This window comes from Brienomyrus brachyistius, chromosome 8, assembly GCF_023856365.1.
Source record: "Brienomyrus brachyistius isolate T26 chromosome 8, BBRACH_0.4, whole genome shotgun sequence".
Classification (NCBI taxonomy): domain Eukaryota; kingdom Metazoa; phylum Chordata; class Actinopteri; order Osteoglossiformes; family Mormyridae; genus Brienomyrus; species Brienomyrus brachyistius.
In genome coordinates, this window is record NC_064540.1 from 1,492,901 (window position 1) to 1,630,379 (window position 137,479).

A 137,479-nucleotide genomic window follows, 5' to 3' on the forward strand; every position below is an offset into this window, starting at 1 on the left:
TCCTTTTTTTTTTTTTTAAATGTAATTTATTTTTTTTTTCGTAAAATGTAATTGGTCTTATTGGTTGATCTCCAGCACTGTTCTGTCTTTCATTGTGCATGTTGGGTTTGTGTGGGTGGTGGGTGACACCGTGCTGTGTGACCGCATACAGGACCACGGAGTGCTGCGCTTATATTTGCAGAGACCGATGAGCATATATGCAAGGTTCTGGAGGCCAAAACATAACCCTGAGGGCTGTAGGTGCTCGCAGTAATGTCCAGTTAGGGTCATCTTCATCTGCATCGCATCTGACCAGGGGTCAGAGGACTGTCTGCACCGGTCGGCTCTGTAAATCACCGCCCGGCTATTTCTGATTCAATTAATTTGTTACCACAAGTTTGTCAAGATGTGTGCCTTTTTAAGGATTCGGTGGCTGAGATTTTTGTAAAGCATATTTTTAGTGCAATTGCTCTGGATTCTGTTGCCTTTTTCCACTTGAAAACCCCATCGATATATACAATACCAAAAAAAAAAAAAACAAAAAAAAAAAGAGAGAGAAATCACTATACATATTCACTATAGAACGACGTCAACTTTTAAGTATAAGCATTTAGACAGACGAATGAACAGACACGGGGCAGCAAATGAAGCCGTGTGGACGGAACGTGAGGGACAGAACCAAGTTTCTGACGGTGAGAAGGAAAAGGTTAACCTTTGCTGCAAGCGAAAGAATAGATGTTACTCGCGTTTGTTTGCCGCTGCTGCTTTGACGACGCTTTTGTAATTCTCGTTGAGACCCTCCCCCCCCCCCCCCCCGCCGTGCCCCAGCCCTATCCTTGCTGATGTAGCTCTTGTAGGTAGGTTTCTGGCTGAAAACACACATTTCCAAAGAAGGAATGACCCTTAAAACCCCTCCCTTTTTTAAGGGTCAGTATGACTTGAATATCGTTTTCTTTTCCATTGGTTCGACTGTTCCAGCTTCCCTCACCCTGCCTGCTTGCCCTTTAAATCAGGAACGCCTGCCTCTTTTATAGTCAATAAATCACTCGTGGCAAAGAACATGACAATTACCTATAAGCATATTTATAAAACAGTTCGTAAACTGTACAGAAACACAGTCCTGGTGCTTTATTTTGTTATGATGCTTTGTGTATTGACAGAGGTCATGTAATACTGTCCATATTAAACCAGTTATTCAATAGCATGTCCATACCGTAATGTATTGCAGTAAATATATAGATGCCTACTATTGTCAACAATATTTGCTCACGTGTAAGAATTTTTATTTTAATTTATATTGGATCCTAAAAGTGTTACTGGGTTTGTATCTCTATTTGATAAGAGCAGGACACTGTCTATTTACAGATGCTGTAAATCTGATACATTTCAATTAGCTTACATTTAAACAAATAAAATATTTTATAAAAAGTTCACTCGTTTGTTCGCTGGCTTTTTCTGGAAACAAATGCTATGCAGTGTATTTTGAAGTTTTGGTACGGCTCACTCTTAGCATACTAGCGTTATTGGAATACTTTCACATATTTCCTAGAACGACTGAAATTTGCGTGTGATCCTGATGGCTAATGATGATTTTGATTTTTATTCCGAAATGTAATTTTTTAAATCTTTAATTTCCTCTCTGGGTTAAATAATGAATTAGATAAAATCTTTACTTATCTACATAGTCGGTTAATTTCCCCACAAAACAGAGAAGATAAATGTTTCAAAATGTTACCGCTGGTGAGACAATAATTTGCATTGAACTATAATATGCATAACTGTGTGGGGCAGCCAATCAGAGCCAAGCATCTGCTTTCCGTCTTTGCTCATTCCTGCAGAAATATTTAATTAATGCCTTTAGCATGCACTGTTATATTTAGCCACTAGGTGGAACTCTACTAAAACACTACTTGGCACTTCCAGCACTTCCAAATCCAGAGCCCCCTGCATAGTTTACTTTTCTCTATATTTTTCCAAACTAGTTTTTTTGTGAAACAAAATGACTGCTGCCTGAGACTAACATGGGTTTCTCCCATGGGTTTCACGTCTGTCAGCTGTAGGATCTGAACTTTTTAATGTCCTGCACCAATCTGGTGCAAGTCACACAACAACAGCAGTAGCTGAGTAGCAGGTTGTATAGGAAACGTCTCAAAAATGCCAAGACTTGGATAAGAAACCGACAAGCAGCAGATCAATCCTTCATACACGCCCAACATGAGGCTTTAACCGTAATACTTTCTGAAAAATATAAATAGCCAAAGTCTGGGAGTGATGTAGCAGTAATAATATTAGTGCTCTGATAATCATGATTACACATTTGCATAGTTAGCAGATTAATACCATTGTATTGTCCTCGGAGGTCAGTCATGATCTCCCAGAGCAGTTCCAGCCCTTACAGGCCTATGGAGATGTACGATTTATTATCGGCTTGCTAGCTCAAGGGAAGCGTGTATTTACAGGAAAGCTCACCTCTGCTGAGCATTAGTTAGCCAATAGCCTGGTACTTAAACACCTAGATTGGTACTGAAGTCCAGGGAGGATGTTTGGGGAGAGAGTAATTAACCTGCACCAAATCGACATTAACCAGCAATTAAGCTGCACCAAATCGGCATTAACTAGCATGGAAATCATGCTGTTTTTTTTCCCATCAGTAGGGCAGAACCTAGTGAAATGACTCCACAAAATTACTGTGGACCTCTGGCATTTATGAGTTTGTTATATGCTGTTATTATGCTATCAATAATATAACCTGCCTTCTGAAGCTGCTTGCTTCCACAAGAGGTGTAGCCACTGTCCCTGACAGATGGAGACCAACAGAAACTCTAACATCAAATGCAAAAACACAAGCATCAGGCATCATGACATGATCTCCTGCAATGTGTGAAACCCCCTCTGCTATTTGTACTATCTATCTGAGCAGCAGACACTTCGACAGCCCAAAGATTACAATTCAATCATTTTGTCCATTTGCTGACCCTGCTTTTAACCCTGTAAGAAGATAGAAGATGGATGGATGGATACTGACATTAAATGGTTACTATGTAAACAATTGAAGTTAAGTACAATGCTTTAGGACAGTGGTGGCCAATCTTATCTGCAAAGGGCAGGTGTGTGTGCAGATTTTCGCTGCAACTCCCTAATTGGACTACTAATTAGAGGACTGATTGACTGACAAGTCCTCACACCTGGGTTTGACCAGCTGACCTAAAGGTTATCACAAAAACCTGCACACACACCGGCCCTTTGTGGATAAGATTGGCAACCCCTGCTTTAGGATGTGGGAAGCATTTAGCAACAAGCATTTTGTACCGTAAAGGTACTCTACAGTGAATGTACAATATGTTTTATTTGCTTTTATTCCTGATTTATTATTTTGACTAACGATAATGTGGCTAGAATTTATTGGGGGAAAGTAATACTTTACTAATTCTAATGTAGAGAAACATTGCCAAAGTTAATGGCAAAGTACATCCAAAAACTGCAAACGCTGTTCTGTAATGTGCTTTTCCTTGTTGATTGTTTTTGGAGCTGAGATGTTTTTCTATATTACTTATTTCTGCACTGTGCTCCCTTCATCGCAGGGATGAATTCAAGCTTTGGTAGAAACATCACATAAACATTTAATTATTACCTAGTGGCCACGGGTAATAGAAGTGTGCAGCTGTGTTTATAGATTTACAATGCTTACAAATTTATAGATCTCTCACTAATGCTGCGGGTAGAACAAGCAAGTCATCGAGTCAATAAGCACCATAACAACATCTCCGTAACCTTATTCTCTCCATTCCAGTTCAATCCCGAATGATGGAAGGACAATTCACAGTGTGACTTATACAAAGGGGTCTCTATTAAAAACTGAATACAAATCACAGAAGAAATATAAGGACCACAAGGGGTCAAAACAAATGAGTGTAAAGTATAAGGAGTAAATGGGGGTTAAACCTAACAGGGACATGACAAAGGACAGGCGTGGGTCGTTGCTAGTTACGTGCAAACACTAGAGCAGGGGTCACCAACCTTTTTGAAACTGAGAGGTACTTCACGGGTACTGAGCCATACGAAAAAAAAAAAAAACTATCACAGTACTTCGATAGCCACTTTATTAGGTACACTTTTATATTGCTAGGTATGGCCCTCTTTAGCCATCAGAATCACTTCAGAGACGCCTTTCTGCACGCCACTTTTGGGCTGATCTGTTTTTTTTCAGGTTTGTGTCTTTTCTGTTAGCTTTAACGAGTCTGGCGATTTTCTTATAAACACCTTATTTATTTTTTCATTTCCCACAGGACATCCTCTGACTTGATGTTTTTCGCTTATTGCACCATTCCCTGTAAATTCTACACCAGGGGTACACAGGCTTAATTTTATCCAAGAGCAAAAATCCAGCATTCACACAAAGCCAAGGTCAACTACTGTACTTCTGATTTCACTGATTGCGGGGTGGGGTGATTGGGGGGGGGGAGGGGGTAGGGAGGGGGGTGTTCCTTCAGTAGATTTTGACAATTGGTGGATTGGCATCCCAGTAAATATCACTGAGCACGGTCCTGATTACACCCCAGCTAACAGGGAACGTTCCCAGAACTTTAAACAATGAAATGAGAAGGTCTTCTCAAAACTGCCAGTTAGCGGTCTTACTGTAACATCAATGGAACATTATTTCCAAATTTAATAAAGGTTGTGTCAATGGCCAGACAATAACATCATTACTTGCACATCTTTTTAACGTAAGTAATCTTGAAAAATGTTGTTTTATTTTATGAAAGTGCTGTATGGTCATACAGTAAACACACCCTCCAGCCTTTACCGCCGGACCTTAGCGACATTCGAGCTGCAGTGCTTCCTGCTAGCCTCCAATGCCCCTCATTACCTACCTTAGCCGCTAATCGTGAGGGCTGCCAACTTACCGTTCACCCGGCTTTCTCTTCCTTTGGGATCGCTTGCAGGGCGCAGCCTTGTGGTGAGAAGGAGGAGCAGGAAAACCGCGATTCTGCTGTACCTAAACTTTCCCTTTCGCTACTTTGGCCTCGAATTGGCCTCTTCAGTCATCGGCGAGCAGGCTGCAGACATGAACAGTACCCTGAGTAGAGGATGCAATGCTTGAGAGAATTTTTTTCCTGGGGTTTTTCTTTTAAATTACATTATAAAAAATGATTACCCTGACCTGTAAAGCGACTTCCTGACTCCTTCTGCAAGAGCCCACAGCATTGATGCATATCTTTGAATTTTTTGCAGTGTTGGCTATTCATGTAGCCAGTCTCGAGGTTTATGTTCCCATTCTATGAGAAGTGCACACAATGGCATCATGTCAAGTTCACCGATGTGCTCTTAGTCCTCTACGGGGGTTTCGTCACTGCATGCGAGGGTAAGACCGGTCTGAGGCTGCCTCAGCTGGCTTAGGCAGATTCCCAGCTCAGCATGGGTCATTGTTAAAGGGGAGTCTGTCCCTGTGGCGATATAGTTATTTCTATCAGTGTCCTGTTTTATACAAAACTGAGAGACACCGATTGACCTGACTGCATTTCATGCTCTTAACTCCAGAGGTATGAGGCCACAACAATCCACGGTGAACCAGCCGGCTGCCCATGCCTGGAAGATAACAATGTATGTATTTCTTACCTACATTGTGAGTGGATTTGGTAATCACATACTGTAAAATGATAACCGTCATTTGTCATCAGCATATGGAATATTCTAGAGCTCATTGCACTGAAGTACCCTGATAAAAGGTAATGCACAATGGCGTTAGATTGGGGTCACTGACCATATGGATCTGGTCCTGCTTATCCGGCATGTGCTCATTTTTAATGCGTCACTTCTCTGCCATTGACTAACTGCCCCTAGTCTGTTGCTCTCTGAACAAATATTCTTTGGTACTGTGCCCACTATTACATTATCTCACTGGGTACTTGGGAGAGAAAAACCGTTGTGATTCACCTCCTGCAGTCCCAGGAACCTGGCAGTATGTCAGCAGATCGTTGGTCGTTGACCTTGTGGCTTTACCACAGCTTCAGTCTTCTGCGGAATGGTCCTTTGTACCCCTCAGATGTTACCATGCTCTGCTGTTTGGAGGGTCGTCCCTCTGCCCCTGATTCTGCGGCTCATTTCATCCCGGTTGAACTCTGTGTCCATCTTAATGCAGACAAATGACTTTATGGCTGTTTCTTGAAGAAGTGAGGGTCTGACCTCAGTTGTAGGCCTTCGGTCTTAATACCAGTAACTGAAAACATAAATAAATGAATATAAGTCAATTTAATTAAAGACAGAGAAAAAACACTGTACGATATGTTGTTAAACACTGCAGTATATGAGATGTTTCCAGTCGCGATCGCTATAGAGACTGTAAGCATGGCTACTGCCATCGCCCAACATCGGTAGAGAATAACTTTCCACTGCCACGCCCCCTGCTGGTGAACTACGATGGGAACGATGTGCATTGGTCTTGTTTCCATTTGAATGGGTTGAATAAATTTGCTGTGTATTCAATCTTCATTTACTTAGATTTGTAGAAGATCACTATATTAACTGTTGATTTTCCTGGGATGGGTGGGCATTTTCCTGGTGCTTGGGCTGGCAAAAAACCGATCGTGAGAGTTCCTGATAAACCAGGGCTGATTTTTAATCCCACTAACTTTATCTCTGGGCATACTGGACAGGACCAACGTGTGCTTCAATTTTTGGACCTTACCTACTAATCTGTGATTACTTACTGGTGAAGCCAAGTTCAAATTCAAATTGTCTACACGGTTTTACTTAGTACAATGTGCCGTGAAGTGCTTGCTCCCCTGACTCCAAGACTGTAATTTAGCAAGAAAGAAAAAAATATTAAAAAGTTAAAAGAGGATGTTAGAAAGAAAACTATGAAAGTGCATATTTCTACATAAAATGGGCCAGCAAGGCTGCCCCAGTGATCACACCTTCTAGCAGGCTGGAGTGTAGCTGTAGTATTGTGTATTCTGCTGAGTAACACAAACCAGCTTGGCTGCGAAAAAAGAACTAAGTCAAAGTTCATTTGCAATATGGTTTCAAGTGGAAGTTCCTTCCTTTTACATAACAGATAAGCTTTGAACTAAACATTTCATGAGAGACTAACGCTACACTTAATCAACCACCTCCTCTCATGTCACGAGCCTGATCCTTAGTACATCAGTACCTTTATCTAATACTTTTTCTAGTATTTAATTTAAATAGTATTTTGTACCTTTAAGAAACAATTCTAGGTTGGTACATTTATTTGCGTTCATTATACGCAGCAGTGAAATACACATACTGTAGTACAGGGTATCATACACTAATGCTGAAATATTTTAACCTATTGCACTCCACCGATATCCATCCGGTTTGACAATGATCGGGTTCCAATCAGGAAGGCTTTCGGTGTAGAGAAACTGTTTTCCTGTGGCCTCTATCAAGATCTCCATGTTAAACACATTTGGGGATTTTAGGTTTTGTTTATTTGAATTACAGTAACTTTCTGCTGCCACACCACCTGCTAGTGACCTGGGATAAAATGTTGATACTTTTAGTCATACTTGCAGTTGAGTAAGTATAATAAATGCTTTATATTAAATTGACATTTATTTTAATGTAACAGTGACAAGATAGTGAGCCATTTGGAATGGCCTGTTATTTTGCATTAATTGGTCATAATACGTGATCTGATCTTCACTCTGATCTTCAAGATACAATAATGAACAAATACAAGCTGTTTAACTAATAATACACAAACTGTTTTGTTCTTGTATACAATGAATACATCATTCAAACACTGTACGTTGGAAAAAGTAAGTGAACAACTTGATTTAATAACTGCCGGCAATATCCTCGAACACGTGCTTCGAGTAACCGTGGATCAGACCTGCACAACTTTCAGGAGGAATTTTGGACCATTTGTCCTTACAGAGCTGCTTCAGGTCAGTTATGTTCTTAGGATGTCTGGTGTCTCTACTTCTACGTTTAGGGTCATTGTCCTGCTGCATCACCCAGCTTCTACTGAGCTCCAGCTGGCCGGTGGATACCCTAATATCTTGTAAGATACCTTAATAATCTTGGAAATTAATTTTCCCCTTGAGGACAGCCAGTTGTCCAAGCCCTGAGGCTCAAAGCAGTCTACTTCACCGTTGGGATGATGTTCTTACGTTGGGTGGCGGTGGTCATTTCACACCATATATAGTGCTGCATGGTCTCCTCAAACCATTCAAACTTAGTTTCATCAGTCACCGAAACGCTTTCCCAGTAGTATTCTGCAGTGTCAACGCGTTTTTTGGCCATGTGATGTTTTGGTGTCTGGAGGAACAGCTTCCACTGTGGTGAGTTACCATGGATATCATGCCTATTCAGTGTTTTCTGTATGGTGATTAATGAGCTGGGATATTACCAAGTTCCAATGATTCCTTCAAGCCTTTAGTTGGCACTCGAAGGTTTTATCTCACTGAGCATTCGGCATTATGCCTTTGGAGTTGTCTTGGCCAAGAAGAGTAGCCACAGTTTTTCACTGCTTCCATTTATGGACAAGTAGCTTATCTGTGGAATGATAAACGTCTCAATTCTTTGAGCTGACTTTGTAGCCCCTCCCAGTTTTTTGAAAAATCAACAATTCCTGATTATAGGTATTCTGAGATCTCTTTTTTTTTTTTTAAGAAGCACCAGCAGATGTTTCTTGTGAAAAGCCAACTCAAGATGTGTGAGTGTGTTTCACAAGTAAATGTAGCTACATTCCACACCTTTAATCCTGTTTCATGAACTGTACTCTATACAATAATGTGTGTATCATCAGTTAAAGCAGCTTGTGTTTCTTCATTGTTGCAACTTAGATGAAGATCAGATCATATATTATAACCAATTAATGCAGAAAACCAGGTAATTTCAAAGGACTCACATACATTGTCTTTCCACTGTAGAACTAAACTGAACATACTGTGCCGGCACATGTATGCATATGCAGCTAGCAAATGTATGGGATTGAACCCCCCCCACCACCACCACATCTGGCAAAATCCTACTATTTGTAGGATTGTCGTACACCCCATGAAATTTATTTCTGGCTATGGGCCTCACATTCAATGACAAAACAAGATCAAAAAGAAAATTATCAAGATGGTTCAAAATAATATTTATTAATGTCTCTTTTTGCTTCTTAGATTGGGAGCAAATTGAAATCCAAAACACGCAATAATACAATAATGGTATACAAAAATAAATTAAAGCTTTAAAACATCACGAACAACAATGAAAAGTCAGTTTATAATGACCAGTGACAGGTGTGCAACGAGCGCGGAGCATCCCAGGCTGAGTATGCTAACGCTCTTCAGCATTCGACATTGTTAAATATACGGAACCGCAAAGCAGAAATAAGTTATGTTGTTTAGTGCACCGTCTCTTCTCAGGGTTTCCTCCTGTTCGCTTTTAAATAGACAGTTAAGCAATTAATCAGCTGAGATAGTTGCCACCCATATCCTCAAGGTATTTCATCCAATTTTTCAACTCTTTTCTACTAACTTCTTAATTCTTTCAAGTTACAGAGTGGGAATTAATATACGAATAGAAATACAGTAATTATTTCTTTTTGATCATCGCCGTGGTGATGATCGGTGCCTATCACAGCTGCTGCACTCGCTGTTCCAGTAACTCCAACTGCCTTTCCATCTCATAAGGCAGGTCATTGTTAACCTGCGTCTGGAAGTACAACCGGATGTCCCCCACCTCCTGTTCCCAGAATTCCTTGGGCAGTTCGAAGAGCTCGTCCAGGTTCACTTCTTGGTCAAGCCCCTTCAGGTTGATGGCTCCTTTGGTAGGTAGGTAGCCCACAGCGGAGGGAACCACGCCGACCTCCCCGTCCAGCCTCTGGAACATCCACTGCAGGACTCGGATGTTTTCCCCATAGCCCGGCCACAGGAACCTCCCTGACTGGCTCTTACGGAACCAGTTGACATGAAAGATCTTGGGCAGCTTTGCCCGTGGCCTGTTTTCCATGCTTAACCAGTGGGAGAGGTACCGGCCAAAGTTATAGCCGAAAAATGGCCTCATTGCAAAGGGGTCGTGCATGATTGCCTTGCCTAAGGGAACAAAGCGAGAAAAAAGGTATTAGCTACCACTGAAACATATACATTATATACCTTATTACATATTTGCAACAGCATCATATCCAGAGTATAGCCCAGCCTTGTGACCAGTAGTGCCTGGTATAGGCTGCAGGCCATGGTGACTTTGACTAAGATAAACGGTTAGAAGATGTTTGTAGTACATCTTTGCCTGTAGCATAGGCTTTTGGTTTGCTTTATACCATGTTTTAGGCATTTGCATGATAACATATTTGAATATTCTCTCAATGTAAGGAGTCCCATCACTAGTAATTGCGTCTGTTATATCTGTTCATGTTGTCTGCATTCAGTTACCAGTCGTATTCAGAAATCCAAACGCATGTGACTCACCTTTATGTTCTGCTGCAGCTGTTGCTTCTGACCGCATGGCAGCACCGACAAACACACCATGCTGCCAGCTGAATGCTTCGTACACCAGTGGCACACCTGGCCGGGAAAAACCAGTCGGTCAACAAACAAATGGAAACCCGCACAAGCTTCTACCTTTGGAGATGCTGCTGTTTTTTGTACCTTGCGGTCTGCGTCCCCCAAAGACGATGCCCTCGATGGGGACACCCTCTTGGGACTCCCATTGGGGGTCAATGATGGGACACTGACTGGCTGGAGTGCAGAAGCGGGAATTGGGATGTGCGCAGGGCTCGCCTAGGGGAGAGAAATGTGGAATGGAAGTAGATTATCATTCGATACCTAATAACTGGAGGGCTTTGCAGCTCAGTTACTGGAAAGCAGAACGGTCATGTACCATCATCAAGAGTCCAGGGTTTATTCTTCCAGGAGGTCAAGGTGACCGCCTCAGGAGGTTTGGGGTCCATGCCCTCCCAGTACACACCACCATCGCTGGTCTCACCTACATTGGTGAAGATAGTGTTCTTGCAAATGGTGGTCATGGCGTTGGGGTTTGTCTTTGTCGAAGTCCCCGGAGCCACCCCAAAGAAGCCATTCTCAGGGTTTATGGCTCTCAGATTACCTGTAGAAAGAGACAGAAAGGTTGGCAAACAGGGATCCTGGACTGATACTGCCGTCCCTAGCAGGTGATGAGAGAAGCATTTGTTTGGACGTATCTCAAGAGGGCTACCAATGGTGACCTCACCTTCCTCATCAAATTTCATCCAAGCAATGTCGTCCCCAACACACTCCACCTTCCAGCCAGGTAGAGAAGGACGCAACATGGCCAGGTTTGTCTTTCCACAGGCACTGGGGAAAGCAGCAGCAATGTATTTCTTCCTGCCCTCGGGGTTAGTGATGCCCAAGATCTGAATGGAGAAACAGAGGAATACGCAAAAAATTATCAAGTCATGGCGACCCTTTGACAAAGATCTGCAGCATGTTATAGCGTCATGGGTTCCTATAACTATCCCAGCCTTTAATAAACGCTAGAGGCTCACTCACCAGCATGTGCTCAGCCAGCCAGCCCTCCTCCTTTGCAATTCGGGAGGCGATCCGCAGTGCAAAGCACTTCTTCCCCAGGAGAGAATTTCCACCGTAGCCGCTACCAAAGGACACAATCTGCCTCTGGTCTGGGATATGGGCCACAAGGGTGAGCTCGGGGTTACAGGGCCAGTTGTTAACCAATGGCTCTGCGGAAGGAGAAACCCTTTCATTCAATCAGAATATCGCCAATAAATATCTTGCTTTTCCTCATGTTCGCTTGACGATGCACATGCAGATTAGTCTAGTTTGAAACGTAGCATGAGTAATGAATAATAAATGAACAGGTTTTGTGATCAGGGTTAAATCTTGGACACTCAATAGTGCTCTGCAGTTCCCTCACGGAGCAGATCCCACATCTGAGCAGAGCCTTTCCCGTCTCATGTTTGTTTGACGGCATACCTTTGAGTGGCAGGGGACAGCCAACAGAGTGGAGACAGCGCACAAAGTCTCCATCTCCCAGGGCCTCCAGGACGGCCTTGCCCATGCGGGTCATCACACGCATGCTGACTACCACGTAAGGAGAGTCGGTCAACTCCACACCAATCTTGGATAATGGAGAGCCCACAGGACCCATGCTGTAGGGAATTACATACATGGTCCGTCCTATGAAATTGGATAAAGAAAAAGTATGTGTATTGGTGTCTGGCGTTGACGACATCACTGGCCATTTGAAGAGCCGTGCTTGTATCCGCAATAGTGCTCAGTCCAGTGTTATTCCAACACACATAACTCTACATGAGCTGATTTCATTAGCATCCAGCTCATTTCGTCGTCATTATGGCCACTTAGTGAGAATTGCCCACTTCGAGTCGAAATGCACCTTTCATGCAGCCAGGAAAGCGGAGGTTCATGGCCTTGTCAAACTCTCCCTGGGACATCCAGCGTCCCAGCTGGCTGCTGACACCACCACGTGGAGAAGGCACCGTGTCCCTCTGCTCTTGTGTCACTATCACTGTCTTGCTCTCGACTCGAGCGACGTCACGTGGATCTGTGCGTGCCAGCCAGCTGTGAAAACACGATGGGTCAGTGTATCAAATCACCATTGATATGACTTGATCCAGGTCTGTATCACATCTGCTACATCCAGCTAGCCTTGCACACTGTTATATTAATGACGAGCACCCCCCACTCCCCCATCAGTTAAAAAGTACTGTATACCAGTTCTCATATTTCGGCAGTTTCTTGATCATCTTCTGCTCCTCCAGCTCCGCTAGCAGGCACCGGTTCTCCTCCTCTGAGCCGTCACAGATGTGCACGGCACTGGGCTGGCACAGGGTGGCGCTGCTCTCAATAAACTCCCGTAGTGCTGGGCTTAAGGACGCCAAGTCCCCCTGCAACACGAGGCGGCCCGCCTGGTTCCGGGACTGGATTTGGGGCGGCATCGTCCTGTTGGGTTCTGTGCTTTGTTGCTTAAGGTGGAATTGCTGTGACGAGCCTCACGGGGTCCTGCTGGATAAAGAAACTGCATTCGCTCACATCATTTTCATAGCGCACCTTAAACCTAATAAAGGTGCATATATTAAAGGCACATGTACTGTAAGTACAAGGATTGATGGGTGTACCATTATATGACGAAGCTCTTTTGAATAACACTAAAAATATACTAATAAAAACATATGGTTCTATTTGTACGTATGCCATTCCAAACATAGGCATTGGTATGTCCAAAGCAACTGCAAGACCATAATCAAGGAAATCTATACAGTGCATTTTTATTTCAAAAAGAGCATTTAATGCAAGAATGGCTCGAAGTATGATTAACATATTATTCGCAGAACTTCATATGGAAATCGGAGATTGATGAAAACAAGCCACTGACAATTTATAAAGAAACCAGATTGAAATGTTACCTTGTTCTCTGCGGATCTTTGTCAGATCAGACTAGTTCATTAGTGATGATGGTCAGCTTCCTTTTCTTGCATCCTGTGCAGCCAAGTATCCTTTTTATAGTTTTGAAAAGCTGGCGGGGGGGTCGGGGGGGGGGGGGAGGGATTCGTATGTGTATGAAGGTACTACAAGCCAGTACACCTCAGGAACTGGAAAACACTTACTCATTGACGAGTGAATCATTAAGCTGTGGAATATACGTAATGGGTCAGTTAATTATTTAGCCATCTGTCTGGTTCTTTTCACAAAAGAAAATAATTGACAGAACATCAAGAGGCTGAAGTGCAGGAAGTGCGGAGAAACTTCAGTCCAGCCTCATGCATGACGCAAAGCCTCTGCTCGGTGTGTCAACGGGCGACGTCCCGAAATCCCCGTGCCAACAGCTATTGGCTGAGGTACCAGAGGCTTGTCAGATTGGCCCTCACATTGGCTGCCTGTGGTAGCATGAAAAGAGGTCTTCTGCTTACTGATCCAATCAATAAAGACATTTACATCAGAATATCATTATCAGGATTTCATTCGCTAAGGTTATAGCGTTCATCGGAGCACTGAGGATTAATACAGTGTTGATCTGAGATTACTCCATCCACTAACGTAAGACCAGAGGTCTAAAAATAAACAAGCTTAATGGATGAGTTATAAACCACAAGACCCCATGAAAAGTATGCTGCTAAAACTATTACAAACAAGTTTTCAAAACACGAAAATGAACAACTGATAACACATGGCTGATATGAACGACGACATACTGACTGGACAGCCTCAGATGGGAACACGCTGTTCTAAGGCGTGCGAGTAACATGTATGTATCACGATAACCCCAGATTCCCTGGTGCGATGGCTCCTGCGGCGTCTTTACGTGTCTAACTGTGCAGAATACAAAACTGTTTCACAAAATTAAACAGAATCCAGAAGGTAGACGCTTCATAATTGAATGATCTGAACACCTACGAAATTAGGGGCAGTTTGTAGCTCAGCAGGCTAAGTCTCTAAGCCTGTGATCAGAAGATCACCAGCCTGGCTTTGGCAGAGTAGTTACACGTCGATGGGCACTTGAGCAAGGGGCTTAACCCCCAGCTCTGGGGTCACTGCATGCTGATCCTGCACAGTGTATTACTAATATCACTAACAAATCATCACTTATTTCTTAAGTCGACTCAAAACACTAAAAATAAATACTTGAACTATTCAAGTGAAATATTAAATAGTAAAAAAAAAAGCCACAAACATTATGACACGATATAATTGATGTACATTCTGGTCTTATGGTTTTACATTTTCAGTGGCATTAAATAATAATTGCATGAGCATTAGCTCATAAATATTATGAGCTAATGCTCATGCAATATATATTTAATATATATATGGGGGCGGCATGGTGGTGCAGTGGTTAGCACTGTTGCCTCACACCTCTGGGTCACAGGTTCGAGTCTCCGCCTGGGTCACATGTGTGTGGAGTTTGCATGTTCTCCCCATGTTGTCGTGGGGTTTCCTCTGGGTACTCCGGTTTCCCCCCACAGTCCAAAAACATGCTGAGGCTAATTGGAGTTACTAAATTGCCTGTAGGTGTGCATGTGTGTGTGAATGGTGTGTGAGTGTGCCCTGTGATGGGCTGGCCCCCCATCCTGGATTGTTTCCTGCCTCATGCCCATTGCTTCCAGGATAGGCTTTGGACCCCCCATGACCCAGTAGGATAAGCAGATTGGAAAATGGATGGATGGAGATATATATATATATATATATATATATATATATATATATATATATATGTGTGTGTGTGTGTGTGTGTGTGTATCGCTGTGTTCAGTAAATGGCCAGATGACAGAATTGTTTTTTGGGCCCACTGACCAGACTGATAGCAGAACAATAGCAGTAATAGCAGAACAATGTTCTGTTTTCTGGACACTGGTTCTGTGGAAGTTTGAGACAGTCCAGTTATGCCCTAACAGCAGGATATGCAACAAAGATAAGCCTGCTTACTGTAAATGGGGTACCTTTGACATGTGGCACATTTTCATCATGTACAGTACTTTCTTCTTTATTACGAGCAGACCGACGCATAAACACAACTACAACATCCGTAAGTAATACCTCGCTTCAGTGAGTCCACGTGTGTGTTTACTATTTTTCTTGCAGTGCTGCAAAGACAGAACATCACTGGCGCAGCTTGTGACCCTGACCTGGATCAGAGGTTGGAAGACGGACACCTGGATGGACCATTGGTGCAGATGTATTTGCACTGAAGTGAGGGAGACATCTTTAAAAATTAACTGCATGTTGTCATGAACCTCCTCAGTTTATCTCAGAACTTCACCGATTCAACTGCCAAGGGATGTTTTTCAGGTTTACGTCTAGCTGACAGGAACATCGGGGTATTTATGCTACTCAGCTGTAAGAAGCTGTAAGGATACGTAGATAGCACGCCACGAGCAAACAAGTCCATGGACCACTGGGGCAAAGTGTAACTGACAATAGGGACCACAGTGGACCAGATTTCTAATTTCTCAAATGCTGTGAGAACAGGAGAGTGTGGCCGTTAGCAGTAAATTTTGAATGGTAGCCACAGAGGAAATGGTTTTGTGAAAAAAAACATAGCTCCATTAAATATAACATACATTTACATATACACCGATCTGCCATAACTGTGAAACTACTGACAGGTGAAGTGCATAACATTCCATCCATCCATCCATCCATTTTCCAAACCGCTTTATCCTACTGGGTCGCGGGGGGTCCGGAGCCTATCCCGGAGGCAATGGGCACGAGGCAGGGAACAACCCAGGATGGGGGGCCAGCCCATCGCAGGTGCATAACATTGATTGTCGTATTACAAAGGCAACTGTATTACAGCCGTGGGAGAAATTGAGACCACAATTTTTTGTTTCATTCATTTATCCATTTATGAGTGTGCATCTGTAAATTATACACATACACACACACATACATACATACATACATACATACATACATACATGTATATATATATATATACTGCAGGCTGGTTCTTGCCTGTTTCTCATTAATGAAGGGTTTCTCCCTTGCTTCTAGGAGTCTGATATGATCACAGCTTTGTGCATATGGAGCAGCGCAGCCACAGATCAGTCAGAGTGGCCATGCTGACCCCTGTGCATGTGCATTGTTCACCTATAGATGAGATGGCACCAAGATTCACTACAGGAAGAAGGCAAGGCACTGTGATGCTCTGGGCAAAGTCACACTGGATGTGGATGTTGCCTTAACACGTACCACCTACCTGAACACTGCTGAAGACCAAGTACACCTCTTCATGGTAAACGGTATTCTCTGATGGCAGCGGTCTCGTTAGCAGGATAATGCACCCTGCCGCACTGCAAAAAGTGTTCAGCAATGGTTTGCAGGAACATGAAAAAGAGTTCAGGGTGTTGACTTGGCCTCCACATTCCTCAGATCTCAATGTGATCAAGCATCGGTGGGATGTGCAGGACAAACAAGACCAATCCATGGAGGCCCCACCTCACAACTTACAGGACTTAAATTATCTGCTGCTGACAATTTGATGCCAGATTCCACAGGACACCTTCAGAGGTCTTGTGGAGTCCAGGCCTCGATGAGTCAGAGCTGTTTTGGCTGCATGAGGGGAACCTACACAATATTAGGCAGCTGGATTTAATGTTACGCCTGATCAGTGCATATTCATGGCTGTGCAGCCATTATGAGGGACAGATGCTCAAAGGCTGCTCAGGCTTTAGTCCTTAAACTGCATTTTAAACTTGGTTTGCAACTGTGAAATGGGTTTTCTTCCCTCCATCTGATTTCTACTTGTCTGCATATTTATCACATGAATGATATCAGATCTTCAACAAAACATTAAATAAAATGCACCCCAGGCAAACAGCATATGTTTATAAAAGAGATGCGCCACCTGAATTTATGCCACTTTATGACAAAATGACTTTAACCAATCGGATCCTGTCAGTACTGATTAAGATCTCACCGTGCCACTGGGGACTTTTTGACCCCGCTCCTGCTTCAGCTCAGTGATATTTGGGCTGAAACCGCAATTTTCCCGTCTTGCCACAACCTCAACATTTAGTTCTGAACTTTCATAAGCCATTAGAAAATGTTCCCCGTCTTCACCGATTCTGTTGACAATCTCCCAGGGTTTTTCAGATGACACTCCGGCTGCATGATCTAAAGGCTCTACTGCAGTGATTCCCAATCCAGGCCTTGGAGACACACAGCCCATCCACGTTTTTGCTCCTTTCCAGCTCCCAGAGTTAAATGGTCATGGACTGTTTGTGGATCTCCGAGGCCCAGCCTGCAAAGGGCTTCATCTATATTCTCTTACAGAATTATCTCACTACTTCAATGAAGGTATGCAGGTCCTGGAATTTATGCTGCGGGATGCAGGATTTGGCTTCTGCCACACAGAATAAGTGCCATGTCAGCTAAACAAAAGTCATTTTTCATCCTCGTAACGGATACTGAAAATAAGAGAGATCATTTCTGAAAAGATGGGACAATCATTCGTGCTCCTTGTGAGAAATGTTTTCCAGCTTGCTGTTTGCCCATGGACGGTGTAAGTTCAAAGTAAGAGAAGTGTGTCCATCTTTAGACATTCAGCACGGTCACTCGCTTAACATTTTTTTACCCTGCACTTTGAGATATTTTGCCAAGACAGCTACTGCTTGGAACATTCACAAATGTCCCATGCATCCTGTTTGAATAATACTGTGAATCTAGTGTTGGCGGCTGGAGTGCCAGAGCATCTACATACTAAAACAAACTACAAAATGGCCCGACAACACTCAGTGTGAAAAAAGTACAAAAATGCAAGAAAATTAACCCGGAAGTAAAGTTTTTCTAATGGTAACCAGTCAGCGACTGGCTGATCCTGCCAGTTTATAATAGTTTTATACTAAGTAATAATATTTTTTTAAACATTGTAACTTAACCAAATGATGCTGTAGTTATTTACAAGCTAATTCTGACACCCATGGTATAATAATAAAGTCATATCACGTATATTATTTGGGTTTGAGTTGAGTTAAAAAAGTAACGCTAGTTAAAGTTGATACTGAACCACTTTAGCCATTTAGAGGCACTGCAGCCACTTCTGTGGAGATTGTGAAAACCAGCTGAACAGAACAGCAGCTCTCGGGATGAGATGAAGAAGTCCGAGCAGATATTGACATGATATACGTCAGATGTAACCAGGCCTTGAACCAGAAGCCAACCGCTAGGAAACCGCTTCCCCAGAGCAACATGTACATCCTACTATTTGCTAAGTGTCGAGAGGAAGCTGTCCAAGTTGACAAAGAGGGTAAAGCAATTATTTATTGAACAGAGATGGACACGTGAAGAATGTGTAACAGGGCGGGAATAGGAGTGTAAGGTTCTGGTGGTGAAGGGACACCAACATTTCAGCAGATCTCCCTATTTATTGCTTAACTGAAGGACTCGTATTGCACTCTGCCATCACTAAATGACACAATCAAATTCATGATGCCTTCCGTATTGCTTCCGGAATCAAACAGAACTCACTGAAGCCATCACTAAGAACCCTGCACACCGTCTCCATTACCACTCCATCCTGGAACACCTTTAGCCCCTGGATCATTCCACTACTGTGTTGCAATTGCGCTATTCAAAGGTTGACGTTGCCACTGTATGCGACTTAATTCCCACTTAAGAGATTATTGTGGTCTATCAATATATCTTACAGAATACATTTCCTAAACAAGATTCTCTTGCTGAGGTAAATACAGGAGTTCGTTTTAGACATTTTGTTTACAAAGGAAACTTACACCAGAACAAGGGTTTGTGGCTCACAGAAGCCAATCCTCTAGTGCCACCTGGTGACAAATAAATACAACACTTTCTTCAAATAAAGGTGCATGTACTTTAATATAAATGTGTTCGTAACATAAATTATTATACATTTATAGTTTATCATATAAACAAACGTCTGTAACTACAATTATAAATATCAGATTCATTTTGCAGAAGACCACATCTTACGCATACAAGCGAACTTACAAACGACTCTGTCCGGTGACGTATGTCCTCCGTCGCAGAGTCCGGCTCGATATCAGAGGCCCGTGTTTTTAGTTCCGGCTGCGAGGCCGCTTGGTTTCCAGAAAAACGGCGTCATGAGCGCCGATAACTGCAGTTCTGACTGTCGGATTCCCCTCAGGAATCTCGTCAACCTCGTCAAGTGCGTCCGAGACCGAGTGAAAGGTACAAGTTGCGCAGAAACATTATTTTGTGCGGCACTGTCGACATGTTATTATTCCCGGAGTCGTTTGGAGGGCCGCTTAAGTTTATACTGTATATCTATGACCGCACCTCAGTCTGATTTAAAAATCGTTTCCTACATTTTTGTGGCGTTGTCATTAAACGAAATTAACAAGGTGATATAATTATTGTTATGTTATGGTTGTTTAGTATTCTGACTGGTTAAATTTGTAAGCGCCACCATCACATGCAGTTCGGTTAGCGTTAGCTTGTTAGCTGCCCCCTCCCCTCGCATCATTGCACCTCACCACATATTACTAGTCAGAGTAATAAGGTTTAAAATTCGTTTGAGCACTTTTTAGTGCATTGCAATAGTGTAGTGGTTACCTCAGGAATGGGAGTGTACGCAGAACTTCACAAATGCACATTTAACAAAAAAAGAGGGAATGTAAAACTACCGAATTTTGCTTATGGATTATACCCATGGAACTGTAACTGACTAAAAGTAGTCACTTGAAATACATGCACATTTTGTAGTTATTGAAGATAAGATGTCTAAGAGGGTGGGATCCCATCTCGTCCCTTACTGATAGGAAAGTATCGCCATCCTGCAGTAAAAATGTGTGACGCGCCCCTTCGTGTAAACACCTCCCTGCCGTCAGTATTTTTTTTTATTTATTACTATTTTTACCCTAATTATGCGTTTCCTCCGTGCCGATATTTAATTAAGCGTTGCGAGAAGGAGGGCAAAGAGGATGACGTTCAGTCAATTCCTTAGAGCTTCCTAAGTATCAGTAGTTGACGTTGAGAGTTTGAGGTTTGAATAGTTCCTTTGCTTTTTTGGCGTCGTACATATTGCACTCTGCATTTATGTACCATGAATGCTATGCATTGAACCACCTAATATAATGAATGACAAATGATACTGGAGATTTATTTTATTGATCCAGTGAATGATTCTCCCCCACAGACGGAGAATCAAATGAATCACATGGGGATTTTAACCTGCCTAATTTCTGGGAAACGCTAGGTTGAGTATTATTAATTTTTATTTCATAATATCAAAGGAACCGTTTCAATTTGTGCTGGACATATTTTTCCACCGTAGTCTAACCTAAAATGTATTTGTCATCTGTGGCAACAGCTATTTTGTCATATGTTTGATTGGATGAACTATGTCTTTGGTCACTTCAGGCAGTTCCATGCACAGTAGGTTTTAAATATTTTTAATACTGATGGTCTTGTGCATGTTTAAGCATGTTTCTGCTCTCAGCAATGACAGCTATAGTTTATCAACACATTTTAAGATGCCAGAGGTCAGTTTGCAAAGTGTGTTTAGATGCACATGCAGAAATATCAAAGAACTTGAAATACAATTGTGGACAGACTTTTTGAACTTTTCTGGGCATTAATGCAGATGGTAATTGATACACCTGACGGTATGGCTTTGGGTGTCCCTTATTAATAAGTGTTGCTTGCCTATAAGGAATGCCATTATGCCCCCCCCCCCCCCATTCTCTTCCCAGCACAAGCTACCAAATCCACTTCACAGGAAGCCACGAAACTTAGCCTCGTATTCTCCAAGCCACCGCTGCCATCAGAGCAGGTGGACTGTCGTTCATTCATGCTTATGGTGTAAAAAGTCTGTTTAAATGGGGGAAAAATACATCATGCCTTGGGGGTGGTGTTGATGGGAACTATGGTGGAGTTAACAGGCCATTTCAATTTTAGGAGAAAGTGGATGTTGGTCAGTTTTGAAATAATTTGCGCGGAAGGAATTTTCTTTTTTTTCTGTCTAAAATAGTTCTAATCTGACATGTAATCAATTTTTCAACATACCTGTCTGATTGTGTAGCAGCTTCATATGGGTGGTGATGATAATCTAGTTCAGCTGATAATGGCGGTGGGGCGTGTGTGAATAAAACGCACATGAATGTAACACCCCGAGTGTGAAGATCACGGCATTCAGCCACATCGGAAGAGGAGCACCGGTGCTTTTAGCTTAAGCCTTTTTGTTTTTTCCAGGATGCAGAGAAGATGGCAGAATCTTTCCAGAAGTGCATTTTGGCCCTGTCTACAGTCTACATGTGGTTTCCTAAAAGCCAAGGTCCGTTTGGGTCTCTCTGGGTGGAGCTTCAAGAAAATACCAAAAGTTGAGCACTTCAAGGTGTTGGTTTTCCATTGGCTTAAAAACTGGTACCGGCACTGAATGACATCACAACGCGAGGCGGGTTATTTTGCACTGAATTAGAAAAATGGCTGCAGTGTGTTATAGGGCTGGATGATGTGCGATATGAACAACAACATCGGCTGTTGTGCACATGCAATTCATACTTCCAGTCAGCTAGATTAAGATCAGGCTTTTTCTTACCTTCAGTTCTGTATAAGGACCTTTATAGCGGATGGAGTTTACATCTCACTAAAACATTTTTATTCTGTCATAGGAAAAAAATGATCATGTTTTACAATTTAAATTATTATTCCTTTTATATATTATCTAATATATATGTTTAAAAATCCATTTAAAGTTTACCTCCGCTGCGTTTGCTTTTGGCATACATCCTCTGAGACAATCGTAATCATTTTCATCCTTCCTGTTTAAATCACTCCTATAACTTTATGTTGAACTCCTTGTTATACATATATACTGTAAATACCCCAATATTTATTACCAGAAAATCACATTGCAATACTAGAAATTTTGCCGTACCGTGCTGTCCTAGTATATTATATATAATACTTTATTTCTTGTTATGCTATCCTGAGCTCTGGTTCTGCCGACCAGATCACAGTTAAATTTTCACTGACGTTTCTTGGTTCATAAGGTCGACGTTTCTTGGTCCATAAGATCGATGACATAGTGAGGTTTCTTCTCTGCAGGCATGACGCTGCGCAGACTAATCCGAGATGCCACAGTGGAGGTTCTGGAGGGGGTGCTCCAGCTGATAGACGTCATCCTCAGCACACCCCCACAGAGGTAACGGTGCTCGCATGTAAGCTGCCATTGAGTTGGTCTGTCCTGTATGTGTCTCAGGTCACCTGTGCCGTGCTTCTTCCTGCAGCCTATCGCAAGAGCAGCTCACCTCCACAGGCAATGTGTGGGCATCATGCGACCAGTTTGCTAACCTTCCTAAAGGTGAGTGCATTTCAACACTTTTCCATGTGGGTTTTTCAGCGTTTATTTGTGATCAATGACATTTACTGAATTGCAGAAAGCCCGGGAGGTAGGTAGACAAAACTGCCATTAGAGGGCAGTGTTTTGATGCTGTCAGAATATAATGTATTATAATGTAATGCAAGTACATGATGATAAAGATGCAACCATTGTAAGTTTGGCTCGTATAAATGTATATTATAAAATATTTACTTGTGTAAATGTACAGTTGGAGGAATCTGAAATGTCACATGACTGTGTTGCATGTCTCTCCCTGCAGATAACCGGGCCGCGGTGCTCAGCTTGCTGACCTCTCATATTGCTGTGGTGAAGGACGCCATAGAGGAAATGGAACAGGTCCATCGATTTCCTCCTTTTTTCGTGACAAATTTGAATGTCTATAGGCTTTATTTTGAGAGGTGTTAGTGTGGGTTCCCTCTTTGGGTGATGGAAGCATGACCTACAAAGCAAAGCATCATTCTTAGTAGCTTAATTCAGTGATTGGTACTTTTTTGTTAACTTAAGGCTATCTGAAGGTTAATTATACATAAATATGTTTGCTGATTTAGCTGCTAAGGCCTTGTCCTGCTTGCTTGGATTAAATGACACATCGGGGAGTGTTGGAATAGTCCATTCCCAGCGTTAGCTGGACAGAAAGGAAGCTCACCATCTCCGCACATCTAGTCGTTTTCTGTAATTGCAGCAGTTGCTGGCCTTCACTTTTAAGATCACGTAATACTGACTGGCTTTCTTGGGCATATTTACCAGGCACAGACAGAGGCCCTAGACCCCTTTAGTGACGTCTTGGATGATGAGGATCTTGACTCCCGGGGAAACAGAGACACGTATTGGTCAGAATCGGACCGGGAGCTCATGGCTCCGTGTCAGGGCCTGATGAAGGCATCCGCGGCGTGCCTGCGGAAGTTGACTGCCGCCGTGAAATCTAATGGCAACGCGAGCAGTTCAGAGAGCATCGCACAGCTGGATGACCTTGCTGACATCACCAAAGACATAAGCCCAAGGTCAGGCCGATTGGTAGTCCTGTCCCTATGTTTGCGAAATGGCTATGGGGACCCCTAGTGGTAGCTATTTAGTGCAGTATTAAATATATATGGCCTTCCCCAGAAAAATCTGTTTGAAGATGCATAGATAAATATACCAGGCTTAAATATGCAAAAATATATTTCTCTATCACCTTAACCATTGGCCACTCCATTTAAAAAAGGCACTATGCAGGTTTAATTAACTTAGATTAACTGTCATTGTCCTTTAATCACCAGCGATGTGTGCGTGCTGTTGTTGCACAATCCAGGTGTGGCCCTGATGAGCTGTGTGAATGAGCACAGTAATGTAACGTCACGCATGTTGCCCAATAAACCCTGCTGTTATGCCTATTCTCCGTAACACTTCTGTATTTCCATACGGACACCTGATTACACACCTGCAATTTGAAGGTGTGGCATATTTTGCATAGATGCAGTTGGATGACTCGCATCATTACAGTCTAATGATTTCATAGGAAAAATGGGGAAATGTTGAACGGAAATCTAGTATAGGTGCAATGTAGCCACCAAAGCGACATACAGATTAATTAGTTTTACTAGTAGATGTGTAGAACATCGTGTGGACATGATGGTTTGTTATTCAGTGCCGGGCCCAGAACAAAATCACTGAAGGTACATCTGAAATTTATGAGGGGGCAAAATCACCACAATCATGCCGCAGTCGCGTTCTGATTGGCTTCCACACTTGTAAACCCAAGCCTGTTATCATTTATATATATATACACACCTCATTTAATATTATAATGGTGCTCAAAAGCTGTTCAGTATTTTTAGAAGTGAGAGACACCACTGTCAAAACACAAATGTTCCATTTGATACATTTAGTAAATGACATTTTAATTCTGTTTCCTTGTTAGTGTTGATGATCTTGCCCTCAGTCTTTACCCACCAATGGACTACTGTGGAGTACAGCAAAATGTAAGTCTGGAAAGAAATGTGTTCAAAAGTAGAAACTTTCCTTTCATCCGGTGTCTTTAGTAATCTTCAGATGTATGTCAGGCTCCCATAGCTGCCTCGAAAGCAGGGTTTGCGCCTGTGATTGGCTAGTGCCACGGAGTATGTGGGCCTCTTGTTTGTCTGTTATACATGTGCTGCGCTGTGCGGGTAACCAGCACAGATAGGTACAGCAGACAGTCTGTCAGCGTTGGCAACCGGGCAGGAAGCCGGTCTGTGCCAGCGAGCCAAAATCAAGGCGTTCTGGCAATCAAAGACCCCCTTTGGGTGCGATGGTGCCACTTATACTGCAAATTTCCCGCCTCTAGTCGCTGACTAATACTGTCTCGCATATTGTTTCCACCCCTTTGGAAATGGTTCCATTTATTATTTCACTTTAGTCGAATTAGTTGAATTTTCGCGGTCTGGTTTGGGAAAGAAAATGTCAGTATTTATAAAGTAACTGATTCAGGTACTAAGGATTTGTGTAAAGTTTGTTTTTCTTTGAAGGAATAACGGCAGCAATAATAAATGTTTCCAGGCATGCAAGGTGGCCGGCGTATTGAGGAAGGTGCTGGAGATCGCGAGGTGGGTGTTGTCACGGCGCCCCTGCACCTCATCTCGCATGCAAGCCGCCATTCGGGCTGCAGTGTGACGCCGACACCCAGCCCGCTGCTCGGGAGAGTGACGCCGCTGTGCTTCTGTTTTCTCATCCTTCACTCCTGAAACGCACCTTTCCCCCCCCCCCCTTTGCCCCGTCCCCGTTTCTCAGAGCAAGTCATGTCTGCCTGGAGGCCGACCAGAGCTGGGTGGAGTTTTTGGGTGGAGCAGTCGACCACAACCTGCAGAAAGTCAGCGCTTTGGCGCAGGGCTGTGGCTGACACGGGCCCGTGACGCTCGATTTTCGCGAATTGTGTGATGTAATCCTGAATGCTTCTCCTCTTTTGAACTGTGCCTGCATGTGGGATGACTGACAGCTTTGGCGAATACAGTATGATGAGTCTGACCAGAAATAAGTCTGCCTTTTCATTTTGTAGTACCAGTGTACACAAAAAGCAGCCCATCTTTTGTCATTGCACAAAACGTCTTGTATTTAATCTTTTTGTAAACCAAAAACACATCTGTGAATTTGAATAAACAATGACCCAGTCCTGTTAATCGGTGGCGTTTTGTAGGATTTATTTTTCTTTGTAGAGGAAGAGTACATTTCTCTCTGATATGCGCATCACAGGTTGGTAGGCAACCTGCTTTGTAGAATCCAACCAGTTCTTCACGTTTGAGTCCGTTGAGAGCTAAACCCAAGGTGCTGTGTAGGCAGGTTTCACGTCGACAGCAATGCTTGTGTTGATGTCCGTGAACAAGTCGCAGTTGAAGTTGGCCTGCAGCTGCCTGGCACCGGCTCTGTACGGCACGAAGGGCACCAGCACTCGAATCTGAGTATTGGGTTTGATGGAAGACAGGCTAGGGAAAGAACACATCCATCAAAACTGGACCAGGACATTAATACAGTAATATGTGACACTGTGCCAAGGTCTTAGGCAATCAAAGAATATGTGTCAATGATCTTCATGTTGGTGTAAAGCTGATGTCTGTCAAAGTGAGTTAACTATTTTAAAACCCCTCTTAACCATCTGAATATTTGCAGCAAATTTCCAACACGCCCATGTATTTTTGACACGACTTCTAGGGCACCATTTTTTATTAATCAATACCTAATTAAATTGAGAAATTTAACTCGTTAGATTTGTTGATTGGTGATGAAATTTAACGAGTACAGGGATTGGCTGTGGTGGCTCATAGAAGAGGCTTTGGAAACAAAGCAGTGGTATTATAACCATCTAACAAGATATCAGTAATTTATTAGAGAACACGAGAAATTGTTAGTTTTCATTGTGTTGCCGTTAACTTGCATATGTTCTAATGTAAAAATAAACCCTAATGTCTTAGCAGCAGACACAAAGCAACAAACAAGCGTGCAGAGTGTGAAGCAGAATCCGTTAACGGCAAGGAGCAGTTTGTCAGGATATACAAACGCTCACTAAAACCTCTTTACCCAGGATTTTCGTAATCAGCTAAGGAGTTTCAGAAACATTGTAGGTGATTAATTCTATGACTATATCTATTATTTTACTTGGCCACAAGCTTGCTTCTGTCATACTCCGCAGGTAGCATATCATACGCCCCCTCTGCCCTGCCTCTGCGATGATGATTATTACGGCAAAGTAAGATATGAATTTTTGTTTTATGCACTTGGAAGATGAGTCTCACTAACTTGGTCTCCTGGACGTCTGCCAGTAACCCAGAGCCGCTGACGGTGACCTTACAGCCTGTGAGTATCATGGAGACGGGGTTCTCAAAATCCACCTCTGCGGTCATTTTGGAGCCCTGGAGAGCCGTCCCCGTTGTCTGGAGGAAGAAAAGCCAAATTGCTTTAAAGTTTCACCTGCCGCTGTTTGCTTGTGTGTCTCAATAACAGCTAGAAGTGCAGTTGAAGTCACACTTGTTGAATCAAAACCGCTGCTATTTGTTAAGATTTGTCTCAAGAAGTAGGGAACTATCCCATAGTTATTATGACTACCTTTACAATCTTTTAAAGACCTTTTTTTGTCATTATGAATGTTTACAATATATTTTTATAGTTTCCCTCCCATTTTTGCTTCTTTTTATCAAGAAACATATGACAACATAATTTTAGAAGACCTAGTGCAAACATACTTCCTAAGCTAAATCTTGTCAAGTTCTGAAACTGGCCTGTGTTTCCAAGACGTCGTACGAGAGAAGACCACACTCACGGTTATGGTGAGTTTGGGGTTTTCTGGCACAATGACTTTCTCTGAGTGGTAGCTGACCCCAGCGTTATCCAGTTCTGTGACGATAGCGCTCACTCTGATAGCGTTCCTCCCCAGTAGAGTAGCATAGACTGAGTAGGCGATCTGAATGGGGATGCTCATCTCTGTGGACACAAAACGGGACACTGGTTTGGTTTTTAGGCATTAGTATTGGCCTTAACTGAGTTCTTAAATCCTGACATAATTTATTCAGGGTTAAACAAGGTTCTTCCCTTTACACAAGGCTTGTGTTGTTTTTACAGAAGAAGCCAAATCCTGTACCTTTGCTGGAAAGCAGCAATGTCTCTGACTCTTTGGTCCAGATAATTGCCCCAGGCACACCATTGTAGCGCATGACCTGAGCAAGCAGGTGGATCCGGAGCTTCTTGGATGCCTGGTTGCTGTTGTTCAGAACCAGACTAAGGTTGATGTCCTTGCCATTGATCGGCTTGCTGACCTCTACTATCTTCAGCTGTAGGCCACGAGATCCAGGAGGTGAATTTGGGGTGTTACTCAAAGGCTTGGTCCCTCTCTTCACAGCTTCTTCGTACACCTGCCTCTCCTTCTCTGTACCTGCACATAACATACGAATGACATGCTTTGATGATCAGTATCAAACCAGACCTACATTCACATAAAAGTGCTTTGAGATTGTAGGCATTGATTGAGGTGAAACCTTTCAGTATCTCAACAGTCAGACCTACCCTCTGGGTATTTGTAGCTCGCTGTGATGTCTGATCTCTTGTTCATCCCGACCATTTTAGTGCTTATGTTCTGTCCCACTTCACATGTGTCTGAATTAAGCATTATTTTAGAGCCATTGGATAAAATCTTCCAGGTGACAATATCAGCGTTGACCTCAGCGAAGACAAAAGGAACGTCGTATTTGACATCTACATGACCTTCCAGCACAGCTTTGACTGGGGCTGGTCCACAGCAGTACAGTTCTACAAAGAAGGGAAAGCCAACTTTCAGAGGTTCTCGTGGAGAAGCCGGGGTTCCAGTCAGATTGCTTTTTGCTCCAGTTTCTGTAATGGCTCAAAGCCACATTCACCTTGTGTCCTCTAATCCTTTACCTGATTTCCACTTTGCTCTAAAATTATATGTTGGTTTTTGGGCATCTAGTGAGTAAGTGTTTCTTAGCCCTACGTTAAAGAATACATGCCAATCGCTACAAAGTTGAAGAGACAACTGAATCTTTAATCTTGGCTGCAATGTTTTGTTAGCTATTATTAGGCTTTTAGACATATACTGAACAAAAATATAAACGCAACACTTTTGTTTTTGCTCCCATTTTTCATGAGATGGACTTAAAGACCTACAATTCATTCTAGATACACAATATTACCATTTCTCTCAAACATTTCTCACAAATCAGTCTAAATGTGTGATAGTGAGCACTTCTGCTTTGCTGAGATAATCCATCCCACCTCACAGGTGTGCCACATCAAGATGCTGATCTGACATCATGGGTAGTGCACAGGTGTACCTTATACTGCCCACAATAAAAGGCCACCCTGGAATGTGCAGTTTTGTCTCACAGCAAAATGCCACAGATGCCACAAGCATTGAGGGAGCGTGCAATTGGCATGCTGACAGCAGGAATGTCAACCAGATCTGTTGCTCGTGCATTGAATGTTCATTTCTCAACCATAAGCCGTCTCCAAAGGCGTTTCAGAGAATATGGCAGTACATCCAACCGGCCTCACAACCGCAGACCACGTGTAACCACACCAGCCCAGGACCTCCACATCCAGCAGGTTCACCTCTAAGATCGTCTGAGACCAGCCACTCAGACAGATAATGCACGGCCCCATGTTGCAAGGATCTGTACACAGTTCTTGGAAGCTGAAAATGTCCCAGTTCTTGCATGGCCAGCATACTCACCGGACATGTCACCCGTTGAGCATGTTTGGGATGTGCTTGACCGGCGTATACGACAGCGTGTACCAGTTCCCACTAATATCCAACAACTTCGCACAGCCATTGAAGAGGAGTGGACCAACATTCCACAGGCCACAATTGACAATCTGATAAACTCTATGCGAAGAAGATGTGTTGCATTGCATGAGGCAAATGGTGGTCACACCAGATACTGACCGGTTCTGAGTCCCCAGACCCCCAATAAAGCAAAAAACTGCACATTCCAGGGTGGCCTTTTATTGTGGGCAGTATAAGGTACACCTGTGCACTACCCATGATGTCAGATCAGCATCTTGATGTGGCACACCTGTGAGGTGGGATGGATTATCTCAGCAAAGCAGAAGTGCTCACTATCACACATTTAGACTGATTTGTGAGAAATGTTTGAGAGAAATGGTAATATTGTGTATCTGGAATGAATTGTAGATCTTTAAGTCCATCTCATAAAAAATGGGAGCAAAAACAAAAGTGTTGCGTTTATATTTTTGTTCAGTGTAGATGTGAAATGGAATGTGGACTTCACCATCGCTTGTTTCTTGAGGTGTGGGGTCCACCACCTGCCAGCCATCATAGAAATCTCCAGAAAGGTCGGGGCGCCTCATCCAGGCCTCCACCCACACATGGAAGTTCCTACATCAGTACAGAGTTAGGAGAGGCTCAGACCTTTTGGTATTTTATGCATTGGCAGGATGTGAGTTTTGCCATGGGACAGCTACCATATACTGTCTTTTTCTTTGTTAGGAATGTGTCCACTCTATGCGCGGTATTGGTCAACGACAAGATTACCGTCCGTGTCGTGTGCTGACTGGAAATTGGTGACCACTCGAGTAGGGATTCCCACGCACCTCAGAACTGCATTTGGAATTTATAAATTAGCTATAAAACAGCTGAATTGAAATATATACAGATATGTACAGTTCCCCCTGTTATTAATGCAGATTATATACTTCCTCCATAAAAGAGACGGTTGCCACCTTCTCAACATACCTGTGCATAGGACTGCTGCAAACACCCAGCACTGACCGTACTTCACAGAATTGTATTTCCTGGCCCACTTCCTTAGGATTTCCACACTGTTGTTCCAGGATGTTGGTGGTGTACCGTCTGAGAAGTCATCACGCCATTTGCCCAATAAAACCCCTCCGTCATCTTGGGCATTAATCTGAAAGGGGTGCAAAAGCAATCTATTGCTATAATATTATTTTTATAGCTTTATACAGCAGTGTGATTTGCCATGAATTTGCCCTAACAGTGTAGCAAGCAAGCTATTTTTTTATTAAAACAAAATTACTTTTGTAGTGAATGTTTTTTAACAAACTGTACAAATGTCTCAGTAAATATTATAATTTACTGACGTCGACACATATGTGGGCTGCAGGTACATTTACACCGCGAGCGGAGACCTCGTCAAAGTGATCGGATTTCATTCATTATTATGCGTTGTGTAATTTGGGCAGTGGAAGCGTCAAAATGAAGTTGAAGCCTGGTCAACTTTATGGTAATGAGCTTTGAGGCGTTTCGGCAGCAGCAAATCAGAGTGTAGAGAGCATTCTACAGAACATGAGCATGTAAATTTTTGTTCCGACCACACCGTTATCAAGCACAGTGGAGGGGAAGCTGTATGGTACACCAGCGGGGTGTAAAGTATAACACAGAATACGTCTCCATACAGCATTTTTTTACACTCTAGATGTCACGATCGGCAGAAGCGAGAGCGGCGATCGTGCGGGAAAGCAGGCAAGCAGGAAGCAGGAAGGCAGAATATGGGTCAAAACTGGAGTTTAATTAAGAAGCCGGGGACCGGGAAACAGCTCACGCTTACAAACATCAATGACAGACAAGGAAAACTGGGGAGACCAGGACTTAAATACACAAGACTGATTGAAAGCAAACTGACACAGCTGGGTACGATCCAGGAAACACACGTGGGTAAGCAGGGGGCGTGGCACACAGGAGGAGCGGACGAGCCGGGCATGACACTAGACATGGTACAAATATATGAAACGGCATTGGGGTCAAAACACTCTGAACCAATACGTCAAATTTTCACATCTTAAGGTGTTAAAAATGAACATCTTAACACGTTCACATTTGACGTCTTAAGACGTCTTAATTTGAGTACTACCACTTCACCAGTTTCAGAGGGGAATCCGCATATACCATAATTACAAGAAAGGAAACAGTTCCCTGCCCACATGAAAAACAGTGGGAACTGCCTATAGTGATGACAGATACATAAAGCGCTCATACAGATATAAAAGTCTGGGACAGAAACATTCCTGTACAAATACTGTTTAAATAATTTGCTTATAGTTATCAAGTAGTTCAAGTAGTGCCAAGAAAGAGCCACTGAGATGCAGCAGCGAAACTACAATAAGCTGTATTTTATGTACAGTATAGTCCTGCATTATAGAGTATTTGAATTATCCATCCATCCATCCATTTTCCAAACCGCTTATCCTACTGGGTCGCGGGGGCTCCGGAGCCTTATTTGAATTATACACAGTTCGATAATTAAATTTGTACAGTACTGTAATTTGAGAAGCATTTGAAACAGCTGTATTGTATTTCGAAAGAGTTAACACGCTAATTTTTCTGGAATGTAATTGGGGTCAAAACCCTCTGAATCAACAGGTTAAATTTGTATGTCTTTAGGTGTCTAAAATGAATGTCTTAACACGTTCATTTTCAGTGTCTTAAGACGTTTGGACTATTAAAGCTTCCATACTGTACTATTGGTTGGTGTTACATACCCATAAGACGTCTACCCAGAAGCCAGCAGAGTGAGGATGCAGGCAACCACCAAATGGGAGGCAACACCTATAGTTTAGTTAATTTAATAGGTTAACTTGGGTATTAGTAGCTGAAATCTCCCCTTCTGTTCTGCCTGAGAGTGTACTTTATATACAAGAAAGTGTTGCATGATTGATACCTCATATCACTCACCTACACACTTACCAATAACCACGTTACTTCTCTGAGTTGTGATAGCGGCATTTGATTTAGTTTATACTACATTGTTCATTTCCATTTATATTGGCATGTACATTTAATCCATGTGTTGCATTTAACCAGATATACATTGTCTTTGATAATTTTGTGCTCCATTGGTGATGTGTAGTTGCTAATGGAGTACATAATAGTGTAAGAGATTATTGAGTTGTGTTATGGAACATACTGCATTCTGTGTATTATGTGCAAATATCATAATATTCTTGATGTTGATATTACTGCCTAATTTAAGTTTGTATCTGTTTTAGAACCACACTCACAGATATATTCCAGCATATGTACACAGGTTCCTAGGTTCCTGTTATCTCGCCACAAGTAAATAACCGAAGACGTACAGCAGTGTCTGACGCTTCTCATCAACACCACCATGTCTTTGCAGTCCTGACTGACTGGCCACAGTGTTTCTACCTCATCTGAACCAGGTTCAGTTTCGTTTACGTTCTCCTGCAGTTCAGTGGTTTCACAGCCACTCCATCTTCTTTTTATTGAAGGCTTAACATTGAATGTGTTCAATGTTATTGAAATCCTACCTCACTGTGCTGCAAAATGCATGAATAACAGAAGCCGAAACTGACCATTGCACAGAGCACTCTGCTGACGTAGATGGGGCTGCATCGAGCAGAGACGTCCTTCCCCTCATTTCTCAAGCACTTGAGGTTCCTGTCCATGAGTTTCAGGCAAATGTCCACAATGTCCTGTTCAAACTGCAGAGCAAATAGTACATTTTGGTTAGATCTTTGAGGTCCAACAGACTAATGAGTGCAAACAGCCGACTACACATATTTCCTGTGGAGGGAATGAGGCTTTTTGAACCTCTGGCTGCATTGGATTCTCATGCGCTTTCAGTCACTGACAGACCCACCCCACTTCTCACTGACTGGTTCCTATTGGCTTAAAACGGTCAATGATTGACAGGAGACAGAAGCCCCTCCCAGCATGAGCTCCACAGCTTAATTTTCCCCATTGCAAAGTATGTAAGTTTGACTGCATTCTCTTTGTACCTGTCCAAAGGTCCATGTCTTGGGTAAGATGTAATCGCTAGATCCCGTGTACAGCAGTCCGTGTTCATTCATCACATATTCCTGTCTGTCGCTCTCCTGGGGCATGTATACTGAATCATCTACCAGAGATGAACAGAAGAGCCACCAATGGTACCATTATTCTTCAGGATATCTGCATACCCTCGACATTCGCTGTGCTAAATGGCAGGTAAGTTTAACTTGATACTCCTAAATTGAGTGTTAAATAGTCCATGTGTCACTCCCCCCTCCTGCACCCTTACCCACACTGGGACTCACCTGAACACCAAGGATTAAACAGGAGGATAAACTTGTTATCACAAGTGAAGGAAGAGGCCGTCTTTATTCTCAGAGAATACTGCCCGATACAGGCTTCGGCTGGGCTGCTGACAGACAGCGTCACAGAGGAGACAGTCTTCTCCTGGATGCTGGCATTCCACAAATTATTCGCCAGCCCTGCTGGAGAGATCCTGAACACTGCCTTGGTCCTCAAAGCCTCAGACGCCTGAAGACCTGATTGATGGCACAGAAAGATGATTACTTTTACCAGGTCGTTATCCCCGGACTTCTCTCGGGTGTTTTCAATTCATGCACCATACACAAATGCACGGAGATTAATTGAGATGTTTTGAGGATATGAATCAGTGGCATCTCCGCCACAGTTGGTTACCTAACGCTGTGTCGTGTAAGACAAATGATGCATGTTCCCATAGCATGCGCACTAATGCTTGTGTCATAGGCTATAAATTCTAGCTCTTGCAGCATGCATGTCAGTAGTTTATACTAAGAGGCATTGCAGTAATGATCAAGCACCTTAGCCTCAGCCCAGTATTCAGGTACAGCCGAGTGTAACATCCAGGACTGCAGGTCTGACTGGGGAATGGAGACGCTGGCTGACTGGCCAACTCTGACCAACCAGTGGTGTTTCTCACACACTTATCCCTCATCCTTATGAAAAGACTAAATTGATTAGTAAATGATGCATGAACTGACTTTTTAATGTTTTTTTAGGTTTTCTGTCGCAGTCATGTTACCTTTCTGGGCTGTTGTAACTGTGTACTACCTTAAACATATTTTTCATAATAATGAAAAGAGGAGAGCAACGCATTATCTGAGGTGAGAACAAATGTAGTTGTTATAGGTCTATAATATGCTACTGTTATCAAAAGTCACTCGCGGGGGGGGGGGGGGGAGACCTTAAATGTGCTGGCAAAAAGTAATTGTCGACAAACCAGGATTAGGGTTACTATCTGTAACGGAATCTTAAACCATACGTATTTTTGAAAATGGTTATAAAATAAGATACACATTTTTTAAAAATCATTTAACAAACTATAAATACTGCGCAGGAACTGCCATAAAATAAAAACATTAGACATTTTCCGTTTCCATTTGTAAATACTATAACACCAGTGCGATTAGCATTTCCTGGCATGCTCGCGGGCCGGCTGTATAGTCACTGTGTATGTCTCGTTAAAAGTAACAGTCTGCGTTTAGTGTAAACACCTGCTGTGGTCCGGAGTATCGTGTGCGCCTTACCTTTGTTGTACAGTATCTGTAACCTAATCTGTGACCTAATATTTACCCGCAACTGTATTTTCAAAATAGCTTAACTGGACGGCAAAACCACAGACCCGGTGTTCTGACGAGTTGAGCTACCTATCGAGATGTACTATCAAGCCTTTTTGCGCATGTGCAGTTCCACCATTTGGGGGTTAGGGTTCAGTGTTAGGGGTCAGGGATAGGGTTAGGGTAAGGATTTTAGCCGTTTTTTGGGGGTTAGGGTTAGTGTAAAGGTTAGGGTTAGGGCTATCGATTTGCACTACGGTAGCCTAACTCAAAAAAGGAGCTCAACTTCACAGAAAACCAGCAGCATGAGCATCCCCACAAGAAACCCATTCGTTCATCTCGCGCTCAGGCTATTGTTCGCAGTGCTCACAATACAGTATACAGCAGCTTAAATGCCTGAGCAGATTAAATAGTGATATAAAGGTTATAACAATAATGAACTAACAAAATTGTGATTAAAAAAGATCCCAAACAATATAATTTAAAGATGATGTAGTTTTGTTACACAGTTTATTATGCATATGATCATTTTTCCATATAAAATAAAGGGCCCACTTACAGCGGTCATTTGGAACCGACGATGACCCGCAGCATGCGATGCTTCCCCATCTAAGTACAGGCTACTCACTGAGACTGTCTAGCGTTATTGTCAGGGGTCCAGGACAGAGACAGGAGACATATTTAATGTTCCATTTTGTTGTAGGTTATTTTAAGGAGTAACCAATATTGCCCAAATCAGCCAAACGTCTCCTTACCAGTTTGTACCGTGAACTCCAGTTTGTGGAGAGCTGACATGTCAGCTGTGTCCATTTGGAGGGTCAGGAGGAAGGGCTTCCCCCTCCTCACTATGAGTCTGTCCACAGAGATCTCATCAGTGCTGTGATGCTTGTTGTTTTCCCTACAGTGGAGCAGAACTAGACAAAAGAGAAAAAAAAAGGCAAGAGTAATCAAAAAATACTAATTTTTACAGTGTAGTGGTGCGTCCTATTTATCCTCTCTGTCATCGATTAAAGAAATCAGCAAAGCTTTGGCTGATAAGTGTTTACAGGAAAACTCTAATTCACCTCAAGTCACACTTGGAGATTGCATATCTTTATTGAGTAGAAAATATACACAGCCAGAAGTGCAGTATATTGATTCATTGATCAACCAAACTTAAATTTCTTATTTCTCATGTGAAATATGTGATTAAAATTAGATTAATTTAGATTAATTAACTACAAAGCTTCAACTTAATTAGATTTTTTTTATTGAGTCCCACCCCATACATATATATATATGCAGTCATACATACACACACAAACATATATATATGGCATTTTTGTTCTTTAGTAATAAGAAAAACTGATTACGTTTTGTCTCCGGTTAACTTACCCAAAGCCATTGCTGCATAAGTTGTTCTGCGTTATTGCAAGTTGTCTTTGCAAGTGACTGGAGATACTCGGTCCTGACACCTGTATAAATACAGTGACACTTCCGGAGTTTTCCTGTTCTGCACCCTAAGCAAGGGGCTTAACTTACTAATATCACATTTATCAGAAACTGGCTTTGTTACTGCATGACTACTTTTACTTTGTGATGATCTGTGTCTGAACGATTAGATAACAAGTAAACACACCTTCTTCTCGGAATTTTTCGATAATGCCGAGAGATAGAAATCTTAGAGTGTTATGCAATTGTCGGTTTAATTCTTTTTCAAATTTTGTTACAAGAACCGAAAAAATTCGAAATGCCATCTTTTAAAAAAATAGGTCCTTTAAGCTTCCATCTGCCCTGGACCAGGTACAGGATGTAAATTCCTCTATGAAAAGTTAAATCTGCGAATCTGTCTGGTCATACAGGGCATAGGGTAGGGATAGAGTAGGGCGACAGCTGCTGAAAGCCGGTACAGAAGTGAGTGGTTTCAATCGCCTTAGGCACCATCAGGAACATACAACTAACAGCTTAGTGGTTCCACAGTCCTCACTGAGACTGTTTACTTGCTTAGTTTTGGTTTTAGCATCTCTATGACATACGACCACCTCTTAAGTGATGCATTAGATTCCCCTTCGTTCATTTTTCAACTTTGTTTTCGAGCACAGGGGTTCAATGAGAATTTATAGCCACCAAAGGACACAAAGGTACAAGTGCCTGTCTTGGTCATCAACAGAATGTCAGAGCATAAGGATACAACAGGTTAGACAGTTCAGTGAGCCCAGTAATTTGTTGCATGATTTCAGTGTTGGGATTAATATCAGCAATACCAACTTTGGTATTGGATCAAATTGGATCGAAAAGAAAATCAGTTCATCGGGTATCGCCCACCCCTACTAGCCAGCCTACAGTCAAAGACAGTGTGAATCCCAGACTGTGCATAAAATGACAAAATGTCTGACGATGTCTTGATAGGTTTCTTCAGTGAAACCTCTGGTTCTTTTAGTTGAATGATGAGGCAGGTTAAGCTTAAGCAGTTTATTAAGACAGAATGAAGTTGTTACGGAAAGATGTTTCACACGGCCGCTTCAGTGTCTGTCTCTGCCCCCCGAGGGAAGCAGACCCCTTATCCATGGTCTTCCTACAGACTCCTGGAGCCTTGGGGAAGTCAGGTGGCCTTGGGGAGAGTAAGTTGTATGAGAGGCAAAGAACATAATGAGCGAGTAGCAAGGAGAGAAAGGAATATAAAAATAAGAAATATGAAAGATATAAATTAATGAACTAAATGAACATAATTAAATAACTACTGTACAAATTAACAAGGGAAATCCCTCAGTCTGTTATGTGTGTAAAGAGAGAGAGAGTGTACATTACTGCCCTTGGGCACTTGTAACAATCCCTGGTAACTCACTTGTGATCACACTTTTTCCTGTGAATATAAATTTTGATATCGCCACGACACTTTCCGCAGGGATTTTGTCATATGCTGTATGGATCATGCTGAAAAATCCAGATTTATGATTGGTGTTCAAGCATTTATTTCTTCCCCTATCGCAGCATAGGCATTCCTCTCCCACCCGGCCAATCATGCAGTGTGACACTGGCTATGGGTGTAATCATGTACTTGCTGGTTGAGATGTTACTAGGATGTAGCTGTGTTACTTTGCTTCATGTGGTAAATCTGGCATGGTAGCTTGGCACCAGTGTTGGGAAAGTTATTCAGAACAGTAATCCATTACAAGGTGGAACTGACTCTGTCACCAGGTTGTGACAGCACTTCCTCGGCATACTCTTTTGGGGGAGTAAGCTGTCCGTGAAGGGCCTGTAGCGGAACCCATGGAGCTGGGGGTTAACCCTCGCGTACCTCAAGTCTTTAGTGACCTGGCATATACCTATTTAAAAATCAAGCCGCAAGCAACTGTAACTGGGCAGATCTTTTATTAAATACCTCATTCCTGAATAGGAAGAACAGTTTCTAAACAAAGTGACGTTTTTACGTCGCCATATGTTGACGATGGTCATACTGTATGATTCAGTGTGGACACTGTTCCCAGATTACGAAACATACTCTATAAATTCTTATCAATAACGTTTAATCGTCTGGATCTCCAAACAAATTACCCATAATCCAAAGGAGTAAATACAGCACAATTTTTAAATGACCATTTGATTCAATGAAGGGGAAAAAAAATCACCAACACCCACTATCACTCATGCGACAGTTATCTAGTTATCTAGTCACTCAGTCAATCAATGAACCAAATCCAAATGATAACAGATTAAAGGAGACACACCCAAACTGGAATACTGCCAGCCTTTGAGATCTACACATCATCAAACAGAACCATTCCAGCAATGTGGAGTTGGATAAGGGCTCTCGAAAAGCAACGCACCATGATACGATGAAAATAACTTCCTGGAGACCTGAGAAAGAACGTTTCTGAAATAGTCAGGAAAGGGGGATAAGGGGTTAATTTATTGACTCGCTCTTCTGTGATTCGTGGAAGGTGGAATAAGCTGCCAAACCACATCTCGTCATCCAATCGCATCTCCACTTCTCCACCTTCAAGAAATACTTCAAGATCCATCTGTTCTATGAAATTTAGTACCGGCCTGATGTTTCTTTACCTTCTTTGAATATTAGGTTGCAATTCTGGGCGTTCGATAATCTCATTAGGCTCTTGCTTTGTTTGGAAGATGCCGTGCAGCTCTCCCTCCTATGCTGCTTGCTCCTGCGCATTCATTGGAAGCTCAGCCTAGCTGCACTTATGCCCAGTTGACTCCTTGAAATGATCTATGTTTGTGCGATCTACTTCTTTTGTGCATTACTTTGATCAAAAGCATCTGCTAGACATGTACATGTTATTGTGTAGCACGGAGCTCCTCGCACAGATGGCTGTGCTGTTGATGCAGCCTGTGCCGCTTGCCATGTTGGGAGACAACTGGGCACAGCTGGGACCTGGGCTCTCGGCCCCTGCTCCGCATCTGAGCCATGTACCGCTGAGCCTGGGGTCCGCAGAGGCACGTCCGCAGGTTCGAGCAGAAGTGCTGGTGGGCAAACAGCTCTGAGGGATCCAGGTGGAACCTGGGTCGCGCCTCCGCCGTCCGCTCCTGCCAGCGGGACAGGGACAGCAGCCGCACACTCGTCTGGTGACCCGCATGCCGGGCGGCATCGATGGGTGCTACGCCACCGAGATCCCGCACATGCACCGGTGCACCAGCGGCCACCAGAATGTCGATGCACTCAGTGCAGCCCTGGTATGCAGCCGCGTGCAAGGCAGTCCGCCCCTGGGGAGTCTGGGATTTCACACACGCACCTGGTAAACAACCATGACAACAAAGGCAATATTAACTCTTGTTACTGTCAGTGATTCTTGGTGCTAATTATTGCTAATAAACACATGTCCACAGCAATATGAATTAAAAAAAAAAAAACGCTTCAGGTAAATATATAGGTCCTAGAGATCGTACACTGCAGATGAAAGCCAATCAGATGATATAAAATTTAGGATACATTCTTAAAAAACATATACTCAGAAAGATAGTTTCCATCTAATGCGATTGTATGAATGAGCCATATATTCCACTCCATGTCTGATTAATATCTTCCAGCCTGGCTCTAGTGGTCTGGTCTCCATTGCTAGGTGAGTTCTCGATCGAGCTGTTGACTGCATTATTAAAATTGCATTAAGAGAAATATCATGGATATTTTATCAAAATAAACCAAATCATTTGTTTTGCTGATGAATGTCTGATAAAGAAGGAACTGTTGCAGATGTTTATCCATATGATGTCCTTCATCATTAATGAACTTCATAAATTCGTACTCATTTACTCATTGCAGAATCTTATGTTCAGTTTTAAAATCTCACAGAGACCTGGTTTCCACAGATTTTACCCATAGCCCAATGACACGTCATAAAGGTATTGATGGTGTCATAAAGGTATGTTGATGACTCTAAATTGTGTAAGTGGGTGCACCCCTGCCCTATTACCTAGGTGTGCTATGCTCTACTAAACCAGTGTTTCCCAACCCAGTCCGTGGGGACCCACTGGGAGTCCACATTTTTGCAAAAATGTGGAATGTCTGGGGGTTCTAGTCCTAGAGGACTGGGTTGAGAAACGCTATACAAAACTACAGCCAGAACAGGACAGGTAGTTATTAAAGATGGAGGATTATTACTTTGACAATTTCAAAGAAGGGGAAAAGGATTTTATACCAATTTCATCTGCTTCCCGGGACATTGCTGTGAATCCCATAATTTATTAAACTGCAAGATGCATCCATGATAATTCATTGAAACCTTGGCTGAGATCACAAGCAGCAAACACAGCAGACAAAAGGGGAAATGCAAATTGCTGTGGACAGTGACCAAAAATAAAGGTGCACACCATTTGCTATGAGGAACTGCACCGCTGCCTTCTTCCCACGATGGGTGCTGACAAAGAGGGCAGGGAAGAGTCTGTGAGAGGGCCAGGGCGATGGCAGGCTGGTGCCAAGCGGCTGAGAAGAACCAGCGGAGTCCGACCTGCCCAGGATGCTCATCAACTGAATGAGAGAATGTAAAGGCGTAGAGACACAGACCAAAGAGATGGACGACCCAGACTGACACCATTACCTAACCGTCTTGTTACGCTGTAGATGCCCAACATCACAAATTTCAACTGTAGCATCACGCAGACTCTGAAACTTTCAATGCTACTTGTGGGAGAAACTATGGTTCATTCCCCCCCCCCCCCCCCCATTATCACGGTTCATGCAGTCAGGAAAGTTCTCTAATGCAAGATGGTTTCAACATATTCATCTCCAGGTTCCATAAGAAATGTACTTCATGGGAATCATGTCATACTGTTACCCTGTAATGGATAAAGAGTACAGAAGGAGTGTGGATGGATGGATGGATGGAAACATTACTCATATACTCTACGGCACGTACTCTAAGGCACATACTCTAAGGCACATACGCTATGGCATGTACTCTAAGGCATACACTCCAAGGCACGTACTCTAAGGCACATACCCTAAGGCACATACGCTATGGCATGTACTCTAAGGCATACACTCCAAGGCACGTACTCTAAGGCACATACTCTAAGGCACATACGCTATGGCATGTACTCTAAGGCATGTACTCTAAGGCACGTACTCTAAGGCACATACTCTAAGGCACATACGCTATGGCATGTACTCTAAGGCATACACTCCAAGGCACGTACTCTAAGGCACATACTCTAAGGCACATACGCTATGGCATGTACTCTAAGGCATGTACTCTAAGGCACGTACTCTTCGGCACATACTCTAAGGCACATACTCTAATAGTGCTTAAATTGTTGTTCATTGTTTGCACTTTTAATTGTACAGTACCTTGCAAATGTCACCAGAAACAGCGGCTCTCACCAGGGCTGGCAAACCATTGTATGGCCAAATCATCATGGTGATGATACTCCTGGCAATGATGCCATTAAAGTTGAACGTAGATTCATCTACCAAATCACCTAAAAAAGAGAAAACAGATGGATGATTAGCAGGGCATGATTAGCATGTACGTCTGTGAACTAATCTGTGAACTAGATTTTTTTATATAAACTCACCATCCCTTTTATTAGGTTCAACTGCTTTTTGAAGCAAATAACTAATCAGCCAATCATGCGTCAGCAGCAAATTGTATGGAATCATGCAGGTACAGGTCAGGAGCTTCAGTTAATGTTCACATCAAACACAAGAGTGGGGTGAATTAATCAAGGTGAATTAAGTGACTTCGACATGGTTGTTAGTGCTAGACGGGCTGGATATGAGTATTTCAGAAAATGGTGATTTACAGGAATTTTCATGCACAACCATCACTAGGGTTTATGGCCAGTGGGCTGAAAAGGAGAAAATATCCAGTGAGTGGCAGTTCTCAGGGGAAACATGCCTTGTTGACAGCAGAGGTCAGAAATGAATGGCCAGACTGGTTCAAGCTGATAGAAAGACAACGTTGACTCACATGACCACTTGTTACAACCAAGGAATGCAGAAGAACATCTCTGAACCTTCAAGGAGATAGGCTACAGCAGCAGAAGACCACACAGAATGCCACTCCGGTCTGCTAAGAATAGGAAACTGATGCTACGGTGGACACGGGTTCAATAAAACTGGACAATGGAAGATTGGAAGAGCATTGCCTGGTCAAATGAGTCTCATCTTCTACTGCGAATTTCAGATGGTAGGGTCCGATTTTGGCATCAGCAACATGAATAATGGAGTGGGGGGGTATTTTTTGGCACAGTTTGAGCCCCTTAGTACCTACTGAGCACACAGCCTACCTGAGTATTATTGCTGACCATGTCCATCCCTTCATGACCACAGTGTACCCAGCTTCTAATGGCTACTTCCAGAAGGATTACACACCATGTTACAAAACTGATATTACCTAAGACTGCTTTCTTGAACATGACAGTGAGTTCACTGTACTCAAATGGCCTCCACAGTCACCAAATCTTGATCCAATACACCACCTGCACCATGCAGTGGAACAAGAGATTCACATAATAAAGATGCGGCCGACCAATCTGCAGCAACTGCGTAATGCTATCGCGTCATCACGGACCAGCGTCTCTGAGGAATCTTTCAAGCACCTTGCTGAATCCATGTCGCGAAGAAATAAGACAGTTCTGATGGCAAAAGGGGGTCCAATCTGGTATTAGTGTCTAATAAAGTGGCCAGTGACTCTATGATTGATAATACAGGCAAATATAGGTTGTTGATTTTATTAATATACTACAATTGTGACTCGTCTCTCAAGTAAACATCTGCAGTATAACAAGTAAGAAGCACAACCAGAAAGTGCGTGCAATCATCATTCTAAAAAAATACCTTCTCCTACCAGGAACAAAGGTGCTTATCACAGTACAAGATTTTAAAAGAACTCGAAATGGCATAGAAAATTGTTTCCACTCAATGTAGCATGGGCCACCAGGTAATCTGAAGATGGGACAGGTGACTGGGTGTAGCTGTATATAAAAAAGGATGGGTCCTTCATGTTCACGATAACCGAAAGAAGTCTGTGATTGGTTGATATTGGCCCAGTCTTGGCATGGGCTTGACCTCATGATTGGACAAGCCAGGATCACTGGCTTTTGGAACTGCAATCTGCGATGTCATTTAAATGAATACAGTAACATCTTATATAACTTATAAAAATATGAAGAAAAAAAAACCACAAATGTAAACTTAATTTGTCCAAAAAAAATTACACATTAAAAACGGAACATCAGTGGAGGAGCCTGGTTAAGGTTAAATTTAGTAAAACTGGTAAAGATCAAGATTTTATCTTGTTTCAAAAAAGTATGTGTAAGTAGTTGTATTTTGTGTTCTGTATATTTGTATAAAATTGTTTGTTAAATCGGTGTTGGGTGAGGTATCCTACATTCTCTTACATTTCTGTGAGGGGGGGGCAGGGCGGGGCAAGTTTCCTCACACGACTCTTAACACCACACGTTACTCTTCACCGCTTCACCACCTGGAGACGCACAGACCGCACACGCGCTCTGCTACTGCGGCGTCATTTCAGCGCGCTGCTCGTTTGTTTGTCCTTGCTTCTGCCCAGACTCATCTTCCATCTGCAGAGGATGACTAATGAATAATATTATGAACCAAAACCCAAATATTAACTGGCCTTATAACAGTGGAATCCACTAATCTGGCACTTCCAAGGAATAATTTTCTTCCAATGTCACTGATGACATCATTCAGGCATATGCAGCATTATACTCGTCATTTATTATACAGCATAAATTACATAAATGAATTACAACATAAATGCAGGACGACAGAAGTTTGACTTGGCTGGGCCACTAAACACGCATGGCTCAGATGCCCGCTTGTATCTTACACTTACTGCAAATATAGTCTCTTGGTGTTATTTTAATACTTTTCTCATGTTTGGTTCCACCAGATTTTTGCATATCTGGTGTTCCAGTACTCAACTGTACAGTTACTGGACACTCATTTGAGCCTAGCAGCAAACACACGCTAGTAACCAAAATTGTGGAAGAATTTCTGGCATTACACTTTAAAAATTACTGCACGAATATTGGCGGAAATGCTTTTAACTGCAATGTGCGATGTCATTTAAATGAATAAAGTAACATCTTATATAACTTATTAAAAGATGGATGAAGAAAAAAAACACAAATTTAAACTTAATTTGTGGAAGAAAAAAAAACAATCATGGAATGTTGCAAATATCATACAACGGAATTAAATAAGTAACTGGAGCAACAGCTCAGTCACCTTGTAATTTACACTGCCACACCCACGCGACAAACACTGCTGTTACCTAGCGATTTGTAATACTAATCCTGACATCCTTGTATTACTAAGCCAGATACCTTGTGGCGTAATGTTACAATTATGCACTGAAAAGACGGTAAGTCATAAAGTGAAAAAGAAGAAACAAATGTCTTAAAGAAAGGAACAGCTGCACGCGGCCCAGCAAATTAATTCTTTAATTCTTTGACTGGCTCATCAATCAGTCATAAAGCCGAGGCGGTAAAGTCGAAACACATCTAAACACTTACACCACTGACCTATAGATGAATTTACCCCACAAAACTCAACCGGATGTTTCTGCGGTATCATTATTTATATATTTACTCTGTAATTTCAAAGCATTTCAGTTCTTATAACTGATCCATTTAGTTGTAATAGTAAAAAAAATACTAGCAATAACCGAAAAAGTGCAGATAACATGTTAGAAGTTTCCTCTTGAGGACCTATAAGGTATAAATAATAAAGTTAAAAAAAATAAAGTTAGACCTATAAATAAAGACCCATAACTAAAGTTTAAAAAAAGTTACAGCTCACAAGAAATCACTCTGGCTCATAACTTTTTTTGTTACCCGTGGTGTGGAAATGACTGTATCTGAAGGGGATTTATTATTATTATTATTATTATTATTATTTTTAATGAAGACAGTTCTGAGCTCGGGAAGGTATACCGATCAGCCATAACATTAAAACCACGGACAGGTAAAATGCTGTGTTGTGGGAAAATCCACCTAAAATAATCTGTGGTTTGTAATCGACCTATATATAACAAGCTTAGCAACCATATTTAATTCTTAATAATTTTATTCAGCTCCGGCCTATTCAAGCATTCAAAGCCATGCCTTTCTTACTTTAGTTGAAATACATTTTTTCCTCACATGCATCGCTGCGCAGAACAGAGGCATATTGATCATTATAAATAAAATGCACGTACACAATATCTCCTGCCTTATATTAGTTTTTTTTATATATGAGGAAAGTTATATTTTATGTTCATAACACACCTTGGTCCAGGTAGCTGAGTCTCTGACAGTCTGAAGGTATCCCGGCTATTAACTCCAGCGCCGTCTTCAGTTCGCAGATCTTCGTACGACCCCGACATTTATGCACTGTGAATAATTCGCCAGTGTCCCGCAAGCTGACCTGAACGCTATACTCTAACTTTTTGCTGGTGCGGTCCGTCACACCCGAAGCTTTTGGTTTTCGCGAAGGTAATTTTCTCATATGGACCCTGAATGACGCATTTGTTTTAGTTAAAACCATTTTCGCTGTTTGCAATGACAACCAAGCCCGTAGCCATGGTGGACCAACGCGGTCACTATGGTGAAGCCATTGATTTTTTTTTATTGCTTAGTAATCCACCGAACAATGTAAGACGAAACAAAGGTTCCCCTACACCATGAATTGCATAAATATCGCACTGATTGAAGACCTAAAAATTCAATATACAGGGCGACCATTATATCATATGACTCCCACGGGGTGGCCGCTAATTGCACAAAGGCTGTGAATATGTTGCTGGATGCATTAACCATAGAAAACGCATTCCTAATGTAAATACCGCAAAAATGGTGATCGATGTCACATTTTTAATTACGAGTAAACGTAACATTTTAAATGAAATCATACAACAACGAGGTGAGGTGCCTACTTCTGAGGGTGCGGTCATGCTGTATTTATAGTAAAGAAAGAAATATATATATATTTGATTGTTTTTATTTTTTCCCCTTGCTCCCGTATTTTGGCCTGCAAAGGCGCCACATGGCCTTCGGCCGGTCGTGGGCTGTCCTCTATGTACTCCTCTATGAAATCCGTACAACCACCTCCGTAAGAGTTTATCGTTTACATGTAGTTCTTTAGCAGAAGCTCAAGGTGGCAGTAACGATATGATTATGGTGCCAGATGCAGAATTCATACCCATAACCTTACGGACACACTCACAGCTGACTATAGCCTCCTGGGCCCTATTTCTCGAAGCCTTCTTCACGCTACGTCGTTGCTAACTTCTACATTTTAACACAGAACTTACGAACTACGTAGCGTTAAGAATGTTTCTAAAAACCAGACCCAGAGCTAGACATCAGCCTACTTGTTTATCCTGTTGAAGCTATCACAGGAAACGCTAGGCTCAAACCAGCATTCCTTTCACAAACTCAGAGAAAATTACTGTGCAAATATGTTACAAAATATACCTACCTTACAGCACTTCAATTGCAGCATACATAGTTTCATATATACCAATAAAATCCCTTTTTTAACCATGATTGGTCACTGGTGCTGGTGAACTGTAGAAAATGACACATATGAAAGGACCTATGCCATGGCTTCACTTCTGAAGTGAATATGTATTACATTGTTACATTGTATAAGTATTGGAATTTTCTAAACCATGCTGTGCACTCAGCCAAAACTGGCATATCTAGTACTCAAATTTCAGTAACACTACACTGAATTTTTCTTTTTAAATCACCTCTTCACATGATTAAGCATATCTGCATTGGCCATTAGCATTTACGTGATTCTTTGGTAGTACTTCTGAACTACAATCGCATACATTCAGTGAACACCATCATTTTCCGTATTCCACACACAGCAAAACATTATTCATTTCCCCATGACTCATTTGGAATAGAAAGCAACCAAAAGGTGACAGAGAAATTTGAAAAGAAAACCATTTAATGGAGAAAAGTGATTTTGAGTCCATTCTACTATTGATCTTGAACCAGCTGCTTTTCAAATAATTAATTTTGTGCATATTGTCTCCACTCTCTACACAATTTGAAAAACTCACTTAAAAAATTAAATTCCAATTTTATAATTCTAAGATACTGTACTAAAATACATAAAAACATCTTTTAAGAGAAAACAATTACAAAGTTTGTAAATGGAAAAGAGGATATAAAATATTTAAACAAGGTACATTGGAAAAAAAAAAACTCATAAAACAATGCATAAAATCGTTCTACAGCAACATTAAACATGACAAGGGGGCACACTGCACTGAGCTTGGTTGGCTCAGCTAGAGACAAACATTTAAACACTTAAGACCATGTTTCTGCCTTGGTCTGCATATACAGTATGTAAGAAAACAAAACACAACATTCATGGGGGGTGAAGACAAATTAGTCTTCAAAACTACACACCCCCGGTCAACGTACTAACTGGCCTGGACCCTCCCCACTACAATGCCTATTTCAAACAGGCAAAACGTCTGACATTTTCAAACAATGTGCGGAAAAAGTTCAACAGAGGTATTGGCAGGATGGGGGAAAACCCAGAGCATTTACATGGACTTCAGATGTACTCAAACAAAATGCAAACAAAACGTGGTTCGGTCGACAGACTGAAAGCCCTGATTCAATAGATATTTCCTATGAATTTAGTCATTACAAGTAATGGTTGCATGTGCCAAAATTTGGATGTGCTTGTTCAAACGAAACACCCAAGGATGGCCCAACACCGCCGACTCAGATTTAATGTTGTGCCCCCCTCATCACATCCCCCTATTTGGGGGTGAGCTGCACTCATGCAGGTAGAGTTATACTGATGAAAGAAAGTCATGGTTTCGCAAATTGTATAACGAAATTAACACACCAGAAGGAAATGAAGAAAAAAAAAAAACATACATAGAAGTCGGGGCCAGAGTTCCCAGTTAACGTCTTAAAAAATGTCACAAATGATTTGCAGTGAGAGAGCCAGCATCCCCTGTGCCAAGCTGCTCTGGTTACCGATTCCCATGAATCCAAGGAGAGACCGTGTGGTAACAACAAACGAAAAGGTCCATATGAGCTCAAGGAAGGGTGGGAAACTGCTAATAATCAGTGCCAGTTAGAAATGTCACCTGGGCCCAGTGCCATTTAATGGTGTGTTACTTTACATCGGTAAAAATCATTCCCCCTGAGTTAATACACATCCGCAAGACATCTTTGTCCATTTTTTTTTTCTTAGAAATACAAGGGTAAAATTATTGAAATAATCTATATAAACAAGAAACAATATACAATAAGCTTTGGAGAACAGACCTGCTGTATTGCACAAGTTTGTGTCCACAGAATCTCAGAGTCTTGGGGGGGTGGAGCTGCTCTTCAGGGGCTGCGGGGGCCCCCTTGTGTTTCTGACAGCTGCATGCAGCACTAGTCTCTCGCAAACTCAGCGGGGGCCCGGAACAGCGATACTCGCCTACATCCCATTTCCTGTACTCGAATAACAAATGTGTGTGTGTCTGTGTGCCCCCGTGCTCTGGTGCTGGTGAACTGGCTGCCGGGGAGAGGTCCGTCTCAGATTAAGGCGGCCGTGTCTGCCAGATTCCTGCTGGGACTCAGGCTGGCGAAGAAGCGCACGTCGCGGTCTTTGTCCGCCTGCAGGGACAGCACCGTCTCCTCCAGCTCATCCGAATGGGCACTGCCAGGCTCTTTGAAGTATGCTGGTCACGGGCATGGGGACGGGCAGCAAGAGAGAGATGTGTTTATATACATGAATATAAGCATATATGCAAAAAAGGCAAGGAAACAGTGCTGGAAAAAACAACTAAAGAAATGCAAATATACGATTCATTAAAAGAAGACTTCTTATCTAGTTACAAGGCCTTGCTGCTATCCATCCATCCACCCTTTTTCCAAACCGCTTATCCTACTGGGTCGCGGGGGGTCCGGAGCCTATCCCGGAAGCAATGGGCACGAGGCAGGGAACAACCCAGGATGGGGGGGCCAGCCCATCGCAGGGCACACTCACACACCATTCACACACACACATGCACTCCTATGGGCAATTTAGCAACTCCAATCTGCCTCAGAATGCTTTTTTGGACTGTGGGGCGAAACTGGAGTAGGCCTTGCTGCTACATATTCATAATTATTCATAATTCAAATATTCATATTTATAATATATTTTAGCGATATAAAAGAAAACGAAATGATAATAGCTTTTCACAGGGAAACCAAGAAAGCACTGCGTTTGAAGTATAAACAAAACAGCCCTATCAGAGATCAAAGAGAGAACTGGGAGGTAAGTGGGCTGACAAATGAGCGTGTGTGTGTCTGAGGTTCACCTTTTTCCAGTATGCTCTGCCGGAGAGCTTTGGCCACCAAGACACGAACATTAGCCACGGGGTCCGATGACAGGCTCAGCAGACTTGGGAGCAGGTGCTGGGCAAACTGATCCATAGGCATGCAGTCCTCCTCCACGATTGCCTATAAGGGAAGGGTGACAAAAGGGAGGATGAGGGGGCATGTCGGTGTGTCATACCTTCAGCTGGCCTGAGTGACAGTTAGCGTAATAAATGAGGATATGGACTTATAACCAGTGGGTTACTAGTTACCAGGAGGGGAGGCTGTAGCTAAACACATCACTGAATAAATGGTTGCTGTCATGTTGATTTTATTAAATCCACTCTTGTCCCCATTATTCACTGTACAATGAGGAGGAAATGGGGCAATTCGGACAGTCTCCTATCCCTCCTTCACCTCACCTGACAGATGAACGCGAAGGCTTGGCGTCCCACCCACTTGGGACAATGACAGAACTTGACGATAAGCTGGTTGATAAAGTTGAGGCCCAGCTCATGGTCTCCACTGGCGTACAACTTCTGCAAGATCTCCACCACCTTCACCAGACATGGAACACACACACACAGCAAACCCTACGCATTACCAATCACACGGCGACATGCCGCAGTGCAACTCCTAAATTAGACTTGGAGTCCTCTGACTCGCATCTTCCGGGTCTGCAAAGATCTCACAGGGTGATTCGCTGCAACAGATGTGTAAAGCGAAAGCGGAAAGCAAAACGCTGCCGTAAAATCATTCTCCACAGGAGGGCTTCGTCTTAGACACACTGCCGCACTACACATGTAAGGAACGGGGCATCAACATAACGAGACCGCATCTCAGGTTTCATTTTATGATAACCAAGGAAATGGGAGGAGTACTGTAATAGCATCGGATAAATATTATGCAATGTAATATATAATTACAATCATAAAAGCAAGGAATGCAACTTTTGGCCATCAGTTTCCTTAGCAGCTACCCAGACGAAGATCGGAGGCGTACCAGTTTGTAGGAGATCCACCTAACCTCGGAGACCTTGTCCGAGCAGAGCGTGAGCGCTATCTGTCGAAGATAGTCGTATACGTCGTAGTGACTGTACAGCTCAATGATGAGGATCAGCTGTCTGTAGAAAGATGGCGAGTCACCCCCTGGCACATGTACACGTGTCCGTGCGTGCAAGTGTGACGACGAGGCCAGAAAATATGATACTGGAGACTCACTCGGCCAGTTCGTATCGGAACCTCCAGTTGCGGCTGTTGTCCGTCACCATGAACTCCTGGAGCTGGTAGAGATACTCTCTGCGCTTGTCTGCGTGAAGCAGCTGAAACGGACAGTACAGACTTAACAATCAGCAACAGGCCTGGGCTACGGAAAGCTGGGAAACAGATACATATACAACACATATGGATTCAAGTCAACTGGGACTTGTTGAGTGGCTGGAGAAGTTCCCCAAGAGAAGTCCAGACTCACGGCGGTGCTCACCTTCAGGAAGTCGTAGAGGTGCTTGAGGACGCCGATGCGCACCTCGTCCAGGTCCTTCAGGAAGCCATTGAAGATGGGCACCAGATCCGCGGCCGTCAGCTGGTCTCCTAAAATGACGGCTAGCTCATGGATAGAGAAGGCCAGTGTTCTGCGCACCTTCCACTGTGAAAGAAATGAGGACGAAGATGAGAAAGGCGACGCAGTCAATTTGCTCTGCAAACTACCTTATTTACTTTGACCAGTGCTTCCAGACTTAAGATTCAGCTTTATTGTCACTGCACAGGACACAAGTACAATGAAAATCAGTTTTGCATCCAAGCAGAAGTGCAAATAGTAGTATAAGGTGCTTATAAGGTAATATGTACAATAGAGGATATAAATAAACGACATAAGGTTATATAAAAACAAAAAAATATACAGACTGGAAGAAAATGGCTGGCAAGACAACATTTACAAATGTGTTGCTAAGGCAATATTTATATGTAGGAACATACAGGGTGATGCCTGGTTTTTTTGCAACATAAAGTATGTGCAGATGATAAAAATACTTCGGCAGTATTTACAGGCAAGGTGCAAAGGGTTAAGGCAAGCAGATGGAATGAAAGAATATTTTATACATTATTTAGTATACAGACAGTTGCAAATGAGTACTATGTGCAAAACAAATCAGATGGAGGCCAGAGTGACACCCCCCCCCCCCCCCAAAAAAAAAAAAAAAAAAGAAAAGAAAACAGACAAAGCGATGGTAAGGCAAACCTCTGGGAAAGGTCTCTCATAAGCAAGGCTGGTTACATGTTCAACCATTTGAGATAAGCTGGTTCACTGGCAGGGGCGGCATGGTGATGCAGTGGTTAGCACTGTTGCCTCACACCTCTGGGTCACAGGTTCGAGTCTCCGCCTGGGTCACATGTGTGTGGAGTTTGCATGTTCTCCCTATGTCGTCGTGGGGTTTCCTCCGGGTACTCCGGTTTCCCCCCCACAGTCCAAAAACATGCTGAGGCTAATTGGACTTGCTAAATTGCCCATAGGAGTTCCCGGACCTCCCACGACCCAGTAGGATAAGCCGTTTGGAAAATGAATGGATGGATGGTTCACTGGCTGTTTATTATGTTTATCTGTGGTGGTGCTGAAAGAGGAGAACGTCACGGGGCCCCACCTGAACATCCGTGGCCAGGGTCTCGTATGTGTCCTTCAGGCAGTGCCAGTTCTGCCGGCCGAGTGTGAGGGCCACACCGGGCAGACTGAAGGCACAGTGCTTGGCGATCTCCGTGTCCACGGTCTGCGCCCGGGTCGGGTCGGTCATCGAGAGGTACTGGTCTAGGAGCTGCTGGGGAATCACGTTCTGGGGGAGAGCAAAGGGGGCAACTTGATGGGAGTTACACTCACATTCCACCCCACAAAGTGCACACTATGCAGCAAGCTTTAACTTCCTAAAATTTTCATTTTAATTTTGATATTTTAACAGAAGTCAAATCCGATTTTATCAGCATGTAAAGTGAGTTCACACCTGACCCAAGCCTGTCATGGACAGGTAACCGTATGACTGAATATACTTCAGTTTAATCAAGTTTGTGCAGACGTTCCAACCAACCTGGACCTTGGATTTCTCCTCGTCACACAGCTTATTTGGGGAGGAGTCCTGTCCTTCCTGTTCAGTTTTAATCAGCTCTGCAGTTTCCTAAGGCACCAGGGATTGAGCACACAGATGAACAGCAGCAGCAGCAATGCACCACAGCGGCCTTATCAAACACGCACTGAAACCCAGCAAGTAGAACACAGGTAGTCAGGATCAGATTTCCTGTTCTACAAATAAAAGATCCTACTTCCTATATGGTACCGCAACACCTCTGAGAGGGCAACCATACAGGAATGTATGGTTTCTTACTTCCCCTAATAATGTCCATGCTATCGAACAGGGGCTGCCCATCTACATATCCTCTCACCTCATTGCCTGCCTCGGGGTCCTTAAGCTGAAAAGACTCTGGAGCAGACTGCGGGGAATCAAGTGGCTTGGTTGGTAACACGGGTTGGTCTTCCTCAGGATCGGGTTGGACAGACAGGGGCACAGAGGGTGGCGGAGTCTGGGGGTCCAGCACTGGGATCTCTCTACTTTCATACAGGACCTCATCCTGATCAGCCTCCTCGCTGTGACTCTCCAGCTGGGCCGCCTTCAGCGCAGCAGACAGCACCTGCACCTGGGCTGGTGAGAGACCAGCAGGGGGCTTCTGTTCACACATCGTTCAGATATCGCATTCGAAGATTTCAATGGGATATGAAACTAAAGGACATTTTACTGTGTAATCTACATGCAGCGAAGAGACAGATCTGAACGGACCAGAAGAAAAAGCACCATACAAACTCGTAGCACAACCTGTAGAGCTACGAACCATGACATCTGAAGGTTCCTGGTTCAAATCCCATGGTTGGTGGAATGATTTCTCCACTGGACCTGTGAGCCAGACCCTTAATGCCGATTTCTCGAGGGGGCCTTTTCTGCTCCAAAACCCTTACCTTGCACATCTGGGTCATCCAAGTGGGGCTGTAAGCAGTCCAGAACTTTCTGGATCTGAGAGCTGGTGGCAGGGCCCTGGGAATCCAGAATGGGGACCTCCCTGGCTGCTACCTCCTCAATCTGAAGGAGTTCCAAGTCCTGGCTGATGTCAGGCAAAGGAGACCTCCAGTAGTGAAAGGAGCTATATGTGTCCTCTATCAGCTGGGGTTCTTTGTCGCCAGCCTGGGTAGTGGTGGGACAGTCCTTCTCCAGAGCCTCCAAAATACTGGTTCCAGTCCCTTTGCAGCCAAGGACAGACTCCTGATCAGTTTTTTTACATAGTTCTAGTGTGCTGGGACACTTTGATCCTGAAGGTGCGTGTAGTGCTGGCTCTATTTGGCATTCACCCAAGTCAAAACCGCTCCCTGTAGAACCACCGCAAGCTGGGCGATCACACCTGCATACATAAATACAGAGTGAGGACCCCTCCATAACCTCTACAGATTGTTTGAAGCACTTCAATGACACGTGATTGACACCCACTACACTCAGAATTCTTTAGTGCTTTTCTGTGCCCAGCCAACTTTAGCACCCAGAGACGAGACCTTGATGGCTTGCAGGGAACGTACCTGTCAGAGGAACATCGGACGGTCTCACGTGGTGTCCCGTCTTCTCTGAAGTGCAGCACGGTGCTGGAGGGGTTGGCGAACGTAGATATGAAGCGGCCGAGAGACTGGAAGGCTGCCTGTCTCACCTGGAGAGGTGATGATATGGTTTGAGTTTCCATCACACGCTGAAAAGCATCGTCACTGGCTTAAAGAAAGGCTTTCCCTGACAGAGTAAGAATGAGAAGACTTCCCGAAGCTGGAAGGTAAAAGCCCATCATTTAAAACAGGGTTATTTTGATGTCCCATGTATTCATGTATTTATCCATCCAGTACTCTTCCAGCAACCTACCCAGTACAGGGTTGAGGGTTATTCTGATGTGATTTTTATGATGCAAAAACATACCAAAATGTCCCAGATTAACATGGCGGCCAAGGGTCTCGCGCATACAGTGTCTTACCCAACGGGACTGGTCACTGATAAGGCTGATGAACAGTGGAGACAGCTTGGTCCGCCGGACCTCGGGGGAGGTGGAGTTGGAGACGATCATGAAGCACTCAGCGCATGCCTTTCGAATCCCCCACAGGCTATCGGAGCACAGATCAAAGAACTTTGGCATCTGCACGAGGATGGGAGAAAGATTTTCCGACATTTTTGATGGAACACACATGGATTTCAAGTTCGAGCATAAGCAGCAAGAAGTCACAGTGGCAGGTCCTCACCAGAACTTTCTCTGTGGCATCCTGGCCCACGATAGAGCAAAACTCCCCAAAATTTGCTGCACACACCTGGTAGGAGAGATGTGGAGTGGAATTTGAGGTAAACAACAACTCGTTTTGGCAGCCAGAACAGTGACAAACGATGTGTATATCTGCAGGAGCTCAGGTTGCCATCAGACTACAGAAAGCGCCGGAACCACACCAATAAAGTTATCGCTTTCTAAAATCTCAGGAACCCTCCTTCCCATTGTTCCGAGCTTTTTCAAACCACTGTACCCCACTTAACAACTATATAACAACTACTACAAAAAAGAGTGCCTAGTTTTCTGATAACTTCATGCACTTCAGAGAAACTCATCCTGTGTCCTTTACTCGTACTTCAGAAGGTACATTCACAGCCTCCCGGGCGACTGCTGCTGCTTTCCAAGCCCCCGGGGTGTCATACCTTGCGCACTTGGAAGAGGCGGACGTCACTGCAGAGCTCACAGAAGCGCAGGAGGAGCAGGTGCTCCACTGTGTCCCTGCTCAACATGGTCACCAGCTTGCACATGATCTGTGGAGTGGAACAAACCACTGTGTGACCACAGGGGGGGTGCGGGCCAGGTAGCAGCCCCCTCTGCTATTCTCAGTAGAGATTTAAGGAAATGCAACAACAAAATATACAAACTTCATTTATAAAACAGGAATGCAAAAAAACAAATTTAATGTAAATGCTGTCAGGCACAACCTTAAACCCACAGACTATACTGTAGGTGGCATGTGGCTCTGAGGGTTAAGACTCTGTTCTCGGGATTGGAAAGTCGCATGTGAAATCCCATGGTTGGGATGATTTCACCATTAGGCTCAAATTGTCCAGGGACACGCTAACTGTGCATGAGCTGTGTGCTGTCTGCCACACTTGTACATCTCTTTATTTAGCTTCTGCTAAATAAATCAATGCTATTCAAACGACCCCCCTCCACACACACACACACACACACACCCCCAGCTCCTGGTTCATATTGCTCTCACCGCCACGGCCTCGATCTTGTAGTCGTCGTCGCTGCTGGGGTCCGTGAGGTCCAGCAGCACTGGGCACACCTTGTTCTCCATGTCAGCCTTGCTGATGAGTCCCTGCTCCAGCAGCACTAGCAGTGCAGCCTGGCTGGTTTTCCGCACCTGTCCGGCAAGGCAGCATTAAGCTTTAATGTGGATGGGGGAGGGAGTGGGCTCTGAACCCAGACTGAATCATTCATTAATGCGGTTTCTCTGTAGAAAGGCAAACAGTTCATTGGGGAGTCTGTGCCCTGGTCTATAGGGTCACTGGTTTAAATCCTGTGGCCAGCAAAATCTTCATATCACCGTGGGTGGAGTGTGTGTGTGTGTGTGTGTGTGTGAGAGTGTCATGGAGAGCAAGAAGGGATATGAAAAACCACAGAGGCCTCCAACGGTCTTATTGCCATCAAATAGCTTTCTGTGCTGCTATGTCGCATCTGCAACATCTGCTCATCCAGCCAGGAATGAAGAAACACTGTGGCCATACAGTCACCCACGATGAACTTACACTGGTCTGGTGCTCCACTACGCTCACCTGGTTGTTGGGGTCTGTCAGGTACCGGACAACGATGGGGACTAGGTACCGAGAGAAGGCTGCCGGGAAGTTGGGCCGATTCTCGTGCAGGAACATGGCGATGTTGGGCACCTGCTCCATCAGCTCTGCCCGCACTGTGGGCTCTGGAAGGTTAACACACGTGGAACAGGATACCATAAGACTAATTAACCATGATATACCACATTAATGCGGTATCAGATGTAATTTGTCGCAGTGTGAGCTTCCACAGTTGATGAGGAAACTACATATGTCGTACATGAAGCCAGATGAAGCTAAAGAATAAAACTCACAAAACGAAAACACAGATATGCAACAGTAATGAGAAGCAGAGCTCTGAGACATAAGTATCAGGGAGCCTGAACCAATGAAAAAGATTAATGGGTTGTCAAATATGTCAACTGTAATGAGAAAAAAACAATTCATTTCTAAGCTCTGCTTCTGTACAATGATCTGTAATATATGGATTTATGTTGCTTGAAGAGATTAGATTAAAAGCCAGAGTCACTTAAGCTCTTTACATCCAGGACAACATTTTTCAGGTTTTAATATTCTCACATTATCAAAGTCAAGTATAAGATCTGGCACTAAACATGTAGACGCTATATGTCAAAATGTAGGATCTTGAATCTATTTTCTGTTCATAATATCCAGAAACAAACATGCTTTGATTAATGCAGGCCACACATACAGCTCCTTTTCTGCCAAAAACTGATATGAAAACAGGAAAAAGACTCAAAATAGTCTCTCTGCTCTAACACCAATCAGAGCTCTCAGAGAAGGCGCCAAATACTATTTGCTCATTGTGCTTCTCACCACAGACGAAAATAGCATGTTAAAGGTCTATGCTAACTTGGCTGGATGTAATTACAGTTGAGCTGTGTAATGGAAGATTTTTTTATTCATGTAAATTGTATTTTATATTGAGCTAATTTTATGACCCCCAGACATACCTGCATCAACTTTTTCTTGGACATCCAACATCACAATATTCTTAGTATTCTGTACTACAACTGAAAACTCACATTCAGCAAATGTTTAGTTTCTTACGTTTGTAAGACTTCATAAGAGGTTATATCCGTGGTTAAGAAAAGAATGAAAAATATCCATAATTCCAGTGATCAACCATATATTATATATATACACACACACAGCCGTGGAAAAAATTAAGAGACCACTCTATTACTCTATATTTTTAAAATCCTGGACAGTAGTATACAACAATAAGGTGAAGCAGGAGACCCTGGGAACAACCAGAAACCAGCCAGGTAGAGGGCAGAAGCAACCTTCTAATGCCAGAGATGACTGTCAGCTTATCTGATAGTATCTCATGAAATGTAAGATGACCTCAAGTGACCTTCAAAAGGAATGAGAAACATAGAGTGGTGTGAAGTGCACTGCTAGAAAAGAAAGAAGCCCTTCACCAGTGAGAAGAAGGGAAGAGCCAGGCTGCAGTTTGCAAAAAACATTTTATTCACACACACGATTTATTTGTTTATTTGATTTTCTGAAGTGGTAATATCGGGTTAGTTCATATTGGGAGCACTGCAAGCTAAATGCACAACCGCAGCATATAATCAGTCAAATGGTGAAGATGCTGAAATACAACTGAAAACCTTTTAACTGAAATGGATTACTGGGCCAGTCATGCAGTCCACCAGACATTATTGCTGGATAAGACAACATCATTAAACAGTATTCTTAGCCAGCAACACCGGCGGCTTAATCATTAATTTTTAATGGCATGCATAAATAAACAACGGAACATCACTCCGGGTGACTGAATACTAACTGAATACTAACCTCCATCCTCAGACATCCGGGCGACCGTTTCCATGACACTGACAAAGTCATTCTCGTTGTCACTGAACTCCCTCAGCACATCCAGCAGGCCACGCGCCACGATCTGCCTGCAAAGCAGCGATGGCAATAAGCACATGCATTCGACGATGAAAGCTGTGGCCGCAGCCTCTGGAATTCACACTTCAGCCGGCTGAGATAGTGGGGCGGCAGCCAGTCACGCTGTAAAAATATACATATACTATTTTGTTTCTGCCTGAGGCCTGCGCTGAACTGCAAGTGTTTCGAATGTGCGAGGGGTGGGGGGCGTGGGGCCACGGGCAAGTTTGCCACTGCTTTTGGCAGAATTATTCCACTGCACTAAATGCTGACTAAGCCCTTTTGTATTACGGGATGGCTGGATGCCAGACTTCTTTGATTAGCTGCAAACCACATCAATGGCACTTGAATAAAAAAAAAAAAAGGAGAAAAACATACCGCACCAGGACGTATACAATGCGAGATATGGCCGTGTTACAGGTGGCATCATGCCTGATTCAGGCATCAGTTACAGCCAACTGCACAGCAGACTAGTTTTATATGACACGTCTATTAATGTCATAACAACAGATGGTGCATCCAGTGACAGCCAGTGTTTTCCGCAGTGCTCCCTACCTGTTGAAAACATTCTCGCTGAAGGCGTACTTCTCAAGCCGTCCCAGTGGGGTGAGGTTGTCCTGGCCCGCATCAAGAAAGGCAGTGATCCGGATTCCATCGCAGTCTGAACCATAATCGTCAAACCCAACTGAGGAGGGAAAAAGAAAGGATTTATTAATCAAACGGCTCCTAAAAATCTAACATGTGCAAAACACATTACATTTCTGGCCCACAACTCAGTTGAGGTTTAAATAAAACCTTGATAGCAGCGCTCAAAATTGCAAAGACTGAATCAGGCTGTTCGGGAGCAGAAAACCCAACGCTAAATTGATACTGACAGAACATGACACTGCAGAGAGTGAAAGGGATGCAGGGGTTGTCATCAGCTTCATCTAGCATCTCTGTAAATTGTTCACAGTGTTTGTTAGTGTTTGGGATCCTAGATTTTCAGGCTGCGTCTCCTGAAATAACAGCTATCAACAGGAATAATACCAGTGTGTGTGGGGTGGGAACAGGGGGAGTTCGGTAGATTTATCTCAATGACTGGTTGCAATTAGAGGTGCGGTCGCATTTTAAATAGACCCCCCCCCACCACGACAATTTTACAATGCAGTAAGCGTATTCTGCATATTCTGTGAATTATTGGTGTCTCGTGACCTGTACTTTGGGAAATTCTGTGCTGGTATATTTAGTTTTTTGTTTTGTCAGTGATGTGGGATCAGAGCTACTACTCAGAAATGACATGTCCATCCTGTGAGGGACGTGCATTTGTAAAATTTGCCCCATTCTCACATTTCTTTGCTCTATTTTCCCAGCCCTGGATTTTAAATCCAATAATGTTCTGGTCCATTTCAAAATTATGTCTTCACGTGGCTGAAAAGGCTTAAAACTAATTTTAAATCCATAAAACACTGCAGTAAATAATGACAGTAATAATAACATGCTGCATCGTGCCAAAACTAATGGATTATCTTAATTTTGCTGGTCACTGGAATTCAACACTGCAATTCATAACATGTGTCATCATTAAAATGTCAGGCTTAACAAGAAGCAGATCGTGTTTAATTAAAATAAAATGAACAGATTCGTAAAATCTCTTTTTCTGTTTTCGACCACTTTGAGAGCATCTAAAGGACACTGTAATAATTTGCACTTGAAAATGTAGTATATTATTTATGAGTATAATCATATTACTTATCTATTGTGCTGATTGACTGATATAAATACATCCCAGCCCAAACATCTCACTTCCATCTGTGTGGTTTGCCTGCATGTGGTGCGAATGCACCAAAAGGACAGACACCATTGAGCCAATGCCTGCTCATCTCACTGGGCATCATGAGGCAGCGAGCAAGACGGCTACCATCAATTGGCTGAGTGGGACCGAGCTGAATACGAAAGATAAACCGTAACTGGATGCAGTTATCAGACACGTGTCTTGGAAAGAAAGTATTAACAGGGAATTTACAGGAATATTTCCAGGGCCATTACAGGTTTACATATGGTCAACTGACAGGTTACAGCACCACCTCAGAGGTCATGAATTATGGCACAATAAACATTTACAAAGAACCACTACATTTGTTATATACCACAGCAGTCAGTTCATTTTATTGTGGTTGGTGGGTCAAATACTTACAGTCGTCCATATCGTCATGGCCATCTTCAAAGTATAATGACAGACCTGAAGAACAAAATTAAAAGACTGTCGGCTTTACAAACTTACAAATAAAATATTTTTACCAAGCATCTGCTGGCAGTGTTTAATCACACCACTAATCAATCCAAATCCGGCGACAATAAATGAGGTTACTGCGCAGTAAAATTATAAAATTATCCAAGGAGAGTCAAAGGCAACTTCTTATTTATTTTGGTTTTTTACTTTTTAGGTTCTCTTTGGCCTTATTTTGTCCCTATTTCCCAAAAAGAGACAACGTGAGGTTGACAATGGGAACACACCCATATATACATTCTGTATTATTAAAACAATAAAAAGTACTAAACAAAATTCACAATGCAAATATAAATCAATTCCCCACAACTCCCATCACCAGCATAGGTAAAATGGAACGTGAACCTCAACTATGCCTTGTACTCAAATGTTTTTTCGTCCAATTATCAGCTTCCCATTGTTAAATATCCGCCGGCTCAGTTTAACCCTAACTGCACAGCACACTGCACCCGCATCTAACCTGGATTACTAATCCGATGTGACGACTTCTAAAGACAGCCCTCTAAAGATAGACTAGGAGATAAAAATGCGTACGGGAAGCACCAAATCACGTCTGACTGGCACAAGGAAACACGTTTCTAAGTTTAATATCAACCAACACTAATCATCACAATAAAACAATAAAGATATTGCTACTAAATGTCAACAGAGTACACTTTGCCAAACTGACATCATTCTGAGGTTACAGCACGGAACAAAGGCAAGGACATTATTATTAAAGTCTTCTTTAAGTATTGAGCCGAACATGTAAGAAGGAAAATATCAAGTTCATCTTCAAATCTATTATAGTGTAATAGAATTATTATGCGTTAAATCACAGTATGAATCGCATGCTGAATGGACTGTCAAAATGCATTTTGTCCTAATAACGTACGTACATCTTCAGGTGCAAAAAATCGCAAATGAAATATTAAGCAGTAGCTAAAACCTGTCTGATGTCAACACAAAACCTGCATCTAACAAAGAAAAGCGATTTAACATCGAGTTGGTCTGGTATGTCCAGCGGACACGTTTTTCCTATGCACTGCCATCTTTAAATGACCATCCGGTCATATAAACCATAACGATCAACAAAATGTAAATACACAGCCAGTCTCCAAGCTAGCAAAACAAGCGACCATAATATTCACTCAAACAGTTATCAGTCATATAAAATATAAAAACTGATGTCTGGTAAAAAAAGGAAAATACAGCAAATACTGTAAGGACAATTTCATAGCAAATAACACTCATTCTAATTATAAATGTAAAACATATATATGTTAAAGCACAGACGGGAGAATAACATACTCGGTTTCTTTCAACTAGTAAAGTGTCAAACATATATAGGATTCAATTCAGTTTAACAAAATCTTAAAATCAAAACAACCCCAAATCTGCAAAAAGACAGGTCTGCTTTATGCTGGGCGGGAAAAAAAGAAAAAAACAACTAGGGGTTCTTCGTTACGATTTCTGTGTTCGTTTTTTCATGTTGGTTAACATTAAAGAAATCTCCAATATCGATATGCATTGTATTTATACTACACAACTATGTTGGAGGTTGTCAACAAGCTAGCAAAGTAGCTAACTCGCGGTGCCAGTTTCAATAATATTCATGACATTTAATTTAAATAGCATGTTTAGGATGCATCATCTAGTTGAATGACACGTTAATTCTATCATACAGAATTAGGATGACCCTATCGTAACACGTAAAAGTAGCCTTTATTCTTCTCAAGCTAGCTAAGTAACTAGCTGCTATATCAGCTGACCAGACTTTGCATGATCTTAGTAAGCGGTTAGCAGGTAGCGAGATTTGGAGAAAGTGAAATGCGACAGTCAAACTCTACGCATATATGCAGCAAGCATATCAAAAAGGCAGAATAAAAAGCCTCGACATTTTCTCAAGTAAAGTTTAAACAAAATTAAATGTCTCGACGTTACCTGCCATCTTGAGTTTTTTCTCGGTGTCGCCTGTCAGAGAGGGTGAGCTTCACCACTTCCTGAAGGTCACGTTCCTGCAATATTAATTCAATAAAAAAATATTTGACCACCGTCGAAACACGGTTTAACAAAATACAAGAATTGTGCGACGAAAAATACGAATACTGTATTTAGGGGGGGAAATTATATATTTGTTAACATAACCCGTAGGGGAAAAAAAAAAACCTTTCGGGTCACGTGACGCGTCCACTGAACTCCAAGATGGCGTCTGCTGTGCTACAACGTTAGCGAGACCAACGAAGCTCCCAGTAGTACTAAATAAAACAAAACAAAACAAAACTTAGCGCTTCTGATATACATAAATAAAAAAACATATGTAGCTAAACAGGCGCGAGCCCTTTAATGGTCTGATTAATATCTTTTCGACAACTAGCGTGCTGCCTTTACGTGTGTGTGAGCCCGGTAGCTACCTGACTATCGGTTGAAGTTGTATTTAATGTTGTTGGCATGTCCGTAAACGTTTTACTTTTTCGTGGATCGGCATGGCATTGAGAGAGCTGAAAGTTTGTCTTCTTGGGGTAAGCCGTTTTCGACCCGTTTCTGTTTCACTTAACATATGACGTGTATCCAGTTAGACTACTGAGTAGCCTGAGCTGTGAGGTAAACATTCGGATTAGATTTTAATGCAAGTTAGCACTCTGTCACCCAATTTACTGTTCGGCAGTTCTGTTGTACTTCTAGCATACGTTTAAAGGACTTACAGTTGTCTAAGAGTGGTGTTTAATTTGGAAAGATGAGTTGGTGATCTCCAGCGTCCCTCCTGTTGCGTTGAATAGCTTAGCATTTTCCTCAGAATCATGTGGAAGATTAGTTACGTTGCGAATAAAGAAACTTCACGATCAGATATTAGTCTTTTTTTGAGGGACATAGTTGTTTTTAAAGAAGAAACAAAGTAAAGTAAATCCATGAAAAAATTATATTGGCAGTGAAATTAGATGTACAACTCGCGCGTGGTGTGTACTGTGTCATTTTTACTATGATGTCACGTATTTAAAGTGACTATTTAAGTAATGTTAACCAATATGTGGATTATCAGGACAGAGTAAAGAAATGTTATAATTCTAAGTTGTGAAGTTTAAGCTAAGCTAAAGTATAACTTGAGTGGTGGGAAACCACTTCATAGAAAGACAGATGTAAAGATAGACCTATATTAAATTCCCTTGTTGGTATTTCTGCATATTCGATTGTGATCTTAAAGATTCACTTCCCTTTTAAAATATAGCCACTTCAGAAAGCAACTTTAAGTGTTTTGGTGGTGTAGTTTAAAAAAAAAAAAATATATATATATATATTTTATATATATATTTTATAGGCCTATATATTTATAACAGGTGTAAACTTCACTTTTTTAAGGTAGTTTAAAAAAGATATTTAACAATAAATGTGTATCCTACACACTGCATTTTTTCCATTTAGGAGACTGGTGTTGGAAAGTCAAGCATTGTGTGGAGGTTTGTGGAAGACAGCTTTGACCCAAACATTAATCCAACTATTGGGTGAGTCGGCTATATTAGTCACGTATAGCACTTGGGTTTTCTGTATTTGTGGTAGTTTTAACTCAGTGAGCCCCAAACGCAGGGGAAATATTCCAGCTCTTTTTACTGTAAGCACAGATGTCAGTTAAAGTGTGTGCATTAACCATGTGCTCTCCAGGGCGTCCTTCATGACAAAGACGGTTCAGTACCAGAATGAACTGCACAAATTCCTTATCTGGGATACAGCGGGACAAGAGAGGGTGAGCAATTCCTGTCTTTTTTTTTCCCCCCCGATGTTGAAGCCGGTATTTGTTCATACCAATGCCCCCCCCCCCCCCCCCACCACAGCACCAAGTTGGGCACTTAATTTCTTTTTAGCCCCCAAAAGTATGAAAGGTGAAAGTCTTAAAATAAAAATTCAGTATACCTAAAATCCACTAAACATTAAGACTTTACATATGCGGTGTGGGGGTTGGGCAGATCGTAGCACTGCTGATCATCATTTGAGTTTCGTTGGAAGATGATGGATCGACAGATTACTTATGATTTAAAAACATGTCACCCTGAAAGCTCTAAAGCAGCAGTTCATGAACTTTTTACCCCATGTACCACCATTATGACATTGTGCCTGACCAAGACGGGGTTAAGCTACGGTTGCTTCCTCACGGCATGAGGGTTCTCATTTCGCACCCCATGCCTGTGTTTGCTACACGTTTGCGTGTTGCAGTGTGTTTGCTGGTGGCGGTTTTGTCATACTCTTATCTTTAGTGTATATATGTTTTACTACTTGCGTTGCATGAAGCTGATTTTTGCTCTTCCTTCCGGTAGTTTAGTAGAGCAGAGTTTGCAGTCCGCTGTGTTTTGGATTTTGTTGTTGACTTTGAAATATTTCCACACCGTGGACATTTTGTCTGATTTGCTTTGCTCGTTGATATTGCTGAAGTGCCGTTGTGTGGCATTGGTTATAGTGTCGACACATTGTCACAAGGACACGAGCGAAGTATTGGACCCGATACAAATTCTAGCATTATATTGGTGCATCCCTAGTTATTTGTATAAAGACTATTGATTTTAGTATGGTTCCAGTTGAGAATATGCTCCCTCTTTTCAATAAAACTAGAAGCCTTGCTAGCCAAGGAGTTGGGGCCTTGAATATTCTTAGTTTTGAGATTGAGCTTCACTTTTTACACGCGTCTTGTTTTGAAAATGATCAAATTGTGTGTTGATCTTCATCTTATTGTGAGCCTCATGAAGTAGTTAAATAGCTACGATGGTTGTTTTGGGTCTGGGGCCATTAGAAGCAGTGCCTTAAGTCATCTTTCAACCAGCATTTCAATTCAAACACATAGACAGGTATAGTCAGTGCTGCTGCAATAAGACTAATGTGCTCCTGAAAAACCTTGTGTTCATTAAAATCATGCATGGAAATGCACACATCCATTGGGGATTAATTAGGCTTAGGAGAATGCAATCGTAAAACTTGGCAACTTACTGCAAACAAAATTATGTAATAAACAGTGATACCAATGGCCAGTAATGTAACTGTATGCATTTTAAATAAGAATTAATACATGAATAAATTATATTATAAACATTTCCCGTGGGTCTTATGAGTCTCAGGAGAATTGCCTAGTAACTGCTGCAACCAAACATGCAGAACTTGCAAACTTGTCGGTCGCTGACGGCTGGGAGTAGTGAGCTGAACATGCACGCAGCACAAATGCAACATTACGGCCTGCGGAGACGCACTGAAGGCAACATAGCGGCAGACAATCAACAAATGTAAGTCGGTTTGAAAAGGCTGCTGTGTATGATGACTGTCATATTTTTATCTAAGATTTTGACCTGTGCGAAGAGGTCAAGTGCAACCTGTAGTGACCCAAGCAAATCTAATTTATTTGTATATATAATGCAGCTGCAGGTTACAAATTGACTTGAGGGATAGCGTGCGGCTCAGAGGGTTAAGCGTTTGTGCTTGTGATCGGAAGGTTGCTTGTTCAAGTCCTGTGGTTAGCAGAATTTTCATATTACTATTGAATTTATTCTAAATTAATGACTGGGTTCTTCTATTTATATTTTTGTGGTTGGTTTTCTTTGTAAAAGATCTAAAGTCACTGGTTAACACATCATATCGGCCAAAGGAAATACGCATGTCCAGAGACAAACCTGTGAACTGGTGTGTATGTGTTGTTGTTTTCATTTATCGCATAGTGTAAAAAATGCGTGAGAAATCAGAAGTGTGGCGCCAGGTTCTAGGCTGCGACCATTTAGTCGCATTTTGCAACCATTTTTGGAGACAGCGTGACTAAGTTTTATCAGTACGTGCACTAGCGCAACTTGCAGAAATGCCCCCCATGTAGTGGCTGACCGCATCAACGTATATCACGTGAAACGCCAAAAGAGAGCAAGAATGTGTGTGTGTGTGTGTGTGTGTGTGTGTGTGTGTGTGTGTGTGTGTGTGTGTGTGTGTGTGTGTGTGTGTGTGTGTGTGTGTGTGTGTGTGTGTGTGTGTGTGAGCAAGACCATCGGAATTTGGTCCAATTCAGTTCTACGGAGGCGCTTACAGTGATTATTTGGTTATTGCTTCACCACAAGTACCGGCACTAACATGGAAGGTGTGCGGAAGTGCAGAAAAAAAAACAGTAGATGGAATTATTTTTATACCTCATTAGGGTTGAATACCTTTTGCCTGCATCTCCAGCCAGTGCTGGCAGTGAAACGTGCCAGCGCTTATTAGCGGGATAACCTTACATCGCTGTTTATTCTGTGTAAAATGAAAGATCGATTTGCTGGCCGGATTTATGAATTATAAACATGTCCTGGGTGATATAAGTGAAATCAGGACTCTCAAGTCTCGCGCATTGACCGTGAGACACGCATCTCAACCAGTTCACATGCTCACACACCACACCTCACGCTGAGAAGTAATGGATGGTGCCCACCAATGTACCTCGTTATGTAGAATTAATGGATGAGGCACAGGCATACGGAGTGGAGTTTTCCACTGAGTTCATAGTTTACCCAGTCAAGTTAGAGTTAATAACCACCTACCAGCCAATCAGAAAATAGCATTTGTCGCATGTGATCCCGCCGCAAGCACGTTATTACTTGGAGGCGACACATATACATAATGCAGAAAAGGTGTAAGTGGCAGAGCACAATCTGAAGAATGTAGCAGGCAGGGGTCTGAGGTGTCACACGTTGACCGTGAGACACTCGTTGCACCTCTAACAGATGTAATCTCACTCCAAACTTTTGAAGAAACTTGAGAGCTCTGGTAAAATATAAATAAAAGGCTTTGTCCTGTTATGATTGCTATCGAGCCCCCTAGTAACTACCCAATAACTAACAAAACAATGTGTTCAAATAAAGGATTAGTGCTGTAATGTTTTATGTATTCTTGTTGTTGAAATTGATTAAAAAATATTTTGGTATAAAAAAAAAAAATCATTGTTCATGAACCGGTATTGAAATCAAGGTATCGTTCTGGTGCTGGTATTGACAATTTTTAAACAATGCCCAGCCAATGTAGATGATTTATCATCTGTGTTTTGTTAGAAGTGTTCACCTTTGTGTCGTTTGCTTTTGTTCCGTTATTAAATTGGCTGTTTTTTTCAAACTCTTGGAACTCATGTTTCATGCAATTTGCTGATTGGTCAGTGCCGAGTCTCAGGTCATTGGTATCTTACATACCGCCTTGCATACTTTACGATCTGCGCTGATTGTAGAATGTCATCCGACAACCATGCTCTTTCTCAGTAGCTATCTCCAGGATCAGATAGCAGGACCGATCGCTACGTCCTTTGTATGCTTAAAGGTGCAGTGCTCTGTTTTTTGGCATCAAATGATTTGAAACATTTTTAGACCTGCTCAAGCATGGTGGGAAACGGAAGCATGTGACACAAGGGTGGGGGGATGGAACAGGGACATCAGGCAGGGATGGGTGTGCAGACAGGTTTAGCGGAAATTGTACAGGTGACTGAAACGGCAGCCATTCTGGCATCAACACAAGAGTCTGTATTGCGTAGCATCGATGCTAATAGCATGTATCTATTGTGAAGTATCTCACCACTGCAAAAGTCATTTTGTTTCATAAGGTTTTACTTAAAGAACCTTGCACGTTTGACCCATTTTTATAGCTGGAAAATTTTTACCTGGAAGTATTTGGGTCGAATGTCTAACAGGCCTCACTGTCTGGAGCTCGACCCTGTAAACTTTTGGTTTATGAGTCTATTCTTAACTACCAAGCTACCTGTGTTGTGTGCCAGTAAGATTAGCCTCTGGGTCATAATTATGGAATTGTAACAGATTTAAGAGATTAACATGAATCTGAAAGTGAAACCGGTGGTTTGGGTGGGGCTGACCTTGTCACTTACGCAAACAATCAAGGGTTTTTTCTAGTTGTGCGTCAGGCTCATGCTCTTGCGTGTATAGTTTTTTTTTTTTCTCAACAGAGTATGGTATAGGTATGGTTAATGTACCCTTAAATAAGTGTTTAATCTTATTTGTGCTAATAAAAAAATAAAGCAATAGTAATGGTGAAAGTCATTTTCTATGGGTAAAACTAAGCAAGTAGAATAAAAATTTCAGTTTTGTCAGTTTTTACGCAAACGGCATTTTCAATGGTTTATTTGAGTTTGCTTTATGTCCGGACTGTAGAATTTGCAGAAAAGGTGATTACAGTATTATTACTTATTTCGTGATCTGAAAAATGAGCGTGATTGACAGCAGACGGCATTTCGGGACTCGGCTGTGTCCTCTGTGGATTGGCGCTGTGAGCACTGGCGGTCAGAAGCAGCCGTTAGTAACACATTCCGGCTGGCAGGGGGTCCATAGGGGTTCCATTCAGAACATGGTGTGATCTGTTATACCACTGGAGCTTCCTCACCCCCCCCCCCCCCCCCCATCCTGGACACTTCTTAGAGGTTAATTATAACGTACACTTCCCTGAGGACTGTAATGCCTGTTTAGTCTGTTACTCGCCCAAACTTTCATCACCTGCCCCTGAATTTTGAATTTAGCCATTAGTTGTCATTGTTGACACACCGTGGCACAACCACAAAATGTGTTCTCTGCATTTAAGCCATATGTGACAATATCACAATGGCAGCTAATTCAGCTCCAGGAGAGCAGTGCTTGGGGGCAGTACCTTGCTCTGGGATTCGAGCCTGCAATCTTTCAATTACGAGTGCACTTCCCTAACCATTAAGCTACCACTGCCCATATGCATGTGTGTGGCAGGGATCCATGTGTATTAGTGTTGTGTTATTGTTTCTGTCGTTGGGCTTTTTTTGGTATTTTATATTTTTATACTTAGTATATTTTCTCTTGTATACTTTAAATATATTATACCTAGTGCCACCAGCCCATCCATCCATTTTCCATCGCTTATTCAGGTTTAGGTAATGAGGGCAGCAGTCTAAGCAGGGTTGCCCAGACCTCCCTCTCACCCGGGGGCACCGTCAGGGAGGGAAAGTTAGGATGATTCCAAGGGCCCCTGAGTGACAGAAGTTTGGAAAATAATTGGATTGGTTTGGACTGGGGGGCCCAATATATGCTTTCATGGGACCCAAAATCTTCAGCATTGCCTTTGCTCTCCCCAGCCACCTTCTCCAGTTCCACCGGGGGAATACCAAGGTGTTCCCTGGCCAGCTGACTGACATAATTTCCTGTCCTGGGTCTTCCCAGGGGCCGCCTCCCAGTTGGACATGCCCGAAACACCTCCCCAGGGAGCCGTCCAGGAGGCATCCGAGATAGATACCCGAAACACCTCAACGGGCTCCTTTCGATGCAAAGGAGCAGCGGCTCTACTTTGAGCTCCTCCCAAACGTCTGAGCTCCTCCCAAACGTCTGAGCTCCTCATCCCATCTCTAAGGCTGAGCCCAGACGCCCTGCGGAGGAAGCTAATTCCGGGCCACTTGTATCCCATTCTTTTGGTCACTACCCAGAGCTCACGGCCATAGGTGAGGGTAGGAATGTAGATCGGCCGGTAAATTGAGAGACTCGCCTTCTGGCTCAGCTCCTTTTTCGGCAAAACAGCGTCCGCATTACTGTCCACACTACTTACTTAGTATAATATATTATGCATTTCATATTTATATAGCACAGTCAGCAAAATTGCCAGAACTAGCATTTCACTGCAAGTTGTATGAGAATGACTGCATGTGATAACGAACTTTCCGTGTTGTTAGAAGGGTGTCAGAGGTTGTCCAGGACAGGACCCTTTGTTTTGTTTGCAGAATAGCTATTGTCCTCTGTCTGTTCCAACTACAATCAGAGGACCTGACTGAAGCTGAATTAGGGACATGTATTCATGTGAGTGATGACTGAATCCTGACCATTGAAATTTAGGGCAGACCGTTCAGATCTCCTCCATTACACCCTTCTGCTGTTTCTTCTTGTCAGCTGGGGTTTATTTGCATGTCCTTGTAAGCTCTCCTCCATGATCTGTCGCACTGATTAGAAGCGGATAGATGTTTGTCGCCTATCCGAGACCATTTTTCACTGGACATAGTTTTTTGCAGTGCGGTGATTACTCTTCACGCTCAAGAAACTGAACTGGTTTATAGAACTGCGACACTGCGCCTCTGTTTTGGGACGGGAGAGGTCATGCTCAGAGGGATCCACACTGCCCTCGACCCGGGCAAAAATGTGAATTTTTACCCACGATGTCAGAACAAATTTACATATCAGAATCTTCCAGGAAATAGGACTCGATGCTTATGGGAAATGGTACTTTTTTTTTTCTTCCATTTCTCATGCGATGGACATAGTTAAGAAATCCTCTGTGACATCTTTCTCAGAAGCAGAGATGAAGGCCATTAAGTCCTCAGTCGCTCCACATGTGATTTAACAGACATTAGATGAAACCACATGAAGCTGCTCCTGTCTACTGGCTCTTCCCATGATTATTAGATATTTCTTGTTTAGTGGTGGTGATGTTGCTATTCACTTGTCTCAATCGGAATCGCGTTTCGGATTCTGTTCCGAGTTCAGGTTCTAGCTGTATTTTCTTGGCAGAAGGAAAAGTATTTGGTCATGCAGTATTTTCGGTCACGTCTGTTTAGCATCAGGCTCCGACTTGAAAGCCCCGACCCTCCATCCTTATCAATCAAAATGCGAGGAATCTGCCCACGACGGAAAGAGTCAGGAGCCCCATCCACAGTCCCCAAAACGGCCAGTTCGTTCACAAATGATAGCCGCCCGTCTGGGAGAAAGCGTGAAATCCTGCTCCGACTGTGGCGGATGACACACAGAGCGCGGATGGGCCAGCCAATTCCGCAGCTGTGGTGCATTATGGGACTATCAGGGATAAGAATAAAGAAAACCATGCAGAAATGTGCGTTTGATTTGGTGTGTTCCTGAGGCAGGCCTTGGCTAATTGGGCTGAGATGCTCAAGCCAGAACTGAAGAGCTTCTGGAAAATATTATACATGTCTTTTTTTTTTTTTTTTTTGGGGGGGGTGGGGGGCTATATCTGCCGCAAAAATGAGTACATTAGAATATCTTTAAACACTTTGATAGTGCAGAGTTTATTTCCATATGGGGTATTCACGCTGACATTTTGGACATGTGTCATTCTTGTGATGGACTCCACACTCGGGGTGGAGGGGGGGGGTCTTTTTCGGACCGGAGCCGCGATGGCCAAACCCCGGAGTGGCGAGGCTTTGGGCAGTTCTTTTAAATGTTCCTTGGGGGCATAGCCGCGAAGTCTTATGGAGCTGTTGATCTTCTGTGATTTCATCAGACTAAGTGAACCACATGGCTTAACAGCCGCAAGAAAAATCCACTTTGTGGAAGAGTAGGAACGGCCTTCCACTGGTGATCCTCAGGCTTTTTATACATGGTTTCACCTGTAGGCATTTCCACATGATGGTCTCCTCGGTGGATAAGTTGAGGGGGAGAGAGGGAGGCTGCTCGCTAGCCGTCGGGTACTCTCCACAAGGACAGAAATTACCAAGTACCTGTGACCTTCAGTAGAAGAACAGGGTTACATCCTTACTCATTTCTGCAGCTACCTCCAAACCTGCCCAATGCTCTACAGGATTTCCTGCATTCCACAGGAGTGATGATCTGAGGTTCCAAGCCCAGGAAAAGAATTCAGCATCCTATAAAGCAGCCTCATAACTCATTGTTAAAAAAATGTAAATTATTTTCTATTGAACTTTGCTGTGCCATATGTGAAATATTTAAATTGAAATATATTAATCTTTGTGCTTTCTGTCTTTCTCTCTTGCCTTCGGATAGTTCCGAGCCTTGGCACCGATGTACTACAGGGGCTCTGCTGCCGCCATCATCGTTTATGACATCACGAAAGAGGTACCGTTTCCTGGCCGTCTTTCCTGCCATGGACCACTGGAATCAGCTGTTGGGAAGGGCACTGTACAGCTAAAAAATGAATCTCATCACCACAGACATCAGTGAGGAAGTGGTACTGACAAGATGAGGGTCTGTTGTGTTATTTAGCGGGATCAAATAATTGTCATCCATCATTTATTTGGAATTACTCATGCAAAGCATAGACGTTGATTATTGTGGAGGACCATAAAGGGTGGCTCATTAGACACTTCCTGTTAGTGGGGGCTCACCCCAGACCAGCCCCGCTTTAGTGTCCTGTCGTGTGCAGCTCCATCTCAGCCTGGAGGTGCTTCACACATGCTGAGCCCTGATCAATTACTGGCACCCCATTTTTTTCTCGTCCCCTCCTGGCTTCCGTCCTTCCAGCAAAGCCTTCTGAACACGCGCCTCTGGCAGGTCATTCGGAATCCCCAAAACCGCCCAGGAAATGGGGGCAGGCCTTAGTTCTGGGTTCTGAAAGAGGTTAGAACCTCCTACGCTTGCCGCTTTAGCCTGGTAGGTGTCGAGGTGGATGAAAATGGCCCACAGCAGGATTGTGGGATACTGGTGTACCCAGCTAGAGACATGCAGATTTCTCCATAACCTAAGTCCAGAGAGCTGTAGGGGTCCTGAAAGTGGCTCAAGCAGGTCTCTCTTCCGCTGACATGCTGTGCTGGAACCAGGCGGTTCTTTTTAATGCTTAAGGAAAAAAACCTGCTTCCCGCTGTCATTTTATGTGTGCCATTTCAGAACCAAATGTGGAATTTTCAAAGCCGCCTAACATTTGGATTCATTTCAGTGGACACCGTAACCAAGGCGACCACTGCCTGCGTCTCCTTCCCTAATTGGTTAAACACGAAGTCGTCATACCATCAGTGAAACTTGTGAATGGAACTGCTTTTAATGCTGAGGTTTTAATGGGGTCTCAAGGACATTAGACCCTGGATGAAGTCCAGGCATGGAGGTTCTAAAGCTACTTATGTGCTGCTCCATAGTGAGTCCAAACGCTGTTTTAACGCTCAGATGATGTGTCATAGGACCACATGGATGGTGCTGAAGAAGCACATGGTGTAAAACTTCACGATTCCAGAGCTGACGCGCTTCAGCTTGCTGCTGCTTACCGTATTGTCATGTCAAACTCTGATTTAAAAATACCTGCCGTCACTTTAAATCTTAATCGGTTTGTCTTTAATACTGAAGGTGGGGAAAACAATTCGAAGAAGCAACCAAGTGAAACGCCCGGCTTAGCCTCGTTGAGGGCACTTCAGAGCTGGTTATGAAAAAGACGGATTGGCGACACATGGTCGGCAACATGCAGCGTGTGGCTGAAATGGTAGTAATGTGAGGGCTTAACCACCCTCTGCCACCCCCCCCCCCCCAGGAGTCCTTTCAGACACTGAAGAACTGGGTGAAGGAGCTGCGGCAACATGGCCCCCCCAACATAGTCGTGGCCATTGCTGGCAACAAATGTGATCTCGGTGATGCCAGGTACGCCGGCCCCCCCTCGCCTCCCCAAGCTTCTGTTTTGAGCCCCTTACTTATACTGCATCCGTGTTTTGAGGAAATGCTGTGTAATAATTAATGAGCCATGAATATTACAGATGAGGAAGACGGCACAAACAATTAGCTCTAAACTCTAGTGAGAAAATAAAATGTAGACCTATTCATCAATCTACAATAGAGTAGAATAGAAGGGCTTTATTGTCATTGTAAAAATTACAACGAAATTATGAGATGTACTATAAACGTTTATCTAGTACAGGATTACATTGAGGCTGGAACCAGTCCCAGGCAGAAGACGGAGAACACCCTGATGCTAGTCCAGCACAGGGCTCCGCCTTGCACACAATTACACACTTAGAGATACGAATTCTGTTATGGAAAGATGTCATCATGACGCCTGTAAGGCTGGGACATGAATGCTGTGGCGTTCCACCATTGGCTGGCTACTGTGGAGATCAGTATCCAATCACTATCCAGTTTCAGTGTGCATAATGGCAAGTGTTAAGCCGTCCAGCTATTTTCTGTTAAAGCACTAGCAGATACGCTTTATTGTCTGAATAACCATTGTAAAGTTTAACCAGATGTGATAAGTATGGTACTGCATGTATAATGTACATATTGTTACAATTGCAATTAGAATTCTTAGTGTGATATGGTCTGTTTGCCTTCCAGAATTACCCTAAATTAATCACTAGACCAAGTAATCCACGTTAAGGGGGCAATTCTTAGTCAACACAGACTGAATTGAAGTAGGTAGACAAAGTAATGCTTATACCATTGCATAGCAGTAGTAGTGAAACGGGTAAGTCCCTGGTCCACGACCAGCACTGCTCAGACATCAGCATGTGCGGTTTGATCAGTGGCCTGTGGGTTGGATTTCAGGGGCAACAGGAACCCCATAAACTGCATACTGTGTGATGTCAGGGAGACATTAGCGTGATAAATGGCGGCCGCAGTCAATTACGATCCTCGGATTAGGTGTCGGATCATTTTAGGTTTGCATTTAAGGTGCATGGCACCCTACTATGTAGTCATTGTCAGGCTGTAGAGTAACACAATGCTTGTCTTCTACATTGTCCCGATTTGTCATTCACTCAGTCATTTATTTGTTCATCTTTGTGAAGCTGATCAAAGGTTCCCCCATCCTTCTGCCACCTGCCCTTATGGATGTGAACACAACCTTCTGTCTTCACAGGGAAGTGACAGAGAAGGATGCCAAGGATTTTGCCGACTCCATCCATGCCATCTTTGTGGAGACCAGTGCCAAGAATGCAATTAACATTAATGAGGTCTTCAGAGAGATAAGTAAGTTTTCAGTTAGGATCCCCTTTGTGTGGTTCTCTTTCCTGCAGTCAGTTAAGCTCTGTTAGTCTGAAACGGTTTAGGAACCAAAACAGTTCCTATTTTAGGCGTATGCGGTCAGTCCACTCTCCATGGTTTCCTGCCACTTCGTCCCCCTAGATTACGCCATGAAAGAAGCACTGTCCTGCGGGCAGCTTCGGGTTATAGAGACGGCCTAGGAGAAGAGAGAAATTGCAATTAAGCTCATTACCTTTTTTTTTTAGGATTTTTTGGAACCGCTGTTATGTGGCACTCCCCTGTGCTTATAGACGGAACTGCAAGTCACTGAGAGCCTGATAAATGGCCAGAATATTTCACTTGCAGTTCAGCGCCAAAACCCACAAGACGGGGGTGGTTTACGGCCTTTTTCTCTCCCCCTACTCACCGTTCTATTAAGCGTACGGCCCAAGCAAAGCAGGTGTGGCCACCAGCTTGGAGCCCGCCAGCCCTGCAAGCGGAAGGCTGCGATTATCAAAAGGTCTGACAGGAAAAATGGCGTTAACTTTGTGCCCCAAAAGTGGAGCAGCTAAGGTACTGGTGTAATGTAGTCCCATAAGAAAAGTAATACGTATGTTATATAATCCCTCACCCCCCCCCCCCCCCCCCCAAAACCTTTTAGCGAATGAGAATGCTTTGTAGCCATCTTGTGCGTTGGCTGTAATTACATGGCGTGTCGTTCCTCTCTCAGGTCAGAGAATTCCTGTCACCGATGCCAGCGGAGGGGCAGCAGGAAAGGGCTTCAAGTTGCGGCAACAGCCATCTGACACACGCCGCAGCTGCTGCTGACCCCCCACACCTTTCCCATCGCACCGCCGCCCCCCCCCCCCCCCCCCCCCCAGCTCCACCTCTCTGACACGGAATGGAGATCCCTGCCGGATCCCTGTCAGGGAGCCCCTTCACCGCACTATGCATGTGTATATGGCCGTACGTTTGCTCCGGGTGGGGGTTGGGGGGGTCCTTTTGCCCCTCCCCTTAGAGATGTGTGTTAATATTGAATGTTTTTGGGCCTGTGGGGAGGACAGTTGGCATCCGCACAGCAACGGTCAACCAGCTGAGCACAAACTTTCTTCGCCCGATGTTGACACTCTCTGGAGCTCTGACATAAGACCGCATTACCGATGCCCATCCAATCCCTGACACACAGCCGGTCCCTCACCCAGGTCTTTGAACCTCATCATTTTAAACGAGCTGCACGTTTCCAGCTGCTCGACTCTAACAGTGTGAGCAGACCTTTCATGCTACAGAGCCTCCAATCCTCGTCCCCCTTTTCCAATTTCTGTTGGACTAGTAATACTTGAGGAAAAACTAACACAATCAGATTTAATCCTGCACTATTCTCTTCATATCCCATAAACCCAGCTTCTGGCTTCTGGCATCATATGCCTGCATTTGGCGTCAGCAGTCTCTCCACATCAGCTACAGGCCTTGCACTGTTCGTTTTCCCTTCTCCTCATACTCTTAGATCATTTTCAGCTTGTACAAGTTAGGCACAGTGTTGTCAATTTGTATTGCGCCGAAATGTCCTGCTCTGAAAAACCAAATCTTGGTCCAGTTTTGATCCGGTCCTCACGATGGACAAAATATCAATTCTGTCTATAACACCCTGCCTTCTGTGCATTATTACGTCATAAGGCCGCGTTTAGCTGGTGGATCCCTGGTTCCGGAAGGAACGCAGCAGAACTGTGAGGTTATTTGTCAGTGTCCCCATGTGGTCAAACGCCGATGTGACGAATCAGGGAGCTCGACACAGACAATAGTAGAAAAAGTGCTGTGACTTTCGTAAAGGGAATATGACTGAACTATTGAGACTGATAAGACTGAATTGTTCTGACCTTTTATTTTAAAAACGCTTTTTTTTTTTACACAGTCTAAGTTATCAGGTATACCAGTTTGCTCTTTGCCATCAGCTGTCATGGTTTTTAAACTGCTGCACTTTAAAAGAAAACTGTCTTGGCAAATTAGATTGTACATGGAAGGTTTGACAGATGCGTCATAGAGAAATGAAGTGCTTGGTAATCTTTCCATACCTCTTCTCAGAGAAGCCTATGCTTGGAGTTTTCTGGTTTGCGTCTTCGGATCGTAACAAGTCTGGCTTGTAAGCATGCTGACCAGACTCACAGGCTGCACATATATAATGTGATCTCCCTTCCAAATATTTAAAGGTTTACCTTATGTCAGCTTTAATAGTCAGTAGAAAAGACCCTGGAAATGAATTATCCTATTGTGGCTAAGAAAGTAACCTTTTCCTCTTTTACAGTATCCATTTGATCGGGAATGTTTTTAAAATGGCATTTTAACTGTGTGCATTTGGTAATTTTACCCCTTAGATCCCTTGCTGGGTTTTACTGCGATTTTACTAGAGAAAGTAATTTGGTGAGGTCCTGCCAATGCTTTAATTGTCCCATAAATGTTTTTATCTTTCTTTCTTTTACAGAATAAGTGTTGGCCCTCACATCCAGCAAATGTGGTTTTATTATCTGGCTGCAGATGAAAAGCTAAATATTGGGAAACCTAAGATGTAACATTTAGAAGGTGGACAAGCCTTGGATATCAAAGGTTTTAATAAAAAAAAAAAAAACCCGTCAGACGATCATTTTGTCTGACACAGGTTACTAGCGAACTCTTTTCCCTGGGTTCCATATTACATTGTGTGCTGTGTATGACACGTTGGCCTCGCATCTTCAGTTCTCCTGTGATCATGCTTGTAAAATCACAGGGCTGTGTCTTGAAATGTACAGAGGCAACAGTTAGTTGTTAGTTGTCACAGCTGAACTAAGAAAGGGGATTCTGGCATGCTGGTTAGCAACGGCTGTTAGAGAACAGCTGATATGGTCTTAATATAATAGAATGTGACAAGCACTTGCCAGAGGTGTATGTCTCTGAATTTTCTTCCTAAAGTCCTCTTTTCTTTCATCTGCATTTGGTTTTCACTCGGACTGCCTCTCATCGCCGCTCATATTTCACACGTGCTTCACGTAGTGTTACACTATTCCTGATGTCATTTGAGTGTAACCTCTGCCATTTCAGTCGCTCTTTTTATGGAAGGTAGTCTTGGATTTCTAAGAACCAAGGTGCAGCTATGTCTCTATGTCCGTTCTGAAGAAATATACTTCAGGTTAAGCTTTCAATGATATGGTAATGAAGGAGGGTTTTATAAGTACCGTGTTTCTCTGGGCTTCGACATCTAGACATCATATTTTTAAAGCCTAATTTCTAGCGTGGTGGATTATTTGTAGCAACACGTTTTTTTTTCCCGATATAATGACAATAACACGCTACACAATCTTTCCATTCTCAGAGGGTAGTGTCATTTTACATTACATATATATACACACAGAAACAACGTATTCTAATGGGAACACAGCCAAGTTATTTTGGTTTGCTACATTAAAGAAATATAAATTCTAAGGAAATAATACAGTAAAAAATGTTTAACATTTTGTGACTTGTTAAATGATTGGGGGGGGGGGATAACGATACAGTGAGCCCTCAAAGCTGTCCAGTAACCCAGTTTGAGGTTAGCTGTACCAGAACCTGACCTTTCCCATGAGCCAGGGTTGGGGTTACTCTGACTTGCAACACATTTCTGTACATTTTTGACTAATTTTACTTGCGCTTCATCCATTTTATCAGCCTAAAATGGTTTGTTTTTCAAAGAAATGTATTCAAACTTTCATGCAAAAAGAATTATCCAGTTTTACAAGTGTAGATAAAATAAGCTTTAAAAAAAGCTTAAAATATCTCTGGTACCACTGAGTCTATTGCCAAAATGTAGAATGAGCAAAAGATGCTTTGGGTGACTGACATTTACTAAAAATGAATTTCCTTCAATATTAGACATTCTTCTCCTTGAAGACTTTTTATTCATCATCTTTTGCAGCTGCAAAAATACTGCACTGATGATCGGAGATTAATTGAATTTATCCAGCTGACTCGTGCATTTTTCTATTTAAAAATGGCTTTGCATGTCTGGGTATTTGAGCCTTAATTCTTTTTTCATATTCCTATTTTATATTTTGGAAGCAATGGACATTCTTCGTGCCAACTTAAAACTGTCTTTAATATAAAGAAGTAGCATAGCATTCTTTTAAAGTAGGTTGCAATCACAATGCTAAGTGGTGGCAGGGTTTCCTCAGTGCATAACAGTTGTCATTGTGTGCAGTGTCTGTGTCCGTCTGCTTTGGTCTCGGACGGATATAGCTTCAGCAAACGCAACACTAGCTTAAATTGTTTACTAGAGTAACTTTCAGAAGTTTCTAAAGTATTGTTTGTATGTGGCTTACACTGTGTTCTGGAAAATCATCCACGAGTCTGTCTTAGGCTGGACCTGAGAGTTTTCCCCTCCCTTCTGCAAAGTCCCAGTTAATGTTGTGTACTGTTCCAATGTATATACCATTAAAAATGTGGATGAACACTTACTATATGGTCAAAGTACTATATGATATTTGCAATTATCTGTTTTTGCCACAGATTATATGACCGCATTTGCACCTACGATTTTTGTCATATTCAGCTTTAATATTTTTACTATTTCATGATAAGTGGGAGACAGCCTTACATAACTTTTATGTTACCATGAATGTGTAAAAAGGGAGATGTCAAGTTGTTTACTAATAAAGAAACATAAAACTTCCAATGATCTGATTGTGCAGTGTTTGGTGGGACGGGCTGAAGGGAGCCTCGCAGGACTTTGCTGGCCGTGTTGCTGGGTCCAGGCTTCCTGGGCTTCCCTGAAGGCCACCCTTTGCCCGGCTTCAAATGCGTAACTCCTGAAGCGTGCTCACGTCCGTCCTGCAGCACAGGACACGCACATTCAGCTTCGGTCTCTCCAGCACCCACAGCCCTGTAGCTTTCGGACAAGTCTACGATACAGGACGGTATTTTCAGCCTAGTTTTTGTCAGGTGCTCTCAGTTCCTCAGGTGTGTGACCAGCCCACCCCCCACCCCGGCCTTTTACCTACAGGCCAACAGATGGCAGATGTGAACTTAACCAAAACGGTTGCCGCTTCCCAGATGGGGCTGCGCTGCTAGATGAAAGACGAGGTGCTTAAACTGAGAAGCTTTACATTAATAATGATAATATTACCACAATAACGTGGAAGTGCATCTGTGTTGCACTTTGTACAAACTTCAGCAAAAATACAGAATTATTTTCCAAATTACAGAGAACAAATCGATGGCGAGCACCTTTAATTTTGCTAAGTACCTGCGCCCTCTCCTTCTCACGATGTACCATATTAATAAAGATGGATGCAAACTAACAGGGATGCGTGATAAGTGCAGATGGGGATCAGTCCTCACCTTGCATCGCCCCTCGCCTCTACCAGGAGCGGCTGATGCGGAGGCTGTGACGTCACGCTGGAAGCCTCCCTCTCTCCGTCTCTCTCTCTCCCTCACCTCCTTCCTGCTGCATCATCACAGCTGCTAGCCGCTCCAGTCGCACTCATCCTATTTCCTGGGCAAAGTGGGAGAAAAGATAATCGCAGCTAATTACCGTAATAACGACAACAACAGTAGGCAGCGACGCCCAAAAGCGGCAGCACCGTTAAAGCACCGGCTTCTCGTAGTAACTGTGATTATAAGAGTGATAATATTAAACTGCGCCGAAACGCTGGGACATGGCCAGGCAAGAGCAGGTCCTGCTGCTAGAGCCTCAACACGAACTGAAATTCCGAGGTAAGAGCGGAGGGCCCCTGTCCTGCGATCAGTCGAAATCCGGTGTGAGATTCTGCTCCGCCGGCCCCCGAGTAACGCGTGTGTGTGCCGAGGAGGGACGCTATGGCAGGAGGCGGGGGGGGGGGGAAGGCGGCAGCCATTTTTCCGACAATGCGACTGGAAGTGTAAATGGGAAGGGATGATGACAAGGGAAGGGTGATGGGAAGGGTGATGGGGAGGGAGGGGGTACCCCCGCGTGCCAGCGTGCACCTTGTCCTGCAGACACAGATATTACTGGTTGACCGCGCGGAGCCTCATTACTGTGCCTTAATTAGACCGAAAGCCGGATACGGTTCATACGTGCCTTGTTGTCCCCCCCACCGTGTTATTTCTCCATACCTTGTAGGTGGTCGTGGATATGTCGCTGTCCGTGACCAGCAGGACTGATCGCCGCCTTCTGACCCGTAATCGTTAGGTTTTTAAAAACCTAATTTTTCCTATAATAGCCAAACCGGTAGTGAGAGGCGTTGTTTCAGGGACAGGCCGGCACCCTAGTTCGGAATAGCTGGTTCTGACCTAAGATAATCACCAGCATGACAAATAATTTAGTTGGCCGATACGTACGTGGCGTATGTTTTGCTCTCAGTTTATTAATTAATTGATTTAGTCATCACTGCAAGGAAGGAACAGGTGTTGGATAACTCCATATGTAACTTATAAAGCAATAAGAACAGCATGAGCTCTTTGCCACCTAATTATTTTAAATGGCCCAAGAACACTATATCATATTATGGGAATGAGTATTAATGTTACTTTTCATGGTATAAGACATCTAATGCATGTATAATAAACCCTGGTTATCCAAACATGCAAAACAGAGACCAGACGTATATGTTGTTATTGCAGACATGAAACTCTGGCTCTTAAAAAGTAACGTTAAAGAGAATAGATGAGCCCCCAAGGGGGCTCCGTGAGATTTTGAGCCCCCAACCCAGTCATGTTTGAATATCATGCTAATGACCCCCCCCCCCCTTATGCCGCCCCTGACTGTTGCTAATAATGCAAACGAATTGAAGAGAGGATAATGATTTTTCATCTTGCTGAAACTTAAATAGTAAAATATTGTTTAAAACCACAAATCTTCTCAGGATACTTTGTGTGCAGCGTTTCCGCATTGTTGTTATTTGTGCAGAGTAAAAGCAACCTACCTAAACAGGATATTCCGAGTCCTCAGACATTTCTGTAGGTAGATCAAGGCCTAGAAAAATGTAACATTTTTTCAATTAACTCCTGCTGCTGATTTTTACCTGGGCACATATGAGCCGAAAATATCCTTAATGGATGACGGTGATTGTAAATGTCTTTCTGAAAGTAACCGTTATTTTAGCAGTAGGTGAATTTCCCCCATCAGGTGTCTCGTGATGAACTGCTCCTCCCTGCCCTTCTACCTCCACTTCCTGGGATAAGCTCCACATGGCCTCATGTGTCATTATGTCGCCAATGTGGAGGCTTATGGGATAGGTCAGTGTTTCCTTGGGGACCTCCAGGCAGTCCATGTTTTTTCTACCTTTCAGCTTCCTGCCAGTCCATGTTTTTGCTCCATTTCAGCTTCCTGCCAGTCCATGTTTTTGCTCCCTTTCAGCTTCCTGCCAGTCCATGTTTTTGCTTCCTTTCAGCTTCCTGCTAGTCCATGTTTGTGCTCCCTTTCAGCTTCCTGCCAGTCCATGTTTTTGCTCCATTTCAGCTTCCTGCCAGTCCATGTTTTTGCTTCCTTTCAGCTTCCTGCCAGTCCATGTTTTTGCTCCCTTTCAGCTTCCTGCCAGACGTTTTTGCAGGGAGCATAAATGTGGACTGTCTGGCACGGCGCTGAGAAGGTCCAGGTTGGGAAACATCGGGATAGGTAGTTGATGAAAACAGAGTTCTAGTTATGACCAAACCCCCCCCCTCCCAACCCCGGAAGCCAAGGTTTTCTGTTAATAAGCAGCACTACCCTAACCCTGAAGCAACCAATGGTGTAGCCCTATCCTCACTGATTTCAGTATGTATCTGATGGCGGCTATCTGATTTGTGTCTTCTGAACAGCCGTTTGTGATGATAAGACCCCATGCTATGACAGAGAACTTAATCTGAGAGAGATCCTAGTCTTTCAGACTAGTGATTGTCACTTTTTGGTAGAGCATGATGTCCTATTTAATTTTGCATCAGATAATTGAAGCCGGGGGAACTTCTGAACAATTACCCGACGTGCAAGGAATTGATAGTGAGAAAAAATGGAGTAGTGGAAGTGTGAATACTTCTTGTTCTGTTATCTTATCAGATAGTTTACTGTCATTTTCCTTCTGGAGCAGTGTTTCCCAACCTGGTCCTCGGGGACCCCAGACAGTTCACATTTTTGCTCCTTACCAAGAGAGGGGAGCGAAAATGTATGTTTCATACCAAAATACAGTCATCCTTTGTTGTGTCTTGCTGTCTAGTTTATGACATAAATAAATGAATGTTTAATCAAGTGTAAAATTTGTACCTACACCAAAGTTTCTCAAACCAGTCCTCAAGATCCCCCAGACAGACCACATTTTTGCTCCTTTCCAGCTCCCAACACACCTGTAACAAGTATTTGGTGTTCTTGATTGTTTGGTTTATTCTTGTGTATTTGGAGCTGGTTGGGAGCAAAAATGTGTACTTTCTGGGGGTCCCTGAGGACTGGGCGAGACACTGACCTACACCAGTAGCTCCAGCACTGGTGTGGTTTGCAGCTATAGCCTCAACAATAAACAACCAGCCACATTCAGTGTGTTTATGAGTAAAATCCTTCCTTTTGAGAAAGATGCTTTGCTTGTTAAACACAAAGCCCAGGTATGTCAGTGCATTAAGCTGGATTTCGGTACCTAGAGAATTTAAACTGTACAAGAATGTTTTCAAAAATCATTTTATGCTCTGCGTCCTTAGTGTAAAAGACAGGTGTTATATGTGCAGTGTTTTTCTGTACTCTAAAATTTGCCTCTAGCAACATACAAAATGTCATTTGAATTGGTCAGGATTCCCATTTCATTTAAAACTTAAAGCTTTTTGGTTTGGAGAGTCGATTAAAATGTCCGCCTTCACATCCAACTGTCAGAATACTGAGCACGCTCAGTCTCCGCCCAGTTCGTTGGTAGGAGTACGATGCAGCGTGATGGTCTCCTTTGTGTGCCTATCGTGCAGGACCTCCCACAGTATAGTGTAACAGTCTGAATTTCGTCTCACGCTCTCGATCCTACAATCTTGGCAGGAAGAGGCGGCTGTTGCTTTCAACGTTTGCAGTGTGAAACTGCATCACAGCATCCTCCCTCAGTCCAGAAGCACGTGATTATGCATCTTCAGATTGCCCTTAGTGTGCGACCGTGACTGTGAGAGCTTGATTGGCTGGTATTCTCTCCCGGGTTTCCCCTCCTAGCACCTTGTGCTTTCTGGGATCGGAACCAGTGTTACCACAGCTCTGTATTGGATAAGATGCTATGGGGGATGGATCAGACTGAAACCCTTCAACCTTCAATGAATATTTCATTGGCCGTACACCTCCACCCCCCCCCCCCCCCCCCCCCTCTATTTCAGGATGGACGTTGGCTTCTCTGTTCCTATATTCTTGGATCATTGAATGGGTTTTATTCTCCATAGATTCTCATGTGGGATCAGTGAGGTTCATCTGGTCTCCTTCTACAGGATCCTGCTTGCAGGTCATGTAGCTCAGGTCTTCTAAGGAAACCTCACGCTTCTGCTCTGAAAGCTACATTACGTGACATGGTAGGATGTGTAGCACTGAGTGTCGAAGAGTGTATTTTTTTGGCAGTATCTCTGTCTTCGAGTTTTCTGAGATGTTGCACTTTTACTGTGTGATTTTTAATCCTGTTGCTTAATTTAACCTCATTGGGAGTTTATTTCCAGATAATATATCATAGCTGTACAGTAGATCTTCAACAGCGCCATTAGCAATTAGCTGGTGACATGAAACAGTCACATACAGACTGCAGGCAACCGCCAGTCAGCTGTGGCCTTTTACGCTGCAGTTCTATTAAGGGTGTTGATCTTGTATCAAGTGCACGTGCTTCACTGCGGCCGTTTTTTTTTTCTACGATCCGGTATGTGCCGGCCAAATAGCCTAAAGCGAACTCCGGCAGGCCGGAATCGAGCGCTGGGCATTCGCCGGTTGGATCACACCTGAGGTTCAGGGAATCCGGGTCCTACCCTCCAGCAGCAAGATGGTAGCTACTCTGTGGGACTGTGGGCACTAGACAGGACCCATTGAAGAAGAAGTCTGCATGTTGCCATTTCTGTCATTTTCTCTGGAAAGCCAGCATGTGCAATTTCAGTATTGCACATTACAATATCATTGCTATAATGCATCTTAATAAACATAAAACTTGATAGCAAACAGTATTTTGCTATTTTTTTGTTTGTATTCTCTTCCTCAGATTTATTGATTTAATCCTGAATAATGTATATATGTGTGTGTGAGTGGGTGTTATTTAGTTTTCATTTGACCTTGGCTTTTATAAATAGGTTACCTCATTGCTATTTTTAGCTGGTCACCCAATAACAAAACACCTGTTTCATGACCCTCTGGGACCATCTGTGACCCGTACGTGCTGTGGCCTCGGCTTCACCGTGACGTCCACCGTGTTCTTTCAAACACCCTAAAACGGTGCTTCCCAATCCGGTCCTCGGGGGACATATAGACAGTCTATGTTTTTGCTACCGGGAGCTGGGAGGGAGCAGAAATGTGGACTGTCTGGCAGGGAGCTCAGAGGGAGCAAAAGCACGACTGTGGATCCCCGAGGACTGAACTGGGAAACGCTGCCCTAAAGATGAAGTTGGGGGGGGGGGGGGGGGGGGGCTTTAGTCTATCCCTTTGAGTTGGATGAGTCTCCGCAGGAGTTGTAGAGATTTCAAAATGGTCGCGTCACTGCAGTAACGTGGCGGAGTTGTGGTTATGTTCTTTCCTTCTTTCTGAATCTTTTTTTTTGTGTGTGTCAAGTGTTATTTTCATGCAGAGAACACAGATCTAGTTCAGGGTTTTGCGTTATGATCCCGAGCAGCTGACCCCTTTCGGGAAGGAATGGAATAAATGTGCCTCCGCGTTGCATTATGCCAGGCCTGCGGTATTGATTCCCGACGTTCCTATCAGGGACCTAATGGAGCTGATGGACAGGGGAGAACAAGGAAAATGTAGCCCGCAGGAAACACGCCTGCCCATTAGTCGTGCCCTAATTATATCAGTCGCTCCATTTATTAGGGCAGAGGAAGGCCTTTGATTTAAAGCGGCTTCATTTGTTTCGCTTGCGTTGTTTAAGTGACTAAGGAGACCTGCTCTTTCTCGTTTGAGGTATCTGAGACGACGGCCAGTGTCCGCCGTGCAGCTGGGGCCAGCCATTTATCTGCTGTGGTATTACAGGCCTTAGAAGGGGCAGGACAGGCTGGTGTCTTGCTTGGGATGTGTCTGCTCCTCAGTCTGACAGATCAATCCTCAGCTTTCCTGAAGCGACGTCAGCCGGCCGTCTGTGCTGCTTAGGAGCTACGGTCTACAGCGAGGGCCGGGCAGTGGTGCGGGGCAGCAGAGTTTAATCAGACGAATCCAGAATGATATCGAGTTTTGGCCCCATAGCTGGAGGACATGGCCTAGCCAAAAATAGAGCTAAGCAAGCGATCTATGTAGCTCAACGGGTTAGCATGCTGTATTTGTGATAAGATAGGATGAGCTTCATTGATCCCAGGGTGAATGAGGGTCTCTGGTTGAAATCCCTGTGGCCAGCGCAGTGCTTTCCCTGATAGGCCCTTGAACAAGACCCTTAATCAGGGTCTGGATGACCCCGCCGACTCAATTCTCTCAGTTGTACCTCGTTTTGGATAAAAGCGTAAATGTGGCAGCACTGTTTCTGTGCCCTCCTCCGCCTCAGTAATCTCCCCGCATCCTCAGAGCTGCTCCCAAAGTCAGCTCCGAGCCCTTGCTGCGCCTCCCACGGGCTCGCACCTCCTCCCAGCTAAACGTGGAGGTCTTGAGGGTGTCAGACACATCCAGAGCAGCAGGGAAAATAGCAGGGAAAGTATGAAAATTACACACTAGCATCAGAGACCGGGATTGAAAGCAGATGATGTGAGGTATGTGTGATATATGACAGGTCTCAATTGCTTTCGCTTAACTCCCCCCGCCCTCCCCCCCCCCCCACTATGGATCCTTATTGCCTGAACTAGTGCGTTGTCACGTGACTCAACCTTTCTCAAAATATCTCGGCACTGACGGGGTTGCTGAACACAGAATAGTAAACACAGCTAAGGGGACTATGCGCATACGTGCTCCTTGTGGGATATGTATACAACAAGCTGCAGCAGAGCTTCCATTTTCATTTAACCCTTCGCTTTCTTTATTGCGGGTTATGGATGTAGAGCGTGAGCTAGGCCAGTGCAAACATTAAGGGTGTTTCCTTATTCATCTCCAGGATGTTCAGGATCCTGCAGCGGCCTCAAAGAGCATCACCGCTTGACAAACATTATCCAGAGATAATCATGTTTGTCTTCCTGCATTTCTAATTCTGTGGGATACGTTTCTCTAATTGCTATTGGCAGATCTTAGAAGGGGGCTGGGGGAAGCATCTCCTTCTGGACCTCTCTGCCGTCTTCCTCCTGGCAGGGTGTCCCTGTGGTTTTCGGTTTGTGTTCATTGAACCTAGTGCATTAATCCAGTGCCACCATTTTTGATTCCTGTCTCTGCAGGTCCGTTTACAGATGTCGTTACATCCACCTTGAAGTTGGCCAATCCGACAGACAGGAACATATGTTTTAAGGTGAAGACGACAGCCCCCCGTCGGTACTGCGTCCGGCCGAACAGCGGCGTGATCGATGCAGGAACCTCAATTAATGTGTCTGGTAGGTGTGCTGTTTCTGTATTTGTCCCTCTGTTTTTGTGCTTTCTTAGCTAAAATCTGTCCAGAATTCTTTATTGCTAAGAAGCTAATCCGCTATCGCTGTGCTTCCCAATGTGGAGTTTTACTGTAATGCATGTTCATGTACGTTAGCACAGCATTGAATTTTAGCGTTTATTGGACACCCCTTTATCCACGTCTTGACCAAAGCAGTGAAATCATTGCAGCTCAGCTATATATGAATGATGTTTTTATACGAAAAACAGTTTAAAAGGACATATAACTGTATGTATATTGACCAGTAACACAAAGATGGGGAAAATGGAAAAAGACAAAACGTACCGTAGTGAGATTTCTAAATAATTCAGAATGAGAGTGGAAGAGTGCTCCCCTCGGGACAGGGTTCCGCGTCTTTAGAAATCTGACAGTCTGTTGGGCTAAAAATCAATAAATAAATTGAATTAATGATGTTCTTCAGCAGGCTGGGCCTAATTAGGTATTCCAGTCGGGGTTGTCCATGGGGGTGTGGTAACTGTGGATCAGTGGGCAGCGTTTTGGCCTCACGCCTTGTCAGGGTCGTGAGTTTGATTCCTGCCCCGGTGGGGTGTGATTCTGCTCCCATAACCTCCTGAGACGTGTGTGGTAGTACCTCCGAAATTACACTTGTGTGTGTGTGCATGCGTGCGTGTGCGTGTGCGTGCGTGCGTGTGTGTGTGTGTGTGTGTGTGTGTGTGTGTGTGTGCGTGCGTGTGCGTGGCATGTAAATATTGCATTGCAAGGAAAAAATGTCCCCAGATCGCGATGAAAACCTGTTATTTTGACCTTGTGGGGACCCTGCTTCACCAAAATGGGAAACTCACAATCAAAAAACTAAAAATGGCAAAAGTCTTGTATTTTGTTTAGTTACTTAAGATTAACGCTCGGGCTGGGTAGGGGGGTAAGGTTGTCTTAGTTGGGATTAGGGTTATGCTTATAGAAATGAATGGAGAATCCCCATAGCGATGTGGTTTAATGGGCAGTGATGGCTTAATGGTTAGGGAAGCACACTTGTAATTGAAAGATTGCTGGTTCGAATCCCTGACCAGCAAGGCACCACTGAGGTACCCTGAGCAAGGTACCACCCCCAAGGACTGCTCCCCGGGCGCTGAATTAGCTGCCCCCAGCAATGTCACGACGTCACATATGGGTTAAATGCAGAGGACGCATTTCGTTGTTGTGCATTGTGTGCTGTGGTGTGTCAACAATGGCCACTGGCCACTAAATTCTAAAAAATTCCAAGATGTTGATACCGAACGTCTGTGTGCATCCGTCCGTTCCTCCCTCCCTTCCTACCGAGTGCTCTGTGTATCTTTGGATAGGCTTCAAGCAATTATATTCTCAAGCAATTCTGAGAATATAAAAAAACCTGAAATTCATTTTCTGCATGTAACTTGTCAACTGGGGCATCCTGAACCTGTACTAAATATTGCGATGGCTGCTTTAAGCAAGATGCACAGATTGTCAGCACCGCTAACTAGCTAAATTAGTACAACAAAACATGACAGCCGAAAATATTAGGGAAGTAATAAATCATTTGTTTGTTTTGTAATGACCCGTGAGCGTCAGTCAAGCCGCACGTTTTTAAGCTTTGCCTCTGCTATGTGCCTTTGATCCGCTTTTGTTCTGTAGAACCTTTTTAGATTTGCATTTTTATTTTTACTAACACAATGTATAAAATGCTACCGTCTTGTTTGCGTATTTCTTCATTGGAATGTTATGTAGTATTATAGTTGTTATATCCTAGAGGAACTTTTTTTGTATCTGTTGAAGAATCCTTGGGCGTTTTACACTTTCATAGTGTGCATCCTTTAGTTCAGCATGATCGCAGAAACACTGGAGTCATATTTCCTGTGCCTGTCCCATCTTGCCAAACCAGTTATATCTGCCAGAAGAGACCAAGGACGGAACCTGAAATTAATAGATGTTGGTCCTTCATGAACGATTCATTCCTTTTTGTAAGAAATAATGTCGGTCACTGTACTTATTTTATTCATTTCGTTCATGAGTAAACTAGATCTCGCCACTCACGAGCGAGATACCCTCTCTTTCGCCACCCGCTGGTGTAATGCTGTACAGACGTAAGAATCTACATGCAGTGTGATATATAGATATGCATAAGAAACATGTTGTGTTTAATATACATATACACATTGATGTTTATCAGATGATTCTCAGTTCAAGCAACATACAGTATGTAAAACTTTACACATGTTATAACTGAACAAATCTTTTGAATGTTCAGTTAGCCTCATTAGAATAAGACGGTCTACAGCATCTCAGGCAACGGTTAATTTTAAGTTTTCTTCTTTTTGTGAAATTTAAATGCTCAGGAATTTCAATGATGTCATAACATAAATCTGTTATGAAATAGGGGCCTTGGTTTCTGCTTTTATAGATGTTGTCTTATTTAACCCAATCAGAAGGTGACTGCAATTGAGGCTGACTGGAGAGGACAATGTCCCAGACGTCTGTTTTCGGTTTGCTATATTGAACTTGCCTGATTGCTGTTAATAGCGTGCAAAAGTCGTGAGGTTTTATTAAGCTAAGTATTGGCATGTGCCCCATAGGAAAGAGAGGGTATTACAGCCACATCTGAGAATGAATTCACTTCCTTGAAATTTTGAGGTCACTTTTTCTTAGCAAATGTTAGCCACAGGTCTCATCAAAGCACCCATTCTGCATTCGAGTTAAATGTGCCTTTGAATTAAATACATTTAGGGGGGGTAGGCACTGTTATCCATTTTCGTCCCACCGCCTGAGCTGAATGGCAGAAATAAGAGAGTCATAAGCGTGAACGGTAACGTGTAAATCATTTATAACTAAATAAAAACACCTTCGCCTTGTGACGTCAGGTAGCACCGGTAGGGATACAACCGCAAACAGCTGCCTTTTGTGGCTCCAAGCTAGTGATGGTACGAAGTAGTACGATGTTCAGAGGATTGGGGTCCGGTCAGGTACAAAGTACATCAATCGATTTTATATCAGATACATTTGCTGTTGTGCCGCTCTGTCTGGCGTCCATCTCGGCAGATTTTATGAGCTCCGTTAAACGGTGGGAGGGCGACGATTTGTTTTCTTGTTTTTGTTACTGCAGTGTGGAGGAGCTGCGCGTGACTCGCCAGTGGCAGAGCTGCTCGGGAATAGTTTATTATAGACAAAGTTAAAAATAAACTAATGAAGTATTAAACAGAATGCAGACTAATTTTTGTCCCCCGTTCTTCTAAATTTTTCAAAACAGCGCTCCAGCAATGCAATCTTAATTCACCAAGCATGTTTTAAAAGAGCTTTTTTTTTCTACCTAAACATGGTTCCAATTTTATTTATCTTCGAAAAGCCTGAAGTGAATTAGCATGAAGCTGTGACACGTGAACCCTGGACAGACTCTGTTTTTCAGAGTCGTTCCCTTTGATATGATCGAGATGCTTGGTTTTGTATTTGAATTGGAAATCTGCGGGAGTTTTACGCTTTTCATGCACAATGCTCTCGGAGGATTTTTAAGAAACTCTAGATGTTGTGTCCTGTTGTGGTTTACAGACATTTTTGAAACGGCAATTATCTTGCCAAAATAAAACAACTACAATTTGATATGGATGTCTTCTACAGTTGGCCTATGTGTAAAAAAAACATTCAGTTGTTCAGTTTCACTTGGTTTCCTTTCGCATAAAGTTAAAAATTCTGTGATATTGTCAATATTTTGTAGTTGGTTTTAAAAAAATCAAATGTATAAATCTCACATCCCTAATCAATAATAACAGCTAACTTTGGTATTATGGTTTGGTCATTTTAAAACTTCTGCTGCGCTCAGATGATGTCAAACAAAGAACAGGAATACCAAACTACTGTAAGCATGGAAATGTCATTTTTGAACAATAGCAGAGGGCTAGCATTCAGTAAATATATTGTTTTAAGTGCGGAATATGACATCTGCTGCTCTGTTTGAGGAAACGGAAATTACATTTTCCTCACAGATCATTAAAGATGTTGCATGTCATATATTTTTTGCGTGTTATATTTATTTGTCTTTGTTGTTCAGTTAGGATCATTGAACACGTTGCAGAAATCCATCTTTTAGAAAGTCACTAATAAACGGTATGTCAGATATAAAAGCAGCCTGCTCTTTGCTCATCGGGTTATTTCCAGTTGGAAGTTAATTTGAGAGTAATTTGGGGGATTTGACATACAAACAGTATCTACGTTACTCTTGGTTTTTAGTTGTTTGTTTTTTTAACTCAAACTTATGGAAACTTTATGGTTAACGAAACGATCGAGCTTCATGGAAACGGGTTTGAGCCCAAACCCGTCGAACAATTACTGGATACAAGGCAGACTGCTTGCCTTCAGCAGTTAAACTGTGTAGTTTTGCACAAATAAATCTGGTACATCTCTGTACCGCTTGAGTGCTTTCTGCCTCTGCAATTTCAATTTAAGGGCCGCATGGCTGTAGAGCAAGTGCTCGTACCGAGAAATTGTTGACATGGACGTGATGGCGGCATGTGGTCGGGTTAGGGTTACGGGCGCACAATGCGCATGATTCCCAGAGTGGACTGCACCATTATAAGTAGATGTGACATGAAATAAAAATACAAAAGAAATATTTTCAAAAGGATGTTTGAGGGATGAATAGAACTCGCTTTTCGTGGCAGAATTTGAGAAATAGTTCTGTGGACTGGAATAACAATGTACATTTGTGCAGTAATTGCAGTGGGACTGTTTTTACTATTACATTTTATAAAGGTACATATATTTATTCATAACACTCTGACATGGTATAACTACAAGGGGTAAAACAAAACAATATGTTGTCGTTTTCTTTGTTACTGCAGATGCGTCACGAAGCCCAGCTTTCCGTCCGGCACATTCGATCCATGACACATGCCGAATTAATTCCCATGATGCAAAGATGTGCCAACTGGAAATAGACCAGACGTGGCTTGTGGTTCAGCCACTTTACGAAGCGATAACATTTGGCAGGACGGCATGTGCATATTTATAGACTTAAATAATTGTGTATAGTAATATTACTATAGCATTCTTATGCTAGTTTAAAAAATATATATGAAACGTGAACACCTACCACACCAGAAATGAAATTTGATTGAATACTGTTCTTTTACTCAGTGTTATATTTGCTTTTAAATATATGTACCCTTAAGACAATATATATCCATATAAATTAACCAGCTTTATTTATCTTCACTGCAAAGATCACCAGTTCTCAGAATGCAACTTGCCTTATGAATTTCAATGAAAATGTATCGTTCAACTGTCTAACAAATATGTTCTCTGTTTGCGAATCGACGACCTCTTTACAGAACACATTTTATTTATTTTATTTTATCGACATCGTTTTGCGATGCAGTGGCCATATTTCACGTTTGACCGTGAGGCGGGACAACCAGCCGTGCCGCTCACTGCGAGAGTGCAAACAAACGAAGAGAAGTAGTCGTGGAATGAAACGGAGATGTTTGACGAGACCCGCCAAAGGAGATGTTTGATGTTCCTCGTGGCCGTCTTGTCTTCCTTTTCAGTCATGCTCCAGCCCTTTGACTACGACCCCAATGAGAAAAGCAAACATAAGTTCATGGTGCAGTCGCTGCTGGCGCCACCAGACATGACCGACATGGAAGGACTGGTGAGTTTACTTTGCGAGTTTAACTTTCCTTTCTGATCCCCAACCTGATTTGATCTCTCGTATGCAGTACCAGTCTAATGTCTGGACACACCTACTGAAAATCATTTGTTTTTCAACAAGATAATGACCCTAAGCCCATCTACGTGTTATGCAAGTACTGAATTATTTAGTGAACAAGGAAACAGATGCAGTGCTGCAACAGAGACCTGCCCCCCACCCCAAACTTAAACCCTATAGAGCTGGATTGGGATGAGCTGGATCGAGGAGCAAAGAGCAAGTTGGCCAACTTGTACCCAGGACTTGTGGAAACACTTTCAGAACTGTTGGAGGAACATCGAAGGTGGCTACATCTGGAAGTTGGTTGAAAGGACGCCCGGAGTCTACAGTGCTGCCATCGAAGCAAAAGGGGGCTGCTTTGAAGACTCTCAATTTGAGAACATTTTGAGTCGTTGAACAATTCTCTTGGTTGCTGTAGTTTTTGATAGGTATTACTTCATTGCCTCGAGGTGAATAACGGCTAAAATGGAGATAAATGCATTAAAAGCAGGAGTCCAGACTTTTGCCTGGTACTGTAACTATCCAGACCTCTTTTGAGAATGGGAGTCAGATATTACAAATGTGCAGATTACCCCTGCATCACAAATCACTAGGCAAACATCTTTTCTTTATATATCTTAACAAAGTGCTTTGAAGGTTTAAAACTCTCCCCTTGGTCACATGGATTGTCCACAGACCGGAGGTGGACATTTCAGGTCCAGAAAGTAAAAATCCAGACCAGGATTTTGTTTCAACCAGCCAGTTGAGGACAGTTGTGACTGTGACTCTTTATGCTCAACTGGTTGGTTGAAACAAAATCACGGTTTGGATTTTTACTTTCTGGACCTGAAATGTCCGCCTCTGCCACGGACATCGGAACCAAGGCTTTGCCGTCGAACACAACAGCTAGCAAATGCTGTCTTGGATCAGTCAACTGTCTAATGTTTCTACTGTGTCTTGCAGTTGAGTCGGCTCTTAAATATGTGCCATAAAAAAACATCTATTGCTAGCTAGTAATGATGAGAAATTACAGTTTCAATTCCAGCCTTTTCCGCCACCCCTCCAGAATAACTCTTGGATCGTAAGTGCAGTTTGAATACGATCGAAAATATCCATAAAAATATAACTAGAACTGTGGGTAATGTTTGACATTTATTGTACTAAACAATGTTTTGTTAAGTCTGACACAGTATTTATTTTAAATGGCACTTCTGCTACGTTCTTTGGGTATCAGCAGGGGGTGACTTACCAAAAGTACTGTGAAGCTGAACACGGCGAAGTTTCACGAAAGCAGACGGCTTGGATTCGATGAGGCCGTGGATTTAATGTCTGTCACAGTTCATTGGTCAACGTATGCCACTGTAATTAACCACTCCCATGCTGATGTGGCGCTTGTTATGAATAGAGGTTTGGATGGATACAGAACTGTTTTTTTTTTTTTTTGGATTCCACTTTTTATTGTCACCATAGAATCAGATTTTCACTGCACAGCACTGCACGGTTAGTAGGAATTGAATTGTACAGTTGACTGATCTTCTGGATGTGCTGAAGGCACCTGGGATACATGAGGACCAAGATGAAATGCAGGAAAGGCTGTGGAGTTTTCTTTCCTCATCACACTTCTGACCTTTCCTTGCAGTGGAAAGAAGCAAAGCCTGAGGAGTTGATGGACTCCAAGCTGAGGTGTGTTTTTGAGCTGCCTGCAGAGAACGAGAAAATGGTGAGCCTGCCCCCCCTTCTCCAGCTCCCTGGCGGTGAGAGAGAGGAGACTTTCGAATCCTGCCACGGGTGGGATAAACTGTGCTTGGGTTAACCTGCGTGCCACCCAGTGCAGTAACCAGTGGGCAGTGGGTTAAGTTAATTGTTGTTTTGACAGTGTATAACCATCCCACTCACCGGCAAATTTCAGGGTCTCATTTAGCCTGTCGCTCATTTTCGCTGTAAGATTGTGGATGGTTCTGGAAGAATCCTCGTTGGCCTGTCAGCGGGACAGTGTGTGAGTCATCCAAATGCCAGGGCCAAGCCAGGCCGGCGTTGTCCAGAACCTTGTTTAGACTTTGTTTTGATATTATTAATACTTTGAAATCATGCTCGGCTTGTGTAACATCTCTAATTGGTGATTAAATGACTGTCATAAACAAAATGAGATAAAACCGGCTGTGGGCAGTCATTCGTTGTGGAATGGGCGGTGGTCTGCAGCTCCAGCGGGTTAGGACACTCCCCCTGTGGTCAGAGCGCCAGTCCATATCTCACGGACAGCAGGGTGATGTCACTGCTGGGTGCCTGAGCGAGGCCCTTAACTCCCAATTCTGCGTGAGATCCTGCCTTCTCAGCTGTACATTGGTTTGGATAAAAACGTCTGTAAATAATATAAATGGTTGGGTAGTTATGGAGTGTCATAATGGGACAGAACCCAAGGTTCTGGTCTAATTGAAGCGAAGCGCTCTTCCTCTGTGCGAGCAGCGGTAGGTTGGGTAGAGGGAGCCACAGTCAAAGGTTCAGAGGCAGAGCCAATGCTTCTCTCCCCCCTCCTGTGTCCAAGCAGCACGACATGGACTCCAACAAGATTCTGTCCTCCAGCCTGCTGAAGTCCGACTCCTCGACATTGTCCATGAAGTCGTTGAGCTCGTCCCTGGATGACGGGGAGGTGAAGAGAATCATGGAAGAGTGCAAACGGCTGCAGTTGGAAGTTCAGCGGCTACGGGAAGAAAACAAACAGATCAGGGTAAGACACGCCGATTCCAGCCAAGACGAGTCTCACCTTGGTCCTCTCTTTGGTCCGAGGTCCTTACTGGTAGCATGTTGACAGGTGTCACAGGTGTTTCCATTGAGTTGTCCGGGAGTTCCTGTTAGGACCCCTGTGAGGAAGGTCATCCCCCTAACAGTACTTCCCAATGACTTCTGCAGGACGATGATGGTTTGCGGATGAGGAAGAGCACGATGATGCACTCTTCCTCCCTCGCCTCCTCTTCCTCCTCTGCTCCCAGAGCCGTGCTGAAGGAGGAGGGTCTCAACATCCGGGTGTTGGCGCTGGTCGTGCTCTTCTTTGTCATCGGTGTGGTCGTTGGGAAACTGCTATTGTAGATGCTATTGGCAGGAGGCAGCATGCTTTACGGATGAAAACGACACAAAAAAAAGAAACAGATGTGGGATTTCCATCAGAATGCCGCATCACTGGCATTGTTCTAATTATGTAAAATAACGAGAGTAAAATTGATCACATTATGGAAAAGGGATTCAAGTCACAGGTCTTGCCTCTTAATCACATTCTCATTGTCCCCTTCCCCTTCTCGCACAGACAACATCTCAAGGGGAGCGAACATTGTGATAAGATAAAATAATAATAAATTATGAAATATGAAGTCCATGTGAGACTTTTTTCTGTAACGCCCGAGATGCAATGTGAGTGAATTCTGTTCCAGATGTTCAGATGTCTTTGTGTGAGTGTCTCTTTAGTGTGTTATATTTTAAGGTGAGGAGGCCGAATCAGCTCCTTACGGGAAGTGCGTAACGTGACATTTTCCTCTGAGATACAGAAAAGCAATTTTTGAAAGAAAGTCGCGCAAAAAACGTCGACGGAGGCGGGGCTTATAGGCGGAAGTGAGTACTCTCGTCACCACTGACTCTTCCAGGCGGACGATTTATACATTTTCCGTGTACGGTAAGCAACAGTGTTTGGATGTTCTTGTTTTGTAAACTCTCTCTTCCCATGCAAGTATTTCTTCCACAAAACGAGTAGTAGCGTTACGCTACGGAAAATGATGTCATTTTATTGTTATAATTTCTTGATCGTCTTTGCCATTGCAATGCTTCCTTTGTCACCTTTAGAACTGCGCATGGCTGCACGGTTATCGCTATGGTAACGCTTTTACCTTGGTTTTTATGTGTGACGTCGCTTATGACCTAGTACAGCACTGTAGGCTTACCTTAAATTAGTGCTTGCAAGAATTAAGCCTTCTGCCCTTGCAACTCTTGTCTGGCAAAACATGTTTTTTCTAATTGCTGAAAATATGAAAGGATTGTCACGAACGGTTGGGCATCAGTATTTCACAGCTCGCGTAATACTTTTTCAAAAATGACTAAGTGAGGCACCGATTTTATTTGGTTTCGGGTGTGTAGTTTTGTGGCGCTTGGCAGTCCTCGGAAAAGGTTCTGCCACAGTTGCTGTGAAACACACAGCAGAGGCATGCGTGTTGTTTCAGGTGTAATTAAAAACAGCAGTTTGCCTGCCTAACGTAGCGCTGTTACCAGGGAGTAACATTTATCAGGGGTTAGTGAACAGTCAAAAGAAATTATCCTGTGATGGACTGGCACCCGTCCTGGGTTTACCCCAGCTTTGTACTCTGGCCTGATTCATGACCCTCACCAGGATGGACTGATGTATGGATGGATGCATAGAAGAAACCACACAGTGTTTCTGTGTCGCTCTCTGAACGTTTTAAGCTATGACAATATTAATCCAACGGTAAAATGTCATGTTTATGTTGATTCTGAGCTGGCGTGTCATTTCAGCAATCATTTTGCTGCTAGTAAAGTTTGATCGTTCTACATAAAAGTACGGCTCTGCTATAAACAGCGCTTGGATCACGCAGCGTTTCCATGCTCAAGAAATCAGCAGAAACACTTGGCGAGAGAGTGGGGGTCAGTAGAAGGACCATTCTGTTTATATATTCGATTTTCGTTTTCACGTTTGTTTGTTTTTCGTTTTTTCTTTTTTTGTTCTGGTGTATTTGAAAGGACGGCACCTAAATTATTCCACCTCAGTGTTACACATTATGATAAAAAAAAAAAACACTTAAAACTACAAATGAGTGATGGAGGGGGAGAGGACAAAAAAGCGATGGAATTTAAAACATAATCCATTAACATGAGAAGTGACTAGAGGGTGAGATGTTGCAGGAAGATGGCGCTGTGAAGCCCTGGCTACTGGGGCCTTAGACACTACACAAGCCTGTACTGGAGTTTGAGACCATAACCATGATGTAACCATGGCAACTGTTTTGTATGTACATAAATAAATATGTCTATCAAAGCATTAATATTCGTAGTCAAGTAGTCACTGGTGAGGAAAAAAAATAAACCAACAAAAAGCTTGTTGAACTATGTAGCATCTTAATAAATTAAATCCCCGTACCTCATCTCTTTGTCATGTTGTTTTTCGAACTTCTCACCTACGCATCGCACTTCGCACTGGAATGGCCAGGACAGTATTAATAACCTAGGTTTCTCACAATAACTGCATGCGTTAAACTCATCTGCATGAAATGCCCAAAAATTATGAATGAAACTGGAGATATGCATGCGAGTTATATTATCTACCGCTGAAGCATCATATTATGAAGCTGTTTCATTTGGTATAAGGTTTGGAAGTCTCAGCGAAGAGAAGGGAGTTTTCCTTTACTTGTTCTCTGCATTGAGTATCTGGTACTTATTTAGTCCTGTAATAAAACTAATCCCCAGTTTCTTAATGTATATGAAAGATGATCAGCTGTGAATGTCTCGATCACGTGTGGGGTGACTGGGCACCAGCCATCAAAGGCACGCGTCTCATCTCTGCCAGAGCGCAGCCACATCGGAACCCATGATCTCTGCAAACGTCATTACGAGGTGGCGGGACCCGGGAGTCGCCCCTGATGATAACCGCAGCCCTTTCCGGCACACAGCCATTCCCATCTGGCAGATCCCTTCTGGTCCACCTTAAGAATCCATCCGTTACTTCATAAGCCTCCAAACTGATATGCTGGTCGGGGGCCTTTGTGAAGAATCCAGCATATTAGAAACAGTAATTTGGTCAAATATATTTAGATCAGGGGTGTCAAACTCCAGTCCTGGGGGGCCAGAGCCTTGTGTCGCTTAGTTCTCTCCTTGTTCCACTACATAGGATTCAACTCAAGAGCTGTGTGGTAGTTAGCACAAGGTGTTGGATCAGGTGCGTTAAATGAGGGGAAACCAAAAAATGTGCAGGACTTCGCCCCCCCAGGACTGGAATTTGATAACAGTGATTTAGACCATAGGTGCTAAAATCTATGCATTATACACAACCACACGTAGAGGGCGGTCACCCAGCGGTTTAACTTCGTAGCAAATAAATCACAGTTGACTGGCTGAACATTCTGCCTTCATGAGACAAATGAAAATTATTATTTTATTTAATGGCAGTTTTTGTCCAGATCAAGTATAGAGAAAAATTATGGAATCACGTTGTAATTTGCATTTCTAAAACAAGTCAAAAAACGCAAATTAGTCTGCAGTTGAAGGCGTGCGCTTACAGACCTTAACAAGCTGGTTAATTGAAAGGAATCATGGTTCCAACAAAACAGCTAATCGAAACAATGGAAAGGATCATAAAACTCCTTCAAGAAGGAAATCCAAAGTGTGGCGAAAGATGTTGGCTGTTCCCAGTCTGCTGTCTAGAATTTGTTTTTTTTTTTATTTAAAAAAAGGAAGGTTATAAAAGGAAAACATGCAAGCAAACGAAGGAAGACGTCAAAGCACCAGGACAGAAAATGAAAAGCAACTTGGCTTGAAAATAGGAAACGCACAACTAAACAAATGAGTAAAAAAATGGGTAGAAACAGGAGTCAAGGTCTGTGACAGGACTATAAGTAATTGACTGATTGAAATAGAATTTACATGTAGAAAAGGCAAAACAACAACCAGTACTAACACCTACACAGAAGAAGGTGGGTTAAAGAGAAGCAGTCATGGACTGTGGATGTTTGGGTTAAAGTGATGATGATAAATCACAAATCTGCATTGGCTAAGTAGATGATACTGGAGTTTTTGTCTATCGCCATTCTAAAGAAATATATAAAGATGACTGCCTAAAGAAAAAAATGATCAGCAGATGATGATCAGTCAGGTGAAAGATCAGCAGAGAGGGAAATCATTACCTCGACAGTCAATGCACAGGTGTATATTGACATTTAGGACACTTTTCTCATTCCATTAACAGAAAATTGTTTTGGTGATGAGCTCATTTTCAAGATGATAATGCATGTTTCCACAGTGCAAAGAGTGTGAAAGCTCTTCTTCAGTAAAAGGCATATTAACTCAATCGCACACACGGCCAGCAAGCCGTCTGGATCTCAAAATGATTGCACGTTTTTAAATCGTCCGTGAAAAAGCTCGATCCCGCAAAACTGATCTGTCAACTGCTAATTGAGAAAGCTGGAACTAGTTTGATGTGGAATCTTGTTTTCCGTTTGAGAAGTCCACGCTTCAAAGAATTCAGGCCGTCATACAAGCCCAAGGAGCAGCAACAACGTACTTACTGTGAGTTTTTTAGTTCATGATTCCAAAATTTTTTTTGCTCAGCATTGACTGATTCCATTTGTCCTCTATCTGACCTTGGCAAAACTGTGCCATTAATTAAAATAATTAAATTTAATTTGTTCTATGGTATGTTTCATGCAGCTGGAATCTTCAGCTATTAAAAAAAATGTTACGTGCTATATCTATGATTTTTTTTGTTACACAGTAAGAAGTTGGGTGATACCATAATTTTTTGGCAGGGGTTTTACTTACATTAATTTTTCTGACCTTTCATCCAAAGTAACATATAATATAGTAATTCTACTGGGTAGAATGTGTTCATTCCAACCCACACAGCTTTCAGCCCAGCACATTCATTATTAGCCTATGAAGGACCATATGACCCTGATTAAGGTTGGAATGAAAACATTCTGGGGGGGGGGGTCAATGGAACAGAACTAAGAACCACTGACATATTAGAAGGAAGATATACTTCATGAACTCTAGGAGCTACATATGAAGATGAGGGACTTCCGATGATTTGAGCTATCACAGTCACTGTCAATATCACTGTCACTATCACTGTCATGTGTCACTGTCATGTATCACAGTCACTGTCAATATCACTGTCACTATCACTGTCATGTGTCACTGTCATGTATCACAGTCACTATCACTGTCACTATCACTATCACTGTCATGTGTCACTGTCATGTATCACAGTCACTATCACTCGCACTGTCACTATCACTGTCATGTATCACTGTCATATATCACAGTCACTATCACTCTCACTGTCACTATCACTGTCATGTATCACTGTCATGTATCACAGTCACTATCACTCTCACTGTCACTATCACTGTCATGTGTCACTGTCATGTATCACAGTCACTATCACTCTCACTGTCACTATCACTGTCATGTATCACTGTCATGTATCACAGTCACTATCACTCTCACTGTCACTATCACAGTCACTATCACTCTCACTATCACTCTCACTGTCACTATCACTGTCACCATCACTGTCATGTATCACAGTCACTATCACTCTCATTGTCACTATCACTGTCATGTATCACTCTCACTATCACTCTCACTGTCACTATCACAGTCATGTATCACAGTCACTATCACTCTCACTGTCACTATCACAGTCACTATCACTGTCACTATCACTGTCATGTATCACTGTCATGTGTCACTGTCAGTATCACTGTCACTATCATGTATCACTGTCACTATCACTGTCATGTGTCACTGTCATGTGTCACTGTCAGTATCACTGTCACTATCATGTATCACTGTCACTATCACTGTCATGTGTCACTGTCATGTGTCACTGTCACTATCACTGTCACTATCACTGTCACTATCACTGTCATGTATCACTGTCATGTATCACTGTCAGTATCACTGTCACTATCACTGTCATGTATCACTGTCACATATCACTGTCATGTATCACTGTCATGTATCACTGTCACGTATCACTGTCATGTATCACTGTCACCATCATGCATCACTGCCCCGACTGTCGAATTTGTGGCTTTTTGTTTTGCAAATTTATTTTTAATTGTATGCCCAGTTCTCCTTTCAACTGCCTCTTTTTGTCCCTTTGCATTGTTTCATGAGTCACTACAACAAAAAATAAAGCAAAAAAAAATTACCAAGTAAATATACCACAAAGATGCATTCGCAGAAGTTCACACAAGAACAGAAGAAGCAGAACATAATCTGTAATTACTGTTGTTGTCGAACATTTACTCTCATTATCCCTAAGTGTTTTGGTTGAGGTCTAGTTGCTGGAGTCTCATTTCTAGAAATTCAGCAAACTCCACGGACTGTCACGTCCCCCAGAACAGTGTGCATTACTAGGACATCTGACTGTCTCCAATTTAAAATGATCTGAAACTGAGTCCCTTTTCGGCATTGACTCTTCAGAAACTCTCAGATGTGGGTGATCCATTCCATTCAAAAATAAAAGTTGAAAAACCTGCATCTTCAAACCACTCCGTGGCCAAGATGCCATTAGACTCCAAGGATTCTTCCCATTAATAATTCCGTGCGTAATTATCAAGGCTGCCAGTACATGACAGTAAATATGAAACTTTGAGACTCCATCAAAGATCTAAGTTTATACTTTTTGTCTTCAATTATTAAGCACGGCTCTTAAAATATGTGTGAAAATGTTTGGTTCCCCCGGAAAGGATTATATGCATAATGAGCAAAATTAGTATTAAGTTGTTTTGTTTTTTTTTAGGAAAGATAGTTGTCTAGGAGTTAGAATGTTTTGTACTCTCAGCATCATTAATGTCTAACATTGCCTCGACTGCAACAGCTACACTACTCATGAGGGTCTCATTCGTTTTGTAAATAAACTCATTTTCTAATATGTCCAAGTCAATGTAGCCTTTTGCCCCCGTGCAGTATTACATGAGTCGCTATAAAACAAAACAACAAAAATCGTCCAAGTACAACAGGCAATGAGCTTCATTTTAAAAGAAATGTACACAGTTGCTGGGAAACCAGACAAGAATGTATCTATTGTTTTCGTCTTTTCATCCAAAGGACAACTGTACGATATTAAATCAAAAGGTTAATTTGTTTTCGTTTCGTTAATTCGTTTTATTCTGGTATTCATTTGTCTAACGCTTTGAAATGGTTTGGAACATCTCAGAGTTAGCAGATCCTCCAAGCCGAAGCTCTTTGTTCTTGTTTAATATGGTCTGGACATTAAGATCTCAGCCTACAAGATCAATACAGTTTCTTTTTTCCGGGATCTGTTTGTACAGGCGTGACCACGTGAATGTGGGAAGAGCTGCAAGAATGATCGACACAACCCAGAAAGACGTAAAAGCTTTGTGTGCGATTAGCCTAGATATCTTAGGAAGATCTGTGGATCCATTTCCGATGTGTGTGAGCACTATCAGGATTAAAACCTGCCATAAATACAGAGAGAAAGACACAGAGAAACCCCCCGGCCGCAGTGATCTGATACAACCCAGGGGCCACGCCTTACCCACCGTTGGACATTTCAGGTCCAGAAGCTACAAATCCAGACCAAGATTTTCTTTCTGCCAAGCCGGTGAGTCCTCTGTGACTGCCACTCTTTATGTTCTACTAATTGGTAGAAACAGAATCTTTGTCTTGGATTTGTAGTTCCTGGACCTGAGATGCCCAACACTGGCCTTACAGTGCAGAGATATGGAAATTAAGGAGAATCTTAACATTTACGGCTTTAACACCATTGTGCTTCATACGTTAAAAAAAATCAGTGTGCCCTCCTGCAATTATTCTAAATATTTTCATTTTTAAGAATGTTTCATACGTTTTTAATACATCATGACATGTAAAAGTAACAAAGCATTTCCAAACCCCCCTTGCCTTACAGTGGTACAGTGTTCCAGCCTTTCAATAGTACTTCCAGAGCTATTTAGTACAGTATTTACTACAGATCTGCAGAAGAGATTACAGTTTTAACTCCCCCCCCCCTTTGTGAATTCTGGCATGTGTGTGTGTGTTTTTTTCCACAGTTCAATATGAAAAACTATGTTGCTGAAAGAAAGATGTTTGGCTCTTAAGCAGTGGGGGGGGCAGCCTCAGTAATCATTTCCCCTTTAGTTTTCCACATGAGTACAAAGTTGTAATAAAATGAGGAGCCCGCTTTTGGCACCCAGTACAATAGTCCTGTGGGTGCACTTTTTTTTAGATCATTTTAGAAATGGAAGGAGCATTTTTCAACAGCTATGCATTTTCCGAGCCAAAGGAATAACATACAACCAATGTTATTATTTTTTTAATGGGCAGCTGTTGCTCATATATGCGTAGAAATAATGGAAGTTTCTCAGCAGAGCTTAAAATTAAAGGGTACGTAGGGTAAAGCGAGTAACCGTAATAATTATTAAAACAAAAAGCAAGACATACAACGCTGACGTCGATGTTTGGCGTGGTTGCCCTTCTGGGGCTGGGTAGAAGTAAATCTCATTGCATTGCATCTGCTGCAGCCGAGTCTGCTGCCCGGTCGGCTTACATGAAAATGGATGTTTTCTCGAACATTTTATGGGAGTGTGCTGCACTGCTACCACGCTCCCGTTCCTCTGGACCCGGTGCCGTTCAAAAGAACTGGCCCGAATCACTTCCCTCGCATGGAATTAATATGACAAACCCACAGAAGTTGTTTGCGGTTTGGAAGCTCTTTTGCTGAAAGTATGCATTTTTTAAGTAGTATTTGCTTTCCGTGCTTTTTATTTTTTTGTTTTAAAGCATCATCTTCTGTGTGCCGTCCCGAGAGGCCCGTCCCGGAGAAGGTAATGTTCACACAATCTGCCCCTCGCTGCAAAGAGTGATATCAGGACTGGACAGGCTATTTGGCAAATCGGGCAACAGCTAAATTCTGCGGCCGTCCCTGCATGCGTTGCACCCTGGACATGCACCACTCCCCCCCCCCCCCCCCCAGCTCCAAGAAGCGTGAAAATACGTAATTCCTGAAAGGCTCTACGAAATTCACTGTGGGCATGTATGCGATGGCCTGGTTTTTAATTCCAGTCCAGCCCTGAATAGCATCTCCTACAGCGTGTCACCTGCTCCGTGCCCCGTGATTCCTTGGATTCGCTCCAAGCTCACCAAGACGCTACACTGGACAAGTGGGTCTGTGAGATGGATGGATGGATGGATGGATGGATGGAACACTGCTAAAGTGTGGGTGGATATAAATGCTGAAGGATCAAACTGGAAACCATCTGTGAATTTTGCCTCATCATCTGCATGACCCTTGAACGGACTGACTTAAATGGCCACAGGAGCGTCTTTTGGTGTCTTGCTCAGTGCCAGTGATGAAAACTCGTTTTATTATTTTATTTAATGGATGCTGTTAATGGGCCATAATGCTGGGTTCTGCTCTCCATGCCCGATGACTGACTTATATTATATGCACAAAAACCACTAACAGACTCTGAAAACCATCGTTCTTTCTTCTCTCCACATCCCACCTCACCCCCGTTCATGCCATTGGTATATTCCTCTATTATTTTTGGCCCAATGATAGAACACGAAATTAGGAATGTGTAACCTCCTCATAATGGTGGATCCAGAACATTACTGCTATGATAAACACCAGCCGTTTGAACTCTCTGTCCCTCCTCATCTTTGTCATTCTGCAAACCCAAGCCCTTGATACACTTGCCGAAACCAAAAAGATTACCTCACCCTGCTCCCAGTCGCCATCATCATCCTGACAGCCCTTAATGGGAACAGTCTGCTGCCTTTGGATCCAGTGTAGGCCTCTCTGTTCCTCTCCCCGTCGCCTAGCTCCACAGCCTGCTCACCACCACCTCTCTATTCCTTTTACGGAATAAACCCAAAGCGGCATAGTTACATTTGCTCCAAATGTTTCATTAAAATATGCCAACGGCGAAATAAAGCGACCCGTAATCACTGGGAGTCTTAACGGTGAGGACTGGAGTTTAAATACCTGGCAGTATTTCAGTGTAAAGCCAGGATCTGTAATGGTGAGTATGGTGATTGCAGTGACACCGAGGGATGGACGGAATTGGGGCGACGGGAAGTTAGGAACACACCACTGCGGCCAGTCCCTCCCGCCCTGTTTCCAAAATGGGTTCATGCAAATATTTGGGTGTTGGAAAATAACAAAGTACCTATACAGTGGGCCACAGTTCTGGCCACAAATGACACTTAACTAAGAAACAGTTGTAGTGAAAATTAATGTTAAGAAACTGAGATGCAATACTAATGATGATTATTATTTTTTTACTGGAAGGCAACAGAGCTTTGGCCGATATCTGTCAGATCTTCCTTATAAGCCTTAAAGTTTCCCAGAATGCTCTGCTGGATCCAAAACATAAGCACCTGCTGTCTCTCGGGGAGGCCTGTCTTCATTACTTCTCACGTGAGTTAGTAATTTTTCATCTTACGTTTACTTTCCTGCTTAAACTGCTTCAATGGAAAGTTTAGGTGAAGCGATTAAGTTAGAAATACACTCCGAGTTAAACCAATTTACCCTCCTATTGTTTTTCTTGTGAAATACGGCAACTTTGGCTGGTACAAGATTATTTATCTGCAGTTATTTTCCTGTCACTTTAAATTATCTTCCAAACTTTAAGTCATAGCTATAACCGTAAATAATACTGCTCACAAGCTGTGCATGTGACCTCTCACGGTATGTAGGCCTATTGTTTCATTTTACTACAGAATTTCACCATTGCCTTTTGTATTTACATACTCCTCTTCAAACATGAATATGCACATAACACCTTTAAACTCTCTAACTGTATCATAAAATACTTTAATGAAACTTATATTAGACAAAATTATTGATAAAATTGCAAAGATCCGATATAAAAGCAGTTAATACGAGCATCTTTGGCACCCACGTATCTGATTTGGTATAAAACTGGGGAACAAAGCAATCTATTGTTTAAACATCTTAGGATAACAATAAATACGTGTCTGACTGGCGTCACATCGCTTTATATTCATCATGTACAAAACCCAAGAAGGACCCCCCCGGGTACGTCTTTAAACAGCTTCATTAAACTGTCGCGTAGTTTCCCATCCACTGTCTGTGCTGGATTCAGGGACCGTCCACAAACTGCTTATGGGTTTCTTTGTAGCTGAGGTGCAGTGAGGCAATGATTGTTCACTGTCCTTCACCCAAGTTGGTCATCATAGTCATCGCAGTCCCTCAGACACTGAGCTGGTGCACCGAGACAGCGGACGTGTGACACAGCAGGGATGCAGGCTCCTATGCTGAAAAACACGCGCTCTTCCCAAAAGCTTTTCAGTCTGTTTTTCACATCCAAAGTACTGCATTTCCCGTTTTGCGATGAATTTTTTTTTTTTTGCGATTTTATGTTCCGTTTAAGAGTTTGTCATCTGGAATGTCTACATCCTATGCTCAAAATAAAAGTTCACGGATATATATGCATAGAGAGACACACCTTACGTTATTAATACTGTACAGCCGTGGACAGAGAAAATACATCCTAATCCGTACAAAGCTGTTATACAAGGGCCTATCATCAAACTGCCACAAGTGTTGTTCTAAGATGGCACTAATAGATAGTTCTCCAGCGTTAGGCAGTTATCTGATATTAAAAACATATTTATACAGACAGATTCATATGAAATATAATGTTATAACTGCAGTAAAAAGATGATTCTATTTGGTTTTTAGGGACATTCTTAGGATAAGCACCATATTCCACGTGTTTCTGCACATTCCGATCTGTATTCCTGACAAACACGGTAAAATAAAGACGGCTAAAGAATAAGGCTTGATGCACAACATTCATACTTCTGCTGGTAACGACACAGCAAGGCAAGCTCGACTTCCAGCAGCATATATGTCACGGGGTCTGTACGACACACCAGCCACCGAACAAGGAGGCCAAGACCAAAGCAAGGAGCCACGTCAGAGAGGCTACGCCACTGACAGGCTGGAAAGTGAAAGATCTCTGCTGGTCGTGGCGGTGGGACCCACTGACATCCATTCTGCACTGGATTAGCGGAGCCTGGTAGGATGTAGGGCGCTTGTGGGGACGGTCTGGACTGGAGCCATCGGTCGGCCTTTCTCCAGTGAACAGCAGGGGGCGCTGTTTGTGATCGAACTCTATCTTGAAGAGCTCGTACTCTTTGTGTGGCAGCTTGATCCCCAGCGGAGTGCATCCATGTGTGGGGGTGATATCCTGCTCCACACCCACCGCCCAGCCCCCGGCCTGCCCGCAGCTGCCCCCCTGGGAGGCATTAAACTCCCTGGCGACAGCCTCATCCTGAGCGACCACTGTGGCCCGCGTGACCTTGAAGACGAACTCAGTGGCGCCGTGTATCACGGGCGAAGGCCCCACGCGGGCGTAGTGGCCCCATGCCCGCACGCTGAAGGTCGGCTGGCGGCACATGGGGTCAGAGTAGTGCCGGTAGAGGCCCTCCCAGCCACGCAGGTCCTCATGGAAGGTGAAGTCTCGCGTGAGGAAGAGCACGGCCGGCCGCACCTCGCAGCGCTGGCTGACCCAGCGCCCGTCCAGGGACAGCGGCAGGGTTGGGGAAGATGGCAGCACAGGCGGGTGCAGCTCCGAGGAGCGGTACGCCAGGCCACACACCGGGCACGGGTGCACATGGTTCTGCAGGAAAACGGGTCCAAGATGTAAGACGCGTCCAAGTCCCAAACATTCATAATCCAGATTATATGGAACCTAGTAAACCCTTAGCTCAAATCACATATAGTCACTTAATTCCATGTGTTTAATTCAGGTATCTATTGAAGACAGTGTCTAGGACCTGTGTAATCAACAATCTACTCAGCGGTACACATATACAGCTATTTCACAACCTGAAGCTTGACAGTGATGCATTTTCCTGCACACTGCACTCAGTACACTGTGTATCTGACTAATAAAACTTGGAATTAACCTTGTGTATGGCGCTTATCCATATATGGGCAGAAATGAAGGTAAATTGGTTTGTACTGTAACCCTAAAGTTAGTGTTAGCGGACCTCCTATATCCATGAGCAAAGTACATCACCTAAATTGCTACAGTATATACATCACTTTTCCCAACAAAGAACCAGAAACAGCACATAAATTACGGTTATTATACTTCAGTATTATAACTAAGTGTGAATTTAGCAAATCAGTTATTAACGTGGTATATTTTCCATAAAAGCGTTATACCGCCGCGACCAAAACACGTAGCTCTCGTTTCATATCATACTATAAACACTATATATGATGATACGGATATTTGTCGCGACGGCTCTTATTTCTGCCTTCGACGGCACACAGTTTTGCTTGCCATAAGGATATTAACATTTTGAATTACAAGACCGGTGTTTAGACGTTGGCTACCATACTCCTTGGGTTCAAAGAGTAGGGGAAAAAATGAACAGAGAAGGGCTGTAAGGGCGTGCAAGCGGAGCCCGCACATGTGGCGGTAATGCCGCCTGCAACCAGCCGCTATAAACTTCACGGAGTCAGCAGGGCAGCGCCGTAACTCCGGGGTGGTCTGAAGGCGAGTATCACAAAAACATAGCCTCGCCAAAAAGTCTCCATGCGCACGGGAAACAATCGGCACTCCAAAAAATACTGAATTATAACTGAATAATTTACGTAAAATACAAGTTTATTGTAATAAAAAAGAACTTCAGGCTTAACATTCTCATAGGCAGAAAAGTAAGCTTTCAAAAAAAGTTACGTGTTCATTACCAGTTTCACGTCATTACCAGTAAAAGCAGAAAAGAGCGGATGATTAACGAAATTAAATACTGCAAAAGCAGAAAATTTTGAGGAACAGTAAAAATGTCTGATATATCATTCTGCCAGATTTTTCCTGACATGTGATTATAGTGTTGTTTTAAATATCTTGATTTAACCTGTTGGTTCACCCTACAGTGCTGTGTTATATTCGCAGAATCGTTAATGAAAATAACGATTCGTTTTCATTAAAGTTAGCCAAAAAAATGGCAATGGGGATTTTTCTGGCTAAACTGCTGAATGGAAAGTAATGAACTTTAAAAGACCGTTTCCCTCAGTAGCTTATTTCTTATTGTATTAAAATAAAAAAAAAACACAGACGAACCCTCAGATCTTACGAGCTGCATGGTGGTGAATGTCAGTTAGTCCCAGTAAAATACAGTAAAACATAATTTGGATTCGCATTACAGTGTGAAATTCTTACACACAAAGTCTTGTGGCTTGGGTAGGAGAATTGGACTTGACACAAGAAAATCATACAGCTGAAATCCTACATTTTATTCTACACATATATATGTATATATCCAGCTGTAGAAACACATAAATAATGAAATTGAAGCTCTGTGTCACCTTCCACATGCTAGGCTGCCGCAGTTTGTTTATGCACTTGGCCGCAGTCCATAAATAATTGCACTTCATTGCAAAAGTGAATTTGGCTGCAGAAATATATTAGTGAAAAAGGTAAGCTGTTATGGAAGTTTGCACGTGTTAACGCGGTAATTTATCTTCTTCTAACTAAATATTAACAAGCAGCGTGAGTATTTTCATTTTAGATGTAGAAGCACAAGGTTCAAACTGACTTCAGCATGGCCATCTTCTCGGGCAGTGGGCGTGTTTGTGTAGCCGTCCCGTACCGCATGCACGTGCCCTGCCCCCCGCCTCACCATTGTGTTCTGTAGCGGCGTCTGGTAGCCAGTGGGCCGATAGCGGGTGCGATGTTCCCACTCCGTGTGGATGTCTCCCAGGAAAAGCTCCTGAACCAGTCTGCTGTGGATCTGCTGCCGGCTTTCCAGGCGCAGGAGGTCCAACTCCAGCATGGAGAAGCCCAGAGCCCCCAGGCAGTCCCGGCCCGCCTTGGGGCTGAACAGATCGTAGAGCCGCCCGGGCACCCAGCACTCCGAGCCACTGCATCGACAGACGGCCGGCAAGCGGGCGGCGACCTGCTGTACCGCCGCGGAGCTGTGGAAGATGATGGCCACCCTGTGTAAGTGGTGCTCAGCCTCGGTGCCCCCGCGGGTGACCCAGGAAGCCTGCCGCAGACGCAGTTTGCCCCTGATCACCAGTGAGTAGGCTGGGTCCTGACACCTGCTGTCCCTGTAATAGAACTGCAGGGCTTTGAACAGTCGGCTCGGGTAGAACGTATATAACCGGGTCAGGAACTCCGGACCAGGTCGCACTTCACACCTGCAAAAAAAGGGTCGTGTTTGAAATTGAGCTGCCTTCGCCAATTCCAGCAAAACCACAGGCAGCTTGAAAAATTCAAACCTTACAAACTATTGTGTTCATTCTGCCAATTTACATTCTTTTCCTTGATGTTTACTCAAAAATTCAGTATTTACTCATCGACTAAATGTTTACGTTACCAGCACGTGCTTAGCTCCAGAGTTTCTTTATAGTCGTAATGTCTCCATTGAGGACGTCAGCTGAACAGTACTTGCCTGGTCGAAACCCAGTTTCCGTCCAGCGTTGGTGGGATGACTGCGCTGATGCTTCCCCCATCCTGTAGGTGGCGCAGCTGAGCCTGGCACTGTGGCTCCCATAACAGCTTGGCAGTACTGTTGGCGGCCAAGGTGAAGGGGGCTGTGGGAACCTCCCACAGTTTGCTGCTGGACACCAGCACAGCTGCTAAACATGGAAACACATGCAACAGTCACGCACACCTTGTTGCAGATATATATACAAACTGAATTCGCACTGTTTGCATTAGCTTAAAAGTCACTGAAACATGCCGTACCCTTATTAGAAAAATTCATGCAGGACCTGGACAAATAGCCATATGTCCCACATAAGGTCAACACCACAGTCTGTTATCTTACAATATTTGCAATTTCAGTGAAGAACAGGCTCTTTTGCATTCCTAGACGTTACCAAGATTTTCAACAGTTACGTTCAAATGGCTGTCAAGGCCGGTATTTGCACGCGTTGTCTTTATTCTGTGTAAATGACATAATTTCATTTCATTCCAAAGAAAATTCAAAAACTAGGCCTATTGTAGCCTACCAATCTGCAATGTACCTCGCGAATGTCACATGACTAAAGAAATTCCCCAGGAATAACGCAAGAAATTACGAGAAAAATATTTCATTATTTTACGAGATTTTCATTTGTCACTGCTCGGCGATTTCCAGATATACGCATTTATATTGCTAAACAGATCTAAAAAAAATTAAGAAATCAGAGTTTTTAAAAGTGAGACTCATAAATCAAATGTTCATATCTTTTATATGAAACATATGAGATTTCAACAATGACTAATGGGTGGATATGAATCACAATATTACACGACAGGCAAATGATTATAACAGACCCTTAAAATAACAATCTGAAAGCGGAATAAAATCTTCAGCATCGGGGGTTACACTAACCGTTTTAACCTTCTATGTATTCCAGTATTATACATTCATTTAAATTTAACAAATAGGCCAATCAAACATAAGGTTAAACTGTATATGTCCATCGACTAATTAATTCTGTGGATAAAGTTCAAGTTTAACAATAACGGAAAACGCGCTTATTCGTTAGGACAAAATATGAAGTGAATTAAAGCAAAGGCATAAAATACAGTTAAGCACCTGTGGGAGTTTCTGATAAGATTATTATCGCACTTATGGAGGTGTAGGCAGTGAATAGCTCAGAAACTCTGTATATAAGATCTTGGCAAACGGAGAAACTCGGGAAAACGGAAAGCACCATCACAATTAGGAAAACTGGTGTGGCGAAGATTAGCTCGTGTTCTATTTTTTTGGGCAGCAGTGGTCTTACAAATGGCGTAGGAAGAATCAAAATTGAATACAAGTATAATAAGATTATTATTTTAAATATCCGTTAGTGAGCCAGCTATTGAAAGTTTTTCCCGTTTTTAAAACTCTTGGTTGTGTGTAAGAAAATACACCTAATCGTTTATAGAACAGTATAGCTACGAATGCGGTAGGACTGTCTCATCTGTGACTGGTAGTTGTCTCTAAGCTGATGATTTCTTGTGACCATGCACTGTAATCGTTAATTATTTAGTTAGTTTGATGTTAGACGGCAGAGAAAATATGAATAAATGAGAGCTGCTGTTTTCTTAGTAGATGTAGGATCGAGACCCACAGAGTTAATCTGAAATTTAGATACAAATCCAACAGGGGGACTAAGCTGCAGGTGTGGGGGTAATAGGTTCGGGTCTCCCGGCGCACGTCTATGCGCAGACTCTGTAAACACGGGCAAAAGCTGCTTCGTTTTGTTTCAGTGAAGCCTGAAGGTTTGCGTACTTTCACTGTGCATGTCCGTTTACTCGTTTCCCCGTAAGCCTGCTGTGCCAGGCGCCGGACATTGTGTGGTCTTGGAAAGCGATGGCGAAAGAGAGCAAGGCCGAGAAGGCCACCTCAACTCTGATTTCTGATTGAACCCAAATGCTCACAAAAGTGAAGAGGCTCTTGTCCGGGGAGGGGGGGCGTGTTTGTCAAGAACCGCATAGTTCCAGTTTCAGCCTCCTTATGCAAACATCAAGCAAGGAGGGCAGAGTCCCTGTAGACTCGTTTCCTGATTTCCTCACCTCCACCCTGCTGCGCCACCCCGATCGCAGTCCAGGGGGCTGCTCGAATTAGCAGCGTTTTGCGGATGATCTTATTCATGCGCTGACCATGTTCAGGAAACGTGCTGTGTTTGCGTTTGGAGTAGAAATCGGGGATCGGACGGTGTAGTTTTGCGGATGTGTCGGCGTTTCAATGGCTCTGTCCGATGGCTGAGGTCCAGTTACAGCGTATTTGTGTTCCCACAGAGGGACAGGTCCGCTCTGGGGCCCCAAGAGAAGCTTTTTTTCTTCCAGCGATGGTTTTAATTACGAGGTTTAGAAGAGCCAGCGTGCTTCTCCTTGAACTACTTCGAGCCAATAATAAGACCACTGTTTTTAATGTGCTAATCAATCCGCGCTTCAGTGTTGTTTGTTTCTCAAACGCTGGGAATCATTTCCATATGGTGGCGAGAACTGACGCTTTGAGGAACCTCGTGCGCACATCATTTTCGTCTCCATCCTCAAAAACAGAATATATATATATAAAATGCAGAAACTAGACAGCGTGTCAGACGGCCTCTTCTGTTTTTGCCATGGTCCACATTATTATCGATCCAGCTTACACTTCAGTTACTTTAACCTGACCGTTTGGTAAGGTTTATTCGCGCGTTTGTTGTTCTTTCGCGAACAGGTTAATTGCTAATGCAATTAGTCTAAACTAGCAATCGTTAATATATGGATAACATATTGACATCGAGGACCGTTTTTTGATCATTTTATATAGCATAGTCCTGTAAAGCAAACCCCAAGGGAGTCTGAACCCTTCTTTGGAGCAAGCGCAACCATGCTTGTAAAGAGAATTCTATAGAATATATAAAGTTCTGCCTTTTAAGAATCAATACAAGATGACCACTAGATGGCACTGCTGCGAGCTTCCACAATTTATCAATTTAATTTAGTCAGGACAGGACTTAGATGGTTCAGAGCCAAAGTAATCTTTCTGTGTCGATGGTCCATCGCTAGACATTTCCACACTTAAGTAACGCTGATTTGTCGAAGGAATGCTTATGTAAAACTGTGCCTGTGAAAATATAATTTATGGAGGACCACCAGGGATATTTTTTTTGTGTATTTATAATTTAAAGTTTGGCAGCTTGGCCTCTTACAGACCCCGTCCTCTGGGAAGATTCCGGCATTTCTCACATTGTCTGTCCATACAGAGCCATCTCGCTCAAGACACCATGTTGGTGATGCCAGCTCCAGTATTTTGGGTACGATCTGGCTAAAGCCACAGGGGAGGTGAAGAAGGGTTCCCAGCCTATTTCGCTGCACTGCACGCTTCCTCGTGTACGTCTTGGTGCTTTTGGCCCCGAGCCCGTCGCAGAAAACCTAAGCCCTCACTCACCACCGCAGCAGTTAATGCAGCACAATACCCCTCTGCTGCCTTACATCTGCAGAGCTTTTTGCAACCACTGACCCTTTCATCGCCGATCCTGCGGCAAGCAGGGAATGTTTATAGCTCATTTGTACATGGAGGTTCTCAGACTGTTCTCCTCTTGCTTTTCTCTTAGTTCACATTTGCATTCGCCCGCGTTGCTGGCCAGGCAGCAACAGACAGCCCCAATTGACCCCCCACTTCCCTCGAGTTCTGCTTTTAAAATGAGGGGGGGGAGGGGGGTCAATAAAATACAGACTTGCATGTTCACACAGCACCAATGCAGAGATGGTGAGGTTCATTTGTAATGTTCACGCCACCCTTGCACTCATCATTCATAATTTTGGTGGTAAAAAATCTCACTGATGAGATAAATCTGACCAAACCGAATGCATCTCACACACCCTTAGTGCACATAATCACTCATCAAGATATTTTTTTATTAATATTGTAACAGTTAATATAAGACCTATGTATTTGTCTGACTTCTTGTTCCAGAATCTTTGGTGTCAAAACACATATATTATTATTATAAAAGAGGAAATCGCTGTTCTTGATCTTTGGCAGATGTTCATAGAAGGAAGTCTTAAAAATAAACTTAATCCTTCCCTCATTATGTATTTCAGCTTTGCTGTTTTTTCAGAGACAGGTTAGGTTTGGGTATCCTCTGGGCTGAATTCATCTAAAAACACGTAGGAAAAATACACATTGCCACTACAAAAAAAAAAAAGTATATTTTTATATGATTTTTGAAATGCGTTCCTTTGTGAAATGGCCTTGACATTACTGCCAATTAGCATTTCTTCAGTTCTCCATCTGTTTAGCCTGTCTGTGACACAGTTCAGCGGCGCAAACATGCCTTGCTTTGAAGTAAAAGGCTGCCTTACGTCTGGATATCCGCTAGTTTAGTCGTGGTCACCAGTAACAAGCTGGACTCCTGAAGGTGGGGGCTTTATTGCACAGTTTCACATCTGCACAAAATGACTGTCAGACTCGGGGCTGAGAGACAGGTGGGAATGGATGGGGAGGGACTCAGTAGGCAACTCATTAGAATAGAAATAACCTGTGATGTGTGTGTGTGTGTGTTGGGGGGGGGGGTACTCGATTAATGTCAGTCGTCCACACAGTTAAAATGGTTTCTTTTCTGATATATAAACCGTTTTGTTTCTGGCCTTTGATGATCTTGCATAGTCTGTATTAACTTATCCATCTTAAATTTAATTCAGCCGCTGCATGAAGCACTTTAGAGGGAACTTGTGTATGAAATTCATTAATCACAAGAGATGGGTGAGCCAGTCCATCTTCAGTTTTTTTTTTTAAGTTAGTACAAAGGGGGGAAACCGGGACGTCTGAGTTTGGGGGGAGGGGGTGACGTCATTTCCGGGACACTGATGTCCTGGTGTGCCTCAGTACTTCATACGATTGTGGAGGTTGAGCCAAGATAAAATTATTAATCATTAATTATTAATTAAAAAATTAATCCCATTATATATATATCAGTCACAAGAGTGGCTTTCAGTCTAATTTTGGATAATATGCTTTCTGTTAAACTAAATTTGAATAAATAGTTTTATAAGAAAAAAACAATGATTAGGAAGCACTAACACTAAGTAAGTTTTAACATCTTAGGTAACTATATCTAAACATAGGTTGCCAGATATATTTAAATTATAATCCGTTTATATCACCTTTCCTTGCAGCAATTTGGAATATTCACAGTACATTTTCAATCCATAAATCCCCCTGGTCGCTACAATAATTGCTGTTATAATGTTGTTTAAAAATATTATATGGTTGTCATCACCAGTTATTGGTCCTTTCTGATATTAAATAATTTTTCAGAAACTTTTCTGTGAAATTCAACAATTTATGTGTAAGATTTTTGGCGCTGGTCTTGTGCCACTTCATTCTTTTGATCTTTCTTACGTGTTCACGCGCCAGGAAGCGCTATCCCCAATGAATTTATTTTAGTTAACTTAATGTCCTGTCTATTGCCAGTGATCGATGTTTACTGAACATTTATCTTCCCCACCGCATCTGGTACCTCCTGTTCAGCTCCTTAGCCACTGTGACACTAAATGCCCTAAATTATATCTTACATAGTCCAAGTATTTCCCCACAAACACAAACACTGAGCAGTTTTAGCGCACGTGTTCGACATCTTCATCTACATACGGACAATCCGCACCGCAGCAGAGTGATTTAGAAGCCCCGCATATACTGAACATAGATTGAACATAAAAAGTAATTTGTTGCGGTGGTGTGTCATATCAACATGGAAGAAAAGCATCACAAAAGGGCATTTATAGGTTTAATAGTTCATTTTATAAGATGCAGCCTCGTTTAATATGTGGGGAAAAATGTGCAAATATGAAATATATATAATATAATTACTGTTAGTTGGACGAAATCAACACAGTTGCCTAGAACACATAGTTTTGCTCCTTTTGTTCAGCAGTGAAGTTTCCCTCGCGGTTCGCATTGTTTGAACAACAAATCTATGAAACCGCATTCGGAATATTGAACTCGCGCGGCCTTCGGGGGCAGAAACGGGAGAGGGCGTTTGACAAGAGGCAGATGACCACAGTGCTTTGTCTGGACATAGTACTCGTTCTAGTATACGTTTCTTTGCAGATCCCCCCCGTATAATGTTAAAAACACACCCGGTATCTGTTTTGATATGTAGATGTTGATTGTACAGATAAAAAAAACAATGGCAGGAATAACAGGATAGTATGTAATTGCTATGCGTATAAGAATGGCGAGGTTGTGGGGAATCCTTGAATTCTTGACTTGGGTCAAAGTAAAGAAACGCTATTTTATTATCTCGAGCACTGAAGATGGGGCATTGCCTCTCATTCTCGCCATCATAACTGGGAAAAATATTTGGCTTCCATTGATGGCAGTGGAAAATATAGGGGATATAAAGTTGAGGATTTGTAATAGCGGAGCCCAGTTATTCCATCTATTACCATAATCAACGTCACTTTCCGAACTGTGCTTCTGTGTATATAAGGAGATTTTTAGTTGATTTTTAGTAAATTGGTTTCCTGTTCTTAGATAATGAATAATGCAATTGGATACATTCGTCAGAATGATTGTTACAGTTCCTAAGATGTTTGATTTCTGTACAATAAAGATTAATATTTCCAGATTTTTTTTGAGAAATTCACAGCTTGTGAAATCCATCTGGATCCCATTAATTCATAGTCATCTAACTTATATTTGTCTGATTTGGTGTTTTAATGTGACATATAAGACCAACAATAGCTTAAATATGCCATTATACGTAATTCAATTCGTTTGGATACTGTATTTTATAGAATGACGTTTTACTATCTTCATCATCAGCCATTTTTAAATACTCCAACATTTTAATCTTAGTAACTTTGAAATTCCAGCGAAAATTTTGCAAATAAAGTATTAGTGAACGAAAACGTATTTTACCCCTGCTCACAGTGCCACCATTATTAGCCACTATAAACCAGAATCTTTAGTTCCTCAGCCGCAGACGTGCAACTTAGCGCACCTGTGTCCGCTACCGTGGCTTGGCGTGGGAAAAGGATCGAGGAGAATGTGGCACTAGGATCCCAAAACGATGCCTCGTAACGATGTAATGAAACTCAACCGCAACACAACTGGCACCAAGGATAAAGCGTAAATCTCAGTCGAACAAGAATGAATACACATTTCCGTCTGAACGCACACGAGACAAATCCACAAAACAGGCAAAAAAAATCACACAGCAAGATCGCAAGCAGACAGTTTTAGTCTCTGGTCTCTGTGGAGACGCACGTATCAGTGAGGATGATCTTCGCCAGCACATCGAGAGATAATTCAGAGATATCTGAATCAGAGATAAAAATCCGGTGGAAGCATAGATTTGGGTGTGGGGGGGATTTGCACTCACCTTCCAAGAGGCACAGCAGCCAATGTGCTCCCAACAGGTGAGTGGGACTGTTCCTCAGCATGATCACATGTACGAAGATACGCATGCCAGGCGAAACGAGAGTCCTTAACCTCCAAGATTAGAAAAACGTCCTCAAAAAACTACCACCAAACCCATTGTTTTGTCAGTGAAAATTAACGATGTTCCTTAATTTAAAATATTCCTTATACGTTTTTTTTAAGTTATGCAAACGTAACCGAATGCATGTTAATTTGCTAAATGCTTATTAGCTTCGGATCTTCCTGTTATCCGGCGTGAGAGTCATCAGATCATAAAGTTTTGGGTCCGTCTGACAGTGTCGTTGTCTGAGCAACTGTGCCGCTCTGAAATGCCAGTCCGGCTGACTGTGCCTGTGCGGGGGCTTCTGCTTCACTGCTAGTTAAAAGAGCAACGAGGGATGAGGGGGAGGGAGAGAAAGAGAGAGAGAGGGAGGGAGGGGAGGAGAAGTAGGAAGGACTTGAGACTTCCCAAAACCAACTCCCTTGGGAACATTTAGAGCAAGGTGCAGGAGAGCAAAGTCAATGCAGGAAAAACAAAAGGTCAGAATTAATCCTAACCAAAAAGCACCTATTAAATGAAGAGGGGTTTAGGGGGGTTTTCACCTAAAATGTATGGTAGTTCAGATGATTTTTATAGGGCAGAAGTGAGTTCAAAAGGTCCGCGATTGCAGGCAAACTTCTATCTCACAGAAGGGGATGTTCAGATCCTGCCAGATCTGGGCCATCTCTGTGCCTGGAAACCACATATGACCTGCGTCTCCGACCCAGAGCCAACTTGGTGTCATGCCCACTTTAACATCATTCTGGGAAGATGGATGAAGACACAGTTGTTGCAGTAGGGGTTTAAAAAACCGGGGCTCTCCGCACATAAAGGCAAACAGATGGGTACAGTTTGTTTAAAGTGTGTTTCGATTCAGAGTGAGTTTTACAGGCTGAGGTTAAAGCCCAGCTTCTCTAGGATTGTCACCATCTGTCCAGATGTGATCTGTGCTTTTGAGGCGACGGTCCCATTTGGGCAAGACCAATACTGAGAGCGTTCCAAAACATGTGCTGACAGTGCCCCCCATTGGGGGCAGGCGGCCGTGCACCCTCCCACTCCATTCCACTATTCCCAGCTTACGGCCCAGCAGACATAGTTCCCCATGATTGTGGTCTGATTAGCCTTGGACCCGCTTCAAATCCGACACGCTCACACAGAGAAACACATGCTGTGTAATGAAAAGGGAAAAAAAGACCAAACCCCCCCATTCCTCTGGCAAAGTGGCGTCTTCCAGCACATCCCGTCCATCGGATTCGATTAAACTGAAGTGCAAGGAGTTTGCAGACCAAAATATTTACTCTGGCTCAAGCCGGTCTCTCACCTGGTGGACAACAGGGTGGGGCGCATGGAAAGAGGGGCAGGGAGGTGTTGTTTTATTTTTAAAGAGGGGGGAAGAGAGACAAAAAAGATGACCATGACATGGGCAACTCAGAGAGAGCGGAGGTTGTGGTTGTTATGTGGCAGGTTTCCAGGCGGCGGGGGGGGGACCCAGGTGTGGGGGGGCCAGGATCGGGACAGCCAGCCCTCAGCGCTGATAAGATGCCCCCCTCTAATCATCACACATTCACATCCCCAGCACACTATCTGGCAGCTGCCTGGCTTTTTCAACACAAACAGCCACGCGGAGACTGGCAGGCTGTCGCATTCCCAGGACCCCCACCCCCCGCGCCCCCCCCCCCCCCCCTTCCTGCTCCCGGCACGCGAGGGGCGAATTCCTTCACTCCCGTCAATGATCGCGAGTGCAGTAATCGGCTTCTCTTGAGGAACCTCCAATCCTTGACAGACATATCAGCTTAGTATTTTTTTCTGGGTAATTTACAGTCGCCCCCCCCCCGGTATAATACTAAGCTGGGACATGTTTCCTCAGTAGGGATTTTTTTTTAACTGCACATTCATTATTCCAAACAAAACATGTCCAAACAACATAGTCTGTTTGATTACTAGCATCAGACAATCATACAGTAGTTGCGATGAAGCCTCTTTAAACAGTCAGGGAATGAAAAAAAAAACATTTCACAAAAGCGCAATTGGAATTCTGCATGAAGCACAAAGACAGGCATCTCCACACTGCTCCCAGATTCGATTCTCCACAGCTGACTTCAAACCAGCAACCTTTAGCCCTGCCGTAGCATCTGCACGCATTGCCAGCTTCCTGTTGCCCAGGCAATTTCCACAGCTGTGTCCCCCCCCCCCCCCCCCCCCCCGTCTCATTCAGGCCAGCGGCCACTAGGACAGGAAAGACAAGCCCAGGAGGCTCTTTCAGCAAAGCCTGACGCCTACCCTCCATCATCAGACAGTCTCCTCTCTCTAGAGCGAGGGGGAGTACAGTGCATTCCCTCCCATGTGCTATAGGACAGCCACAGATTCCCCTATTTACACTGAAGCCCTGATTGTGTTTAGGTTACCCCTGCGACAGCCAACGTTTCCCATCTTCCTGTTTGAATTATCCTGCCCATTTGTTTAATTTATATTATACCTAAATGGGAAGCTACAATGAAAACGTAATTGTTTTGTGTGCTTTAGTTAATGCCATTTAACTTTTTGTCTGAGTTTATTTTTTTATACCTGGTGCGTGCATTTGTATATTTCTATCTTTTCTGAACAGTTTATTGAGTCACTCTTGCATGTATAATTAATCATCAATCAGTAGTGATGGAGGACAAATGAGCTTTTGAAACTCCCAGTGTTGATCGTAGACTCATTCAAACTCCTTCTTACTGGTTAGTTCAGTGGTTCCCTGGAACTGATTGACAGTGTGCTGTAATCCCACAAGCCACTTAGTTCAATGTTCTCATGATTATTACAGACTTATTTAAGAGTTTTCTTCCTTTTTTACGACTCTTTGGGGTGCACGCGGGTTCTCTCAAACATTTTTCCTGTCAGACACTTTTTTTCAGCCTTCCTTTGTTCCGCCCACATGTTCTACATCCACTCCAGAACACCTCAGCAAAACCAGAGAAGCGGAACAGGAGAAAATTGCATCATTGACCAATATATGGGTACAGTGAGAAGGCAACATGCGATATTAATCTCAGTGTTTAGTCTTGGATGTTTGCTATTATCACAAGTCTGTTGGATGAATTTCAGAAATAATGTGCCTTCTTAGGGAAGACCAGCCCAGCTCATGTTATAAGGGCCGGCTGGATTGTCTCTGTTTATGAAAGACAGAACTACATAACCCACCAACTTGGGTGGCTGCTGGAGATGCACAATGTTACGGCAGGGGCACAATAGAGAGATGATCCACAGTCCAGCACACAAAACGCAAAGGGCTTTATTTTAAACTTAACTATAAACCAACAAACAAAAGGGACCACAAAGGGTCTAGCACAGGCGTAAAATAAGAATTTTACGGACTACAACTAAACGCAAGTAAGAAAAAAAAGAACGTACACAAAATCGGTTCTAGGAGCAACCACAGTGCAGCATATACAGGAAGAGCTGCAATGACCAAGTGAAGAAGTGAATAAAGGCCCTTAAAGGCCTTGAAAAGGGACAGGTGCATGCAATATCCGAATAACCAATCACTGATGACTAGAGTAACAAGGCACAGGTGAGGGTAATTAACATAACTACAGATTCAAACACTAAAAGGTACTGGGAATATAGTTATTATATTCTGTTTTACCTAAACTAGGCACATTTGAACCAGGATCAAAGGTATAAAAAAAACTGAAATATATGAACACAAGGACATCATAAACTGAAGGAAAACAGGGGCACAAAACATCTAGCCTCAAACCCACAACAGAGTAGTTGCTTGGTTCCGAGCTGCCTACTTAGCCCATTAAGCTACACAGCAGCCACATAGGATAGGATGGCGACAGGAATCGATCCTGACAGCACAATATATCAGTTACCATATCAGCATTGGCTGATATTCCTTAAAAATCATTATATCAGTATCAGTGTGATATGTCAGTCTTGGCCAATACTGCCAGCCGATATTCACACTTCATCCATTTTCTATACCTGCTTGTCCTATGCAAGATTCTACAAGAGCACACTATAGTCTGCATACTCTGCTGGAATTACTATGGAAAATTACTCAATTAAATTTGAGGAAGAAATAATAATGGAGTAATACATTACTTCTTGAAATTTAGGATTGTTTCTTATGAGCTGACCAGGTGTAGCTGTAACTGTGTGACAGAGTAAGAGGTCTTTAAGATCTTTGTCCCATAAGTGATTTCAGGTGTGGTAATTAATTCAATTCAAATGTTTCGATTTCAATTCAATTCAAATGTTTCGATTTCAATTCAATTCAAATGTTTCGATTTCAATTCAATTCAAATCTTTGGATTTCAATTCAATTCAAATGTTTCGATTTCAATTCAATTCAAATCTTTTGATTTCAATTCAATTCAAATTAATATTAGGTTCTCTCAAAGCGCTTCACATTGTCCCTGTCCAGTGCCCCCAGAGAGTAAGCCAGAGGTAACTGTGGAAAGAAAGAAACTCCATCATAGGAAGAAACCTTGGGAGGAACCAGACTCAAAATGGGAGCCCATCCTCCTCTGGGCCGGCAGAGGAAGTCCAAAATAGGAAAGTTCCACTTTATAAAGCACAATTGTGTGGGTATTAATGTGGAAGGTCCTGCTGAGGTCGGGGCGGGCAGGTGAGGAAGCTGCTTCCTTCAGCAGGGTAGAGGGGTGGAGGGTCCAGCGGCAAGCAGATGAGGATGGCAGATGCCAGGCTGGGTGGCCAGACAGGGAACTGCCCACATTCAGAATCTCCAAGACAGAACTGAACAGTGCATTAATAAAACTGTGTGACAAACAGTTGAAATTACGGTATATGAGGTATTTTGTAGTGCAATATAGAGATAAGGAGGCGCTGGCAGTTCTAATGAACTATGGAAGCTTAACTAGGTGGGAGAGGTGGGGGGACTGCAGGCGTGAGGAATCCCTGAACACCACACATGGGATATATGAAGCCCGAGCAACAGCACTGGACATCTAGTTCATCCAAAATCAATGACACTGATCCCTACCCAGCTCTGAGCCACAGACACTAACCCTATCTGGGGGTTTGAACTAGCTATCAGCTTTGTCACCTTATGCTAGACTAAGCGAGTGAATTTTTAGCCTTGACTTTAATATTGTGAGTGAGTCTGAATCTCGGATGTTTGCTAGTAGGCTATTCTGTAACTTTGGAGCCTGTCACAGAAGATCATTCTACCCATAGCCTGGTTACCCACCCCATTGAGAGTGTAGTAAATGGGGGGGGGGGTGTTAAACAACTCATCTATTTAAACAGATATGTACAGCTGTGTGTCATTTGCATAGCAATGAATACTTACATTGTGTTGTCTAATAGTATCACCAAGGGGTAGCATAACAAGGTGAACAGTAGTGGGCCCAGGACAGAACCTTGCAGAACACCACACCTCACTGTGATGGAATCAGAGGATTCATTGTTCACATGAACAAGCTAGTGATGGTCAGTTAATTATGAGCGGAACCAGGACCGTGCCTGCCCTTTAACACCAATCAAGGCCTTCAGCCTTGCCAATAAAACGGCATGGTCAACAGTATCAAATTCTGCACTTAGATCCTGTAGAACCAACAGGGATCCCCCAGCTAGGGAACAGCAACCATCATCAGCAGTCACAAGCAAATCATTCATGACTCTAACTAGTGGAGTTTCAATGCTGTGATTTGGCCTGAATTGATTGTAACAGGGGGCGGCATGGTGGTGCAGTGGTTAGCACTGTTGCCTCACACCTCTGGGACCTGGATTCGAGCCCCCGCCTGGGTTACATGTGTGTGGAGTTTGCATGTTCTCCCCATGTCGTCGTGGGGTTTTCTCCAGGTACTCCGGTTTCCCCCCACAGTCCAAAAACACACTGAGGCTAATTGGAGTTGCTAAATTGCCCGTAGGTGTGCATGTGTGAGTTCATGGTGTGTGAGTGTGCCCTGCGATGGGCTGGCCCCCCATCCTGGGTTGTTCCCTGCCTCGTGCCCATTGTTTCTGGGATAGGCTCCGGACCCCACCACGAGTAGGATAAGCAGTTTGTAAAATGGATGGATGGATGATTGCAACATTTCATTAATGTGGTTCTTTTGCAAGAACAGTGAAAGCTGACTAGCAATTACTTTTTCTTAGATTTCGTGGGAAATGAAATCCCCAATGCTGAAATGCTGGAATTACCGAGCAAATATCTGAGATAATATACACTCAACCACAAGCTTAGTCAGTCTTTTGTCATAGACCTTGTGCTGGTCTTCCTTGGTGTACATGCCCTGAGTTTGCCCCAGTACATGAAGTTTTGTCTCCCACACTGTTGCCAACCATGTAGAAATGCTGGGAATTGTAGTGGGGGGGGTGGGGTGGGGAGGGGATGTTTGTCAAGGGACCATTTGATTCTGACATAGCTGTCATGTTGAGCTCGCTTTTCCATGTGCCGGAATTGGCCATGGATTCCCCATACTCATGAAACATGAGCCAAAGGAATCCATCAGCCTGGAAAGGGTGAGGTTCTAGTAGTGCATCGCCCTCACATGTCATGCCTTTGTGTCATTTCACCATGACCTTCCAGGCCCGTGTCAGATGACGTGAAAGACTGAAAACAATGGAGTGAGAGTGTTCCGGAAAACCTTTCCAACTCCTTTCATCCCTCGAGTCTTGTTGAGCCTACCATTTAATTTATGCATTTATTTGTCGATTCATTTTATCAACATTATCTCAGCGGAACTTGTAGTCATTAAACTGGCTAAAGAGACTACAGAATATCAACCATTCGTATTGGTCCACTGATGTGTGAGAAGCCTGTTTTGTTCCTTAATCTTAAACGTAGCCTATTGTTTCAGATGGTGGTAGGGTGCTTTTGGTTATATAAATGACGACTAAATCATTAGTCATGATTCAGTGCTGACAGGAAGAGTGGTCTTTTTCCTTCATTGCTTGTCAGGGTCCTCAGAGGCCCCATACAGTAATTGTCCAGATCGAGGAAGTCATCGAGAGTGAGATTTAACAGCTGGGAGTCCAGCGTCAAGCAGTGCACGGGCACTTCACAAGGCGGCCACGTCAACGTGCGAGCCTTCCCGCCAATGGGGGCCATCTCTCAGAGCCTGACGGAGATTTCCGAGACAATGAAACAGTTAACGCCTGCCAACGGTTCTAGAAACGCTACCAAAGTTCCATACATTGTTAGTGGATCGCCTGCCTGCTTTGGGCTTTGATTTATTGCAGTCGTTGACATGGAATGTATACCAGGCTTTATGACAAGACGAACCGCGATGCGAGTCCCAAGTGCAGTTAAAAAAAAGAAAGGTATAGCGAGGAAGGGAGCCAAATTTCTAGCCAGCCTTTCAAAGCCATTAGCTGAAGAGATCAGTATCTTCCTCGCAGCGCCGATGGAGAACGCAGAGTTTTGCTTGACTTAAATCTTCTGCTGCTTTTCACCGCAGGAGCAGCCGGCGCTTCAGGCCCGAGATACGGGCAGCGATTGACGTTTCGGAAACTGCAGCTGAAAACGGGACATCAGACAGGGGGAAAGGCGGCGACTTCTGAGGCCGGGGCAGTGAGGTGCTGCAGTGTTGGCGTCATGGACGCGGCGGAGCAAAGCCCTGCAGCACACAGCCTCCCAAGTTTCATGCCTGCGTGCAGGTGTTTGGCAGAGCGTCCGATGCGTGCGATGAGGGAGGCCAAGAAGAAGCTTCAGAGGAAGATCAAAGGAAGCCACACCAAACAGAAGTCCCGCCCAGCTCTCAACGTCTCCCTCCACTGATCTGAAACTGATAGATTTTCTCTTCTGTCTTCCTCCTTAAAGAAGGTGAAATCGTATCAGATTGCCCGCGCACGAGATGAGGACCGACGATCACCTCCCACGCGTTTGTTTCGCAGGCCTCATTCCTAAACAAACAACAACAGGCTTTCCCAGGAAACCATAACCACCATTCTTAACGGTCCTTTCTCAGCTATTCATGGACAGTCATTGTGACTGCTGCATGCACCTGGGTGCCTGCAATCCTCAGACAAGGTGATAAGCTTTCGGAGACTCGACTCGTCACTATTTACTGTCCTCTGCTCAGGAAAGGCTCTGTCTGACTCAGGAGTGCAGTATCTATGAAGATATCAGCTCATTCCCCTCTAGCATGAGATTACAAGTCTTGGCCAAAGGTCTGTTAGCTTCATTGCCTACATCTGCCATGTATAGAGAGAGCAGCCCAAGCTGGTTATCTTTCCAGGGCATTAGTTGGAATCCCCTACCACCCCCCCTTAATCTAATCAGTGGGCCACAGCACGCATCAATGAGCGCAGCCTCCATCAATTCGTCGCACAAATTTGTAACCTGGCATTTATGCCAACGTTTGGTTTTCCTCATCGAGGCCCCAATAACTCGCCGTCTGAGATCTTTCTTTCCTCCCATACGCCGACGGCCCGAGCCGCTGAACTTCACTAAACCGTTTAGCGATGGCTAAGTGGCCGCAAAAGAAAGGACATAAAAAATATTATGAGGCTTTATATTATTAAAAAGACGTGTTCTTTTTTTACATAAGTCATACTATCAGTCTTTTTGGGATTGATATAAATGGTTATAAAATAATATCCTTTTTTGTTTCAAGTTTGACGTCTCATTAAGGTTTCACATATACATCCGAGACAAAAGCATGCATTGCTGTCTTTGATAGGTGGTTAGTTGCCTGTTAGAACATGAGCGAATGATTTCTCTACAGTAATAATGTCATTTGCTATAAATGTGATAATTGTTTGGTTGGGTTGCTTGACTGGGCCCTTGGAAACCGTACGGTTTCCAACTTTGTTGTGTTGCAGCATCACTAAGTTACAGGGTTACTTCAGATAGTTCCGGAACTTTCCTTCGATCTCCGTCTGTCTTCGTCTGTCCCTATCCGCTTCCATCGTATCCAGTAGGACCTGTGGTGTTGTTATTCTTTATGCTATACCTGCTATACCACCTAACTTAACATCTTGCATTGTGTCTACAAATGATCCGTCTTATCCCCCCTCCCCAATTTATTTCACTGTCCTTTTGAAGATTTACGAACCCCCACCTCGGGAGGATGCATTTAGTTATTTCAGGAAAGAGATCAAAAGAAGACACTGTCAGCTTTGCAGGAGGATTAACTGTGTGTCTTAGCCCCCACGCAGGTGGCTGATCCGGTGTTTCCCGACACCAGTGGGCCCCCCTGGTATTTGTGACCCACTATTGTTCGTCTTTATACCATAACTGCATTTCCAAGGGCTTATGGTCTGGTATGTTTCAGGTTACCAAGGTTTGGGCTGGGGCTTGGGTTACTCTGGGGACAGGGGTTATTCCAAACGCCACACAGCATTTCTTGCTCTCGTCTGTATTTTTCCTTGTACAACAAAACCTGGCTAATGTAAAGCGTAGGGATCTCCTCCACTATTACTAGATCTCTGCAATAAACCCCTGTCTGTTGAAACATTAAAGATTCATGTGCTGATTTATTTTCAGTCAATTCCATGACATCTCGGCACAGAAATTCAGAGGTCTGGCCAATACACCAGATTGTTTCTTGAGGCCATCTCAGTTTTGTTTGTATATCTCGACGTGAAACGGTTCAGTCGTTGGAATTTACTTGACTGAAGGATGTGAGCTAAGCACTGGCAGTATCTCCTGTGACCGAAAATGTTTAAATGCCGTTTGGCTACATTTCGTCCACAGCAACATTCATCCGTCTTGTTTAAAGGTGAACACATGCTCAGATAAAAAACAAACTTTGTAATTCCAGCGCTGCTGCAGTAAACGGGGTTTCCCAGTGATGCGTTAAAGGTGACCCCACGGAAGTGTGTCGGATTGGAAAAGCCGTAAAGCACTGGCGAATTCAGCCTGGCCTCGGTACAGTAGGAGACTCTTTATGAGGTTTTCAGACCCTTTAAGTTTAACTGTTTCCGGGGCAGGGGACTGGGAACATTTGGGGCCTGGGTGGTGAGGGGCCCCGGGGGGAGGCAGTGGCTGTGCTGCATTAGCCATCGCCAAAGACCAGCAGGAACGCGCACATCCATCATCTGGGAGAGGCGGCGGCGGCGGGGGAAAGCAAATCCATTATGCTGACACCACCTACGCCCCAGGGAGGAGGCCCCGAGGCTGGGGACAGCAGCGGCCCGGCTCTGCTCACCCTCACACCTCGAGACCCCACTCCCCTGCATCTCACTCCCAGCTGCCCCCCATCTTGCATGGAGTGACCAGGGTTATCCAGGAAAGGGGGGGGAAAGGGGCCTTCAGAGATAAGCATCGGTCATACGGAACATCAAAGCTTCCTCCTGTGCGGGGGCTGTAAGGCTAATATGGTAGCACAAAGTTAGCATAGGCCAGTAGTGTGGCTAAGCTTCCATGAAAGCACTGAGAAAACCTTTCGACCATCTCTTTGCTGTGCTCTCGTTCAGACTGGGTGCTTTTATACGTTCAGGTTTTCCCAGCACATCAACCTTATCTAACGTATCAGATACACAGGGCTGGTGGTCTTGATCATTATACAGTCATTGAAAAGTGAGTTTTTATGATTAATAGGTGATTTGCACACATGTAAAATTTGCAAAATGCAAAACAAATGCATTTGGACAAGACAACGGCCAGACACTTACCAAATGTGGACCAGACATGGTGTACAGAACATGACACTATTTCACCGTTCATAGCCAACGGCAGAAGTACACTAGTGGCCACCTAGCATTTTTGGCATACCGCTTTAAAAGTGACTACATGAATATTGGCGGTAATGTTTATAAACATCAAAGAAATGTCACAAACATCACACATTGGACGATTAAAACACGTAACTGGAGCAACAGTTGAATAAAGTTCTCTAAAAAGTGTATCCACAATTTTGCCCACTAATGTAACTCTTTCAGGGCAAATTGATAGAGTAACAAAAATGAGTTTGTAAAACAAGCACTCCTCCCCACAGAGAACTAAATTAAAAAGCAGAGATTCCTCATCGCCGGCCAAACTGGAAGCAATTTACTGCAGTCTCCCAGGCTGGCTGGAAAACCACGGAGGAGCCTCAGCTAATTATCTCCACATCTATACATAAAAGGCTCCTACTGTCTCTGTGGTAGTAGAGGGAGTTAAGTCCCTGCGATACACATCTGTTACAGAGCTGCCCCAGAATTTCACTATCAAAGCCCAAAGAGAAAAGGTTTATTCATAGGATTGTGTTTATGAAAGCAGGTTTAGATTGGCAGCCTCTAATATGAGTAAAATCCCAATGCACACGCATAAAATTAAAATAAATATGGTTCTTGATCCAACTTCCAGCTGCTTATCCAATATAGCCTTACAGTTTGTCCAGAGCCAATCCCAAGAGGCAGAAGACAGAGGGTGCCATTCCATCACAGGGCACACACTCAAACGATCAATCAGTCACACACCACGGGCACGCCTACGGGCGCGGCAACTCATCTCACCGCATTTACTCACACTGCAGGGGGAAGCGGGGGCTGGAACATGCAACCTCTGCATGACACTGGAGGTGAGAGGCTACCACACTGGCCCGATATGGCTTTCCTCTTTCAACAAATTCACGTCGCACTGAGAATTGTTGGCGCCCGTGTTGCAACTATACGTAAGTGAGCCATGAGTATTGGATCTGATATCATGTTATTCTCGGTCCTTGTAGGGAACACGCTGGCGATGCAGCGCGGAGTCTCACATGCAAGGGCGAATACAGCAGGAAGCGATCGCCGTACCGTCCGCAGGGTCTCCGCCTCCTATTGATTTTGTGCTCAGTGACCCTTAAATGGCAAAATTGAAGGTAAGAAGGATGGACCCGGGTGTGGCCTGAGACGCAAGTTGCAATAAATCACAGTTTTTTTTTTCTTTCTCCGCACACCACTGGAAATGAATCAAAACGGCTCTCGCAAAACATCTGTTGTACTTGGCACCAGATTTCTCCCCAAACTACCATTCATAGAAGCAGCGTGACCAACCCCCCCCCCGAACCTACTTAAAGGACACATGCAGCCATAGTAACCTGAGCTGGAAAGTTAACCTTGAAACGACTGCAATATTAACAATTCCTAGGGAGGGATAAGTGTCTGGTTTTATGGAAGGTGCTGCCCTCTGGCAGGGGGCACTGTGGAGTCCGGCAGGGGACTTGCATGGTGTGCGATCCTTTGTTCCGTGGCAGTGATAGATGGTGAGAAAACACGGCAGCTGAACCGGCCGTTTATTCACCAGCCTCGTCCCTGAATCGCAGCGGAATGTTAAAGGCGCCTTTCTGGGCCTGGAACTGGCTGCTACCCCTCGGTCGCTCCCCTCCGTTTGGCTTTTTCCCACCTGCCTTCCTCTCCCTCACATTCTGCATTATACGTCGTACAAATCTAAGTCTCTCAATATTTCCTCACCTGCCCATCCCTCTCAGTGCAAACTCTGGCATATAGGCCAGGGGTATGCAAACTTATCCAGAGTGGTCTATGTGGGTTTTTGCTGCAGCTCCCTAATTAGATCACTAATTGAACTGAAGAGTCCTCACACCTGGGATTGAACAGCTGACCTAAAGGTTACCCCAAAACCCTGCATACACACCGGCCCTTTGCGGATAAGATTGGCCACCCCTGATAGAGGCAGAAGCTGGGAGTCAGAGGGGCATGAGGACCCTGGCAGATTCAGAGGTCCTACACTTTATAGGGGCCCCAAAATGTCCCCTTGGAGCCCCTCACATCTGACATGTTCTATTGGGGGTTATAAGGTGACGTTCTGTCAGGATTTCCAGAATTTTCAGCTTTGCCTCTACCTGGAAAGACGTGCCAGTAAATATTGGACTATTTTCCAGTGCAGCAGGCAGCTTCTGTGGCGCCGTATCCATCACAGCGTCCAGTCGCACCCACTGACGGCTCGGCCCGGTTGCCGTGCTGTGTGGAATTTCGCACCGTCTCCCGCACGCAGGTCAAGTGATCCCAGGCCTCCTGGAGTAGGCCGTCACCGCGGGATACGGCGCAGGCTGGGGCCTGCTGGGTACTCAGGGAGATAACGCCCCCCCCATTCAATAGGGCCATGTTTACAGAAGCTCAGCACAGGCGTTAGATAGCTTCACAGGTCACCGGGAGACACAGCCGGACCCCCGACGAAGCATCACTGATCGCAAAGTCCTATGACTGGGCCCTGATGTTGCACTACTGAGAAATATACTTAAATCTCTCCAGCATCGTGGTACTCAGCTATATTAAAGGATATTGAAACGATTGCTTTTGATAAAAGTGTTAGCTAAATTAGCACATTTTAGGATATACATCCTGCATATTAAGCTACCCTCCGTCGTACAATGTATGTATGTACCTGTATAAAAGTGAGATATAACTGCACAGACACAAGCAGACAAATATTTTTAAAATATTACAAGGACTATAAAGAAAACTTCATGAATGAGTGCAGAAAAATAGTCAACCGATGGATAATGTAAATAATAATATAACAAGTAGCAAAATGTAAGCATTAAAATGCATGATGGCTTTTGCGTAATTCTCCGCAGATCGGTGTTCTGCATGGGCAGTTTGGTAAATGAACAGGTGAATTTCCCTCCAGGTGAGGAACGTGTTGTGCCTTAAACCAAGCAAATAGACCGACACTCAGATACACAATGGCACTAGCAAGTGAAGATGAGTGTGTGTGTCTGCACCAGAATCCAGAGAGGGGCTGCTGGGTGCAACTGTTTATGAGGCGAGTTGATGGAATCTCGAGGCACTGAGTTTTGGCTGCGATATATGTTCGATGGGTATCTGGCAGCCTGCGGTGGGTAGTGCCTGGCAGCCTGAGGAGGGTGGTGCCTGGCAGCCTGTGGAGGGTGGTGCCTGGCAGCCTGCGGTGGGTGGCTGTGTTGCATTTCCAGCACATGCCTGGTTAGCCGTAGGTGCGAGGCCTCATCGCTGCCCTTGTTATGTGTTGACAGGTGTGACAGCGAGGTACGCCTCGATAATGAAGGTGTTGTGAGCCCTCAGTCTTATTGGAGGTGTGTTTGTCTATTCAGATTGAAATCCTACATCACTAGCCGTCAGGCATGTCTCCACCTAGTAAAATAACAGGTTTGAATAACCCCCCCCCACACACCCCTGTTACCGATCAGCCATATATAAAACCTACTGGGGTGGTTGCTAGACCCCCCATGAAAGGTATGTTGTTTTTATTACGTTATTTCTGGCAATGGGCCTGTTAGTACTAAGGACTAAGGGTTTACTCTGTGCATGTTTTCTCTGTGTGTTTTCTCTAAACATTACACGACAACATCCAAGCCAAATTCACCTATCGACAATTCATTCTAGATCAGGGTTCCCCAGTTCTGGTCCTGGAGAGCCAGGATCCAGTACAGTTTATAGATTTCTGTTCACACACCTACTGAACCTGGTGATTAGTTGTAATTGAGTGGAGAAACCAGCAAACTGTGACTGGAATTGGGGACCCTGTTCTAGATTCCATCAGGATGAGGGAATAATTATAGTCTGATAGACAAGGTACCTGCTTACCCATCATCCCGACATTATCCATTTCATCGAGAAGATCTATTCAGCGCAACACTGTTTATTCTGGATTTCAAATGGAGAAATACACACGCGTCAAAAGATCGAGCATTAATACTACCAGCTTATCTACATTTTTAATGATTTTTTAGGACTTCAGTATATATTCAATTATATAATTTGTCATCCATCCATCTATTTTCAGTACCTACTTACCCTATTTAAGGGGGTCTGGAGCCCATCCAGGAAACTAAGGGCGCAAGACGGGAAATAACCCAGGAAGGGGCGCTAACCCATCGCAGGGCACACTCACACACCATTCACTCACACACGCACACACTCACACACTATTCACTCACACACGCACACACTCACACACCATTCACTCACACACCAGTCACTCACACACCATTCACTCACACACCATTCACTCACACACGCACACACTCACACACCATTCACTCACACACCAGTCACTCACACACCAGTCACTCACACACCATTCACTCACACACCATTCACTCACACAAGCACACACTCACACACGCACACACTCACACACCATTCACTCACACACCAGTCACTCACACACCAGTCACTCACACACCAGTCACTCACACACCATTCACTCACACACGCACACACTCACACATGGGCAATTTAGTAACTCCAATTCACCTTGGCACATTTTTAGACTGTGGGGGGGGGGCTGGCATACCTGAAGAAAACCCCACAATGATATCAGGAGGACATACGATCTCCACTCAAACCCTAGTCTCAGATGTGAGGCAACGGTGCTAACCACAGCTAAATGTAGTGCAAGATTTGTACAAGCATAGCTTACTCTAGGTTGTTTTCTTTAATGGAGAGTGGGTGGGGACAGGTTTCAGGCCTGTTGTGAAACACAAACCAGATCTTTTCGGTCGTTCTGCCCTGCTACAGCCCAGCTGGGAGGAAGCTGTGCTTTAGAATGATACCCCCATCGCTCCTTCTTTTATCACCAGCTTCTACGCTCTACACCCATCGCTTCTTCCCATCTATATTTGCTGTCATTCCTTCATTCCTTCCTCATTCATCATTTCATCGCACCTCATATTGACCTGTCAATCCTTCACGGGTAAACAAGACCCCCACAGCGACAGCGGGGGAACTGTGCTCCCATCTGGAAAGAATGTAGGACTTGTAACGATTTCTTTAGCTAAAAAGTGACCTAAATCTGTAAATTCACCTGTCCGACAGGAAATATTTGTGGGGGTAAGTTTAGGGTTGGGGGTGAACAAGCCAGCCCGACGTCTGGACCTATCAAGGTTTTCATGCATTACATTGAATTTGACTGACTACCAGCTGTCAAACCTTATTCCGCTCATGAATCTTGGCCGCACCATTAGACCGGCGTGTTTATTGTTTTCGCTGACGGCGTTTTGGCAGTGTTTGGGGAAAAAGCAAGATTCATGCCCAAGTGTGGAGCTGGACTGGACTTTGAGAATAAACAGCTATCCAGCTGAACTGAAGGGAAACGATGCACATGACCGGCCATGTTACGTCGCACACGATAGAGACCACAGGATGGCAGGTAAGGCCTGTAAGACCACAGCCTTTATGAACAGCTCAAAGAAAATTCACGTAAGCTCTGGATGGAGAAGGAAACGTATTTAACCCCCTGTGACTCTTTATCAAAACGACAGTTTATGATGTCCCTAGAATACATCCCCATCTTAGGAACTTCTGTTTTCAGTATGATTTATATCATTCCTATTCATTTTAATACTAATTAATATATTAATACATTATTAAATCGGTTACAACGGATGAGTATCGAAAGTTGTGTTATTAATGAATAAACGAAACCTCAAAAAAGGGATTTTTGTGCTTGTACTGAAAAAAAAAAAGACAAATGTTTTACACGCCGTGAGAATGATGTGTGGTTCAGGGATCGTTTAACAGGCTCATTTATTATTGGTACAATTCCACAGAACGCTACCTGAAATCTGTAGCAATTATTCTTTGGCTAAATTCACAGACATTTCACCCCTGTGCTCTTTTTGTGTGTCGGAAACAGAATTCTTTTTCCGGGGTTTTCTGCCATGAGATTTCTATGCTTCTTTTTAAGGTGTTTGGTCAACTGATTGATATTAAAAAAATCATATGGTCTCTAATTTCAGTGACAGACTTATTGATGATATAGTTAAGGTCTTGTGCTTACTGAGCAAGTTTCATATTCATAAATCTCAAGTTCTTTCCAAAACCCCCAACTGTATCCTATTTTGCCAGTAGGTTATATTATTTTTTGATTACCTGCAATTCATTTGTAATAATAAGTAAGCCAGAAAAACAGCCCAGATATTAGAAAAAACTATTTGTTACTTGAATAGAGAAATTACTTTAGATTAATGTTTAGTAGGTATGCTCATCATTCTTTCTCTTTATGACTTGCTTGTTAAGTTTGTCAACAGCACGGCCGATCCCTTGCAGCATACATTTTATGTTTGTTTTTTTTTTTGTTATTGATGGTATGGATGTGTTGTATAAAACGCATTGTATGCTGAAGTGTTTCTATTTAATGAAAAAAATCAACAACAAAAAAATAGAATAATACACGTACTGCCACACTGTGGTCAATGTGGTTAATCGTATTCTGGAAGGTTATGTGTAACATTTCATCCAGGAGTCCTTCGCCTTCCATCCATCCATCCATCCATCTTCCAAATCGCTTATCCTACTGGGTCGCGGGGGGTCCGGAGCCTATCCCGGAAGCAATGGGCACGAGGCAGGGAACAACCCAGGATGGGGGGCCAGCCCATCGCAGTAGTTGTTGCATATGTTCTTTAAATTGTGTTTCTGGTTTGGTAGTTTGGATAGATAAAAATATATATATTTGCTTGATTGAACTGCATGAAATTAGAATTTGTGTGGTTAGTAATGAAAGTTTAAACCAAAGGCTCCAGAAATTACAGTTTGTCACGCTGAGTTTTAAAGTAGCTTCTATATGTATGTTGTACATTATGTTTTTCTGCTTAGGAATTTCCCCGTAGAAGTGACACACAAAAAGCAGACGAGAGAATGAAAAACAGCTTTTCGGAGAATCTAAAAACGGATACGCTGAAAGCGGACTTAAAAGACGCCAGATCACAGCGATGCAGCTGGTGTGAGATAAGAGCCTTATGATGGGAAAACCTCAGTATAGACTGGAAAAAACATTTTCGTTATGAATACCGAATTCATTTTCCATGTGTAGATCAGTATGTACGATTGGATTTGCTTTGTGACGGACATAAAGGAATTCAAGCTCAGGCTGTGTGATTCAGGCTCCTTGAAGATTAAGCGATGGGAGTTAGTTATGGTTTAACAAACGTTCTAGGATTATGTTAAAGGTTACAAAGGCAGGTCAAGTCACCGCCGGAAGATAACTGTGTTATGTTATTAATGAATAAACGGAATTAAATGGGATTAAAAACAGGGAGTAGAACCGAAAGCAGAATAATCTGTGTTTATGATAGCAATTGAATTGAATTAAGACGAAAGGGCTGTCACAAAAGAAATATGTA

General features: G+C 43.3%; 8 protein-coding genes across 11 annotated transcripts; 3 read left to right on the forward strand and 5 right to left on the reverse strand.

The window, feature by feature from the left end:
• Positions 1-9,064: 9,064 nt before the first annotated feature.
• On the reverse strand, positions 9,065-13,443 carry pck1 (phosphoenolpyruvate carboxykinase 1 (soluble)). 2 transcript variants are annotated; one of them, XM_049022930.1, is made up of 10 exons: positions 13,358-13,443; positions 12,666-12,953; positions 12,328-12,512; positions 11,907-12,110; positions 11,466-11,653; positions 11,167-11,329; positions 10,819-11,043; positions 10,587-10,718; positions 10,407-10,502; positions 9,065-10,031 (listed from the first exon to the last, which is right to left on the reverse strand). In XM_049022930.1, exons 2-10 carry the CDS (start codon positions 12,887-12,889, stop codon positions 9,574-9,576), a joined length of 1,875 nt encoding a protein of 624 aa, XP_048878887.1. In that variant the 5' UTR covers positions 12,890-12,953; positions 13,358-13,443; the 3' UTR covers positions 9,065-9,573. The 2 variants fall into 2 exon arrangements, with proteins under 2 accessions (XP_048878887.1, XP_048878886.1); XM_049022929.1 differs by having other exon boundaries at positions 12,666-12,956.
• Positions 13,444-19,447: 6,004 nt separating this feature from the next.
• Positions 19,448-25,919, forward strand: ccndbp1 (cyclin D-type binding-protein 1). Its single transcript, XM_049022932.1, has 11 exons — positions 19,448-19,613; positions 20,581-20,640; positions 21,137-21,216; positions 21,636-21,717; positions 22,491-22,587; positions 22,673-22,746; positions 23,045-23,121; positions 23,533-23,786; positions 24,686-24,746; positions 25,303-25,349; positions 25,534-25,919. Exons 1-11 carry the CDS (start codon positions 19,526-19,528, stop codon positions 25,640-25,642), a joined length of 1,029 nt encoding a protein of 342 aa, XP_048878889.1. The 5' UTR covers positions 19,448-19,525; the 3' UTR covers positions 25,643-25,919.
• On the reverse strand, positions 25,916-36,600 carry tgm8 (transglutaminase 8). The gene is given in 13 exon segments (XM_049022928.1): positions 25,916-26,222; positions 27,034-27,167; positions 27,554-27,714; positions 27,872-28,162; positions 28,294-28,536; positions 30,036-30,142; positions 30,229-30,364; positions 30,500-30,674; positions 33,100-33,228; positions 33,526-33,644; positions 33,823-34,056; positions 35,868-36,026; positions 36,487-36,600. Coding segments are annotated over 13 exon segments (2,067 nt in total). The 5' UTR covers positions 36,497-36,600; the 3' UTR covers positions 25,916-26,053.
• Positions 36,601-38,446: 1,846 nt separating this feature from the next.
• On the reverse strand, positions 38,447-46,159 carry LOC125747582 (ankyrin repeat domain-containing protein 60-like). Its single transcript, XM_049022933.1, has 4 exons — positions 45,844-46,159; positions 41,894-42,024; positions 40,918-41,074; positions 38,447-39,842 (listed from the first exon to the last, which is right to left on the reverse strand). Exons 1-4 carry the CDS (start codon positions 46,100-46,102, stop codon positions 39,388-39,390), a joined length of 1,002 nt encoding a protein of 333 aa, XP_048878890.1. The 5' UTR covers positions 46,103-46,159; the 3' UTR covers positions 38,447-39,387.
• Positions 46,160-47,494: 1,335 nt separating this feature from the next.
• On the reverse strand, positions 47,495-63,061 carry ppp4r1l (protein phosphatase 4, regulatory subunit 1-like). Its single transcript, XM_049022927.1, has 20 exons — positions 62,862-63,061; positions 60,846-60,890; positions 59,225-59,354; positions 58,574-58,680; positions 56,753-56,895; positions 56,194-56,340; positions 55,628-55,735; positions 55,186-55,251; positions 54,924-55,082; positions 54,487-54,611; positions 53,878-54,314; positions 53,310-53,566; positions 52,958-53,044; positions 52,523-52,708; positions 51,367-51,528; positions 51,105-51,205; positions 50,887-51,007; positions 50,307-50,441; positions 49,887-50,028; positions 47,495-49,262 (listed from the first exon to the last, which is right to left on the reverse strand). Exons 1-20 carry the CDS (start codon positions 62,866-62,868, stop codon positions 49,117-49,119), a joined length of 2,811 nt encoding a protein of 936 aa, XP_048878884.1. The 5' UTR covers positions 62,869-63,061; the 3' UTR covers positions 47,495-49,116.
• A 30-nt stretch (positions 63,062-63,091) lies between these two features.
• rab22a (RAB22A, member RAS oncogene family) lies at positions 63,092-80,213 on the forward strand. Its single transcript, XM_049022944.1, has 7 exons — positions 63,092-63,439; positions 64,338-64,417; positions 64,575-64,656; positions 72,644-72,715; positions 74,115-74,221; positions 75,432-75,541; positions 76,266-80,213. The coding sequence occupies exons 1-7, from the start codon at positions 63,404-63,406 to the stop codon at positions 76,361-76,363; spliced, it is 585 nt and encodes a 194-aa protein (XP_048878901.1). The 5' UTR covers positions 63,092-63,403; the 3' UTR covers positions 76,364-80,213.
• A 760-nt stretch (positions 80,214-80,973) lies between these two features.
• vapb (VAMP (vesicle-associated membrane protein)-associated protein B and C) lies at positions 80,974-98,970 on the forward strand. 2 transcript variants are annotated; one of them, XM_049022939.1, is made up of 6 exons: positions 80,974-81,253; positions 87,977-88,129; positions 93,693-93,796; positions 95,472-95,552; positions 96,375-96,557; positions 96,740-98,970. In XM_049022939.1, exons 1-6 carry the CDS (start codon positions 81,196-81,198, stop codon positions 96,914-96,916), a joined length of 756 nt encoding a protein of 251 aa, XP_048878896.1. In that variant the 5' UTR covers positions 80,974-81,195; the 3' UTR covers positions 96,917-98,970. The 2 variants fall into 2 exon arrangements, with proteins under 2 accessions (XP_048878896.1, XP_048878897.1); XM_049022940.1 differs by having other exon boundaries at positions 80,977-81,253; positions 96,378-96,557.
• An 8,403-nt stretch (positions 98,971-107,373) lies between these two features.
• On the reverse strand, positions 107,374-119,824 carry apcdd1l (adenomatosis polyposis coli down-regulated 1-like). 2 transcript variants are annotated; one of them, XM_049023944.1, is made up of 4 exons: positions 119,418-119,824; positions 112,016-112,199; positions 111,242-111,761; positions 107,374-109,227 (listed from the first exon to the last, which is right to left on the reverse strand). In XM_049023944.1, exons 1-4 carry the CDS (start codon positions 119,500-119,502, stop codon positions 108,457-108,459), a joined length of 1,560 nt encoding a protein of 519 aa, XP_048879901.1. In that variant the 5' UTR covers positions 119,503-119,824; the 3' UTR covers positions 107,374-108,456. The 2 variants fall into 2 exon arrangements, with proteins under 2 accessions (XP_048879901.1, XP_048879900.1); XM_049023943.1 differs by having other exon boundaries at positions 112,016-112,202.
• Positions 119,825-137,479: the final 17,655 nt, after the last annotated feature.

Excerpts from the sequence above, each read along its gene's own strand:
- apcdd1l (XM_049023943.1), bottom strand. The coding sequence starts at position 119,502 with ATGCGTATCTTCGTACATGTGATCATGCTGAGGAACAGTCCCACTCAC. Across the intron at positions 112,203-119,417 it reads GCTGCTGTGCCTCTTGGAAG|CAGCTGTGCTGGTGTCCAGC; the intron begins GTGAGTGCAAAT and ends TTCCATGTTTAG. Across the intron at positions 109,228-111,241 it reads CGCCGCTACAGAACACAATG|AACCATGTGCACCCGTGCCC; the intron begins GTGAGGCGGGGG and ends GTTTTCCTGCAG.
- ppp4r1l (XM_049022927.1), bottom strand. Across the intron at positions 55,252-55,627 it reads GCCTCTTCCAAGTGCGCAAG|GTGTGTGCAGCAAATTTTGG; the intron begins GTATGACACCCC and ends CTCTCCTACCAG. Across the intron at positions 50,029-50,306 it reads CCTTCGCGTTCATCTGTCAG|GCAATCGTGGAGGAGGACTG; the intron begins GTGAGGTGAAGG and ends CTTCCCTTATAG.
- vapb (XM_049022939.1), top strand. The coding sequence starts at position 81,196 with ATGGCCAGGCAAGAGCAGGTCCTGCTGCTAGAGCCTCAACACGAACTG. Across the intron at positions 95,553-96,374 it reads CTGCAGAGAACGAGAAAATG|CAGCACGACATGGACTCCAA; the intron begins GTGAGCCTGCCC and ends CCTGTGTCCAAG. Across the intron at positions 96,558-96,739 it reads AAGAAAACAAACAGATCAGG|GACGATGATGGTTTGCGGAT; the intron begins GTAAGACACGCC and ends TGACTTCTGCAG.
- rab22a (XM_049022944.1), top strand. The coding sequence starts at position 63,404 with ATGGCATTGAGAGAGCTGAAAGTTTGTCTTCTTGGG. Across the intron at positions 63,440-64,337 it reads TGAAAGTTTGTCTTCTTGGG|GAGACTGGTGTTGGAAAGTC; the intron begins GTAAGCCGTTTT and ends TTTTCCATTTAG. Across the intron at positions 74,222-75,431 it reads TGTGATCTCGGTGATGCCAG|GGAAGTGACAGAGAAGGATG; the intron begins GTACGCCGGCCC and ends CTGTCTTCACAG.
- ccndbp1 (XM_049022932.1), top strand. The coding sequence starts at position 19,526 with ATGAGCGCCGATAACTGCAGTTCTGACTGTCGGATTCCCCTCAGGAAT. Across the intron at positions 21,217-21,635 it reads CACCGCTGCCATCAGAGCAG|GATGCAGAGAAGATGGCAGA; the intron begins GTGGACTGTCGT and ends TGTTTTTTCCAG. Across the intron at positions 22,588-22,672 it reads CTCAGCACACCCCCACAGAG|CCTATCGCAAGAGCAGCTCA; the intron begins GTAACGGTGCTC and ends TTCTTCCTGCAG.
- LOC125747582 (XM_049022933.1), bottom strand. The coding sequence starts at position 46,102 with ATGGTTTTAACTAAAACAAATGCGTCATTCAGGGTCCATATGAGAAAA. Across the intron at positions 42,025-45,843 it reads ACTCAGCTACCTGGACCAAG|GTGATTTGGTAGATGAATCT; the intron begins GTGTGTTATGAA and ends TCTCTTTTTTAG. Across the intron at positions 41,075-41,893 it reads TTTCTGGTGACATTTGCAAG|TTGATGAGCATCCTGGGCAG; the intron begins GTACTGTACAAT and ends TCTCTCATTCAG.
- pck1 (XM_049022930.1), bottom strand. The coding sequence starts at position 12,889 with ATGCCGCCCCAAATCCAGTCCCGGAACCAGGCGGGCCGCCTCGTGTTG. Across the intron at positions 11,654-11,906 it reads CTGTCCCCTGCCACTCAAAG|AGCCATTGGTTAACAACTGG; the intron begins GTATGCCGTCAA and ends CTCCTTCCGCAG. Across the intron at positions 11,330-11,465 it reads GGCTGGCTGAGCACATGCTG|ATCTTGGGCATCACTAACCC; the intron begins GTGAGTGAGCCT and ends TTCTCCATTCAG.